Source organism: Melanotaenia boesemani, chromosome 12, assembly GCF_017639745.1.
Source record: "Melanotaenia boesemani isolate fMelBoe1 chromosome 12, fMelBoe1.pri, whole genome shotgun sequence".
In the NCBI taxonomy this organism is placed as follows: domain Eukaryota; kingdom Metazoa; phylum Chordata; class Actinopteri; order Atheriniformes; family Melanotaeniidae; genus Melanotaenia; species Melanotaenia boesemani.
Genome location: NC_055693.1, coordinates 94,160 through 238,338, shown reverse-complemented (window position 1 = coordinate 238,338; position 144,179 = coordinate 94,160). Strand labels below are relative to the sequence as shown.

Below are 144,179 nucleotides of genomic sequence, written 5' to 3'. Positions count from 1 at the left end.
TTGCACTTGTTGCAATGACAAATAAAGTTTTAGTCTAAAACGATAAATCTATCTATCTATCTATCTATCTATCTATCTATCTATCTATCTATCTATCTATCTATCTATCTATCTATCTATCTATCTATCTGTCATGGTTCGTCTGATAAGGATCAGGACTTCCCAGCTTCCCTGAACGCACCCTTTTTTCCCCACACTGATTGCTAATGCGCTTCACCTGTACGGCGTCCTTTAAATACTTGCCTGTGACAGCTTCTCTCCGCCAGATCGTCTTGGTTCTTCCCTGCACGCATCCAGCCGCTGTTCTGCCTGTTTACCTACCTGCCTGCCTGCCTGCCTATTGTTGACCTTGTTTTTGGACCTGGATCCCCGTCTCAGCCTGCCCCCTGACTGGTAACTCTGTTTGATTATTGGATTTCTGGATTACTGACCTCTGGACTGATTTCTTGCATTTGGATTCTGGATCACGGACTTATCTTCTCTGCCCAGACGCACCCACTTCTGTGGGTTGGAGACCCTGACCCCCGCCAGTTATTCCTCCACTAACCTGTTCTCTATCCAGCAGTTGTCTACCCACTCCAGCGGTCTCCCGTCTGGCCTTTCCGGTCCTGCCAGTTTACTCTCACCAACTACACTACAGCACCGGTACGTGAATCTATAATATCCTGCATCATTGTCAAGGACTCCCTGCCTTCTAACACCTGTTCTCATACCCCCCACAGAAGAGCTGACCAAGCGAGACCGGATAGAACACCAGTACATATTCTCATTGTTCAAATAAACCATTTTTACCTTTCTATGGAATACTGATTTATTTGAGTCCAATCTCCCGGTTTGTGACAGTACGATCTGGCCAAACTATGGACTCATCAGGTTCCAGAGATTGGCGCGTCAGAGTAGAGAGTGCGATCAGCCAGCAGGAAATGGGGTTGAATGAGTTGGTTTCACAGGTCAAGACACTGACCAAAGAGATAGCGACCCTAACCACGTCTGTTTCAGGAGCGACTCCTTCACCACAGGCTCCACCATCAGTAAATCCGGGGCATGAACCCCGCGTGGCTTCCCCAGAAAGATACTCAGGAGATCCAGGTCAGTGTCGGGCTTTTCTGGTTCACTGTTCCCTGCAATTTGAGCTCCAGCCTTCGTCATTTCCCACTGAAAGGGCCAAAGTGGCCTATGTGTTGTCCCTGCTGTCAGGACGGGCGAAGTTATGGGGATGGCTGAATGGGAGAGGGATTCGCCTGTGATTGCCTCCTTCCGTAGCTTCGCGGATGAATTGCGCCGGGTTTTCGACCCTATCCGTTCCGATCGTGAAGCATCCAGAACCCTGTTCTCCATCTCTCAGGCAGACCGATCGGTAACGGATTATGCCATCGATTTCCGCACCATAGCAGCAGATAGCACCTGGAACACTTCAGCCCTGTTCGATGCGTTTTACAATGGCTTATCTGACCGGATTAAGGATGAGCTCTCCACTAGGGATCCGCCTGATGATCTTAATGCCCTCATTGACATTTCCATCCAGATCGACCAGCGGCTAAGGGAGAGGTGGAGAGAAAGAAGACAAACACTCGTACCGCAGGATCTCCGACCTTCACTCAGACCCGGTCTGCCGTTGGTTTCTGAGAGATCTGTCACCGCCCCCATCTCCTCTAGTGAACCAGAACCCATGCAGATGGGTCGGAACAAGTTATCCCAAGCAGAGAGAGACCGAAGGATAACGGAAAGACTCTGTTTATACTGCGGTCAATCCGGCCATTTAGTCCGTACCTGCCCAGTAAAAGAATGGGCTCAGCAGGGAACAGGTGGACCCTGTTGAGCCGCACGCTATTGGATCCTTCTGTCACTCGCCCAGTTTTCCACATACAGGTCACAGCGGCAGGCCAGGAACACACCTTATCGGTTTTCATTGACTCAGGCTCTGACTCGGATTTCATTGATAGAAATGTAGTGGAACAGTTGGGCCTGAGCTTCTCCTCCCTGCCGGCACCACTGCAGGTCCGAGCCCTGGATGATCACCTCCTACACAAAGTTACCCAAAGAACCGAACCTGTACCAGTGGTTTTTGATTCATGTCACCATGAAAACATCAGCCCGGTTATTTTTGGCATCACCTGGTTACAGCTCCATAACCCTCACATTGACTGGCGAGATGGCAGGATTATCAACTGGGACACGAACTGTTTAACTTCCTGTCTCCGTTCTTTTCCCCCTACAGTCAGTTCCACACCTGAGGCAGAGGAGACCAGCTACCCCCGTCTGTCACAGGTGCCTGACCTAAAGGAGGTGTTCAATAAAACCAGAGCTTCCTCTTTGTCTCCACATCGACCATATGACTGTGCTATCGACCTCCTTCCTGGCACCACACGCCCCAGGGGCCGTCTGTTTTCTCTGTCAGCCCCAGAGAAAGTTGCTATGGAACATTACATCTCTGAATCACTCGCAGCCAAACTTATCCGTCCTTCATCCTCCCCTGTCGGGGCAGGATTTTTCTTTGTGGACAAGAAGGACTGATCTCTCCGTCCGTGCATTGATTACCGGGGTCTCAATGAAATCACTGTTAAGAATCGTTACCCTCTGCCTCTCATGTCTACAGCACTAGATCTGTTAGAGGGAGCAACTATTTTCACCAAGCTGGATTTACGCAACGCTTATCATCTGGTCCGCATCCGGGAGGGAGATGAGTGGAAAACGGCTTTTAACACCCCAAACGGACACTACGAGTATCTTGTCATGCCCTTTGGGCTGACCAACGCACCTGCTGTTTTCCAGGCATTCGTCAATGATGTATTACGTGACATATTGAATAAGTTTGCTTTTGTTTATTTGGACGATATCTTGATTTTTTCCCACAGTCCAGAGGAGCATGTTTTTCATGTTCGAACAGTTTTACAGCGTCTACTCCAGCACCGGCTGTTTGTCAAAGCGGAAAAGTGCAAGTTTCACCGCCCGTCAGTCACCTTCCTGGGGAGTGTCATTTCTGCAGGTGAGGTTGAGATGGATCCTTCCAAGGTCTCTGCGGTGAGAGAATGGCCCACGCCGGAGAACCGTAAGCAACTTCAAAGATTCCTGGGTTTTGCAAATTTTTATCGCAAGTTCATACAGAATTACAACGTTGTAGCCTCACCCCTCCATCAGTTAACTTCCGTAAAGACCCCTTACAACTGGACTACGGAGGCTGACTCGGCCTTTCAGCAGCTCAAAACCCTGTTCACCACGGCCCCCATCCTGCGAACACCTGATCCCAAACGACAATTCATCGTGGAAGTCGATGCATCTGATACCGGCGTGGGAGCGGTGCTTTCCCAGCGCAGCTCAGAGGACTCTAAGGTGCATCCCTGTGCCTACTTCTCCAGAACACTTTCCTCCGCTGAGCGCAACTACCACTTTGGGAACCGCGAACTTCTGGCAGTCAAGCTGGCCCTGCAGGAATGGCGTCACTGGCTGGAAGGCGCGGCAGAACCGTTTCTGGTTTGGACAGATCACAAGAACTTGGAGTACCTGAAAACGGCCAAGAGACTGACCCCCCGGCAGGCTCGCTGGGCTCTTTTCTTCAATAGATTCTGTTTTACCCTGGCTTATCGTCCTGGTACTAAAAACATTAAACCTGACGCTCTCTCCCAACAGACTGCCCATCCGGAGGAGGATGCTGATGATGCTGCAGATTTCATCCTTCCTACACGCATATGTCTGGGAGTAAACAAGATTCAGCTAGAGGACGAGATCAGTCAGGCGCAGGCGGGAGCTGTCATCCCCAGTGGCTGCCCCGAGGGACGCCTGTTTGTCCCACCTCATCTGCGTTTTAAGGCCCTGGTTCTCTGCCACTCTTCGCACCTGGCCTTTCACCTGGGTGTGGCTCGTACCTTGTTTCTCCTGTCCCAGCGCTTCTGGTGGCCTTCCTGTCGCCAGGACGTGCGGAGCTTCGTAGCCGGCTGCCCTGTCTGCGCCCGTTCTAAGCCGTCTAGGTTACGTTCTGCTGGCCTTCTGCACCCTTTATCCATTCCTCATCATCCCTGGTCCCACATCGCCATGGACTTTGTCACGGGCCTTCCCCCCTCTGATGGCAAGACGGTAATAATGACTGTAATCGACAGATTTTCTAAGATGGCCCATTTTGTTGCTCTCCCTAAACTGCCCACAGCTAAGGAAACTGCTGACCTGCTCTCTGTCCATGTGTTCCGCCTGCACGGCATTCCCCTGGATGTGGTTTCCGACCGTGGCCTGCAGTTCACCTCCAGGTTTTGGGCCGAGTTTTGCCGCCTGCTTGGAATTAAGGTCAGTCTGTCATCCGGATTCCACCCTCAGTTGGATGGCCAGTCAGAGAGGGCCAACCAGACGCTGGAGACCTGCCTTCGGTGCCTCTGTTCCAACGACCCCTCGACCTGGTCCAGGACTCTGCCTTGGGTGGAGTATGCCCATAATTCCCTGTCTTCCTCGGCCACGGGTCTCTCGTGACACTCTTGTGACACTATCTATCTATCTATCTATCTATCTATCTATCTATCTATCTATCTATCTATCTATCTATCTATCTATCTATCTATCTATCATCTTTCTTTAAATGTAACAACATTAATTTCACACCATTCAAAAACCACAGAGGATTCATAGCTTATGTTAACCCATCCTCGTGCCTTCCCTGATGAACCAGCGATGGTCCTGTAACACACTTCTTATAAACTTAGACTATTTCTTGAAATTAATCAAATAAGTTACAAATAAGTTTGTAATCATCCACAAATCATTTTTGTCACACAATCATCATGTAATCATTAAGTATTTTCATTTTTAAGCTCTTTCTAAACAAAATCAGAGAGCTAGACAGTTTCAGCTCAGGACTTAGTCCGGTCCATAACTTGATTCCCAAAAATCTTAAACATAAACAGTCCTCTCAAAAGAATATTTCCTTCTCTCAGTGTAAAACATGATTTCATGCTACTTGGAACTCCATTATGCACTCGAAAGACAATTGTCATCTTTTCTGAAAATACCATGTCCACAAATATTAAGACATTACAACTTTGCCCCCCTTCTGTTTGCTGTTTAAGTCAGCAGATGAGCTGCTGACAGGACGGAGGTTTCTGAGAGTACCGGGCCTTGCAGTGATCCGGCCGTGTTGTTAGAAAAGCAAGAAGTCCTGAATGTGTTTGGCCTTCTCCTGCTGCCTCAGCTGGAGAATTCCCCACTGCCTGTCCAGATTAAAATCTCCAGTTTTACATCCAGTTTTGTGACAGCAGGTTTAGGGTCCTGTGCCAGAGAACCCGAGTTCACAGGAGTGGACCCACCAGCACCAGGACTAAAAACCAGAACTTCTGTCTTCTTTTCATTAAAATGAAGAAAATTTAAGGCCATCCAGGCTTTGATTTCATTGAGACAGAGTAAAAGTTTTTCTAGGGAATAAGAGTCCTTGTGTTTAAGGGAGACATAAACCTGACTGTCATCAGCATAAATGGTAAATGGTCTGTATTTATATAGCGCTTTACTGTACCTGGGATGATACCCAAAGTGCTTTACATTATACATCACATTCACCCATTCACACACACATTCACACACTGATGGCGGAAGCTGCCATGCAAGGCGATCGACCACGACCCATCAGGAGCAATTAGGGGTTCGGTGTCTTGCCCAAGGACACCTCGACATGATGGCTCACTGCTATGAAGAGACTTAAAACCAGACTGAAAGACCTCGAAACATTATTAGCCACTAAAAACTCTTTTATCTGTGTATAAACAATCCTCTCTAAGATTTGGTAGGAAATTACGCAGAACGGTGGGATCCAGGCTGGGTTTGTTGAACAGAGGTTGGACCATAGCATGTTTATAATCTTTAGAACCAGACCTGAGGACAGGCTGCTGTTAATAACAGCAAGAACCGATGGTCCTAGAGTGGAAATAAGCTCTTTGAATAGTCCTGGTGGGAGAGCATTTGTAGGGGGATCTCGAGGGCTTCAGATGACCAACAATCCCACAGAGAAAAGACAACTCACACAGGACTGCTCTCAAGACACCCGAGCGATCGGGTTGGGAAGTTTGCAGATGACAAGGTTGTGCTGGGATGGATCATCAATAATGATGAGGTCACCTACAGGCAGGAGGTGGAACACCTGGAGGGTTGGTGCGAAACAAAAACCTTAGCATCAACGTGAAGAAGACCAAAGAGATGATTGTGGACTTCAGGAGGGGGTTCACTGGTTCAAACTGGTGAAAAGCAGCAGAACAGGGTACAGAGACTGATGGGTCGAAGACCGAAGTCAGTATCTGAGCCCTAACAGAAGTCACCTTATCTACAAAGACATTTAACAAAGGATCAATACCAACAGTCTGGGGAACATTAAGAGCATCATCTGTTGTTTTATACGGGACGGCAGTGGCTCAGGTGGTAGAGCAGGTCGTCCAATAACTGGAAGGTTAGCGGTTCAATTTCCACTCCCCCAGTCATCTGTCGTTGTGTCCTTGGGCAAGACACGTCACCCTCCTTGCCTCCAGTGTTGGCATCGCTGGTGAATGAATGTGGATGAATGTTTGGTGAGGATCGGCGAGGCCGTAGGCGCGGACTGGCAGCTATGTTTCCATCAGTCTGTGGCTACACAAGTAACTTAGCATCACCTACTCACGTAGCTTAGCATCACCTACACACGTAGCTTAGCATCATCTACACACATAGCTCAGCATCACCTACACACGTAGTTTAGCATCACCTACACATATAGTTTAGCATCACCAGGTATGAGTGGATGAATAATGGATACGATGTGAAGCGCTTTGAGTGCCTTGAAAAGAGCTAAGTAAATCTAATCCATTATTATTATTGTTTTAAATAATACCTGAGGCTCATGGCGATGTGACAGCTTTTCTCTCACAGTTTTTTGATATGGACGCCAGCAGTCCTTTAAAATCTGGAACGACACCTGGAGTTTATCCCTCTTCCGTCTTCGTTCAGCCTTCCGGCTCCGGCATCTGACAGCATGAGTTGTTTCATCCAACCACAGCTTCACATTAGTTTTAGGGATCCTGGGTTTTGGAGGAGCCACAACATCTTAAATAGTCCGGCAGGTGGAATCAAACCAAGAGCTGAGTTTATTGTGTGCAATTAAAAGCAGTAAAAACACAAACTGCAGGCACACTGGCACTATCCCGTACACCAGAGGCACAGGAGTTAGAACCTTTCCCAAAGGTCACTGTGACTGATAACATCCTAATCAGTGGGCTGCCCATCCACTTTTCACAGGTTAGTAGTCATTAAAGAAAACTAGTTTAATCCCGTCATAAGTTAAATATCTTTTCATACATGTCCTCCTGTCCATAAAAAGGTCTTCCCTGCTTCCAAACACAGCAAAGACAAAACCTGAAACATAATCAGACCAACTGCAACAAGACAAACACCTAACCAGAACACCAAGTAACCAGACCTGTTGATAACCAGACCAACTGGTAACCAGACCAATCCATAACCAGACCAATATGTAACCAGACAAACTAATAATGAGAACAACTGATAACAGGTCAACAGGTAACCAGAACAACTGGAAACCAGACCAGTGACTACCCAAACCAACTGATAAAGAGACAAACTGATAACCAGACCAACTAGTAGCCAGACAGGATAAATAAACCAACTGAAAAACAGATCAATGGGTAACCAGATCAACTGATAATGAGACTAATGAGTAAGCACATCAACAAGTTTAACTAATAACTAGACAAATGTATAAACAGAACAATGGATGAATAGACAAACTAATAACAAGAGCAACCGACGCTAGACCAATGGATAACCAGACCAAATTATAAGTAGATAAACTGGCAACCAGACCAACTGATTACCAGAACAACAGTTAACCAGGCCAACTGATATCCAGATCAACTAATAACCAGACCAACTAGTAACCAGACAAAGAGGTAACCAGACCCAGTGCCAAACAGACCAACTGACAATAGACCAATGGCTGACCAGATGAACTATTAACCAGACAAGCCGATAAACAGATCTGAAAAACAGCTGATAAACAACTGAAAAACAAATCAACATGGTAACCATATCAACAGGTAACCAGACCAACTGATAACCAGACCAACGGGAAATCAGACCAACTAACACCAGAAGAACAGGTAACCAGATCAACTGAACAATAGGTAATCATACAAACTAGTACCCAGACCACTGGTGAACCAGACCAACAAGGAACCAGACCAACTGATAACCAGAACAATGGGTAACCACACAAACTATTAAAAAAACAAAAATGATAAAAGACCCACAGCTAACCAGACCAACTGATAGCATTTCAATAGATAACTAGACCAACAAGTAGCAAGACCAACTGATAACCAGACCAACAGATAACCAAACTAACAGATAACCAGATCAAAGATTAATAGAATAGAAAAAAATAGAATAAAAAAAGAATAAAAAAAGCCTTTATTGTCAATATACCAAGTACAATGAGATTTAAAAGCAGCTCCGGAAATGTGCACACATAGTAGTAACATTTATCTTTAGAAGTGTAAATAAAAACAATATATTAACACAATATAAATAGCGGCTATAAAAAGCACTCAAGACTCAAAATGAATGGATTGCACATGTATGAGTAGGTGTTACTACACCTAGTAGATGTTTTTACACCTAGTTTGTCTTATTGCACCTAGTTGGTGTTATTACACCTATTTGGTGTTATTACACCAGTCTGAGGTAGTATGCGGGTCTGTGCAGTAACCAGTGCAGTAGTCTGAATGTATTTAGTAATATAGAAAGAGATCAGGAGGAGCATCGGTGCAGGACATCAGTGCAGGTCTGAGATCAGTTTGGTGGCAGCTTGGGGAAAGAAGCTGTCTCTGAGTCTACTTGTTCTGGACCGTATGGACCTGTAGCGCCTGCCAGAGAGCACCAGGTCAAAGAGGGGAAAACCTGGGTGAGTGGAGTCCTTCATGATGGTCCTGCTGAGGGAGTTATGGAGGTCAGACATGGAGGGCAGATGGCAGCCGGTGATCCTCTGTGCTGTGTTTACCACCCTCTGTAGCCTCTTCCTGTCAGCCTCAGTGCAGATGAGGTGGTGTCTGTGGTGCACTTCAACTTCCAGATTTATTAAATAATACTTGTAGGACGAAACGTCCACATCATCGTGACATGCACTAAAACCCAGCAGCTCAAAGGGTGTCTGCAGTTAGCTGGCAGAGGAAATATTCTTTCCTTCTCTCCGCATCGCCATTGTATCAACCACATGCAAGCTACCGTCGTACACGAAGTCGCACATGGAAAGAAGGCAGTAATATTTATACTGTCATAACAATCTCCACTGTTTAAACCAGGATTTAGAAGTCCCAGCCAGAACAGACCAGGAGCCTCATTTCTCAAACTGAGCGTAGTAAAGCAAACTACAGGCGGAGTCTGCAGAAACAAAAAGGAAATGCTGCACTTCTACTATCAGATTTATAAAAGCGTGCGCACGCACGTCCTCCACCTGTTTCCGTTAATAAACCAGAATCAACTCTAAAGCGGCACAGGTGAGGGAACACCTTACCCCGACCACACGTGGTGGCTATAAATGGTTAGGTGAACGCCTGTAATACATATTCATCACATCATTTCCATGATGGCTCGGGAGGGAAAAAGAGGGAGGAAGAGGAATTTTTCAGGGTGTGAGACAGAGATCCTGATGGAGCACGTTGGAAAAGGTAAAAATGTTACCTGGTGGACACGGCGTGGACGTTACTGGTGTCAGAAAGACAGAATAGTGGCAGCAGGTGGAGACGCTGTCATCACAGTGTCAGAAGAGAAGAAACGCCAGAGGCATCAGAACGTACAGCTGCATATCTCAGTCGGTAGAACATCTGTCTGTCATGCGGGAGACCGAAGTTCGATTCCCACAGGGGGGAATCAGACCAAAGCCACTCTTCAGCTCATGAATTTTTGCTGCTTCCATCAGGGCACAGATACATCCTATCAAACTGCAGGACTAACAGCCACAAATACTCCTTTGTCCCTGCAGCCATTGCACTGTTGAACAAGGAGTTTTAATTTTTTATTTATTTATTTTATTTATTTATTTTTTTTAATTATTTTTATTATAGTCCTTTTAAATATTTTGTGTTAGTTTGTGTGTTTGTTTCTTTTTACTGCTGACTGTACAACAAATTACCCTCATGGGATAAAGATTCCTTGAACTTTAAACCAAACTGGGGACTCACAACACCTGTCCTCCACTCCAGGATCCAGAAGGAATAAGTCTTTACAGAATCTGTTGACGCATTGCAAAGCAAACCTGCTACGTTTCCTTCCGCTCCCCCTCGACTCTGCTCGACGTCACCTGCTGCCGCTCCCCCTCTACTCTGTGAGACTCCCCGTAATGAGAAAGAGGCTGTGGCAGGTTGGCCAGCCTCTGGAGGTCAAAAGAAAATCCTACTGGCTGATTAAGGCAGTTGGAGAAGTGAAGCAGATGAGTTCAATTAACAAAGAAAAACATGTGAGACAATCAGGCTGTCACAAGGTATAGTAGCAGCTAGAAGAAATTAAAAAACTAAGTTACACTAAACTGCAGATCTACCGTTCACCTGCTGTGCCGCGTCCACTTTGACCTCATAACTGACCAGAATGTGGTGCTCCTCCCACAAGAAGCTGCTTTCAGGTGGACTGGATCTGAAAATGGGGCAAGATTCCAAGAAATCTTCAAGAAACCCCTGGCCTTCAGAAGTTCAGCCTCTCAAGATGTTGATTCAGGGATAACAGCGGGGGAACATCCTGTCCCCATGTCAAATCTGACTGAAAGGGAAGGAAGTGTAACTTTTCTTTTAAACCACCACCAGCTGGAGATTGTGTGCACACACTGCTAGCACTATTTTCCTGACACGGCAACATGATGATCTTCCAGAGTTAGGTCATGCCAGCAATATTGTGTCTGAACCAGTTAATTGAACCATGGTTCATGAACTGGTTCATATTCTGGGTGAACTGAACGTTCTGTACTTCTTCCTGATGAACTTTATTGTGAGTACGCTCATTCATTGTGAGCAGCGTTTTCTCTCACAGCTGAACTTTGTTCCAGAGAGTTCCAGGTTTCCATGGAGCCTCTCAGACTAAATCTCGGCTAAAAGACATCACAAACAGGCCTTAATATATAGCTGAAAACCATCGGTTCTGGCAACACCAGCCACCACAGAGCCGCACCGCACATGCGTCATCAAACTGTGAAACATGGAGGCAAAATCCAATGAAGGCAGCAGCTCCTCCTCTGCCTCCATGATCACTGCAGCATCTTCGTACAATTTGTGAAAAGGCCAGTGATGATCCAGGAGGGAGAAATCTGGTTCCTGTCTTGGCCTGGTTCCTACCTCAGTCTGATCCATACCGCAGCCTGGTTCCTACCTCAGCCTGGTTCCTACCTTGGCTTGGTTCCTGCTTCAGTCTTCCGTGAGTCCATGATCCAGCAGCCAAATCCTGAAAGTAATCCAGAGGTCAGTTATCCAGGAGATCCAATAACTAAACAAGGTTGAGTTACCAGTCAGGGAGCGGGCAGAAGCGAATATCCAGGCCCAGAAATACAGGGTCGACGGCAGACAGACAGGCACACAGGGAAAGAGGCAGGAAACAAAGGCTGGATACGTGCAGGGTTAAACCGAGACGATCTGGCCGCGCAGAGTTGTCACACACACCACATAGCACAGGTGAAGCGCATCGGCAATCAGAGCTCGTGCTGGAGGGAGAATGCCTTCAGGGACGGCTGGGAAATCTGAACCCCGTTAGATGAATCATGACAGAACCAGGAAGGATATAAAGTCCATGTTCATGCTGTCTCCAGTCGGTTATTGCTTTCAGTTCTGGATTTTTTCGGTTAACAATAGTCCCAAGACCACCATGATTCCCTCATCCTGTATGTCCTCTTCCATGTTGGATGTTGTGTTCCATGGTTCTTCTCCTTCATTTCTCCAGTCATTTCCGGGGTTCTTCTCCTTCGTTTCTCCGATCGTTTCCGGGGTTCTTCTCCTTCGTTTCTCCGGTCGTTTCCGGGGTTCTTCTCCTTCGTTTCTCAGGTCGTTTCCAGGGTTCTTCTTCTTCGTTTCTCCGGTCGTTGCCATGGTTCTTCTTCTTCATTTCTCCGGTCGTTTCCGGGGTTCTTCTCCTTCGTTTCTCCGATCGTTTCCGGGGTTCTTCTCCTTCGTTTCTCCGGTCGTTTCCAGGGTTCTTCTCCTTCGTTTCTCAGGTCGTTTCCAGGGTTCTTCTCCTTTGTTTCTCCGGTCGTTGCCATGGTTCTTCTCCTTCGTTTCTCAGGTCGTTTCCAGGGTTCTTCTCCTTCGTTTCTCCGGTCGTTGCCATGGTTCTTCTTCTTCGTTTCTCCGGTCGTTGCCATGGTTCTTCTTCTTCCTTTCTCCGGCAGTTGCCATGGTTCTTCTTCTTTGTTTCTCCGGTCATTGCTATGGTTCTTCTTAATTTCTCCGGTCGTTGCTATGGTTCTTCTTCTTTGTTTCTCCGGTCGTTGCCATGGTTCTTCTTCTTTGTTTCTTCGGTCGTTGCTACGGTTCGTCTACGATTTTGTTAGATCAAATTTGATTACAACAGATTTTGGTAAGAGGACTAGATACTGGATATGTTGGGTGACAGCATTGTTATGTTTGTGCTGTTCTGTGTTGAGATTATTGGGGCCACCATACACAGCACCATCAACACTGTTACATGTCTAATTTTTATCGTCATGTGTGGGGTCTCGAACAGATAAAAATCTCATCAGATTTAGAAAATCCTAATGTGTCGACCAGGCTTAACGGAATTTCATGTCCATCTGCGTGCTCATTTATTCAGAATAAAACTGAACATCAGATCCAACTGATGGATGGAAACCTAACGGTATAAATTACAGGACGTGTCTCCGCCTCCTCACCATTGCAGCAGCTGCACAATATAGTCCGAACAGATGTGGAACATCTGTTCACACAAAACAAAAGTGAATCTGATCTTAGAATAGTAATGTGCTGTCAGTAACGGTAACAGCTTTATAATGATGGAAAGACAGAATCAGGTTTTTTGCTAAGTAGGTTTACACGTATGAGGAATTTGTTTTGGTGAGTGGGTGCCAACAAGAGCAGATATATAGAAAAAAAAAAAAAAACACTAAACAGGAAATTTACAACAATAATGAAAAGAAAAGCTGTGGAAGTGAGTCCAATATAAATGTAAGTACAGTCTGAACTGAGGATGTGCGATGCTCAGCTTGTAGCAGCATTTATACAACGTTATTATAACATGTTGTGTCCATGGGGGGTGTATGGTTGAACCAGAGTCCCTGTTCATGTTGATGAGGCCGGCTGCAGCAGTTTTGATCCTGATGGACCGCAGCCTCTTACCAGAGGGGAGCATCTTGAAGAGTTTGTGACCGTGGTGGGAGGGGTCAGCCACCATCTTTCCTGCATGCTGCAGGGACCTGGCGGTGAACAAGTCCTGGAGGGTGTTACAATCTGTCCGGCCACTCCCCTGATCCTACAGCACTCCCTGGTCTTCTGCTCCTCCATTCACTCCTCACCTCCCTCATCCTCCACACCTGTTCCTGATCCACTCATTACAATCCAGTCAACCTGCCACACCTGTGTTCCTCTGTTCCCCAGTCCTACATAAACACCAGCCCTTCAGTCACTCATTGTCGGACCTTAACCTACTCATGAAGGACGCACTCCCACTCCGTTCCTGGCTTCAGCACCCCCAGTACCACTTCCAGCATTGGTATCTGTATGATTCATTCCTCTGAGTTCTGGTTCTCAATAAATCTGTTAACCTGCTCTTGTCTCCTGAGGGTCCTGTGTAACAGAGGGAAGGCAGGTTGCAGCCAATCAGCTTCTCTGCAGAGCGAATGATACGCTGCAGTCTGCTCTTGTCCTTGGCAGCAGCGTACCAGATGGTGATGGAGGAGCTGAGGATGGACTCGTGATGGAGGTGTAGAAGTGCACCATCATTGTCTTTGGCAGGTTGAACTTCTTCAGCTGCTGCGGGAAGTACATCTTCTGCTGGGCTTTCTTGGTGAGGGAGCTGATGTTCAGCTGCAACTTGAGGTCCTGGCTGATGATGGTGCCCAGGAAGAGGAAGGACTCCACAGTGCTGACTGGGGAGTCACACAGGGCGGGTGGAACACAACTAACTCCACTGTCTTTAGAGCATTGAGCTCCAGGTTATTCTGACTGCACAAAGACACCAGATGGTCAATCTTCCACCTGTAGGCGACTCATCCCCACCAGAGATGAGTCCAATGAGGGTGGTGTCGTCTGCAAACTTCAGGAGCTAGACAGATTGATAACTGGAGGTGCAGCTGCTGGTGTACAGGGAGAAGAGAAGGGGGAAGGACGCAGCCTTGAGGGGAACCAATGCTGATAGTCTGAGAGTCAGACACATGCACTCCAGCTGACATGCTGCTTCCTGTCCAACAGGAAGTCTGTGACCCACCTGCAGTTGGAGTCAGGCACATACAGCTGAGAGCTTGTCCTGCAGGAGAGCTGGGATGGTGGTGTTGAAGGCAGAGCTAAAGTCCACAAACAGGATCCTCGCATAGGTAATAGGTAAAAAGTAAATAGATTACCTGTTTCTGAAAAATGTAATGGCGTTACTCTCATCACTGCCGGTGATCAGTATTAAATTCTACGTAGGCAAGGCAGTTTATTTGTATAGCACATTTCATGTACAGGACAATTCAAAGTGCTTTACATAAAACAAAGGCATTACAGATATTTAGAATAGTAAAACGACGTAGATGTCATAAACAGGAGCATGGAGGCCATCCAGAGTGAGAACATGGTATCTGGTGTCCCTGCTGTAGGTCTGTTAAAACGTATGTGGCTTGTGTCTGTATTGGCTGAAACGGAGTCTGTGCTCCAGAGAAAAACGTGTGCTCCGGTGTTTGCCATGTGCATCAATGCTAAAGTCCTTGCTAACTTTGATCACGTGACTGATTCACCATTCGTTGTGCAGCTATAAAAGCTGAACCAAGCTGGAAATCATTGAGTCTCCGTCTCTAAATTTTGACCCGCATGTTTTGTGCACCGCAATATGTTTTTTATTGACAATGTCGTAATTTTTGAAAGAAAAAAAAAAGACCTTTGGTGTCATGTATTCTACAGCTGGCGCTCCCCTTCACGACGTTTTTTCATCTGGTCCGTCTTCTGCTACGTGATTGGATGAGAAGATTCTGTGTTTTAGAGTTATGGAGCTAGGGGAGTGGTAGGCTAGTGGTTACAGAGGTGGGCCTGGGTTTGGAGGGCCTGGGTTTGGAGAACCTGGGTTCAAGTTCTGGGCTGGCAACAAAGGTAAAAACTGCTGTGGGCCCCTGAGCAAGGCCCTCAACCCCCAACTGCTCCCCGGGCTGGAACCTGGCAGCTAGGATGGGTTAAACACAGAAAAGAATAAATAAAGGATGATTGTTATTATTGGTGAAGATTAAACAGCATCTAAACATAGTTGTTTCAGGGGGGTTAAGCTACAGCATCAATTCAAACTGAAGTCACAAGTAATTTCAGTCAAAATCAAGTTACAAGTCTTATACTTTTGTCAGGTCAAGTCTGAAGTCTTTAAATTTATGACTCGAGTCCAAGTCATCTGGCTCGAGTCCACCCCCCTGCCAACTGGTAGCCAGACCAACAGACAACCCCTAACCCTAAACCTGAAGCCGTTTATGACACCTGAAGCTCTCTAATATACCTGGATCTACTGAGCTCACCTGACTCAGCTGATCCACAGTGCAGGTGTCACTGATGATGTCACAGAGCGGTAATGTGTGTAAATAATGTGTGTGTGAACCCGTAAAGCTGCAGCCTGGGCAGACTGAGTAGACCTGGATGGGCGTCGAGCAGCTTGCTGGTGGAAACCACGTGGCAGGAAATGTGGGCTGATGGTGGAACTGCTCAGTGGTCAGTGGGTGGAGGATTTACTTTGATCTGTGCATGTTACACAAACTACTCAGAAAGGTGGAGGATTGGCAGCAGAGGCTTTATGTCCATTAATCAGTCTTACAAAAAAGCAATCAGAGGACAGATGTTTTCTACTGGAATCTGCTGCCGGGCGGATTGGGAGCAGGACACCACCTGTGTGTTTGACATCCAGATGAGATAATCTGCAGCAACAAGAAGCTGCAGGCGGATACTTCAAGCCAGGATCTGCTGGGGTCCTTAATCTGGACCACATGAAGTGACCCTGTTAAAGTTCCTGCTGCAGCGTTATGAGGCGCGGAGTGTGTTCAGGTCGGGAAGCTCGATAATCTCAGATTAGTCAGTGTTTTGTCCAGATAAATGATCTAGTGGAAACTACTGAAGGCATCACACCTGAGTCAGATGGACGAATGAGGTAGGCTCAGTCAGCAGCTGGAAGAAACAGCTGATCGGGTTGCTAACGGGTTAGCTGGCTCCTCCTGAGCTAACCCATTCCTACACCAGAGCATCTCTGCTGTCACTGATCAACTGCTCTCATACTGGAAATTAAAACTTTAAATCCAGAACCGGATCTCTTTCATCCTGGTTCTGACACGGAAATTAAAAAGATGACAATGGTAAACAGGATTAAACATTTTCCTGTCTGCTTCTGGATCTGTTGGAATGAGTCTGCTGGACTGGATCCCCTGGAATGGGTGTTTTGGAGTAGATCTGATTATTCTGGACAACATTCTCCTCTGTGGTGTTGGAGAGGAGAACGTTGTCCATAATAAAGACAATACTGAACGATACCTCCCACCCGCTTCACAACCTGCTGATCAGCCACAGGAGGACGTTCAGAGAGAGACGGATAGCACCTCAATCCTCCACCCAACCACACAGGAAGTCATTCCTACCTGCAGCCATCACACTGTACACCTCCTCCATATAACATCCACTGTTATACATTTACACTCAGCTCTATATTTACTTTTTACTATCGTACTGATGATACTGTACATAGTACTCACTGCAGGACTGATCCTGGATCTGTTTATAGAGATATTGTTACTGCAATATTTCTTATTGTGATTTTTATCTTTATCTCATCCTGTCTTTATCTGGTATGGAGTGACTGTGTGCACACAGCTTCCTCTGGGATTAATGAAGGATTCTGGTTCTGATGGACTGGAATTGTTAAAATGGATCTGTAGGAAGGTCTTCTGGATTGGGTCTGTTGGGCTGAATCAAATCAAATCAAACTTTATTTCAGTCACTTTTATTTATATAGCACATTCCACAACAAAACGCTGCACAAAAATCAATAAATGAAATCATGTCATAAAAAATAACTAAATAAATAAATAAAAAAAGATAAAATAAAATAAAAGACACAGAGGACCACACAATTCGTGCTGTGTTAAAATAAAATTGTTCTTAAGACGAGACTTAAAACTCTCCAAAGGGAGCCTGTGCTGACATGGGGGCGCTCCAGAGTCTAGTTATAAAGCTTTTCCTGCGGAAGGCAACACAAAGAGCTCTACACGATAAACAAGCAGTTTGTGCACACACACATCAACATAGATTACATAATTAATGAAAAACACTCATCAAAGTCTTTCACATAGTCGCACGCACACACGTACACACACACACAAAGCAGCAAAATGAAAAAACAAGAAATAAAACAAATGAAGCTCAAATAAAAACAGTCTCTGCAGTCTGGTGCACGGATAAGGGCCGTAGAGGTGGAACGAGGCCTCGCCATAGCTTCTGGTCCTTTCTATCGGTGCAACTAAGAGGCCGGTACCACATCTGTTTGCTTGGTTCTGTTTGATTGGATCTGCTTAACTGGATCTCAAGAACCAGTGTTGTGTCTGAACCAGTTCATTGAACCATGGTGAACTGAATGTTCTGTACTTCTGCCTGATAAACATTATTGTGAGTACGCTCATTCACTGTGAGCAGCGTTCTCTCACAGCTGAACTTTGTTCCAGAGAGTTCCAGGTTTCCGTGGAGCCTTCCAGACTAAATCTCGACTAAAAGACGTCACAAACAGGCCTTAATATATAGCTGAAAACTCATCAAACTGTGAAACATGGAGGCAAAATCCAACGAAGGCAGCAGCTCCTCCTCTGCTTCCATGATCACTGCAGCATCACATACCTCGGCTTGGTTCTTACCTCGGCTTGATTCCTACCTCAGCCTGCTTCCCTACCTGAGTCGGGTTCCTACCTCAGCCTGGTTCCTTCTTTAGCCTGGTTCCTTCCTCGGCTTGGTTCCCTACCCCACCTTGGTTCCTACCTCAGCCTGGTTCCTGCTTTAGCCTGGTTCCTTCCTCAGCTTGGTTCCTGCCTCGACCTGGTTCCTACCTCGGCCTGGTTCCTACCTCAACCTTGTTCCTTTCTTAGCCTCGATCCTTCCTCAACTTGGTTCCTACTTTGGCTTGGTTCTAATCCCAGCTTGGTTCCTACCCCAACTTGGTTCCTACTTTGGCTTGGTTCTAATCCCAGCTTGGTTCCTACCTCAACTTGGTTCCTGCCTTAGCCTAGTTTCTATCTCAGCCTGGTTCCTATTTTAGATGGTTCCTTCCTCAGCTTGGTTCCTACCACAGCCTGGTTTCTACCTCAGCCTGGTTCCTGCCTCAGCCTGGTTCCCACCTTAGCTTGGTTTCTGCCTCAATCTGGTTCCTACCCGAGCCTGGTTCCTTCCTAAGCTTGGTTCCTTCCTCGTGTTGGTTCCTACCTCAGCTTGGTTCCTGCCTCAGCCTGGTTCCCTTCCTGAGTCGGGTTCCTACCTCAGCCTGGTTCCTTCTTTAGCCTGGTTCCTACCTCGTCTTGGTTCCTTCCTCAGCTTTGTTCCTTACCTCGGCTTGGTTCCCTACCCCAGCTTGGTTCCTACCTCATCCTGGTTCCTACTTTAGCCTGGTTCCTGCCTCGACCTGGTTCCTTCCTAAGCTTGGTTCCTACCTCAGCTTGGTTCCTGCCTGAGCCTGGTTCCTTACCTCAGTCTGATTCCGACCGCATCCTTGTTCCTACCTCAGCCTGGTTCCTGCCTTGGCTTGGTTCCTACCTCAGCCTTGTTCATGTGTCAGCCTGGTAAGTGGGTGAATGCCTGGGCTGGGTGGCCATAACTGGGCCAATGCCTGCACTAGGTGGTCGTAAGTGGGCCAATGCCTGGGCTGGTTGGCCGTAAGTGGTCGAATAGCTGGACTAGGTTGCTGTAACTGGTCGAATGCCTGGGCTTGGTGTCCATAACTAGTCGAATGCCTGGACTGGATGACTTTAACTGTTCGAATGCATGGATTAGGGTGCCTGGGCTGGGTGGCTGTAACTGGGCAAATACCTGGGCTGGGTGACAGTAAATGGGCGAATGCCTGAACTGGGTGGCCGTAACTGGGTGAATGCCTGGACTAGGTGGTCGTAAGTGAGCGAATGTCTGGGCTGGTTGGCCGTAACTGGGCGAATGCCTGGACTAGGTTGCTGTAACTGGTCTACTGCCTGGCTGGGTGACTTTAAATGGTCGAATGCTTGGAGTAGGTTGTTGTATCTGGACAAATGCCTGGGCTGGTTGGCTGTAACTGGGCGAATGCCTGGGCTAGGTGACAATAACTGAGAAAATGCCTGGGCTAGGTTGCTGTAACTGGTGAAATGCCTGGGCTTGGTGTCCGTAACTGGGCGAATGCCTGGGCTGGGTGACAGCAACTGGGCGAATGCCTGGGCTGGGTGGCCATAACTGGGCCAAAGCCTGCATTAGGTGGTCGTAAGTGGGCCAATGCCTGGGCTGGTTGGCCGTAAGTGGTCGAATAGCTGGACTAGGTTGCTGTAACTAGTGGAATGCCTGGACTGGATGACTTTAATTGTTTGAATGCATTGATTAGGTTGTTGTAACTGGGCAAATGCCTGGGCTGGGTGGTCATAACTGGGCGAATGCATGGGCTGGGAGACAGCAACTGGGCCAATGCCTGCATTAGGTGGTCGTAAGTGGGCCAATGCCTGGGCTGGTTGGCCGTAACTGGGCGAATGCCTGGACTAGGTTGCCGTAACTGGTCTACTGCCTGGGTGGGTGACTTTAAATGGTCGAATGTTTGGAGTAGGTTGTTGTATCTGGACAAATGCCTGGGCTGGGTGGCTGTAACTGGGCAAATGCCTGGGCTAGGTGACAATAACTGAGCAAATGCCTGGGCTAGGTTGTTGTAACTGGTCAAATGCCTGGGCTTGGTGTCCGTAACTGGGCGAATGCCTGGGCTGGGTGACAGCAACTGGGCGAATGCCTGGGCTGGGTGGCCATAACTGGGCCAATGCCTGCATTAGGTGGTCGTAAGTGGGCCAATGCCTGGGCTGGTTGGCCGTAAGTGGTCGAATAGCTGGACTAGGTTGCTGTAACTGGTCGAATGCCTGGGCTTGGTGTCCATAACTAGTCGAATGCCTGGACTGGATGACTTTAACTGTTTGAATGCATTGATTAGGTTGTTGTAACTGGGCAAATGCCTGGGCTGGGTGGTCGTAACTGGGCAAATGCATGGTCTGGGAGACAGTAAATGGGCGAATGCCTGGGCTGGGTGGCCATAACTGGGCCAATGCCTGGACTAGGTGGTTGTAAGTGGGCGAATCCCTGGGCTGATTTTCTGTAAATGGTCGAATGCCTAGACTAGGTTGCTGTAACTGGTCGAGTGCCTGGGCTGGGTTGATGTAACTGAGCGAATGCCAGGAATGGGTTGCTGTAACTGGGCGAATGCCTGGAATAGGTTGCCGTAACTGGTCGACTGCCTGGACTGGGTGACTTTAAATGGTCGAATGCCTGGATTAAGTTGCCATAACTGGGCAAATGCCTGAGCTGGGTGGCCATAACAGGCAAATGCCTTGGCTGGGTGACAATAACTGGGCGAATTCCTGGGCTGAGTTGCTGTAACTGGGCGAATGCCTGGGCTGGGTGACCGTAAATGGTCCAATGCCTGGACTAGGTGGTCGTAAGTGGGCGAATGCCTGGACTGGGTGACTTTAAAATACATCAGAATACAACAACAACTCAGTGTGTTGACAGCAGAACCAACACAATAACAACAATAACATATGCTGTTGTCTTTTTCTATAACAGGACAGAAACCTCATTGGTGATGAAAATCTCAGTTAATCACTAACAAGGGACTAAAGCATTTTAGCCTTTAGTTTTTTAAACTGGTTGGATCACCCTCTTTTAAGAGGGGAAGGATAAAGGTGGACTTATTGGTGACAAGTGATAGATTATGAACTTTTTCCAGTTTAAATTATCATTTGAATTAATTGTAAATGTTAAATTCTGATGGTCTGCAGCAGCTTTTTTGTTCCTACTACACATTTTTCCTGCATACAAGAGTGAAATGATTTGGCTCATTAAACCAGCAGTGTTTGTGTCCATGTGTGAGACCTGTCCTCAGACACAATCGTGCTGTTGTGTCCCTCAGTGGGACACTTCCTGTTTCTGTCCTCCACAGACTGTGTGACAGGAGGAGCTGCTGGACATATGATCACAAAAACAATGACTCTACAGTTGCTCTGCTTTCGAGTCTGAGACGCCATGGCAACCATCTCTGACAGGAAGTTGATTTTCTCAGGCCTTCAGGAATATTAATAACTACTATTTCTGCTGTCAAGTTTCTCTGGACCAGGTCCAAACCACGCAGCCAACAGGACACTCTGCGAGACATCGTGGCAACACCAGATAAATTCAGTAGCCACTGGAGCTGTCATTTTAGGCTCAGGTCGCCTGTCGCCGATGGTAACAAGCAGCTGATGACACTCAATGGTTATCCTGTCTGACAGCTTTTGCTCAGAGGTTCTCCAGTCCTGTCTGAACAGAACCGTCCAGAACCTTCTTCCCTGAACAAAACCGCCCTAACTTCATGAAAAAATTATGAAATGGCAGTAAAATGTCAGCTGTCTAACATGTCCCCATGTCGTGACATTCTTGGTAGAGGAGAAGAGAGAGAAATGTCTCTCTGTTTTGTTCGTAGAAACTTTGTTTTGTTGTTTGTAGAAATGTGAGCTTAATGTTTCTTTGAAGCAAACATAAAGCTATCAGAGACTTTCATCTCCTACTATGAAAATGTGAGAATAATGAGGAGGAAGGTGCTGACTTGGGAGGTGGATCAGTTCATTACTACAACCTGGTCTCATCTGCTAGCTACAGCCCTATCTCACCTTCCAGCTACAGCCCAGTCTCACCTGCTAACCACAGCCCAGTCTCACGTACTAGCTACAGGCTGGTCTTACCTACCAGCTGCACTCTGGTCTCACTTGCCAGCTCTATTCTGGTCTCACCTGCCAGCCTCAGCCTGGCAGCTACTGTTAGCTGTAACTAGTTTTAGTGTTAGTTATTGTTAGCTGTAGCTGGACTGTGTGGTAGCTACTGTCAGTAGTAGCTAAGGTTAGATGTAGCTAGTGTTAGCTGTAGCTGGGTTTAGTGGTAGATAGTGTTGCCTGTAGCTGGGGTTCGTGGTCGGTAGTGCTAGTTGTAGCTGAGGTTAGTGGTAGCTGGTGTTAGCTGTAGCTGGGGTTTGTGGTAATGTGTGTTAGCTGTAGCTTGGGTTAGTGGTAGGTAGTGTTGGCTGTAGCTGGAGTTAGTGATAGCTAGTGTTAGCTGAAGCTGGGGTTAGTGGTAGCTGGTGTTAGCTGTAGCTGGTGTCAGTGGTAGCTATTGTTAGCTGTAGATGGAGTTAGTGGTAGCTAGTATTAGCTGTAGCTGGAGTCAGTGGTAGCTAATGTCAGCTGTGGCTGGGGTTAGTGGTAGCTAGTTTTACCTGTACTAGTGTTAGTGGTAGCTATTATTAGCTGTAGGTGTTGTTAGCTGTAGCTGAGGATAGCGGAAGCTAGTGGTAGCTATTATTAGCTGTAGCTGGTGTTAGCTGTAGCAGGCATTAGTCGTAGCTTGTGTTAGCTGTGGCTGGTGTTCGCGGTAGCTAATGCCAGCTATAGGTAGTGTTAGCTGTAGCTGGGTCTAGTGGTAGCTAGTACTAGCTATAGCTGGGGTTATTGGTAGCTATTGTCAGCTGTAGCTGGGGTTAGTGGTAGCTAGTTTTAGCTGTAGCTGGGGTCAGTGTTAGCTAGTGTTAGCTTTAGCTGGGGTCAGTGTTAGGTAGTATTAGCTATAGCTGGGGTCAGTGTTAGCTAGTGTTAGCTTTAGCTGGGGTCAGTGTTAGGTAGTATTAGCTATAGCTGGGGTTATTGATAGCTGTTGTCAGCTGTAGCTTGGGTTAGTGGTCGCTGGTGTTCGCGATAGCTAATGCCAGCTGTAGGTAGTGTTGGCTGAAGCTGGGGCTAGTGGTAGCTAGTGTTAGCTGTAGCTGGGGTTCGTGGTAACGTGTGTTAGCTGTAGCTTGGTATAGTGGTAGCTAATGTTAGCTGTAGCTGGGGTTAGTGTTAGCTAGTGTTAGATGTAGCTGGGGTTAGTGGTAGCTATTCTATTTTATTCTATTCTACAGTCATTTAGCAGACGCTTTTATCCAAAGCGACTTACATTTGAGAGTAAGAACAACACAAGCATGAATTCAAACAAGATGGGACGTCATAGTTAAGTGATAGTCAGACCGCTTTGAGTCCAGTTGGACCCAGGTGCTGTCATGTAGTGCTAAAGGCAGTGCATATAATTTTTTTTTTTTTTTTTTTTTTTTTTTTTTTGTCAGCTATAGCTTGGGTTCGTGGTAACGTGTGTTAGCTGTAGCTCGGGTTAGTGGTCGCTGGTGTTAGCTGTTGCTTGGGTCAGTGTTACCTAGTGTTAGCTGTAGCTAGGGTCAGTGTTAGTTAGTATTAGCTATAGCTGGGGTTAGTGGTAGCTAGTGTTAGCTGTAGCTGGGGTTCGTGGTTGCGGGGGTTAGCTGTTGCTGGGGTTAGTGGTGGCTAGTGTTAGCTGTGGCTGGGGTTTGCGGTAGCTAATATCAGCAGTAGCTGGGGTTATTGGTAGCTAGTTTCACCTGTACCAGTGTTAGTGGTAGCTATTATTAGCTGTGGGTGTTGTTAGCTGTAGCTGGGGTAGCGGAAGCTAGTGTTAGCTGTAGCTGGGGTTAGTGGTAGCTAGTTTTACCTGTAGCAGGGCTATTAGTGGTAGCTAATGTTAGCTGCAGCTGGGGTCAGTGGTAGCTAGTTTTAGCTGTAGCTGGGGTTTGTGGTAACGTGTGTTAGCTGTAGCTGGGTTATTAGTCGCTGGTATTAGCTGTAGCTGGGTTTAGTGGTAGGTAGTGTTAGCTGTAGCTGGGTTTAGTGGTAGGTAGTGTTAGCTGTAGCTGGGTTTAGTGGAAGCTAGTTTCACCTGTACCAGTGTTAGTGGTAGCTATTATTAGCTGTGGGTGTTGTTAGCTGTAGCTGGGGTAGCGGAAGCTAGTGTTAGCTGTAGCTGGGGTTAGTGGTAGCTAGTTTTACCTGTAGCGGGGCTATTAGTGGTAGCTAATGTTAGCTGCAGCTGGGGTCAGTGGTAGCTAGTTTTAGCTGTAGCTGGGGTTTGTGGTAACGTGTGTTAGCTGTAGCTTGGGTTATTAGTCGCTGGTATTAGCTGTAGCTGGGTTTAGTGGTAGGTAGTGTTAGCTGTAGCAGGGTTTAGTGGAAGCTATTGTCAGCTGTAGCTGGGGTTAGTGGTAGCTAGTGTTAGCTGTAGCTGGGGTTAGTGGTAGCTAGTGTTACCTGTGGCTGGGGTTAGTGGTAGCTATTGTCAGCTGTAGCTGGGGTTAGTGGTAGCTAGTGTTAGCTGTAGCTTGGGTTTAGTGGTAGCTAGTGCTAGCTGTTGTTGGGTTTAGTGGTAGCTAGTGTTACCTGTAGCTGGGGTTAGTGATAGCTAGTGTTAGCTGTAGCTGGGGTTCGAGGAAACGTGTGTTAGCTGTAGCTTGGGTTAGTGATAGCTATTGTCAGTTGTAGCTAGGTTTAGCGGTAGCTAGTGTTAGCTGTAGCTGGGGTTAGTGGTAGCTAGTGTTAGCTGTAGCTGGGGTTCGTGGAAACGTGTGTTAGCTGTAGCTTGGGTTAGTGATAGCTATTGTCAGTTGTAGCTAGTTTTAGTGGTAGCTAGTGTTAGCTGTAGCTGGGGTTAGTGGTAGCTAGTGCTAGCTGTAGCTGGGGTTCGTGGAAACTCGTGTTAGCTGTAGCTTGGGTTAGTGATAGCTATTGTCAGTTGTAGCTAGGTTTAGTGGTAGCTAGTGTTAGCTGTAGCTGGGGTTAATGGTAGCTAGTGTTAGCTGTAGCTAGGTTTAGTGGTAGCTAGTGTCACCTGTAGCTGGGGTTAGTGATAGCTAGTGTTAGCTGTAGCTGGTGTCAGTGGTAGCTATTGTTAGCTGTAGCTGGGGTTAGTGGTAGCTAGTGTTAGCTGTAGCTTGGGTTTAGTGGTAGCTAGTGTTAGCTGTAGCTGGGGTTCGTGGAAACGTGTGTTAGCTGTAGCTTGGGTTAGTGATAGCTATTGTCAGTTGTAGCTAGGTTTAGTGGTAGCTAGTGTTAGCTGTAGCTGGGGTTAGTGGTAGCTAGTGTTAGCTGTAGCTGGGGTTCGTGGAAAAGTGTGTTAGCTGTAGCTTGGGTTAGTGATAGCTATTGTCATTGTAGCTAGTTTTAGTGGTAGCTAGTGTTAGCTGTAGCTGGGGTTAGTGGTAGCTAGTGTTAGCTGTAGCTGGGGTTCATGGAAACGCGTGTTAGCTGTAGCTTGGGTTAGTGATAGCTATTGTCAGTTGTAGCTAGGTTTAGTGGTAGCTAGTGTTAGCTGTAGCTGGGGTTAATGGTAGCTAGTGTTAGCTGTAGCTGGGGTTTGTGGTAGCTAGTGTCACCTGTAGCTGGGGTTAGTGATAGCTAGTGTTAGCTGTAGCTGGGGTTAGTTGTAGCTACTCTTAACTGCAGCTGGGGTCAGTGTTAGCTAGAGAACGGTTTTAAAGACTAAGCTGAAGTCCACAAGCAGCGTCCTAACACAGGTGTTGTGATGCAGCAGGTGAGTCAGGGCCGAGTGAAGAGCTATGGAGACAGCATCCTCTGTAAAACAGATCTCCATGTAGGCCAGCTGCAGGCTGTCCAGGCCAGCAGGGATGGCGTCCTTGATGTGCTTTAGGAAGATCCACCAGAAAACTTCATGATGACTGGGTTGACGGGCAGTGATCACTGGAAAGCTGCAGGGACAGGTTGACGAGTTCCAGAAAATCTTCTGCCAGCTGGTCTGCACACGGTTTTAGTGTCCAACCTAACACCTGATCTGGACCCGCAGCCTTGCTGACGTGGATCCCCCTCAGGGTGATGTTGACTTGGTGCAGCTGCAGGGTGAGAGGCTGATGCTGCCACTGGCTGTGGAGGTAAGCAGTACTTCTGCTGCTTGAGAGGCGAAGCCTGGAAGAAGCTGCTCCAGGTGTCAGGCAGAGTGGGGTCCTGCTGACCTGCTGGTCTCTGGGCTCGGACCCTGTGATGGTCTTTTTCCACATATTACGTGTGCTGTTGTCACTGAAGTGCTTCTCGATGTGCTGCTTGTACCTGAGTTACAGCTCCTCCAGCATTAACTTAGCATTAGCTTGCTGTGGTATATAGGCCACTAACGTCAGGACCAGCTGACTTCTCTAACCAGTTTAAACTGGTCTGCACTTCACTGCCAGATGTTCCAAGTTGGGAAGCAGAAGGTGCCAGTAATGTTCGTAGCTGTACACCACGAGTTATTAACATCCAACTCCAAACCTCCGCCTCTGGTCTTACCCGAAGCTGCAGTGTGGTCAGTATGGAGCAGAGAGCGCCCGCTAGCTCCACCGCTACGTTGGGTTATTGTTGTCCAGCCGGGTCTCGGTGAAGATTGTCTCACAACTGTCCGTCTTACGTGAGATGATCCTCAGATGAATTTCCTCTAGTTTGTTGATGAGAGACCTGGCGTTGGTGAGGAGGAGACGGGACAGAGCCGGTCTGGCTTAGCCTAGCATGCAGCCCACTCCGCTAGCCCTTCTTTTGTTTATGTTGTTTCCTCCGTCTCCAGGGCCACAGAGGGGGATGGTGAAAAAAATCTGGCTTTGGCAGGAAAACCCTAGTTTTTCCCCAGTTCCAGCAGGTCAGCCCTTCTGTACTGGATTTAGGCTTCCAGTCTTAAAAATGCAGGAAACACGAAAAAAACATCACAACAGACATAAACAGCCGAGAAACTGGAGCTGGAGTGTGCCCTCAGGTTTACACTGGAAAGCAGGGATGCATTCCTCTTGTTAAAGCGACATATTCAGACCTTTATGAGTTCGTTGTAACACAGGCAGTAGGGACAGACCCAAAACCAGATTTCCCCAAAAGTAATCCTCTTAACATGATCAGAGGCTTTCTCCACATCCAGTGCTGTAGCCATTTCTGCAACTGGAGCAATGTTGAGAGAAAGCACAATATTTAAGTCTGCTGATGTTAGATGACAACTGTCGTCTGACAAGTCCTGTTTGGTCTTCGGTCAGGTAGACATGGATCGAAACGGAATGCTAAAACTTTAGCTAGAAATTTCACATCTGAGTGACCAAGCTTATTGGTCTCCAACTACCACATTCTTCCGGGTTATGGTCTTGAGAGAAATTGATGCTTGATTTAGAATTTGGAGGGAACTATGTTTCAAGAAATCATTGAACATATAATGGCATGAGTAGGTGGGAAAATCTTTTATAAAAGTCCCCCGGAAAGCCGTCCAGATCCGGCACTTTGTTGTTTTGGATTAACTTTAATCAAGCAGCAATCTCCTCTAACTGGATGTGGATCAGTGGATCAGTTAACGTACAGGTAGATGGTAAAACCTGCTGGGCATCCCTGCCTGTCGCACCTCCTCTGGTGGGGTTAACCGCAGGGTTGCCAGGTCAGATCAGATACTACTATTTTCTAAGACTCTTTCAATCCTGTCAGTGTCCGTGTTGTTTTCGTCAACGATGACAAATTTATTTAATTGAGGAACCTTTTTTTTCATGACGATAACGAGACAGTGATGAGCTAAAAATGGCTCTCTGATGATGAAAACATGACAAGACGAAAACGTTCCAGGGCTGAATGTCCAACAGTAAAAACACGACCTTTCTGCCTTGTGAGCGCAATCTGTCAGTCAGCAATGCTGCTGCACCTTGACCACGCCCACCACCTGACGTGCAGTGCACACAGACAAGCAGTTCTTTCATTTATAGATTAATCATGGCGGCAGCGTGGATGAAGGGCTTTGGTGGAAGCGATGAAACAATTTTAACTATAATCCATCATAATTCCACTGGCAGACCAGGTCAAGTTGAGCATGTGTTCCTCATCCTTTGCTCATCTTTTGGACATGTGTATGTTCAGGGTGGAGTATTACACTTCAGAAAATTTCTAGAAATAAAGCCACAGTTAACAAAGTAAGGATGATGTTGCTCTTTGCATTTTTTCTTTGCTTATTTGAAGTTGATTTCCAACCTTCTAAGTCTAAAACCATTCCTTTTAATTTAGTAATTATTGATTAAAATAACTCCTCCCTGAGCAGCCACCTTATCGTAGTGGAGGAGTTTGTGCGTCCTGATGATCCTAGCGGCTATGTTGTCGGGGGCTCATGCCCCTGGTAGGGTCACCAATGGCAAACAGGTGTCTAGGGGAGAGACCAGACGAAGTGCGGCTCAAACGTGAGCGTGAGTCACCAAGGCCCCCCTCTGGAGCCAGGCCTGGAGGTGGGGCATGGAGGCAAGCGCCTGGGGGCCGGGCCTTTGCCCATGGAGCCCGGTTGAGTTGAGCCCGAAAAGGTGACGTGGGCCTCCCCTCACATGGGCTCACCACCTGCAGGAGGGGCCGTAGGGGTCAGGTGCAGTGTGCGCTGGGAGGCTACCAGAGGCGGGGACCCTGGCTGTCTGATCCTCGGCTGCAGAAGCTAGCTCTAGGGACGTGGAATGTCACCTCTCTGGCGGGGAAGGAACCTGAGCTGGTGCGTGAGGTTGAATGGTTCTGACTAGACATAGTTGGACTCACCTCGACACACAGCTTGGGTTCTGGAACCACTGTCCTTGAGAGGGGCTGGACCCTCTTCCATTCTGGAATTGCTCCAGGTGAGAGGCACCGAGCAGGTGTGGGCATGCTCATTGCCCCCTGACTTTGCTCCTGTACGTTGGGGTTTACTCCAGTGGACGAAAGGGTAGCCTCCCTCCGTCGAATGCCTCCGCAGAAGGCATTCGACCGTGTCCCCCGGGGACTCTTGTGGGGGGTACTCGGGGAGTATGGAGTGCCGGACCTGCTTGTACGAGCTGTCCAGTCCCTGTACGACCGGTGTCAGAGCTTGGTCTGCATTGCCGGCAGTAAATCAGAATCATTTCCAGTGCGGGTTGGACTCCGCCAAGGCTGCCCTGTGTCACCAATTTCGTTCATAACTTTTATGGACAGAATTTCTAGGTGCAGCCGACGTGTTGAGGGGATCCGGTTTGGTGGCCTCAGGATTGGGTCTCTGCTCTTTGCAGATAATGTGGTTCTGTTGGCTTCATCGGGCCGTGATCTTCAGTTCTCACTGGAGCAATTCACAACAGAGTGTGAAATGGCTGAAATGTGAATCAGCACCTCCAAGTCCGAGACCATGGTCCTCAGCTGGAAAAGGGTGGAGTGCTCTCGCCGGGTTGTCAATAGGGTCCTGCCCCAAGTGGAGATGTTCACGTATCTTGGGGTCTTGTTCACAAGTGAGGGAAGGATGGAGCGGGAGATTGACAGGCGGATCGTTGCGACGTCTGCAGTGATGCAGGCTCTGCATCGGTCTGTCGTGGTGAAGAAGGAGCTGAGCCAAAAGGCAAAGCTCTTGATTTACTGTCTATCTATGTTCCCACCCTCACCTATGGTCACGAGCTGTGGGTAGTGACCAAAAGAACAAGATCGCGAATACAAGCGGCCGAAATGAGTTTTCTCCGCTGGGTGGCCGGGCTCTCCCTTAGAGATAGGGTGAGAAGCTCGGTGATCCGGGAGGGGCTCAGAGTAGAGTCGCTGCTCCTCCACATCGAGAGGAGCCAAATGAGGTGGCTTGGGCATCTGGTTAGGAAGCCTCCTGGACGCCTCCCTGGTGAGGTGTTCCGGGCACGTCCCACCGGAAAGAGGCCCGGAGGAAGACCTAGGACATGCTGGACGGACTACATCTTTCGGCTGGCCTGGGAACGCCTCGGGATCCCTCCAGGTGAGCTGGTGAATGTGGCCGGGGAGAGGGAAGTCTGGGTTTCCCTGCTTAGGCAGCTGCCCCCGTGACCCGACTCCGAATAAGCAACAGAAAATGGATGGTTGATGAAAATAACCAAACAACAAGCTCACATGTGTTGCTATATGTTGAACTTATAGATTTGCTATTTTCTTATTTGACATGTTTGTTGTCACGAATGGCGGGCGTTGGAGGAGGTGAGGACCCAATTGCAGGCAGTCAGGCAGGAGGCAGAATCAGTGCAGGTAAATGGTTTATTTCCAGAGTCCATAACAGAAAAACAGAAACCAGACGGAAGGGAAGACCAAAACAAGACAGGCCCCCCGACAAAGTTCAGGGGGAACCACCTGGAGGCAGAACAGACGGCAGGATTAGGTCAGGAGGCCGGCCGGGGGGCCAAATGGACCGGGCAGAACCTCCGGCAGACGACCCGGGGGCTGAGCAGACAGCAGGACCAGGTCAGGAGGCCGACCGGGGGCCCGGACGGATCGCGGCAGAATCTCCGGAGGACGACCCGGAGGTCGTGAAGACTTGGGCCGGACCTCTGGAGGACGACCAGGAAGACGCGCAGACAGTAGGTTCTCAGGCAGACAGGCAGGCTGGATCAACGGAGGCTGGGCAGGCTTGGACCGGCTCTCTGGACAGGCAGGCTGGATCACCGGAGGCTGAGCGGGCTTGGACCAGAGCTCTAGAGGACAGGCAGACTGGGTCTCTGGTGGCGGACGGGCAGACTGGATTTCTGGGTCGGGTACCAGTAGCAGGGAAGGAGCGTCTCGACCCGAGACCCCCTCGGGAACAGGGACTGGAGCTGTGGACAACAATGGTACCGACACAGGGGAAGAAGACCTGGACACCGTCGTGGGACACCGAAGAGCTGGGCAGGACCTTGGAACTGGCGTCGGACGCTGTGGCGCAGGGGAGGACCTCGGAGCCGGCATGGGGTGCTGAAACACGGGAGCAGACCTCGGAGCCGGCGTGGAGCGCTGGAGCAGACCTGGAAGCCGGTAGCGACGGGTAGCAGCGAGGTCGTCTGCAGCCTCGCATCCTTCTAGCTCGGTTCGTGCAGAACTCCAGAACGTTGAACCCTTGGGAGTGTCATCTGTCAGAGTGGCACGCCAATTCAGCCAACTCACCAACTGATAGTAGTAACTGATGACGTGATAAAAGGGTGGCCGTCAGAGTCCACATGTGGCCAATCCCAGCTGTCTGCTGGGTCCAGGTCCGGTCGGAAGTGTCTGCCTGCTGGGTCTGGTCAGATCCTACTGTCATGAATGGCGGGCGTCGGAGGAGGTGAGGACCCAATTGCAGGCAGTCAGGCAGGAAGCAGAATCGGTGCAGGTAAATGGTTTATTTCCAGAGTCCAAAACAGAAAAACAGAAACCAGAGAGAACAGGCATCCATGAATGGTGAGGATCCGACCAGGAACAACAGAAAACCAGGGGTACTTATACACAGAGGGATTAACAGGACACAGGTGAAGTGGATGATTAATCAGACCAGGTGAACTAACGAGGCAGGAACAGAAACCACAACACACAAGGGAAAAACATGACAAAACCAGAAATCAAACCAAGACAGAAACCAAGAATCCAAACACAAGACCAAAAAATGACACACATGAGCATACACAGCCCATGACTGTGACAGTTTGTATGATGAAGTCAGGCATCAATTCATGAAAAAAGGTAAAAATATAGAAATAAAAGTTTGCCCAACAGCAGTTAAGTAACACGGCAGCATTGCTTCCCTGTTGATGGGAAAGTCTCGTCTAAAGCTTTCAGTCTGGTAAAGGATCTGGTTCTTATGTAAAAGCATTAAGGTTAACTTGTTTTATAATTTACTTGTTATAACCTGTCAACCTTGATTCCACTTTTTAAAACGTGTTATTGATCTAAATTAATTTGTTAAAAACTAATACTTTTTTCTTGGACTAAAACTAGATTAAAACCTTTTTGAGATTTTGTCAACTAAAACTATCAAACTTAGAAATGACTAAAATGTGACTAAAATTAATAAAGATTTTCATCCTGAAGACTAAAACTAAGACTAAGATGCTGCCACAATCAAAACTGTCAGTGTCATGTCAGCGTGGCCTACAAATAGCAGAAGCCTTATCTCAGCTACTCAGGAGCTAAAGCTAACTAGCCACTAGATGCCTCCCCTCTCTACGGATGACTATGACAACCTTTTACAGAAGATCAGCATGCTGGAAAAACAGATCCAACGGCTCTAGGTGAATGTGGAAATTAAGGATAATCTCACAGAAATGAAGAGATGATGATGATGAAAGTAAAAAATAGGTTTAATAACAAAAAAAGGAATTTGGTCAAGTCCTGAAAATACTGGTGATGCAAGGTGGCTGAATCCAAGAAATAAACATCATGCAGTCAGAGCAGGACAAAGACAGGACTGCTGGAAAATCAGGACAGAAAAACTCAACTGATTGTTCGATGGCAGGGAAACAGCGCTGGTAAGCAGGCGAGCAGTCCCAGGGTGTCAAATCACAACACACAGGAGAGCCGGGAGGAAGGGGGAGGAGCACAAACACCAAACAAATCCCGACAGTGGAGCAGAGTTTTCATTGATTTGGTGTTTTCTCATCATCCTCTGGACATGTTCACTGGTTCCCCTGATGTACGATGCGGTTGCCAGGTCTTTGTTGTTGTTGTTGTCGTTCCTTCATGCGTGTCTTGTGGACTTGCTGTGCTTTTGATACAGTAGTAGCGGTTTAAAAGTTCCCCTGTTTCCATGATGGGTCCTTGACTGGTTCTTGACTGGTCCTTGACTGGTCCTTGACTGATCCTTGGCCGATCCTTCACAGGTCTGTGGGGGTAATGTAATCCCCCGCAATGACGTCGTCAGCGAGGCTCTGCCCCTAAGCAGCCCAAGTAAAAAAACAGCTGCAATCCCTCTTTTGTCCACGGGGAGGAGCAGTGATTTGATCTTGCTGCTCTCTAAACAGTTTATAATGAGCTGTGTCGCTCATTTGTTGCATTTTTGCCAACATTTAAAAAATGATTTGATTTGAAAATGGCGTCAAATAAATGTATCAAAAAAGCCGACATGTGTAGCTAATGGTGTTATGAGGCAAAGCACAACCTCCTCAAGTCGGCTAAGTGGTGAATGTCACTAGCAGCGAGCTTTCTAAACATCCCGAGGAGCGCTGCCAGCGGTCATTTGACTGCAACGTAAGTTATTCACAGTGGGGGTTGATACAGCTGCTGCATAACTGAATATTGACAAAATCATAACGTAATATCGGCAGGTAAAAATAACATAATACTGATAATGTGTAAAGCAGGGATCACAAAAGTCCGGACCCAGCCCAACCTATATTCTGAATTAGGCCTCAAAGTGCTATTATCCTAAGTAGATAAGTAAATAAATGGTTTATACTGTGAAATGAAGTGTCCCTGGATTTTATTCATAGCGATCTAGTGATAAAACGTGATAAAACGTCATACAACTGTGTCTCAGCGGTGGGACAGCTGCCTGCCCGCTGTCTGAAGCAGGCACATGCGCAAAGGCTGGTAGGAATGACAGGAACCAGCAGCCTATCATCACACAGGGTTTGTGATCTTACAGCCAATCAGAAGCAGAGTAGGGCGGCCATTTATTACAACTCCATAGCCGTGATATACGACAGTTTGGCTGAGAAAGAGTCTCCCTGAGCGGCTCTGTGGAAGTTTAGACGTGCTAAACTGCTCGTAAATATTGATGTGTTTACTTTTCCAAACAAGTAAGCAGGTAAAACTATAGACAACAACTATATAATAAAAGTCCTAAAATACCAGGTTCAGCCGTTTAGTTTTGATGACTGGCGGTCATCAAAAGACCGCTGGCGGCGCTTCCAGTGTTTAACACTAGAAAACCCAGAGATTTCTTATCCCTCTACCATGCCCAGAGTACAACCAAAAGGCTGCCCGGTTTGAAATTAACAATTCAATGGCCAACAATTAGCACCTTTACATTTGTAAACACAGCCATTACCTGCCGTTAGCTGTTCAAGCATACTCCTTGGGGGGAGGAGTGTGCTTGAAAAGAGCTAGGGACTGTGCTGTATAGTTTCACTCACCACAAACGGTATTTGTGCTTTTGACCATTTCTCACATTTTCATGTACCCTTTATTGAGCATTGGTCATGTGAGTTTTCATCGTCATCACACTATTGTACGCCCAGCTTGCTTTCAAGTGAGAGATTATCACGTTTCTGTTTCCACAAAGGCAAGAAGGAAAGCATAATGAAGTATTTCAAATGAGAGATAATTACATTCCTTTTGACCTGGGAACAGAAAAGCAAAATCAATTTAATGTTCCTCACTTCCTAATATGGTGCAACAAGGTTCACAGTCCTCAATGTTTTTAGTAAAAAAAAAAAAAAAATTAAAAAACACCTTACTAACAGGGTGGAATGGAACATAACAGAGTGGAACAGAATATAACAGGGTGGAAAATATTTGTTCCCAATTCCAAATAAAAACGCTTCAATGGCCAGATGATCAGCAATGAATAAAGATATTTCTACAGTGATCCAGATTTTTTGTTTGTTGTTTTTTTTGTTTTACATTTTAGATTTTGTAAGAGATGGGTGTGTTTTAACAACAGCAGTTTTATCCGTGACTTTAATCGATAATTATTATCATTATCCAGTGTATAAAAATGTTGGTGTAAAAACGCCAAAGATAGATAAGCATGATGCTGAACTTCGTGGTCTTAGCTCCTGGTTTGGTGTGTCTTGTTCTGTTTATTATCATTCTGAAAGGTATACCAAGTTGTGGGCTGCATATATGCAGCCCACAACTTGAACAAAGGCTAAATTCCTCAACATTCGCACTTGCTCCATAAAATTACCATCTCCAAGGCTCCTCCACCACCACTTTGACTATGGATTGATAAGTAAATGAGCCGCAGTTTTGTAATTGTTGCATTGTCAAAACAGTTCTGTTAGTGTTGTCACACAAAATTCAGTAGACTAGTTGGTTCCTATGCAGTGAATTTACATGTTATTACAAAAATACACAATAATAAAATAGGCAAGTGGCAAGATTAGAATAATGTTATAAGTTCTGCGCAAAGACTCCTTTTTCATTTTCCAAAACAAAACTGACATAAACAATCTTGAAAAAAATGTGCACGTAGGCTATGAGGAAAGAATGAATGCAATGAAGTAGGGACTGGTTGAATAAACACGGTTTAACTGGACGCCTAAGCGAGCGCGTTGCAGGATGGCTCCAGATTTTATTGTCAAATGGTTCCAGGTCAACCAAGTCCGAACTGCTTAGAGCAGAGTCCTGCACGGTTCCGTTTTGCTACGCATACCTGCTCTAACCCGTTAGAATGACTCCCGAACCCGACTCGTCACCAATGTATTTATTCCATTTAAATCCGAACCAGACTGATGTTTAACCCGTGACCCGAGCCATTAACGCATCATTGCCATGCTGCACCGCTTCTTTTCCATTATTATAGCCTATTGTTGTTTTATCATTGTGTTAATCTAAAACACATAGATAGCCTATGAATGTTTATTTTAAGCTTGCTCAACATTTTTAAAACAGCTTTATATTCCTCTGACTGAACCATTTCAGAGTGAAGACTAAACCAGACCAGTGTGTTTTATTTTGCCACTGAGAGGGTATTTATAATAGGCTACTCGGAGATTGCTGTGCTTTAACAAAATGTAATCCACCTTTCCTGGCAGCAGCTGTGTTCTCCGTTCCTGGACTACAAATCCGGCGGCAGAAAACTCTGCTGCGCAAATACCAGCGTAAAATAAACTTTCATATATTTTCTCTGTGTTGTTGTAGTATATTCAGATGATAAAACAACAATATAATAAAAAAGAAGACTTGGAAGGAGGAACAGCGGTGCAGTAGGCTATGGCACACGTTAACGTTAAAAAGCACACTGCTTGTTGTAAATACTTGGTTTATGCTTTAAGAGGTAAATATTTTGGTTAACATGTTGAAGAAATATCGTTGTTTCTTTTTTCATCTCTTGCTATGCTATTGAATTTGGCAACATTAACATGGAAATTCACTGCATTAGGACCGACTAGCCTACTGAATTTCTGGTAGCATGACAACACAAACTGGACTCGTTTGACCACTCTTACCCAATGTGCAACAATCACAAAACTGGGTCACTTGTTCAGCTGCCTCATTGCGGCTCATTTACGTATCAATCCACAGTCAAAGTGGTGGTGGAGGAGCCTAAGAGATGGTAATTTTCTGGAGCAAGTGCGAATGTTGAAGAAGGCGCATGTTCAAGTTGGGGGCTGCATACAGTACCTTTTGGAATGGTAATCAGAGCGTGTCGGGGAATAGCCCACCTGGAGGGGTGACGTAATCGGGATTCCCGGCGAGCAGGAAGTCGCAGCACAGCGAGTGTTGGATGTCCCCCCGCGATTAGACACATTGAAGTGGAAGAAATTATCTCCGATCCTGCGTGGGGCTTTTATCTGTCGCCCTGTCTTCTTATGGAGGTGAAATAAATAATATGAGAATAAAATAACCCTTCCTAGCTACCTCAAACAGATTCTGTGTTGCTTGATCCAAATCTGATTTGTCTATGTTAATAATGCTAATATTAAAAGATTAATCAGTATGATAAATACATCCTATTGAGAATAGAGCTAGGGGCTGTGATCCAGTATTTGAAAGGTTTTATTAACCTACTAGCATTCATTTCTGAATAAAACAATTGGCAGCGCACAAGCATGTTACAATTTCACATTCCACGTCAAACGATGATTATGCATTAAGTTTTATGCATTTTTATGAATTGTGACTGGCCATCAGAGGTGCTTTGAGTGGCGCCTCTGCCGGTCAGTGTAAATTCAGATAAAATCTGACAGACTACGGGCGATGAGAAGTCTGTGAGAGAAGCGCCATCTTCTGGGTCTACCCTATATTACAAGGAATGGGTGGAGTTTGATTAAAACATCGACACTCCCAGGAGAAGGAGGGGGCCTCTCTGGCGGCTGGAAGTTGGAAGGCAGCTGGCTGGAACTGGAATGGAACTGGGCTGGAAGCTGGCAGGTATTCGGCTGGCTTTCAGCTTGGATGGGAACTTTTAAACCGCTACTACTGTAATTTTGTGTGTTTTCTGTATACTCTTGTCTTTGTGGTGGATTTTCATGTCAAGGACATTTATGGTTCTGTTTGTTTCCTCTACACATGTGAATCTGATATTTCCAGTGCCAGATTAGATTTGTTCCAGAATATTGTCTACATATCTTTTTTTTTTCAGCTTTTAAGTTTTAATTACACTCAGACATCAAAACACAAGAAACACAACACAACCAACTTCTAGGGGCGTGTCATGTAGTGCATGGTGGGCGGAGCTGCTCGGGCGGCCTTGCTCCCAGCCCGGCATGGTCACTGCCCCTCAGTTTTAATCACAAACAACACACAAACAGTCATGAGCACACTGGGCAATGGGGTCTTCTCACCCAGTTTCCTGGGGGCCACCAGCAACGGGCAGGGGGAAGTGGTTGCCCCAGGGGCTGGTGATGGTGCCCTGGTCCCCGGGCTGTGGTGCTGGAACGTTGGGTTGGGTGCTAGCCATTGCACCGGGTGGTCGTCTGGGGGGGCCTAGTCCTCCTGGGCGTGGTGCAGGTCGTCTGCCTTGGGGTGGGGGGGGCTTCCATGCTTTTAGGGCCCTGGGCTCTGCTCTCTGGCCGGCCTAGATGGCCAGTTCCTGGTGGGGTTGGCAGCTACCGATCTTGGCCCTGCAGGCCACAGTGCTGACTCAGCATTGAGGTGTCCAGTGGGTTTATACACTAAGAGATGCTTTGGTTCAGGTGTGTGTGTTTCTGGTTCTTTGGTTGTTGTTGTGATACATGTTGTTGTTGTCTTGGCTATTTTTTAGGAACTCCTGATGATTGTCTGCTTAGTTTACCTGTAAAAGCTGTAGGAAATTCTCTGTTGTGTTTCTATACAGGTGTAGAAGCTACTTGTCTGCTGTTAGATTGGATTGAAGCTCGTTGCTTCTATCTGCTGGATCTTTGTCTCCTCTTCCATTTTACTTCTTTTTACCTTTTTTTTTTTTTTCAGTCCCCTCTGGTCAGGTCCAGCAAGATTACATAAATTCCATAATTCAAAATAAATAAATAAGATAAATAAAAATAAATAAAAAATATAAAAAAAATTAGATTATCAAGAGGAGTTCGACACAACACAGCAGCCAGACCATCATCCTGCCGCCACCGTGCCGGAGAGGACAAGGTAGGAAAATAAAACCTGATGCTGTGGCCTTGTAAGTTAGGTCACGACATTCCCTCGCCCCCCGCAGCACTCTCTCCTTGTCAATGTAGCGATGAAAATGCACTACCACCGGGCGTGATCTTGGCGGGGATTGGGGCGGAGGCTGCAGTGAGCCCGGGATCTCCGCAATGTGTCTCCAGCTATCTACTTGATTGAATCAGCCATTAACTGACCTGGGTTGTTGCCTTCAATGTCATCGGGTAGTCCAATAACTCTTAGATTCTGATGCTTTGAACAGCATATCAAGTCCTCCACGGCCGCTGGACGTGTACCGTTCTCTTCCGTTACGGAGAGCAGCTACTTCTGGATCCGAGCTAGTGACGCTATCCGAGGATCTCGACAGTAACTCGGAAGTGGCGGAGCTGTGTCTGACCACGCTGGTTGTGATGGAATAAATGAATCGGCCTGAGGACCTCGCGCATCACAGTGTTGAGCTCTGCAGCTGTGCTTTTTCTAGATTTTTCCAACTCAGTGACAAGTGCTTCCAGCATGAGCAGCATGGTAGACATCTTGTTAAGGTTGTCTCTGGGGTGAAGAGAAGTCTGTTGTGGCTGATTTTTTCCAGTTACATGTGTAGGTTCACTCATGCTCATGTAGAGTTAACAAACCAGTGATTATCACAAACTGTCACGCAGAGAGTGGACTTTAAAGACGGACGTAGTTAGCAAAAGTTACTGAAATGATACGAACAGCTCGTATCCTTCCACTACATCGTGCAACAGGAAGTCTGGTATTTGGTTGCTTTCTGAAAGAGATCCTGTTCTGCCATGGTTTGGGATCCATGTTGCAGAGTTGTATTAACTACTATTCCAGTGAATGTCCAAGTGGTTTGACTTACCTGACCAACACTGAGCTGCATCAGCGCTGGATGCATCATTTCTCTGGTCCAAAATACTTTTATTTCTCTTAAACGATTCAAAATCAGATCAAAGGAGACGTAATGATACTGGTAATGTATGTTTGAGTAACGTCACATCATCAAATCAAGTCTCCTTCATCTCTACAAAACATATCAGAATCAGAATCAGAATAAGAATACTTTATTAATCCCTTTGGAATTCCTCAGGGAAATTATGAAATATAAAACCAACTGAGGTCAACCAGAGAGCCTGACAGGACAAAAAAACTAAAAGCTGGAGGTTCGGCTGGTTTCTGTCCTCCAGCTCAGAGACGTCTCATCTGGGACACGTTAAAAAAAATCCTTGAATTGTTGTCATAGTTTGATATCAGACAATTTAATAATTTCTCCCTTTAAAGCAAAATGACAGAGATCTCCTCTTGATTCAGGATCGAGGGGAGAGGTTTAGATTAAGAGCAGCAGAGTGTTGGACCGGCGACACATGTTGTCATTGCTGTCCGCTAATCCTCTGTTTTCATCTGCGGACGCGTAATCCTCATAAACCCCGAGGGGAGATTAAACTCAGCAACATGACACAGAAATCAGTCTGCATCGTCCAGCAGGACTCAGGTGGAGGCAGATAAGAACAGGTGGAGACAGGTGAAGAGATAATTGGACAATAAAATGGAGCATATATGACGCTGAGGTCAGCGAATTGGACGGTGAGTAACTGCTGTGTGCTTGTTTTTACTGAAACATGGCTGAACGACAACATTCCCGACTCTGCTATACAGCTGGAGCAGCTAGCATGCTACCGAGCGGACAGGGACCTCGTAAACGGAGGAAAGACTCATGATAGCGGGGTCTGTGTTTTTATCCATGATGCATGGTGCCGGGATGCTAAGCTGGTATACAAACACTGTTCACCTTCTGGTGGAGTTTATGATCTTTCTATCTGCCCAGGGAGTTTACTGCCATCCTGCTAGTTGCAGTTTACATCCCTCCCACCAACAACAGCAGGAGAGCAGCCTTAATCAACTGTACCAGGCCATCAGTGAACAGCAGACAGCTTCACCATCCTCGCTGGAGATTTTAATCACGCTGATCCCAACACTGTCCTTCAAAAATTTCACCAGCATTTCCCAATATTCTGGACCTGGTCTACATGTAACACAAAGGGTCATATAAAGCCACCCCTCCCCCACATCGAACTCTCTGATCACCTCACTGTTATGCTAATGTTAGCATAGAGTGAAAGTCATCAAACCAGCAGAAGCAGGTCAGAGTGGCCAGAGGAGGCCTCCTCTGCTCTTCAAGACTGCATTGACACAACATACTGGAAAATGTTTAAGCAGGCAGCCATTTACAGCAACCATCCAGACACACAGGAGCACACAGACACTACATCCTACATCACCAAGAGCATCGATGGTGTGACCTACACGAAGAGCATCATCACACAGGCTAACCGGAAGCCATGGCTCACAGGGGACGTCCACAGGCTGCTGAGGCCCAGAGACAACGCCTTCAGAGCCAGGACGAGTCTGTCCTGAGTCTGTCCCGGGCATCAGGAAAGGAACACACAGAGGAAAACCTCCCACTTCAAAGACAGCAGAGACGTACAGAGCCGATGGCATCCAGGCCGTCACGGACCATAAGCCCGCCACAGAGCTGCAAGAGCAACACCTCTCTGCTCAACAACCTGAACAGCTTTGCAGGCTTCAAAGCACAAAACAACACACCCACAGAAAACCCTGCCCCCTCCTCGACCAGACCCAGACCACGACCAGACTCTGAGCCTGTCTGCACCAGCGTGAAGAGGACCCTCTCCGCCATCAACACCCGGAAGGCAGCAGGTCCAGACAGCACCCCTGGCTGTGTGCTGAAGGACTGCACAGAGGAGCTTAAGAAGGTCTTCACAGACATCGTTAACACTTCTCTGATGCACGCTGCTGTTCCATCATGTTTCAAAGCCGCCACCATCATACCTGTGCTGAAGAAATCATCCTCATCCTCCTCCAATGACTACTGCCCTACGGCACTGATGCCCATTATCATGAAGGGCTTTGAACGGCTGGTCATGGCACACATCAGATCCCCCCCCACCACTAATTGTCTTGGGAGACATGAACATTCACATTGGCAAATCACAGCGACTGACTTTCTGGCTCTCATCTACTCTTTCAATCTCAAACTGGTTCAGACTCCTCCAACACACAAAGCTGGTAAAACTCTTGACTTGGTGCTGACCAGAAACTGCTCCACAGCCGACCTGTCCGTCACCCCGCTGCATCTCTCAGACCACTTCCTGCACCTCAAACCCAAAGAGCTGAACTACCTCATAACTAATAAGGTCATAAAGTCAAATGTCGTCATATGGTTGAATAAACTATAAACTGTTGAGCTCTGTTTAGATGTCTGCCTCTTTAATTAAGTAGGTTTTGTGTGGTAATTTGTGTGGAACCTTCAAAAAGTTTTGGAACCACAGTGTGATGATGTTATCACTGCCATGACGTTCTGGTGGGTGGGTCTTTTCTCTTTCTCAGGAAAGCTGAGTCAGCCATCTTGAACTTGTAACAGTTAATTTTGTTTTTATTTGTTTGCTGTGCATACTCTTTTCCCTGCTTTAAACCACCACCACCTCGGTTTTTTCATTGGTCTTATTTTCATCAGCCCTGATTATGTAACGTTAACTTTTTTGTTTTGAATTGAATTTTTAAAAATGGTTAAAATGTGGAACTTGGAATGCATTTGTAAAGTGTGCACACTAAATATTTGTTGTAAATAGTTTACTAATCCAGGTAACGGTAACTTTAGAAGTTGTTGAATGTGAGGAATATGTGTCATTTCACATTTAACGGCGTAACATTTTAGGCAGGCTTTCTAGATGAACTACATCATAATGTATCAGCCAGTTGTTGTTGTTTTGTTCTCCGCCGGTTCTGCACTTACATACTGAGTATATTATTGGAGTGTTCGCGTTAGACGGTCAGTACTTTACGTTAGTGACCCACATATCGGTAGCCAACCGTCTGTGTGTGTGCTAGCTGGAATCTAAAATGTTTAACAGGCTAATGTGGGCGCGTTATGATGCCAACCAGGCCTGTGTTTGTAGTTCTTTGTAGGCTCAGTTGTGTGGTTGTGACATCATCTCAAAATCCTTTGAACAATTCAGGTAGAACACATTACGAAGTACTGTTGTTAATTTGTTTTATTTAATGTGTTTCCACAGTCATTATTTTTAAAAATAACTATAGTTTTATCTTAACTGCAGAGTCCACAGAGCAAGAAAGAAAAAAAACACTTTAATAATACACAACTATCAGATAAGCACAAGTTGATGCTTTGCTTAAAAACCAACTTGCTCATTTTTTAACATTTTAATTTCTACCATAATTTTTGTACAGTGATTTTTTTGTTTTTGTCTGTGTATTCACTTTTTTATATTATTTACTAGGATATATTAATTATTATTAAAAAAAACAAACAGGACCAGATGACCATGCGTTAGTAGAAAAACTGTCCTCATTGACGCGCCGCTTGGAAACAAGGCCTCAGATTTGTGCACCACTGCATTGACTGTGAGTAAAAGTTGCAAATGTTTGGATAAACCAAGGCGCTGGACCGCTTCATTGATGAAAACCCAGAGCTGAGGACTTTCAGTGTTTAGGTTCCGCGTGGTGGATTAGTGGAGAGCATGCATGCAGCGCGTCTAGCAGAGCCGCCATGCAGGACAACAATGGCGCTGCGTGCACGCGGATGGAGGATGCAGACAGCTGCGCGTGCACGCGGCAAAACAACGGGCCAACAAGCCGACTCTTCGATAGACATGGGATTTATGGCTCTTTGAAGGGAGCCGGATCTCGAGGAGCCGTTCCTTTCAAAGAGCCATTCAAAAGACTGGCTCGTTCTCACAATATCTTACAAAACTTCACAATATATTAGAATGACAAACAAAATATGTACCTATATAAAATCTACTATACAAGATTAAAAATTATAGGAAAAATATAGATAAAAAGGATAAACCTGAGCAGTCAGTGCAAATTCCAGTAAATGTTTTAGATAGAACTCACAGTATTTGTTTCTGAACAATTCTCTCTGTCTATCGATGCTTCACATGAACGGAGACTTCTATGATGTCACATGTTATTTTATTTTCATTTTACTCAACTGTACTACTTCCTATTTACTTATTTATTCATTTATTTATTCATTCAGTCATTTTTAGCTGGAAGGGGGGGGGGGGGGGTTGGGCTTGGCGTGTGTGTGTGTGTATACGTGTGTGTGTGACTGTGTGAAAGATTTCATTGAGTGTTTTTATTCTTATGTTTTTAATCATGTAAAGAACTTTGTGTTGCCGATGGCATGAAAAGCGCTTTACAAATAAAGTTAGATTTGATTTGATGAAGGCAGTGTCAAAAATTTGTTTATAAAAAGAACGGCTCACAGCTGTGAATCAGTTCCCATCATTCATTTAAAAGAGTCGTTCAAAAGAATCGATTCGTTCATGAACGTCACATCTTTACTCTCCGAGCCACGGAGGAGTCCTTACAGAGGAAAATGAACAGCAGAAGAAGTAAATTAGAAGAGGCCAGCTGACCCTTAAAAAGAATGAACTGATGCATCTCATGGAAAATGATTTGGTCAAAACTAAGTTATCAGAGGGATTCACCTCTGGTTTTGAGAACTTCAGAGAGGCCAATAATGTGGTCACAGAACAATTTAGCTGTGTTTTGTGACTTTATTGGTCAAGTGGATGTGTGGATTATTGAAGCACATGGTCATTTGGAGGAAGCAAGAAAAATGGATGAAAGTGTGTTTCCTGCTGATAGCATTTCTGTGGTGTCAAGACAGACTATGGATATTAAAAGCACCGGCTCTGTGCGCTCCAAAGCTACACTGGAGCGCTTGAGGGCTGAATTGGACAAAGTGGCACTAATGGCCCAGGCTGCTGAACTGAAGGAGAGACGGGCGTTAGAGGAACAAGAGATGTGCCTAAAAGCTGATAAGGAAGAGCTGGAAATCAAGCTAGCATTAGCTACTGCTGATGCTAAAGTCAAGGTGCTGCAGAGCTATGAGGGATCAGTAACAGGTTGGAAAGGCTCCGTCAAACAGCCTTCACAGCAGCAGGTCACCGCCCATCAGTTCCAAGGGGCAACTCCCGACTACACTGAGCGACAAAGAAGTGAGGGTGGTCGCTTACAATTGCCATCACTCTTCAGTGACCCCATAACGGTGTGTAGTAGCAACAGATCTCAACTTAGCTCAGCGAGAGGTTGGTGGTGAAACTCTTTTCAATGTTCTTTAGCACCAAAATGACATTACTGAGCGTCTGGTGAAGCAACAAAGAATTACCGCACTACCACTACAAAGCATCCTTATATTTATGGGAAACTGTCACACCTGCATCAGATCCTGCCACGCTCCGCCGAAGCAAGTCCCCTGAATACTGATTGTCCACACCTGTTACCTGTCACTGGGACGTCCTTTTAAACCACGGTTGGTGGATCACTCGCCATCGGACCTCGTTAAGCTTCGAATGGACAATCCTGCTTCCCTATCCTTTTCTAAGGAATCCCAGCCGACTCCTGGACTCTGTCTGCGTAAGACTGTTTTCCGTTGATTTAGCTTCTTTCCCTTGATCATGTTTGGGAGTGAATAAACCTGCTGTCATCCTGATCTGTCTCTGGGAGGTCTATTCATAACAGAAACCCCTTGGACTATAGACTTTTCATAAGAGCTTTTGAGCATAGTGTGGAGAACAAGACTGATGAAGACCAGCTGTACTTTTTAGAGCAGCATACCAGTGGACAACCGAAAGAGCTGATACAAAGCTATCTGCACATGGATCCAGAGCTGGGGTATCAGACGGCCAAAAGGCTCCTTAAAGAACATTTTGGCATGATTACAGTGTGGCGGTGGCTTACATCAACAAGGCTTTGACCTGGCCCTCAATTAAGCCAGACGATGGGGAGGCCCTGAATCCATTTGCCTTGTTCTTGGCAAGCTGCTACAATGCTGTGTCAGAGATGGAGTTTATGGAGGAGATGAATAGTGTGGCCAATATGCGAGCTATTGCCTACAAGCTGCCATATAAGCTGAGAGAAAGGCGGCAAGGTGTGGCTTATGACATCCAGGAGAAGCAAGCACAGACTAAAGTTCAAGGACCTTGTGAACTTCATTACGACTCAAGCAAAAATGGCACTGCATCAATTGTTTGGGGAGCTGAAAGAGGACACAAGAGGACATCTGAAGTCTTCAACACAAGCTTGCAGCAGAGAGAAGAAGCAAGTCGATCTTCACAACTGTTGCTGTCCAAAAGAACCTGTATGTCCAAAAGAACCTGTATGTAGATCACTCCGACGTTAAAAGGAGCCCCAAAAGACACTTAGACAAACAAGAGACTGATACTAGATCCAAAGATGCCTTTGCCAAGCCCTGTCTGTTTTGCCAAGATAACCACAGCATGGCAGAGTGTAAAAAGAAGAGACGATCACTGAATAACATAAAGATAGATTTTCTTCTAAGCAATAGACTATGCTTCAGCTGTTTAAAATCGGGCGATATGAGCTGGCAATGTGGCAAGAAGCTGAGCTGTGAATTATGCTCCATCCCATTGTTCTTCACTTAAAGACCAATGACAGGCCAATGCCAACAGAAGAGGCACTCAGAAGGCGACAAGATGACAAGTGGCTTTGTGGGCACTAGAGGTGAGCAGTGTGACGATGATGAGGCCAGAGGTGTGAACATTATACTTCCCATTGTTCCAGTTCAGGTGAAGGCTACCACAGGCACTGAAGTGATCAAAACAAACACATTCCTTGACCCAAATAGTACAGCTACTTTCTGTACAGAGAGACTTATGAATAAGCTAAAGTTACAAGGAAGAAAGATAGACATTCTTCTCACAACAATGGGAAGTAAAAGACCCGTTCCAACCCACGATGTGACCGGGTTGGAGGTGTGCAGTTTGAACAGCTGCAACTTCATTCAGGTGCCAGAAGTCTTCATCCAAAAGAGTAGACCAGCACGTCAAAGCAACATTCCCAAGCAAACTGATGTGCACAGGTGGCCACATCTAAAAGGGCAGCACACATCATGTCCCAAGATCCATGGAACCAGAAAAGATCATCTGGAGCGTTGACGATGGGCCGAACGCAGTAAGAACTCTTCTGGGCTGGAGGATTAACGGGCCACTGAGAGAGGGCGACACTAGAGATGGCAAGGCAACAGTAGCTGTTAAGTCCAATAGACTATCTGTGGCTAAGCTGAATAACTTGTGGCGCCAACAGTTCAAGTATGACTTCCCAGAAAGTAAGCAAGAAGAAGAAACAGTGGCACAAAGAATACTTGCCGAAGCTCCAGATGCGGCAGACGTGGTCCAGAGTCAGAAGAAACTTCTGAAACTGGTGGATGAGTCGACGCCCCGAATTTCCTGGTTCATGGGCAGGATCATCCAGGTTGTTCCGAAAGAACATGGACTAGTAACAAGCATCAAAGTTAGGACCCAGACCACAGAACTCATAAGGCCTATTACTAAGGTCTGCCTTCAGTTTGAGGAGCCATAAAAGGAAAAAGGACTTAGGAGTAATTGTTTATTGGTTTGTTTGAAATAAAATTTAAAAGTGTGGGCCAAGTAATTAGTGTTTTGCCTGAATTTTGGTTTATTTTTTAAACTGTGTTGTGGCTTCTGTTTTTTGTTTCTGCCAATAGTGGACACCCTTGTTTAACCTATAAAGGCCACACTTTTTCCGCTCACCTCTGGTTTTGTTTGGGTTGAGCCAGAGGGCGCACAGTTTTTCTACCGTCGTCATCACGGTAATTTAATTTAGTTTAGAATAACCAGTCTGGCTTGTTTTGACCATGCTACCTTGGCTTGTATCAGCACCTGTGCAATAAAAGGAACTAAAATGCTCTGCTGGTATGGACACTCCAATTGTTTTACTGCACGACACGTGTAGATCAAATACTCAAACAAACAGGACCAGTCAACCAATCAGTTGCATTTGTACTAGTGGAACATTTGACCCAGATATTTTCTTTGTCCCAACCGATACTCAAACATGACATTAGAGCGGTTTTACAGAGTCATGACATCACTGTCAGTGAAGCAGTTTTAAATGAGGTTGTCAGTACTGTTTTGAACAGTATTGTTATTGTCAGTGCCACAGCTAAGGGGAAGCAGTTATCCTCAACGAAGAGAAGGAAAACATTCATTGAACGTAATTACCCGGGGGTAATGCCTGTAGAGTATCTGCTAGAGCCGAGACACACAGCAGTGCATGTTTCCATTCTGGAGATGATGGAAAAAATCTTCAAACATACAGATATTTTGGACAAAATAAAAGAAAAAAAGGTTGCACAAAAACGGCCATTATGTAAGCCACCAAGATGGTATACTGTCACCGGCTTTCCACCTGATGTCCTCCATGATCTTTTGGAGGGTATTGTGCCTGTAGAGCTTGCTCTGTGTATTGGAGAGATGATCCGCTGCAAATACTTCACTCTTGAATATTTGAATGAGAGAATTGGGTCATTTCCATACCAGCACACGGACAAGAGTAACAAGCCTCATAAAATACCACAGACTTTAACTGTAAAGAAAAGCGTTGGTGGTAATGGCCATGAAAATGCCACAACACTTAGACTGCTGCCTTTGATTATTGGAAATGCAGTTCCTGAAGAGGACGGAGCATGGACTGTGCTAATGGAATTAAAAGAAATAGTAGAGTTATCTCTGTGCTCTGAATTCACAGAGGGGTCCATACAGTATTTACAGTCCAAGATACAGGATCATAGAGAGATGTTGAAAGAAGCCTTTCCAGATTTTAAACTCCATTCCAAGCATCACTTCATTGAACATTACCCTGACCTGACCTTGTACGCTGTCTTGGACCCCTTGTGGACGATGAGGTTTGAGGATAAACACCATTTTTTCAAGAGAGTTGTGCATGACACACAAAAGCATAGATGGGAGATTGCTCTTGACACCCAAACATTTCATTTTGTTACACTGAAGGTGTGTTGAAACACATAAACACCCGACTGCAACAAGCTGTGTGGACCAGTGGCAACGGGTCCTTGAACAAACTGCCCCACTTCAGCAGCTGGCCTTCTAAATGTCACATCGTCCAAGTGGTGTCCCAGTGTTTATATGGACCAGTGGGTCTGTGGACATGTATACTGTGTGTGTGTGTGTGTGTGTGTGTGTGTGTGTGTGTGTGTGTGTGTGTGTGTGTGTGTGTGTGTGTGTGTGTGTGTGTGTTTGTGTCACCTTCACTCTCCATGAGAATTAACAGGTTTAAATCTTTGTTTCAGTAACCAAAAGATGGCTGCTGCTCAGACGCATGTGTATATGTTGCACGAGACACTGCCGTGAAACTTACTCTACCTGAGCGTCAGTGGAGGAGCTGAAAGAAGTTATGCAAGAGAGGTTCAAACCCAGACTAGATGGGACTTTTGGCTGCATTATGAGGACCCGGACTTTGATGGGGATCTTTGTCTTCTTGTGGACATCCAGGAGTTACCAGAGAGGGGCACATTGAGAGTCATCAGACCTGAAGGTGACACCTCATCTACCTGGTCTTCTGACACAGACATACTGCCACATGTCCCTACTTTACCTTAGATCACAAAAGAGTGACAGCGAGCAAGAGGGAGGAGGACGCTGCAGGTAAGTGATGCTAATGCTGTAGGTGACGTAGTTCCGGGGAGACGGCAGATTCAAACTAGGCATGCCCAAACATTTATACTTTCATTCAATTATATTTTGTGCCAGCCTAATCAAAATATTCTTTAAAGTAGAAAAATAGTGTCTTTAAAAGGTACACTCTGGAGCACAGCGGGAAGGATTTGGCCAGCCTGACAGATTTTATACATCGTTGTTACGACAGAATCGTCATGGGGAAACCAAACAACACGTCCACCCCCTCCACCTCATCTAAGTCCAAGAGACAGCGAAATGAGGATTCACCTGGAGCTATTTCACCACCGGGGAACGACTCAACAGATGTTCTGATCTCTATAGTTAAGAAACTCAGTAGTTTTGATGCGCGTTTGAGCCTGGTAGAAATTCTCCAGAAGGAGTTCCAGGCGCTACGTGAATCACTAGAATTCAGCCAGAAGCAAGTGGAAACTCTGGCTGTAGAAAATGCTGGTCTCAGAGAGTCGGTAAAATCCCTCACCGAGGGCTTGACCCGTCTCTCAGGGGAAAATAAGAAGATGAAGGAAACGGTGATCGATCTGCAGGCGCGGAGCATGAGAGAGAACCTGGTATTTGCAGGGATTCCAGAGCAGACGGAGGAGGACCCCAAGACCACAGTGAAAAACGTAATCAAAACTCACCTGAAGCTCCCGGAGGAAACGGTGGAAAACATCTCCTTTCACAGAGTCCATCGGCTCAGAGGGAGGAAACCCGGGTCCAGCAGACCAAGACCTATTGTAGCGAAGTTCACCAGCTTCAAACAGAAGGAGCAGGTGAAGAACCAGGGCCGCGAACTGAAGGGAACCAACTTTGGAGTAAATGACCAATATCCCAGAGAGATTCTGGACCAACGGAGAGTCCTGTTTCCCATCAGGAGGAAATTTATCGCTGAAGGCACTCGCTCTGTCATCGCGGTGGATAAATTATTTATTAATGGACAGCTGTACCGCGACCTGGTGTGGGTTGGTGCATGCCCTGGTGTCTGGTTGCCACCCTGGGACCCAGGGTATGGCCCGGGGGCAGGACAGGTGTAGGGGTTTGAAAGGGGGCTGAGTGGGATTCGGGGGATTATAGGGGGAGGTGCTGGGGTGTGAGACAGGGATGCTTGTATGCTGTGTGTGTGTCTATGCTTTGGATGATGTTTGCGTGGGTGTATGTTTGTGTGCGTGCGTATGCATGTGCTAGGATGAGTGGGAGTGTGTAAGATCATAGGTGAGTAGGTGGGGTGGGGAGGGATGACATGACCCTGTGGGGGGGCCTGGGTGGGCCTGGGGGTGGTGAACCGTAGATCTGGGCTCCCCCGCTATTCTCCTTCCGCTCCTCTCCTTCCCCTGTGGTGTCTGGTGGGTGGGTGTCTTCTGGGGTCGGTGGCGGCTTGTTGGCTGCAGTTGCTGCGTGGCCTGGTCGTGGGGGACAGCTGCCTCTGGCCTGTCTTGGCCTGGGGGGCTTCCTGGGGAACGGGGGTGCCTAGTGCTGCTGGCAGCTCACCATCACTATCTTCTGCCGCCCTTCGGGTGGGGCTGGAGTCATCGTCGGGTGGGGTAGCATGGGTTGGTGCTCTGGGGCTGCTGCTGAGGGCCCAGGTCTCTGGGCTGCCCTGGTCTGCCTCTGACCTCCGTAGAGGCGTGGTCGCATTTGCACGATCTCACTCACCACTCTTCATCACTGATCACTCCTCTTCCTCATCCTCTGCATGCTGACACAGTCACTGAGTTGTCCAGTGGGATTTATACTAAGAGAGAATTCTTCTTTTTATTTCTCCTGTGAGTTAGTATCTGGTCGCTGTTACGTCTTTTTGATTTGGTTATTATTTAAAAACTCTTAATGGCTAGCAGCTCTGTTTTTTCTGTGTGTGTGTTTCTGTTTTTGTGAGTGTGTGTGCAAGGGCGTAGCCATCATTTTAGAAGTGAGGGGGACAAATTATTTAGAGGTCAATTGAGTAATTTTGAATAATTTATCATTCTCTCGCATAGCAGCTAAAGAACCACATAACCACGAACAGCACAGCACCAGGGAACATACTTTAGTTCTTTAGATTTTGATAGTATATCACTTTAAAGTCAAAATCTAAAATCTAAAGCTGCCAAACTCTGGTTGAGCTAACATAGAATGACCCTGGAGCATCTACAGGGTAAGTAGCCAGGTTATTAAGTGCCAAATGACAACACTGAAAACAAAAAGTTCTGTAAAACACTGTTCCTATTTAAAAAAAAAATCTGCACCAAAATTAAATGGAAGTGACAAGGTAACAAGGTAATAAGCCACATAATTTAATAGCAACAAGCAACAAGTGACACAAAAATAAATATATCAGCATTAAGATGTAGTTATTTTATCATTTATTTTATCATCAACGATGACAGCACAGATGTGCAAAATTTAAGTTAAGAATAATGGTATGACCAGTGCCTGCTGCCTAATACAGTAGCCAAACAATGTCTGTAAATAAATGAATAATAAACAAATAGTCTCTTTGAAATTACATATAAACTACATCTTTAAACTTCAGTGTCAATATTTTCCTTTTGAACTAAGGGAATCAAAGGCTGCAGGCTCTGCTAATTAACACCACTGTTAGTTCTGGAATAGCAGTGGAAATGCTAATCTTAGAGTCACTCTTATCCTAAATGCATTTCCTTAGCTAGTTATAATTTCTCCTACAATTTCTCCTACAATAATATAAACATTCCTTCATTCTCTGTACTTTCCACTAAGCTGGAGCCTATCCCAGCATTTAACAGGCATTTAAGAGGCAGGTACACTCTGGACAGGTCACCAGTCCAATATAAACATGCAAAGCAAATTTATAAATAGACTTAAGAATAGTTGTAGGAGCCATATGTCGGGTTATTTATTTTCCTGTATAATGTATGTGAGCACAGTGTGGTGACATCACCGTGATTGTGGGTGGCACTGTGGTAGATTAGGTAGATTAGCCAAAAATTCAAGTAAGGGTATTGTTTCTTTAGAGCAACATTATTTGAGTAGAAGTAAAGAGTACTCATCCAATTAATTACTTGAGTAAGAGTAAAAATATATTTAGTGAAAAAAACTGAAGTATTAGCCTAACATCTGATTTATTCATCAAATAACACTAATCAATCAATCAATCAAAATAATAATCAGTAATCAGCAAATTCATGTACTTTAAACTTTAACTACCACAAAATAAATTAAATCTTTACAAATATAATAATAAAAGGAACACAAATACATTTTCTACCCAAAAGTGAGTAATCTTAGAGTAGCCTAAACAGTAACCTAATGATACTTGAGTAAGAGCAGCCTGTTGTTACTTTAGAAAAATATTACTCAAGTAAAAGTAAAAATTATTTTGCAACAAAACAACTCTCAAGAGTACAATTTATCCAAAAAGTTAATAAAGTAAAAGTCAGGGAGTAGATACTACCACCTCTACCTTAACTAGCTAGCTTAGCTAACTAAACTGACATCTATCCATCATCCTTTAAAGTGCTCATAGGTAATATAATATATAATATACAATATAGAACATCTCTGTGTTAGCTAAACAGTATCTACATTCAACAGCATTACTCATCTTTCACGATTTGTTTGGAAGAAACTTTCTAAAGTTTTATGCCTCTTGACTGGTTTGCTTAACATGTATGAAGATGTGAATCACACCAAAGATAGCCCGTCTCTGTTCACACACGGTGTTTGTTTGCCACCTTAGCTCCGCTTGCTCATGATGTGGCTCGGAAAAATGTGTTTGTACATGTTAAAATTTAATTAAGATGTTGTAATGGCTGTAAAAAGTGCGGGGGACAGAGGGCAGAGATGCGGGAAGTGCGGGGGACATGTCCCCTGTGTACCCCACATCTGCTACGCCCGTGTGTGTGTGTGTGTGTGTGTGTGTGTGTGTGTGTGTGTGTGTGTGTTTTGTGTGTGTGTTTCTGTTTTTGTTTTTGTAAAAGTTGTAGGTAATGTTCTGGTGTGTTCATGTACAGGTGTAACAGTTTGTTGTCTGGTTGTAACGGTTGACACAGGGACGGCTGGACACAAGCGCAGGTTGCAGGTAAGATGATTTAATGAAGTCAGTCAGCGGATAGGATGCACAAGCAAAAGCAAGACTAGACACTGAATGAGGGTAAACAGAAGATATATATAGGGCTGTGTCCAGGTGAAGACTATTAGTCTGATGAGGGCCTGCAGGTGATCCTGACAATGACAACTCCCGGTGCGTTGTGGTTAGTGTAGTCCAGTCCTAGTACTTGGGAGATGACGAGCGGGCCGGAGGACGAGGTGCAGCCCTGACACTGGTGATGGTGTGGATTGAAGGGTCGTTTCCTTCTGTCTGTGATCTTTTTGTCTCCTTTCTTCTTTCCCTTTTGCTCTTTTTGCTATTTTCCATCGTTTTCTGTCCCCTCCGGTCAGGTCCAGCAAGATTACATAGATTCTGTGATTCAAAGTAAATAAATAAATAAATGAATCACATTATCAAGAGGAGCCTTACCCATAGGCCTCCCCTTGGCAGAGCAAATTTGTTCAGCATGATACAGCAACCAGATTATTATTTTACTGATATGATGCTGGACAGGACAAGTTAAAAAAAAAAGATAACAAAAGAGTGAAATCCTTTAAAAAATGGTTGAAACAATCTACAGCTTTAAACCATCCCCATATGAAAAGGAATTACAGCTCACTCATGTCTCAGACTGACAGCTGGTGAAGACGGGGAGTCGTGATGGAAACTTCACATAGGGTACAAGGTTGCATCTTACCGAAAAAATCTGGCCAAAGCTGGGGTTGCAGAAGTAGCAATGAACACAGAGAGGCATAGCCGAAACAACCCAGACAATGACCACCACCATCAAACCATAAAGAAAGCTCGAAAAGCTGAGGTCAACTACATCATCAACCTACCAAAGGGTCATTCCCCAGCCACTCCGGAAAGAATGAGAAAAGAAATCATGCATGAAGTCGAAAAGACTGAGAGAAACCAATAAGTCATAGGCCAGCTCATGAACGCAACATATTCTCTTCGTCGCCAAGAAATCGTTGGTGCTCTTGTAGCTCCACGGTTGGAGGTTGTGGTGGAGAGGTGGTCAGGCCTACTGATGGAGACACAGGTATTTTATAGTTCTTGTTGAGAGCAATTAATCAGCATGCCCATCTTAGCATGTCCACGTTGAAAATGTCTGTTTTAATTGAAATGGCTGAGAATTACCCCTAGGAACAACGTGGTGTAAATATGAGATGGGTCCTTGTCCTTCATGCGCGTGAAGATTCCTCCAACTTCTTCATAACCTGTAATGTAAGTGTATGACCTCACTATCAGCCCCTTATTAATTATGGGTGCCAATGCTGTAAGACATTGGCAACATATTGCTATTGCCTTTTTTTCTCCGCTCAAAACTTTGGCGGCTATCTCCTCCTACAGCTTTCACTCTACCCCCACAAAAGTTACATCAATCTGTGCGTCTCGATCGGGACATGTGTGGTATGACTTTTCTCGTACAAAAGTCTGGCGGTTCTCGAGTAAATCGCAATAAACCGCGATTTTTTGGAGACCTGTTTTCCCATAGGAATGAATGGGATTTGGCTCTGAGCAGCCCGAAAAACATAGGTCACTTTGGGAGCCTACAGCTCAGCCATATCTTCACCTAGAAACACCATTCAAAGTTTAAACGGGTCACGAAAGATAAACCTATCACTGGCCCGAAGGGCATTTTCATGTCTCTTACAGTTTGTTCACAATCACTGTTGAAGTTTTAGCAAAAAGTGCCAAAATCCTCTCCCTCTGCCTCCCTCTAGCTTTTGCTTCAAAAAGACATGCTTAAACAAAGTTCTCTCACGGCCAGAGTTTTTGCTCTACAGACACAATTTTTACATCAAAACGTAGGTTTTTTTGTTGGCTTCAATTTATCAGGAGCTCATTTTGGGCTAGGACGTACAGATTTGGAGCTATGAGGCTCAGAAAGACACAAAGTCTTTTCTCCCCACTCAGAATCCCCATTGATGGAACCATGTTTTAAAACTGCTGCCATTTAAGTTCTGTTTGCAGTACAGTGACAAGACTTATATCCTCGTGTCCCTCAAAGCCTTCTGCACCTAACGGTGAAAGAATTATTTTCATATGTATTACGGTTTGCTTTCAGCAGCAAGAAGTTCGGAGGCTTGCACACAGTGACTTCACAGTGCCATGTGCGTGTATGTGTAACCTGAGCCTGCCTGTCTGCTGCTATGGGGGAATGGGTGGGGGCATGGTTGCCATGGCAGCACTCTCAGCTGCTGTCATTGCAAAGAGCTACTGTTTAGCCCTTTCATACCTGTCAATCTGCAGATTTTGCAATCATGCAAAGATTAAACTTGTAATTTTCTCTGTCACTTTTCATCCTGTACACATCTAGATATCCCCCCCCCACAAAAACAGGAAGTGACTCTAACTCTGGACTGGGTTGACCAAAGAACTTGAAACTTGCCAGTTTTATTGAAAGTCCCTATCTAAACATTTCTGCACATGAACAATGACTACAGCGCCACCTAGTGGCCGCCTGATTTCTGCAGATTTTCCGATCACGCTGATGTTTGGCAGTTTTCATCTGACACCCGATCCGAGCACGCTCGTGCACGCGCGGCGACTGCGGCGCCACCTAGTGGCCGTACGGGAATATTTAACGGCATCGCATTCACCGGCGGGTTTGCCTCCGTCTCGCGCCGTCTCCCTCGCGCCGGCTGGCTCCCTCGCGGCGGCCGCGCGGCCGGCACACCAGGGGGCGGCGGGGCGACCGGCGCATTGGCACCCATCAAAATTTCTTTGAAATTTTCTAGTTCAACCCTACAACACCACTGAAATAACTCAGAGACCCAGGACCTGTTTTTGAAGTTTGCTTTAGTTGTTATCCTGCAAACTGACATGTAGAAAACAGAAATGTATGTTTGAAGCATACATCTAAACAAAAAGTGTGCTAACAGGTAGGTGTGAAACTAACGTACCAGCATATGTAAAGAAAATGTCTAAACATGTAGCTTAGTTGTAGTCTAAGTGCAAAGTGACAGTAATGTCACGTCTTTACATCATTAGTATGATTTGTATCCTGAGGAGCTGAACCCGTCTTTGTATTATTTGTGTTTTGTAGTCAGCTGATGGTCCAGACCTCGCTGGCTCTCCTGACTGTCGCCTCAGATCACACGTCTGATGCAGCCTTCTTCAGCCCTGAGAGCATCTGTGTTGTTGTGGACGATGAAATACTTGACTTATTTCTCCTGCTCTTCTATGCACATCTGCATCTATGCATTCGACCTACAGTATCCCAAAAACTCGAGCAAAAAACTCACATTTATCCAAAAAGTTGTGATGTGTTGCACCAGACCCTGTCACGGACACACCTGACACACATTACCGCAGCCATTCACCGGAATTCTGATAACCTACACCTGCAACCAATCTGACGCTGGGACTACATATACACAAGCGGCACAATCATTCCTTGTCGGACCTCGTTTCAACACAGTTGGACTCTCCTGATCTCCCCTTCCCGGTCTCGACTCTCCTCGCACCTCATCGTACTCCAGTGACTTCTGTTTCTCTGATCTCCAACGTAAGAACCCGTACCTGTCATCAGTCCGTGTGAATAAATCTTGGTTAACCTGACCTGTCTGCTCGTAGTCCTTCATAACATGATGTGTGTTGAAGATAACAAACCACTGAAAGGGCGTCTGCTGACGCTGAAGAAGGATCTGTTCAATGTGTGATTTTCTCAGAATGAGAAATTTGTTGGGGACATTTTTGTTGCCTTCCCCCTCTTCACAAATGTCATCATTTGCTTCTTCTAGCTCGTATTTAAAATGTGACACTGTGTGCCATTTTTTATTTTAGATTTAATACGCTGACTGACATGTTGCCTAGTCAAAGTTCATACACTGAATAACTTGTTGAAAATCACCAATTCATACCCAATACATGTTTATAGTGCTGTTGCCTAGAGCCGAACTTGATGCACTATGTTGATGTTGTGAGTTGAAGTACAACCTAGTAGAAACCAGGGCGTTATTTGAACGTTTTATTTTTAAAAATTGAGTGAGCCAAATGTTTTTAAACTGTTAATGGTTCCACATTGCTGTGGAGGATGGGTCATGCTTAAAGTCTGATTGAACTGTATCCTGCATCCTTTCTTCACAGTGTTTACTGAATAAGGTGACAAGAAGACACATAATACTGAATCCACTGTACCCACTGGAAATATTAACACTTACTGCACTTTAAATTACGTTTTTGTTTGCTTGAGTAATTTCCTTTGGTTTTAATTCATGAGAAGCACTTTGTTTTGACTGAGCACCGGTGTTCTGTGCCTTTTAAAAAGCACATTGTGTTGAATAAAAAATGCTCAACTGTCACTGTGTTGTGTTCATGTTTTCTTATTAGTTGATTATAATTGTCCAGTGTGTCAACATCAGTATTTAATTTTAGAATGAATTTTAATTACATTTCTCCCAGATTTACAGTTGAAGAATATTAATAATTTAATTAACATTTTCCTGAGATTTTTAGTTGAAAAATATGAAAAAATGTAATTGCATTTTCCCCTGATTTTGAGTCAAAGAATATTGAAAGATTTAAGTGAATTACTCCCTAATTATAGGTTGTGGAATGTAAATATTTGTATGGTAACGTTTAAGGTAATTTAAGACAACTGGACATACAATTTTTATTTTCTGTTTACATAAAACTTTTCAAAGCATAAAAAAAATTATTGTGTAATCTGTTCAAAGTCATTTTTGAGTTCTGTGAACTTATTAAGATTTACAGTGAGGTTAAATTCTCTGTCTTCCTTCCTCATGCCACTCTAGCGCAGGGGTTAGATCAGGGAAACAATGAAAACCTGCAGGATAACGGCCCTCGGGGAGCAGAGTTTGATACCTGTGCTCTAGCGGCTCCTAAAATTGAGATCCCTCAGACCTACACAGCTGTCTGATGAGGTTTACTCTACCCTCCCTTCCCACTCCGACTTCTCCTTACTGTCTATTACTGAGGCTACAGAAACACTCTGCTCCTCTCTCGCCTCCTCTCTGGACAAATTCTGTCCTCTGGTGTCAAAACCAGCCAGACAAAATCAAAAAAAAAAAAAAACAAGATAGCCTTTTATCAGAACAAGATCTGCAATGCTCCCAACACACGATATGTTCATCTCTTCTATCTCCACCACCTGCTCAGCCTCCCACTGTGCTGACTGCAGAAATGTTTGCTTCCTACTTCACTGAAAAGGTTGCTACCATCAGTAACCAATTCACTGAGCCTGACCAACTCAGCCTTACCAAACCAGCTACTGGTGCCTCACTCTGCTCCTTCCGCTCTCTAAATGAGGACCAAGTCTCTAAACTTCTAGTCAGCTCAAAACCCACAACCTGTCCTCTTGATCCTGTTCCCTCTGACATCCTGCAGAGCATTTTACCTACAATCAAACCTGCAGTGACCCATATTTTCACCTCCTCTCTTAAATCCGGTGTCTTTCCCTCTGCCTTCAAGCAAGCTCGGGTTACCTGCTGCTGAAGAAACCCACACTCAGCCCAGCCCAGATTGGAAACTACCGGCCGGTCTCACTGCTTCCATTCATGTCTAAACTACTAGAGCGTGCCGTCTTCAGTCAGGTCTCACAGTTCCTCCAAGACAACAACAACAACAACACTCAGAAAAAAAAGTAGCCTCCGACAGGGTCTAGGGTCCCCAGCTCTGGGATTCTGATAGGGGCCCTGGAGAAAGGGCGAGCAGTGCAAATTTAATCAAAATTGGACCAATTTTGTCCACAAAAATAAGTGTCCACATCCAATGCATTTTCAATAGGCTTTTCCTTACCAAAAACCCCCATTGTGGATGTGGACAGCCTCCCGCGGGCATGTCGTGTGACGTAGGGGCCCAGGGACACCAGGTACGCGTGCGGGGCGGTCCTCGATCCACTTATCGAACCTGTGTCACATGACGATGCCCGGACAATTTTCCCTCCAGAAGTGAAAAACTTTTGAAAAGATACTGTCAGGGTTAAAGAGCCGAACAGCTCTTGTTATTTTCTGGGTGAAAAAATTGGGAAAAATTTTTCTGGAGCCCTGCGGGCCCGGAAACTTTCAGGGGTCGTGGAGGGGGCGGCAGGCCACGCCCACGCGGAACCTGGGGCCCCTCGGACCCTTGGGGACTGCGTGGGAGGCTGAAAACTTTTTGCATTGAAAGAATAGGCAGACGCTTTGTCCACCTGCCAATAGCTTCCATTATATCACTTTTAGGGGTCTGGAGGGCACCCGAAAGGTCCCAGTAACCCCAAATTCATATAAGTCAATGTACGCTGTGGGCCCTACGAGGCAGATCAGCGCCTGTGTCAAAAACATGCACATGCACGAAATGCCAGCCAAACACTCGATGTTAAAGTATTAGACGCGGACAGAAGACTACAGTCGCCCCACGTTTCGGGGTCCCGCACAGCCTATAAATGGGCTAGAGACCCCAAAATCTGGTCAGTATTTACTGAAGTCATGCCGTACAAGGCTGCAGTGGAACCGTGAAGCTAAAACATTTATGTGTGAAAAGCCACCCCGTTTTACACTTTACAAACCAGGCCTCCATGTTAAAGTATAGGAAGAAACACACACCTTTATATCTCGGCCTGGAAATGGGCTAGAGACCCTGTATCAGTGTTTATTGAAATCATGCTCTACAAGGCTGCAGTGGAATGGTGAAACTAATTAGTCTGTGTGTTAAACGCCTCCTTCACATGGCATGATATGGTAGATATGGCCCTACATTCCCAGGTCCATATCTACCCCATCCTGGGGTCTGGAGGGGTGAAATTTCGACCAGTTGGTCCTGGTGGCCTGTACTACTAGCGTGTGAAGTTTGGAGTGAATCAGACAAGGTCAAAAAATCGCCAAAAAATGACCTTAAAGTCTTAAAGTGTTGAAAAATTCAGCTTTGTCCAATCATCACCATCTTCACACCACATCTTCCTGAGGCCCCTGGGGACCCCATGTTCCAATTTTAGCACAATAGCTCAAAGTATGTGTGAGTTATGCTGTTTGGGTGTCAAAGTCTAATACTTTGACATTGGGGGTCATGTCATAACTTAATCATTTCTTAAGATAGCAAGCTGAAATTGATATCACACACATTGGACAGACATGAGTCCACTTAGTGAGTTTCAGGTCTCTAGGACAAAGTTTGACCCAGTTTTAGCCTCTGTCCACGAGCCGGACTTGACACCCAATAATAAAGTCTTAGACGTGGACAATGGGTTTCAATCTGTCATACATCTGTCATACTTCATGCTAGGGTGCTCAGATTTGTACCACTTATCCTTTATGAACCTCTCTATATGTGTGAGAGGTTTGAAGAAAATCAGAGTAAGTATGCTGTGGTTATGGTGGTCTAAACCACAGCGTCCACATCTAAGACTTAATCATTGAGCCTCAGGTCAGGTTCAAGGACAGGTTTAGATGTACAAAGCTCAGTTTTGGCGAGAGTAGGTGTTGTTGCGAAAATAGTGGTCTGGTCCAGACCATGGTCCGGCCCACAGTAATGAGTGGTCCCTGCCACTAGGAGATATTTAAATCTGTGGTAGCTACATACTATACATTTCAGATATAAGAAAGGTTCTTTTTATTGTTATTTTTCTTTTTCTTTTCTTTTTTTTTTTTTTTTACATTTTAATGGAAGAACAAAATTCATCATAAATAAAAAAGACATTTGGTAAAATAATATGAAAAGATGAAGTATTAGAGCATTAGATTTTGAATCATTGGTAGGTACCATTAAAATTAGTTTCTTAAAGTTTTTAATTATTTGTTTTTTTGTTTTTTTGTTGTTTTTTTTTTTTTTTTTTACAAATTTTCACGCAACTTTTCTCCCCATGCTTCCACTTTATGGAATAATAGAGCTATAACCATTAATAGGAAGCCAATATTTAAACAGAATTGATATGAAAAAGGCATTGTCTTTATAATGGACTGTCTGGACATTAATGGAAATATTTTATCAACATTTTTCTACTAAATTTATTTTTATTTTCCTAAAATAGAATTCATTAAGGTTTGCAAACCATTCCTGTACTCTTGCTTATTGTCTTACACAGTGGTTTGCTATATTCTCTTCTGAAACCAAGTTTAACAAAAATTGCAGTCGGAGGACTTCATTTAATGAAATTGATTAAAACATTGTTTAAATCTAAGATATTCCCTAATTATGATCAACACATCAGACAAACAGCTGATTCTAAACTTCCAGTCATCCTTCCTACTCTCTGCAATCAGATTTTGCAACTCCTCTACCTCTGTCAGAGCTACTATCTCACACCTGGTCTAATTCTGTCACCTTTTCCACACACCCATCACATTGCAGTTATGAATCTTTGCATACGCTGAACCTACAAATATATATAGGAAAAAAAAATATGTGTGTATATTATTATTATTATTATTATTATTATATCATTGCTGCTACAATCATGTGCTGTTATCATTACACTGTCACTTTTACTTTTATTATATTATCATCTCACAAGTGCTCTTAAGTGTTTCTATTCTATTTTTCTACTTATCTACTTCATTTTATTGTGCTTTTTTGTGTATTTTTGTGTATTTTGTGTACTATTCCAGAATTGCCTCTAAGACCCAAAGTCAAGGAAACACATTTAATCACCCACAAATGGCAGAAAGAACACACAGTCAGTTTATCCATTTAAAAACAACAGGTGACTAAACTGCTGTCACTAAAACAAAATAAAATCATAATAAATAATAAGCCTAAATCACAGTCACTTAGTCCCAGAAAACATAAGTGCAGCCTAGCAGATAAGGAATGCAAATGGGTTTTATCCATCTAAAATGAAATATTAAACATGGTAATTATTTTTTTAAAGCTGAGTAATCCATGGGTGGTGGTTCAAAATCTAGTCTAAGGACCACAGCAAGGACTACTGATTTAGTTGCCACCTAGTGGCAGGGATCACTCATCACAGTGGTCCGGACCACTGATGTAGCCGACAATGACATGACAATGCCTTTTTCATATCAGTTCTGTTTAAATATTGGCTTCTTATTAATGGTTATCACTCTATTATTCTGTAAAAAGGGAGAGAAAAGTTGTGTGAAAATTAACAAATTAATTTTAATGGTACCTACCAATGACTCAAAATCTAATGCTCTCTATATATACACTACCGTTCAAAAGTTTGGGGTCACTTCCCTATTGAATCCCATGGCAAAGTGACCCCAAACTTTTGAACGGTAGTGTACATGTTCTAAATATTATTTTACCAAATGTCTTTTTTATTTATGATGAATTTTGTTCTTCGATAAAAATGTAAAAAATAAATAAATAAAAAAAAGAACCTTTCTTATATTGGTATCTGAAATGTATAGTTTGTAGCTACCACAGATTTAAATGTCTCCTAGTGGCAGGGACCACTCATTACAGTGGTCCGGACCATGGTCTGGACAAGACCACTATTTTCGCAACAACCCCTACTCTCGCCAAAACCGAATCGTGGACCTGTCACCTTTTAAAGATGGCGGCCGTGACTTTACGAGTTCATAACTCAACAACGCCTCGTCCCAGAGAGGTGAAACTTGCAGGACATGTTCAGCAACGTCCCCTGTGTGTGTCCTGCGAATCCCGATCTGTTCGGAAATAAGAAAGTTATGACCCGCTGTCCGAGGCTCAGAACGGACACCCAATGTTGAAGTATAGGGAGGTGGACATCTCTGCCATTCCAAGCTCACAACTCGGCCAAGCTTTGTCCCAGAGAGGGGAAACTTACAGGATCCATTCATATACTTCCAAAGAGTGCCTCCTGTTGGTTTCAACCACATCTATCCAGAAATGAAAGAGTTATGAACCACTTTCCAGTTTGCATTGCTTGGCCAGAGGTCTGCCACCCGGTGGACCGTCAGTGCAACTACGAGTCTGACCCCGACTTTGACCCTTTATTTCGGGGCGACTGTCAGGGGTACACACACGCTTGGGTTCCCGTAACCTGTAGGGGTCCGAGACAAACGCGTGAACGCCAAGCACGCGTTTACCTATATGACGAGGGAGGTTGGCAGAGTTTGCTCTATGACGTGGGAGGTAGGCGGAGTTTGTCCCACAGTGAGGGAAGTTGGCGGGTTTTGCCACTATGGAGATGTACGTTGGTAGAGTTCGTTCTACGGCAAGAGAGGTTGGCAGAGTTTGTTCTACTGCAAGGGAGGTTGGCGGAGTTGTCTCTACGACGAGGGAGGTTGGCAGAGTTCGCCTCTACTGCAAAGGAGGTTGGCGAAGTTCGCCTCTATGGCGAGGGAGTTTGGCAAAGTTCGTCCCACGGCAATGGAAGGGGACGGATTTCGCCTCCACGGTGAGGGAGGTTGGCACAGTTCGCCTCCACTGCAAAGGAGGTTGGCGAAATTCGTCTCTATAGCAAAGGAGGTTGGCGAAGTTCATCCTACGGTGCGGGAGGTTGGCGGAGTTTGCCACTATGGCGAAGGAGGTTGGTGGAGTTCGTTGTACGGCGAGAGAAGTTGGCGGAGTTTTTCTCTACGACAAGGGATGTTGGCAGAGTTCGCCTCCACTGCAAAGGAGGCTGGCAAAGTTCATCCTACGGGAAGGGAGGTTGGTGGAGTTTGCCACTACGGCGACAGACGTTGGCGGAGTTCGTTCTATGGCAAGGGAGGTTGGGGGAGTTTGTTCCAAGGCGAGGGATGTTGGCAGAGTTCGCCTCCGCTGCAAAAGAGGTTGGTGAAGTTCATCCTACGGCAAGGGAGGTTAACAGAGTTCGTTCTACGGCGAGGGAGGTTGGTGGAGTTTGCCACTACGGCGACAGACGTTGGCGGAGTTCGTTGTACGGCGAGGGAAGTTGGCGGAGTTTGTCTCTACAACAAGGGATGTTGGCGGAGTTCGCCTCCACTGCAAAGGAGGTTGGCGAAGTTCATCCTACGGCAAGGGAAGTTAGCAGAGTTCATCCTACGGCAAGGGAGGTTAGTGGAGTTTGCCACTACGGCGACAGACGTTGGCGGAGTTTGCCTCCACAGTGAGGGAGGTTGGCAGAGTTCGCCTCCACTGCAAAGGAGGTTGGCGAAGTTCATCCTACGGCGAAGGAGGTTGGCGGAGTTCTTCCCACGGCAATGGAGGTTGGCGAAGTTCATCCTACGGCAATGGAGGTTGGCGAAGTTCATCCTACGGCGAGGGAGGTTGGTGGAGTTTGCCACTACGGCGACAGACGTTGGCGGAGTTCGTTCTATGGCAAGGGAGGTTGGTGGAGTTTGTTCTACGGCGAGGGATGTTGGCAGAGTTCGCCTCCACTGCAAAGGAGGTTGGCGAAGTTCATCCTACGGCGAGGGAGGTTGGCGAAGTTCATCCTACGGCGAAGGAGGTTGGCGGAGTTCGTCCCACGGCAATGGAGGTTGGCGGAGTTCGTCCCACGGCAATGGAGGTTGGTGGAGTTAGATCTACAGTGAGGGAGGTGGGCAGAGTTTGTTGTAGAGCAAGGGAGGTTGGCAGAGTTGGTTCTACGGCGAGGGAGGTTGGCAAAGTTCATCCTACGGCAATGGAGGTTGGCGGAGTTCGTCCCACGGCAATGGAGGTTGGCGGAGTTTGTCCCACGGCAATGGAGGTTGGTGGAGTTAGATCTACGGTGAGGGAGGTTGGCAGAGTTTGTTGTACAGCAAGGGAGGTTGGCAGAGTTGGTTCTACGGCGAGGGAGGTTGGCGAAGTTCATCCTACGGCAATGGAGGTTGGCGGAGTTCGTCCCACAGCAAGAGAGGTTGGTGGAGTTCATCTCTACGGCAAGTTAGTTTGGCGAAGTTAATTCTTCGGTGAGGGAAGGTAGCGGATTTTGCCTCCGAGTTGAAGGAGGTTGGCAGAGTTTGTTCTATGATGAGGGAGGCTGGCGGATATTGCAACTACGGCGATAGAGGTTGGTGGAGTTCGTTCTACATCGAGGGAGGTTGGCAGAATTCATTTCTACGATGAGAGAGGTTGGCGGAGTTCGTCTCTATGGCAAAGGAGGATTGGCGGAGTTCGTCCTACAGCGAGGGAAGGTGGCGTATTTCGCCTCCACGGTGAGGAAGGTTGGTGAAGTTTTTTGTGTGGTGAGGGAGATTGGTGGGGTCCGTCCTACGTTGAGGGAAGTCGGCGGAGTTTGCCACTACGGCAACGGAGGTTGGCGGAGTTCGTCCTACATCTGGCTGCAGCTCCTGCAGAGACCTGCCGCCTTCAGAAGGTTCTGATGACTCTGCTGTAGCTGGATGATTCAGGGAGGAGATGAGGTAGAAGATCCAGCTGCTGTGGACTCCTTTGTCACATGGTGATAGCAGAACCATCTGCAGCTTAATGTGACAAAGACTCAGGAACTGATGGTGGATTTCAGGAGATCCAGAACACCAGCGACACCTGTTTCAGTCCAGGCGTGAATGTGGAAGTGGTGAAGGGTTACAGGTACATTGGAGTGCATGTTGACAGTAAACTGGACTGGGTTAAGAACACCGCTGCACTTTACAAGAAGGGCCAGTGCGTCTCTATTTGTTGAGGCAGATAAGGTGGTTTAACATCTGCCAAATGCTGCTCAGGATGTTTTATGAGTGTGTGGTGGCCAGTGCTATTCTCTATGCTGCTTCATGCTGCAGCAGGCTGAGGGTTGCAGACACAAACAAGCCAGTAACGTGGTGGGATGGAACTGGACTCTCTGATGTGGTGGAGAGGAGAACGTTGTCCATAATAAAGACAATACTGAACGATACCTCCCACCCACTTCACAACCTGCTGATCAGCCACAGGAGGACATTCAGAGAGACGGATACCACCTCAATGCTCCACTCAACCACACAGGAAGTCATTCCTACCTGCAGCCATCACACTGTACACCTCCTCCATATAACATCCACTGTTATACATTTACTTTTTACTATCGTACTGATGATACTGTACATAGTACTCACTGCAGGACTGGTCCTGGATCTGTTTATAGAGATATCCTAACTAATCTGTCATTTTTCTGATTGTGATTTTTATCTTTATCCTTATGCAGCGACTGTGTGCGCACAGTTTCCTCCAGGATTAATGAAGTATTCTGGTTCTGAGTCAGAAAACCAGCAAGTGAAGAGGCGTCCTGAATGCGTCGAGGTTACTGGTTCCATGGTCCAGGTCCAGCTACAGAAAACGCTGGGTCACCTCTACGTTCCCTCCAGGTTGAGGTTAAAGGTGATGGTGTGTAGGACAGATACTGTGTGTGAGACTGTGGGGGCACTTAAATACATTTAATACAAGAATTTTAAAATCAACTCTAAAACAAACGTTCTTTAGAAAAACAAGCCATCACGTGTCAGTTTAAAAACTTTACAACAGACTAAAGATAGAGGCGGATTGGAGCTACCCAACTTTAATCATGTTTTCTTAGCTAACAAGCTGCAGTATATCTCCAAATGGTTAAACCTAGCAGTCTGGATAAACCATGGTTAGATGTAGAGCAAGCATTGTGTGTGGATCTGTTTATCTCTGACCTGCCATTCATCAGCTCAACCATCAAAACACATCAGTGTTTTAAAAGCATCAATATCAGTTCCTCTTTAGTGGCTTGGTGGGAATTTCTAAAAATAACCAAATCCTCACTTTTTCCACGTAAGCTCCGCCCCTCTGGAACAACCCTGAAGTCCGGCTCTTTGGCTCAACTCAGCACTGAATAAGCTGCGAATGCCTAGGTGATGCTGTGGGATGAAATCCTGATCTTGTATTTAAACAAAAACAAACAACAACAACATAAGACAAAACCCACGTCTAGCACTATATGACAGCACCTAGGTCCACCTGGGTCCACCTGGGTCTACCTGGGTCCACCTGGGTCCGCCTGGGTCCGCCTGGGTCTGCCTGGGTCCACCTGGGTCCACCTGGACTCCCAGCAGTGTGACTACCACTTAATTATGACGTCCCTCCTGGTTGGTTTCTGCTGGTGTTGTTCTTCCTCTCGGATGTAAGTCGCTTTGGAGAAAAGTGTCTGCTAAATGACTGTAGAATAGAATAGAATAGAATAGAATAGAAGAAGATGATTAATTTCACACAGTGGGAAAATAAAGGAATAAAACATAGAGAAAGGAAACGTGTGGGAAGATTGGGTGGGTGAGTGGGGGGAGGAAGGGGGGACGGTGTAAAAGAGTGGTCGATGATGCCCTGGTTCTCAGGGTGTGGGGTCCGGTTCTCAGGGTTTGGGGTCTGGTTCTCAGGGTGTGGGGTCCCTTGGTTCCTCCTGGGTGTGGAAGGCCGGTGCCTGGCGGGGTCGGCGGCTGCCAGTCTTGGCCTGTATCCATGATCGCAGGGGCTCTGGATGGGGCCTCCCTCTGCCGCCCTTGGAGTGGGTCACTAAGATGCTTCTGTAATGAGTTATCATGGAGGACCCGGAAATTCAGCCACACACACACACAGTGATGGAGATTGAAACAAGGGATGGTTTACTGAAGTCGGGGGAAAACACGGAATAATCCAGATGAAGTCAGAGACTGGCGGCAGGTTCCTGAGCTGCAGTGAAACACGAACTCCTGAAACAACTCCAGACATAAACAGTGTGGCTCCACAATCCAAAGGCGCAGCTATCAGACAGGCTAGGGTCATTCACAAAGAGGCAGAGGTCAGATTACTTATCAGGGTCGGGCAGGGTTCAGAGGACCTTCCAAAACGGTCGTTGTCCAGACAGGCAGAGGGCAGGAACAGTCCAACGTGGAATCAGGCACAAGGGAATCCGAGGGACAAAACAGGCTCGTTCACAGGAATCTAGGCAAGAGAAAAAGCTGGATATCACCAAAGAGAACAATGCTGACCATCTGGCAGGGAAGCAGAGACAAGGAGAGCGGGCAGGTGGGAATGATGTAATCAAGGAACTCCAGGTGGAGCAGATGAGCTTGATGAGGAAACGAAGGATCCTGCAGCAGCGGCCATGACAGCTTTGGTTCAGGTGTGTGTGTTTCTGGTTCTTTGGTTGTTGTTGTGATAAAAGTTGTTGTTGCTGTCTTGGATATTTTTAGGAACTCCTGATGATTGTCTGCTTAGTTTACCTGTAAAAGCTGTAGGAAATTCTCTGTTGTGTTTCTGTACAGGTGTAGCAGCTGCTTGTCTGCTGTTAGGTTGGATTGAAGCTCATTGCTTCTATCTGCTGGATCTTTGTCTCCTCTTCCTTTTTCTACTTTCCTTTTTACTTCTGTCCACTATTCTCCTTTTTTCTGTCCCGTCTGGCCAGGTCCAGCTAGGTTACATGGTGGTTAGCAACGCGGCCTCACAGCAAGAAGGTCACTGGTTCGAGCCCCGGCTGGGGGGCATGGAACAGTAACCTTTCTGTGTGGAGTTTCATGTTCTCGCCCACCATCCAAAGACATGATGTTAGGTTCACTGGTCTCTCTCTCTAGGACTGAGTGTGAATGATTGTTTGTCTCTCTGTGTCGGCCCTGCAATGGACAGGTCTACCTGCTGCTCACCTGCTAAATGCTAGGATAGGCTCCAGCTGCCCCACGACCCTTAATGGACAGAACGGTTCACATATATATATATATATATATATGTATGTATATATATGTATATATATATACATCAGGATTATCAAGAGCAGTCTTATACCCATAAAGGGTTCGGCTCAACACAGCAGTCAGACCATCATTCTGCCGCCACCGTGCTGGACAGGGCAAGGTAGAAACCCTCAGTCCCATCTGTCCACTGTGAGGTGTCCATGTCCTTCAGTCCATCAGACATCAGACTGAAGAATGAGAAGAGGCTTTTATCACGTGTCCAACCTCCCAGCTGTTGGGAAACCATGTGGGATGACAGAATGTGGTGACATTCAGAAGCAACTTCCTCATTGACAAACGTCACCTGTGAGAAGCCGCAGGCCGTTTGGGTCACCTGTTTGTGAAAGACGGAGTTGTGTAACACCTTCTTGTTGCGTTTGTGCTGAAGCTGAACTGATGAGGAGATAACAGCTGATCAATCATTAGTTCCGATTTCAGTCAGAAGTATGTCAGAACCAGAAGTCCATCACAGGCCAGATGAGTCAGTCACGGATACCACAAGGCCCCGCCCACCGTTCTGCAACTAGCAGTAACATCACAGTGACATCACAGTGGCATCACAGTGACGTCACTGTGATGTCACTGTGACGTCACTGTGACATGGGTTTAACTGTGAACCTTCGTGGACCCTGAGGTCCTCTGGTACTGGCCTGACTGTTCCCAAACTCATGGCGGTCGTCGTCATGGAGAACCTGACGATAACTTCACCACGCCGGTTTTCAGCTCACACCTGAACTTTCATTTGGTTTTGTTTTAGTCTTTTATATCGTATTTACTTTTTCATCATTTAATAGATTTATTTTCTACTTATTTCATGATAAACTTTATTTTAAAAGAACTCCTTTATGTTCTCATGTTTTTAGTTTATTCTTGCTTGACTTCCTCGTGGGCGGGGACTTCATGTCGGGGCTCCACCTGTTGTTTCCATGGAGATGACCCCTGTCGGGTATCTGGGGGTCCTATGACTGTCGTGTTGGGTCAGCAAAGTCCACCATGAAGATATCAGTACTGGATCCTCCTCCATAGTTCTGTTCTTGATCCTGATCCTGGTCCTGGTCCTGATGCTGGCACTGGCTCTGGTCCTGATCCCTAGTCCTAGTCCTGGTCCTGATACTGGAACTGATCCTGGTACTGATGTTAATCCTGGTCCTGATACTAGTCGTGGTCCTGATGCTGGTCCTGGCCTTGGCATTGGTCCTGGTCCTGTTCTGGTCCTGATACTGGAACTGATCCTGTTCCTGATACTGGTCCTGATACTAATTCTGATGCTGGTCCAGATCCTAGTCCTGGTCCTGATGCTGGTCCTGATACTGGTCATGGTCCTGATGCTGGTCCTAGTCTTAGTCCGGGACCTGGTCTGATGCTGGCCCTGATCCTTGTCTCAGTCCTATGCCTGATTCTGGACCTGGCCCTGGTGCTGGAAATGGTCCTGATACTGGAAATTATCCTAGTCCTGGTCCTAATGTTGGTCCTGGCCCTGGCCCTGGTCCTGATGCTGGTACTGATCCTAATCCTGGTTGTAGTCCTGGTCCTAATGCTGGTCCTAGTCTTAGTCCTGGACCTGGTCTGATGTGGGCCCTGATCCTGATCCCAGTACTGGTCTTGATTCTGGTCCTGGCCCTGGTCCTGATGCTGGTCCTGATGCTGGTACTGACCCTAGTTCTGGTCCTGATGCTGGTCCTGGCCCTGGCTCTGGCCCTTGTCCTGTTCCTGGTCCTGATGCTGGTCCTGATACTGGAACTGATCTTAGTCCTGGTCCTGATACTGCTACTGGCCCTGATGCTGGTCCTGGGCTTTGTCCTGGCCCTGGTCCTGGTCCTAATGCTGGTCCTGATACTGGTACTGATCCTAGTCCTGGTACTGGTCGTAGTCCAGGTCCTGATGCTGGTCCTACTCTAAGTCTTGGAACTGGTCTGATGCTAATCCTAGTCCTGATCCTGGCCCTGGTCCTGATACTGGTACTGATCCTAGTCCTGTTCTGGTCCTGATGCTGGTTCTAATCTTAGTCCTAGACCTGGTCCTGATGCTGGCCCTGATCATGGTCCCAGTCCTGGCCCTCATACTGGTCCTGGTCCTGATGCTGGTCCTGATACTGGAACTGATCCTAGTCCTGGTACTGGTCCTGATGCTGGTCCTGGCCCTGATCCTGGCCATGGTCCTGGCCCTGATGCTGGTCCTGATACTGGAACTGATCTTAGTCCTGGTGCTGATACTGGTCCTGATGTTGGTCCTGATCCCCAGTCCTGGTCGTGATGCTGCTACTGGCCCTGATGCTGGTCCTCGACCTGGTCCTGATGCTGGTCCTAGTCTTAGTCCGGGACCTGGTCTGATGCTGGCCCTGATCCTTGTCCCAGTCCTGTTCCTGATTCTGGAAATGATCCTGGTCCTGGTCCTGGTCCTGGTCCTGATGCTGGTCCTGATACTGGTACTGATCCTAGTCCTGGTCGTAGTCCTGGTCCTAATGCTGGTCCTAGTCTTAGTCCTGGACCTGGTCTGATGGGGGCCCTGATCCTGGTCCCAGTACTGGTCTTGATTCTGGTCCTGGCCCTGGTCCTTATCCTGGAACTGATCTTAGTCCTGGTCCTGATGCTGGTCCTGGCCCTGGTCCTGATGCTGGTCCTGATGCTGGTACTGATCCTAGTCCTGGTCCTGATGCTGGTCCTGGCCCTGGCTCTGGCCCTTGTCCTGTTCCTGATGCTGGTCCTGATACTGGAACTGATCTTAGTCCTGGTCCTGATACTGGTCCTGATGCTGCTCCTGATCCCTAGTCCTGGTCCTGATGCTGGTCCTGGCCATCGTTCTGGCCCTGGTCCTGGTCCTAATGCTGGCCCTGGTCATGATACTGATACTGATCCTAGTCCTAGTCCTGGTCCTGATGCTGGTCCTAATATTAGTCCTAGACCTGGTCCTGATGCTGAGCTTGATCCTGGTCCCAGTCCTGGCCCTCATACTGGTCCTGGTCCTGATGCTGGTCCTGATCCTAGTCCTGGTCCTGATGCTGGTCCTGATACTGGAACTGATCCTAGTCCTGGTACTGGTCCTGATGCTGGTTCTAATCTTAGTCCTAGACCTGGTCCTGATGCTGGCCCTGATCATGGTCCCAGTGCTGGCCCTCATACTGGTCCTGGTCCTGATGCTGGTCCTGATACTGGAACTGATCCTAGTCCTGGTACTGGTCCTGATGCTGGTCCTGGGCCTGGTCCTGGTCCTGATGCTGGTCCTGATACTGGAACTGATCTTAGTCCTGGTCCTGATACTGGTCGTGATGCTGGTCCTGATCCCTAGTCCTGGTCGTGATGCTGCTACTGGCCCTGATGCTGGTCCTCGACCTGGTCCTGATGCTGGTCCTAGTCTTAGTCCGGGACCTGGTCTGATGCTGGCCCTGATCCCTGTCCCAGTCCTGTTCCTGATTCTGGACCTTGTCCTGATCCTGGAACTGATCCTAGTCCTGGTCCTGATGCTGGTCCTGGCCCTGGTCCTGATACTGGTACTGATCCTAGTCCTGGTCGTGATGCTGGTCCTGGCCCTGGCTCTGGCCCTTGTCCTGTTCCTGGTCCTGATGCTGGAACTAATCTTAGTCCTGGTCCTGATCCCTAGTCCTGGTCCTGATGCTGGTCCTACTCTAAGTCCTGGCCCTGGTCTTGATACTGATACTGGTACTGATCCTAGTCCTGGTCCTGGTCCTGATGCTGGTCCTAATCTTAGTCCTAGACCTGGTTCTGATGCTGGCCTTGATCCTGGTCCCAGTCCTGGCCCTCATACTGGTCCTGGTCCTGATGCTGGTCTTGATACTGGAACTGTGCCTAGTCCTGGTACTGGTCCTGATGCTGATCCTGGCCCTGATCCTGGCCATGGTCCTGGTCCTGATGCTGGTCCTGATACTGGAACTGATCTTAGTCCTGGTCCTGATACTGGTCGTGATGCTGGTCCTGATCCCTAGTCCTGGTCGTGATGCTGCTACTGGCCCTGATGCTGGTCCTGGACCTGGTCCTGGTGCTGGTCCTAGTCTTAGTCCGGGACCTGGCCTGATGCTGGCCCTGATCCCTGTCCCAGTCCTGTTCCTGATTCTGGACCTGGTCCTAATCCTGGAACTGATCCTAGTCCTGGTCCTGATGCTGGTCCTGGCCCTGGTTCTGATGCTGGTCCTGATACTGGTACTGATCCTAGTCGTGGTCCTGATGCTGGTCCTGGCCCTGGCTCTGGCTCTTGTCCTGTTCCTGGTCCTGATGCTGGAACTGATCTTAGTCCTGGTCCTGATACTGGTCCTGATCCCTAGTCCTGGTCCTGATGCTGGTCCTAGTCTTAGTCCTGGACCTGGTCCTGATACTGGCCCTGACTCTGGGCCCAGTCCTGGCCCTCATACTGGTCCTGGTTCTGATGCTGGTCCTGGTCCTGATGCTGGTCCTAATACAGGAACTGATCCTAGTCCTGGTCCTGGTACTGGTTTTGATCCTGGTCCTGATGCTGGTTTTAGTCCTGATACTGGAACTGATCCTAGTCCTGTCCTGATGCTGGTCCTGGCCATGATCCTGAGACTGGTCCTGAAGAGGAACGAGGATGAGGTTTTTATCAGCCTGCAGACAAACCGCAGGGTTAAATTTACCCCCTTCTTGACAGCCCGTCACTCTGAAACCAGCTCAAGGAAAACCACTTCCTGCTGCCAGAAACCCTCACACAGAGAACCATCCATGGTCCACAGAACCGGTCCAGATCCAGAGGGAGCTGGATCCACCTCCCTGAAGTCAGTAAACTTAGTGTACCAGAGTTCCTCCCTTGTTCACCTGCTGCTCCTTCCTGTTCTATCAATAAAGTTTATTCAGTCACACGATGTTCTTCATCATCTTCATCACTAACGCCGTCACCTGCTCAGGTAACCACCTGTCATGTTACAACGGGCAGCGCGTGGGCCGCATGAACGGCACGAGCCCACACCAACAAAGACTGACTCGGATCAAGGGGGGGGGGCTCCTCAATTATCCCACCGCGTGAAGACAGGTGGCGCGCGCCAGTTTATGTTGCAGAAGAGAGAAAAAAAAAAAAACGGTGACAGGTTGCGAGAGGCAGCACGCGGGTCAGTCCCGACCTGCAGCCCAAACCCAAGCTCCTCTTCGAGCCCGGGACTCGCCAGGACCCGCCGGGACCAAGACTCACCGAGTCTCACCGGGTCTCTGCTGCAGCGACTTTTTCTTCCTCTTCTCCTCCTCCAGCACCAGTAAGAGCCTTCTCTTCTTCCTTTTTTCTCCGCAGCCAATCAAAGCGTCGCGCTCACCTGCGCTGCTTTACCTGAGCCGACAGGTGAGAAGAGATGCGCGCTCCCGCTTCTATGTGATTGATGGAAGGATGGAAAGTTGATGGGTGGAAACAGCGAGTGGAGGCAGGCAGGCCGGCCGAGGAGGAGCAGGTCTACCCCCGCGTCCTGCGTTGCCGCTGCCCGCTCCGTTCCCGGACCAGGCGGACGGTCAATCTGGGCCCGCGGACCCGCGGTCCGGCCGGCGGCGGCGTCTTGCAGAGGAAAGAAGAAAAAAAAATGTGTGAAAGTAAAAATTAAGGTTTGAACGTTTTTATTGATCAGAAACTGGCTGAGTGAGGTCATATAAAGACGTGACGCGGATATCGATCCTGTATCGATCAGTGATTGATGAGACCGTCTCTGCTTTAATGTCACAAATCAACAAGTTTACGGTTGAGGGAGGAGAAATATGCGCGCGTGTGTGCGCGCGTGCGCGCCCCTTCAGTCAGACCAGCAGAGTCGCTCCTCTCATCAGACATCAGCAGACGGGGACGCGGGCGGCGGTGCGCGCTCTGACGCTCATACAAACTCCTGAAAACTTGACACACACCACGGACAGTTGGTGTGCGCATGAAGTGTCGCGGGTTGCGGTGGAGGACCTGGTCTGGGATTTACAGTGTGTGTTGTTGTCAGGCTGCGGGAGGAGCAGCGCGCGGAGCCGGACGGAGGAGCCCATGCGGACCGGAGCGACTCGTGTATGAAGCCAGAGATCATGGCGGAGGGACCCCGCTGCAAGAGGCGCAAACAGGCCAACCCCCGCAGGAAGGACGGTAAGAGCGCGCGCACACCCGACACAAACCCCGCAGCAACTCCCGCAAAGTCCACAAAGTTGGTACCGAGATTGCGCGGTGATGGGGCTTGGACCCGCGGGGACCAGCGCGGACACCGTTACAAGCAGCTCCGCGTGCAGGTCCGAGGCTCGCGCGCCGCTTTGTCACCGCTGGTCCCAAAACAAAGTTGAAAAAGACGCAGAAAGCTGCTGGTTCGGTTCTGATAAAATTCTCTTTTAGTTTCATGAGACTTTTCATATTTTATTTAAACAGAAAGAAATCTGCGGAGAAAAATCCGCTGTTTTACTGTAAACATGTTTATTTTATTTATTTTTTTTACTTTGGACTGTTTACGGTTTAAAGGAAAAATCAATCATTTAAACAGAATTTCACAGTTTTCTTTAAACTTCATTTAAATCTTAAACCAGAAAAAGTCGTTTTATTTCAATTAATTAATTTAATTCTAAAAATCCCCGCGCGCGCATGTGCGTGTCGTGGTTGCGTCTGCAGGATTCCGGAGTCCAGATCAGGATTCGGTTTGTCTTTATGCGGCGGGGGCTCGACGTTGTGTTTGTTTGTTTTTAACGGAAAACAAAATTGAGAGAAAAATATTTTTTTCTTTGAATTAAAATAAAATCAGTGTTTCTATAAACAGTTTAATGTAAATTAAAGTGAACAGTGATGAGTAAACAAATGATTAGATCTCTAATAAAACGGATTAAGGTGGCAGAAACATGTAAATGGTGGAACGTTAAAAACTTTATTGTCTCACGCTGAACAGACGGTCATGTGATGATGATGATCAGAGGGATGAAGGTGTCATTCAGCATTATTCTCGAAACTATTGGAGGAAATTCCGTGTCTGAGCCTTCAGAACGTTGCAGGAAAGTAAAAAATTATTCAGTCTGGTCCAGTGGGACAATGTGGACCTGGACCAGATCGGATAGAACTGAACCAGATCGGATAGAACTGAACCACAGCCCCTGTTCCTGATTGAGGGTCTGAGCTCTGAACACTAAACCGGATCCCTGAAATAAACATGAGGTTCCAGATGAGGTTTTGGTGGTTCTGTTCACACTGACCTCTGCTGGACTCCAGAGTCATCCTTCTCCTCCTCTCTCTCCCTCTCCATTCTCCCCCTCCTCCTCTTCCTCCTCCATTACTGTATTCTTCATCATTCCTCCTTGTTCTTCTTCTTAAGGGGAATCAAAGCTCATCTGTATAGCAACAAGAAAACTTCTTCCAAGATCTCCCATCATGCATCTCTGCAGTGAAGTCACTGTAAACTCCTCTGATACCCATAACTTGTTGGCCCAAACGTGATTCATACCGATAAGAGATGAAGAACACGGAGGATAATCCCAACTCGTTGCTCTTGAGTCTGACTCGTTGCTCTCGGGTTTTATTCGTCTTTCTCTGGTCTGACTCTTTGCTCTCGGGTCCGACTCCTTGCTTTGTTTTTCCAGGTTTTTAGTTATTTCTTTTACTCTGAAGCTGGATGTCTGAATCCACTAATTGTTGTAATCTCGGAGCTTCAGCTGATCCTTCAGGGTTTCCTTCTCAGATGTTGCATCGGCTGCAGACGCTGCAACCTGCTCGATATGCTGTGGTTGTAATCGCTGTCATTGGCTCTTTCCTCACCCAAGTGCTTAATTTGATTGGCCGAGCTCCTGCGGCAAGGTCACACACACGGAACAATCAATAACACATGGCTGGAATAAGGTGTCATGACATCTGTGTGTGCAGACCGGCAGCATACAGAAGAACAACTGCCAACACTTTGTGTTTCAGATCAGTTCTGATCCAAACTGGTAACAGCCTTTTGAACCAAACCAGCTGATATTGAGTCAATTCTGGTTGAATCTGGTTCTGCATAGAGGACGGTTCTTTGTGGACTCGGTGGTGCCCCTCTGGGACATCCTTGGAGGTCTCTTGTCTCTTGGAGGACCATCGCTATTTCACCTCCAGAACTCAGGAGGTCCTTCTCTAGGTCTCTGCGAAACATCCTCAGGCCAGATCGGATCCGGTCAGAACCGCTCGCTGTGTCCGGTCTGATGAGACGCTCCACCTCTGCAGCCTTCATGTCCACCATGGGACTTCACCCTACTCTAAGAATGGCTGCAGGTTCTTCCTCACGATGCATTACAGTCTTCCTCACCTGAGCTTTGGTCCAATCTGAAAAAGGAAAAAGGCCATCGCTGCTGTGAGGGGGCGTGGTTCTGTGAGTGGGTGGAGCCTCTGTGACAGCTGGAGGCTGATGGTGTTTTATGAGTTAAATAGCATGACGGCAGCGTTTTGTTAAACAGAGACAAAATATTCATGATAAGGATTTAAAGTCGTCATCTACAGCTGATCACTGAAACTCCCACAATGCACCTCACCCATGTACATCCCCCCTCCCCCACTCCGCTGTTCCCACGGTGATGAGCTCCAGCACTTTTATCTGGCGGCTGTGAGAAGTCTTGTGCATGTTTGCAGTTGGATTACCACCCTGGAGGTGGGTGGGGGGGTTAAGGTAGCCATGGGGAGGACCCCCCGTCAGCCAGGAATGCCGCTTAGGTCGGGGGGGCACAGCTGGGGAAGGGGGTGGGGCACTCATAGACGGGGCAGGTGCCTTTGTGAGTCTGTCAGCCTTCAAACCCACACACACACACACACACCACCACCACTCTGAGACCCCCCCAGCCTGTCAGACAACCCTTCCGAGTCTTCATCAGAGGTTTTAATGGTGAGGGTGCACCTCTGAGTGTGGTGGTGCTGGGGGAGACTGATGGAGAACTGGGGGGTTGTTTCAAGTTGCAGAATGGGTTTAGCTGGTTGTGTAGGTCCAGCAGCAGCGGTTCTGATGTGGACCATGAAACCCAGCAGCGGTTCTGATTTGGACCATGGAACCCAGCAGCGGTTCTGATGTGGACCATGAAACCCAGCTTTGATATTGCTGCTCCAATAAGCCCCTTCAGCCTGCCAGCACCTGCCAGCGGGGGGGGTTTGCATTCATCGCCCCCTAACAGGATTATGCTGCTCTGTAATTGATTCATTTGCAGTGAGGGGGGGTGACAGTGCTTTGGAAATGAGAGTTTAGGTAACAGGCGTCCCAGAATTCAGCCGACTGCATGTGTCAATTTTATTACATCAGTCCAGATGAACTTGAAAGGCCAGCTTTGTGGGTTTGCAGGGAGACCACAGTCAATAGAGGTCATTGATGTGAATGTGTGTCTGTGTGTGTGTTGTTTCTTCTCTCTCTGGTTTCTGTGTGTTTACTGTTTGCTGCACTTTATGAGTGTGTGTCTATGTTGTGATCAGTTTTGGGTCGGTGGGAATGATCAATGCAACACACGTTTAAAGCCTGGATTAGTTCACACATGGCTGGAGGTCCACCGATGATGATGTGACAGGAAAACAGGCGTAACCAGGTCGATCAATAACTTGCTGTGATAATGCTCCAATCCAGTCAGTGTCAAACATGGAGCTTAAACAACGCTACACTAAAAGAACCTCCTTCATGTGTTTGTGTTCTTGTATTTTCTGTACAGCTAAAAATGCGTTAGCTTTAAATTCTCCACAGCTAAGCTAACAATTTTCCCTGTGCATAATCTTCATGTTAACCTAGGCTAGCAATTGCCTATTTTTAATCTTTATGCTAAGCTAAGCTAGTCATTCTCTATTTACAATCTTTGTACTAAAGCAAGCTAGTAATTCCCTGTTTCTAATCTTTATGCTAAGTTGAGGTAGCTATTTCCCTCTTTTAACCTTCATGTTAAGCTAAGCTAGCCATTTCATGTTTATAATCTTTATGATAAGCTAAGTTAGCCATACCCCTTTCATAATTTTTTTGCTAAGCTAAGCTTGCCATTCCCTATTTAAAATCTTTATGCTAAGCTAACCTAGCCATTCCCTATTTCTAATCTTTATGCTAAGCTAAGCTTGCCATTCCCTATTTCTAATCGTTATGCTAAGCTAACCTAGCCATTCCCTATTTGTAATCATCATGTCAAACTAAAGTAGCCATTCCTCATTTATAATATGTATGCTAAGCTAAGCTAGTTACTCCCCATTTATAATATTTATGCAAAGCTAAACTAGCCATTCCCAGTTTCTAATCTTCATGCTAATCTAAGCAAGCCATTTCATGTTTATAACCTGTATAAGCTAAGCTAGCTAGTCCCTATTTATAATCTTCATGCTAAGTCAAGCTAGTCATTCCCCATTTCTAATCTTCATGCTAAGCTAAGATAGCCATTCCCTATTTATAATCTTAATGCAAAGCCAAGCTAGCCATTCCCCATTTCTAATCTTTATGCTTAGCCAAGCTAGCCATTCCCTATTTATAATCTTTATGCTAAGCTAAGCTAGCCATTCCATTTTTATAATCTTAATACTAAACCAAGCTAGCCATTCCCTATTTCTAATCTTTATGCTAAGCTAAATAGCCATTCCCCATTTCTAATCTTTATGTTAAGCTAAGTTAGTAATTCCCCATTTCTAATCTTTAAGCTAAGCTAAGCCAGCCATTCCTGGTTTCTAATATTCATGCTAAGGTAAGCTAGCCATTAAGTTGTAAATTATATTTGTTCTGAGCTAAGCCAAGCTAACCAATCCCTGTTTGCAGTCAGTAAGCTATGTTAACAGTTCTGTCTTCTTCCTATCTTTGTGCTAAGCTATACTATGTATTAATAATTGCCACCCCACTTCTTTTTCCTCCTTCTCGTGTCTTAATGAGCCTGGGAAAACATCCCCGATCCCTGTAGGGCAAAACTAGGTGACCTAGTGGACACAGTATGCCACGGGGGGTCGGGGAGGGGGCGTCTTCACATCCCTCCTCTTTTGTTTGGACGTCTGGCAGGCTGAATGTGAGGACAGTGATTTATGGCTGAGCTGAAGGAGCTGCAGCAGAGAAGACAGCTTCCTGTCCCCGTTTCTCTCAATGCACCACAATCCTCTTTGGTCCCAAAATCTGGGTTAAATGCAAATTGATCCAAGCGATACCAGACAATAATTACCGTCCGACTTATGTGTACGTGCAGCAGACCAGAAGAGAATTCAATAAGACCTGGATCTGTCTGCAATGTAGCCCCCATCCAAGTCAACACACAGCAGAACAAAGGACATGGCGTCCATGTTTGAACCACACAGTATCCCTGAACGTGGACACATGGTGACCAAGCCAGTTTAGTTTGTCTTCAGCTGTGACAACACGTGGCTGATGGAGCTGAGGAGTGAATGTACAGGACGTCGTCCATCCTCCGACACAATGTGTGATGTCCACAGCTCAGAGATGTGGTGGAGCTGAGTTTAATCCTGCTCTGATCACGGACATTAAAAACAACAGGAAGATTTTATTAATAAAAACTCTGCAGGTTCCAGGGTGTAGAAAGTTGTTCTAGGGTGATGTTCGGCCTGGGGTAGAAAGTAGTTACAGGGTGATGTTTAGTATAGTGTAAAAGTTAGTTCCAGGGTGATGTTCAGCCTGGTGTAAAAAGTAGTTCCAGGGTGATGTTCAGCCTGGTGTAGAAAGTTGTTCTAGGGTGATGTTCGGCACGGTTTAAAAAGTAGTTCCAGGGTGATGTTTGGCACGGTGGAAAAAGTAGTTCCAGGGTGATGTTCAGCCTGGTGTAGAAAGTAGTTACAGGGTGATGTTTAGTATAGTGTAAAAGTTAGTTCCAGGGTGATGTTCAGCCTGGTGTAGAAAGTTGTTCTAGGGTGATGTTCGGCACGGTTTAAAAAGTAGTTCCAGGGTGATGTTTGGCTAGGTGGAAAAAGTAGTTCCAGGGTGATGTTCAGCCTGGTGTAGAAAGTTGTTCTAGGGTGATGTTCGGCACGGTTTAAAAAGTAGTTCCAGGGTGATGTTTGGCTAGGTGGAAAAAGTAGTTCCTGGGTGATGTTCAGCCTGGTGTAGAAAGTTGTTCCAGGGTGATGTTCGGCAGGGTTAAAAAGTAGTTCCAGGGTGATGTTCAGCCTGGTGTAAAAAGTAGTTCCAGGATGATGTTCAGCCTGGTGTAAAAAGTAGTTCCAGCGTGATGTTCAGCATGGTGTAAAAAGTAGCTCCAGGGTGATGTTCAGCCTGGTGTAAAAAGTCATTCTAGGGTGATGTTCGGCACGGTTTAAAAAGTTGTTCCAGGGTGATGTTCGGCACGATGTAGAAAATAGTTCCAGGGTGATGTTCGGCACGGTATAAAAAGTAGTTCCAGGGTGATGTTCGGCATGATGTAAAAAGTAGTTCTAGGGTGATGTTCGAAACGATGTAAAAAGTAGTTCCAGGGTGATGTTCGGCACGGTGTAAAAAGTAGTTTCAGGGTGATGTTCGGCATGATGTAAAAAGTAGTTCAAGGGTGATGTTCAGCCTGGTGTAAAAAGTAGTTCCAGGGTGATGTTCAGCCTGGTGTAGAAAGTTGTTCCAGAGTGATGTTCGGCAGGGTTAAAAAGTAGTTCCAGGGTGATGTTCAGCCTGGTGTAAAAAGTAGTTCCAGGATGATGTTCAGCCTGGTGTAAAAAGTAGTTCCAGCGTGATGTTCAGCATGGTGTAAAAAGGAGCTCCAGGGTGATGTTCAGCCTGGTGTAAAAAGTCATTCTAGGGTGATGTTCGGCACGGTTTAAAAAGTTGTTCCAGGGTGATGTTCGGCACGATGTAGAAAATAGTTCCAGGGTGATGTTCGGCACGGTATAAAAAGTACTTCCAGGGTGATGTTCGGCATGATGTAAAAAGTAGTTCTAGGGTGATGTTCGACACGATGTAAAAAGTAGTTCCAGGGTGATGTTTGGCACGGTGGAAAAAGTAGTTCCAGGGAGATGTTCAGCGTGATGTAAAAAGGAGTTCCACGGTGATGTTCGGCACTGTGTAAAAAGTAGTTCCAGGGGGATGTTCAGCATGATATAAAAAGTAGTTCCAGGGTGATGTTCAGCATAATGTAAAAATTAGTTCTAGGGTAATGTTCGACTCAGTTAAAAAGTAGTTCCAGGGTGATGTTCGGCCCGGTGTAAAAAGTAGTTCCAGGGTGATGTTCGGCATGGTGTAAAAAATTGTTCCAGGATGATGTTCGTCACGATTTAAAAAGTAGTTCCAGGGTGATGTTCAGCCTGGTTTAGAAAGTTGTTCTAGCGTGATGTTCAGCACGGTTTAAAAAATAGTTCCAGGGTGATGTTTGGCTAGGTGTAAAAAGTAGTTCCAGGGAGATGTTTGGCTAGGTGTAAAAAGTAGTTCCAGGGTGATGATCGGCACGATGTAAAAAGTAGTTCCAGGGTGATGTTCAGCACGGTGTAAAAAGTAGTTCCAGGGTGATGTTCGGCACGGTGTAAAAAGTAATTCCAGGGTGATGTTCGGCACGGTGTAAAAAGTAGTTCCAGGATGATGTTCGTCACGATTTAAACAGTAGTTCCAGGGTGATGTTCAGCCAGGTTTAGAAAGTTGTTCTAGGGTGATGTTCGGCACGGTTAAAAAGTAGTTCCAGGGTGATGTTCAGCATGGTGTAAAAAGTAGTTCCAGAGTGATGTTCGGCACAGTTAAAAAGTAGTTCCAGGGTGATGTTCAGCATGGTGTACAAAGTAGTTTCAGGGTGATGTTCAGCCTGGTGTAGAAAGTTGTTCCAGGGTGATGTTCGGCAGGGTTAAAAAGTAGTTCCAGGGTGATGTTCAGCCTGGTGTAAAAAGTAGTTCCAGGGTGATGTTCAGCCTGGTGTAAAAAGTAGTTCCAGGGTGATGTTCAGCCTGGTGTAAAAAGTAGTTCCAGCGTGATGTTCACCACGGTGTAAAAAGTAGCTCCAGGGTGATGTTCAGCCTGGTGTAAAAAGTCATTCTAGGGTGATGTTCGGCACGGTTTAAAAAGTTGTTCCAGGATGATGTTCGGCACGATGTAGAAAATAGTTCCAGTGTGATGTTCGGCACGGTATAAAAAGTAGTTCTAGGGTGATGTTCGACACGATGTAAAAAGTAGTTCCAGGGTGATGTTCGGCACGGTGTAAAAAGTAGTTTCAGGGTGATGTTCGGCATGATGTAAAAAGTAGTTCCAGGGTGATGTTTGGCTAGGTGTAAAAAGTAGTTCCAGGGTGATGATTGGCACGATGTAAAAAGTAGTTCCAGGGTGATGTTCGGGATGATGTAAAAAGTAGTTCCAGGGTGATGTTCGGCATGATGTAAAAAGTAGTTCAAGGGTGATGTTCAGCCTGGTGTAAAAAGTAGTTCCAGGGTGATGTTCAGCCTGGTGTAGAAAGTTGTTCTAGGGTGATGTTCGGCACGGTTTAAAAAGTAGTTCCAGGGTGATGTTTGGCTAGGTGTAAAAAGTAGTTCCAGGGAGATGTTTGGCTAGGTGTAAAAAGTAGTTCCAGGGTGATGATCGGCACGATGTAAAAAGTAGTTCCAGGGTGATGTTCAGCCTGGTGTAAAAAGTAGTTCCAGGGTGATGTTCGGGATGAGGTAAAAAGTAGTTCCAGGGTGATGTTCGGCATGATGTAAAAAGTAGTTCAAGGGTGATGTTCAGCCTGGTGTAAAAAGTAGTTCCAGGGTGATGTTCAGCCTGATGTAGAAAGTTGTTCTAGGGTGATGTTCAGCACGGTTTAAAAAGTAGTTCAAGGGTGATGTTCAGCCTGGTGTAAAAAGTAGTTCCAGGGTGATGTTCAGCCTGGTGTAGAAAGTTGTTCTAGGGTGATGTTCGGCACGGTTTAAACAGTAGTTCCAGGGTGATGTTCGGCACGATGTAGAAAGTAGTTCCAGGGTGATGTTCGGCACGGTATAAAAAGTAGTACCAGGGTGATGTTCGGCATGATGTAAAAAGTAGTTCTAGGGTGATGTTCGACACGATGTAAAAAGTAGTTCCAGGGTGATGTTCAGCCTGGTGTAAAAAGTAGTTCCAGCGTGATGTTCACCATGGTGTAAAAAGTAGCTCCAGGGTGATGTTCAGCCTGGTGTAAAAAGTCATTCTAGGGTGATGTTCGGCACGGTTTAAAAAGTTGTTCCAGGATGATGTTCGGCACGATGTAGAAAATAGTTCCAGTGTGATGTTCGGCACGGTATAAAAAGTAGTTCCAGGGTGATGTTCGGCATGATGTAAAAAGTAGTTCTAGGGTGATGTTCGACACGATGTAAAAAGTAGTTCCAGGGTGATGTTCGGCACGGTGTAAAAAGTAGTTTCAGGGTGATGTTCGGCATGATGTAAAAAGTAGTTCCAGGGTGATGTTTGGCTAGGTGTAAAAAGTAGTTCCAGGGTGATGATTGGCACGATGTAAAAAGTAGTTCCAGGGTGATGTTCGGGATGATGTAAAAAGTAGTTCCAGGGTGATGTTCGGCATGATGTAAAAAGTAGTTCAAGGGTGATGTTCAGCCTGGTGTAAAAAGTAGTTCCAGGGTGATGTTCAGCCTGGTGTAGAAAGTTGTTCTAGGGTGATGTTCGGCACGGTTTAAAAAGTAGTTCCAGGGTGATGTTTGGCTAGGTGTAAAAAGTAGTTCCAGGGAGATGTTTGGCTAGGTGTAAAAAGTAGTTCCAGGGTGATGATCGGCACGATGTAAAAAGTAGTTCCAGGGTGATGTTCAGCCTGGTGTAAAAAGTAGTTCCAGGGTGATGTTCGGGATGATGTAAAAAGTAGTTCCAGGGTGATGTTCGGCATGATGTAAAAAGTAGTTCAAGGGTGATGTTCAGCCTGGTGTAAAAAGTAGTTCCAGGGTGATGTTCAGCCTGATGTAGAAAGTTGTTCTAGGGTGATGTTCAGCACGGTTTAAAAAGTAGTTCAAGGGTGATGTTCAGCCTGGTGTAAAAAGTAGTTCCAGGGTGATGTTCAGCCTGGTGTAGAAAGTTGTTCTAGGGTGATGTTCGGCACGGTTTAAACAGTAGTTCCAGGGTGATGTTCGGCACGATGTAGAAAGTAGTTCCAGGGTGATGTTCGGCACGGTATAAAAAGTAGTACCAGGGTGATGTTCGGCATGATGTAAAAAGTAGTTCTAGGGTGATGTTCGACACGATGTAAAAAGTAGTTCCAGGGTGATGTTCGGCATGGTGTAAAAAGTTGTTCCAGGGTGTTGTTCAGCATGGTGTAAAAAGTAGTTCCAGGGTGATGTTCAGCCTGGTGTAGAAAGTTGTTCTAGGGTGATGTTCGGGACGGTGTCAAAAGTAGTTCCAGGGTGATGTTCGGCACGGTGTAAATAGTTGTTCCAGGGTGTTGTTCGGCATGGTGTAAAAAGTAGTTCCAGGGTGATGTTCAGCCTGGTGTAGAAAGTAGTTTCAGGGTGATGTTCGACACAATGTAAAAAGTAGGTCCACGGTGATGTTCACCATGGTGTAAAAAGTAGTTCCAGGGTGATGTTCAGCCTGGTGTAGAAAGTTGTTCTAGGGTGATGTTCAGCCTGGTGTAAAAAGTAGTTCCAGGGTGATGTTCGGGACGGTGTACAAAGTTGTTCCACGGTGATGTTCACCATGGTGTAAAAAGTAGTTCCAGCGTGATGTTCAGCACGGTGTAGAAAGTTGTTCTAGGGTGATGTTCGGCACGGTTTAAAAAGTAGTTCCAGGGTGATGTTCAGCCTGGTGTAAAAAGTAGTTCCAGGGTGATGTTTGGTATAGTGTAAAAAGTAGTTACACGTTTACGTTTGGCATGGCGTAAAAAGGAGTTCCAGGGTGATGTTCAGCACGGTGTAAAAAGTAGTTCCAGGGTGATGTTCAGCCTGGTGTAGAAAGTTGTTCTAGGGGGATGTTCGACACGATGTAAAAAGTAGTTCCAGGGTGATGTTCGGCACGGTGTCAAAAGTAGTTCCAGGGTGATGTTCGACACGGTGTAAAAAGTTGTTCCAGGGTGTTGTTCAGCATGGTGTAAAAAGTAGTTCCAGGCTGATGTTCAGCCTGGTGTAGAAAGTTGTTCTAGGGTGATGTTCGGCACGGTGTCAAAAGTGGTTCCAGGGTGATGTTCGGCACGGTGTAAAAAGTTGTTCCAGGGTGTTGTTCAGCATGGTGTAAAAAGTAGTTCCAGGGTGATGTTCAGCCTGGTGTAGAAAGTAGTTCCAGGGTGATGTTCGACACAATGTAAAAAGTAGGTCCACGGTGATGTTCACCATGGTGTAAAAAGTAGTTCTACGGTGATGTTCAGCACGGTGTAAAAAGTAGTTCCAGGGTGATGTTCAGCCTGGTGTAGAAAGTTGTTCTAGGGTGATGTTCGGCACGGTGTCAAAAGTAGTTCCAGGGTGATGTTCGGCACGGTGTAAAAAGTTGTTCCATGGTGATGTTCACCATGGTGTAAAAAGTAGTTCCAGCGTGATGTTCAGCACGGTGTAGAAAGTTGTTCTAGGGTGATGTTCGGCACGGTTTAAAAAGTAGTTCCAGGGTGATGTTCGGCACGGTGTAAAAAGTAGTTCCAGTGTGATATTCGGCACGGTGGAAAAAGTAGTTCTAGGGTGATGTTCAGCCTGGTGTAAAAAGTAGTTCCAGGGTGATGTTTGGTATAGTGTAAAAAGTAGTTACACGTTTAAGTTTGGCATGGCGTAAAAAGGAGTTCCAGGGTGATGTTCAGCACGGTGTAAAAAGTAGTTCCAGGGTGATGTTCAGCCTGGTGTAGAAAGTTGTTCTAGGGTGATGTTCGGCACGGTCTCAAAAGTAGTTCCAGGGTGATGTTCGGCACGGTGTAAAAAGTAGTTCCAGGGTGTTGTTCAGCATGGTGTAAAAAGTAGTTCCAGGGTGATGTTCAGCCTGGTTGTAGAAAGTAGTTCCAGGGTGATCTTCGGCACGGTTAAAAAGTTGTTCTAGGGTGATGTTCGACACGATGTAAAAAGTAGTTCCACGGTGATGTTCACCATGGTGTAAAAAGTAGTTCCAGCGTGATGTTCAGCACGGTGTAGAAAGTTGTTCTAGGGTGATGTTCGGCACGGTGTCAAAAGTAGTTCCAGGGTGATGTTCGGCACGATGTAGAAAGTAGTTCCAGGGTGATCTTCGGCATGGTATAAAAAGTAGTTCCAGGGTGATGTTCAGCCTGGTGTAGAAAGTAGTCCCAGCGTGATGTTTGGCACGGTGCAAAAAGTAGTACCAGGGTGATGTTTGGCATGGTGGAAAAAGTAGTTCCAGGGTGATGTTCGGCACACTGTAAAAAGTAGTTCCAGGGTGATGTTAAGCACGGTGGAAAAAGTAGTTCCAGGGTGATGTTCGGCACGGTGTAAAAAGTTGTTCCAGGTTGATGTTCAGCCTAGTGTAAAAGGTAGTTCCAGGGTGATGTTCAGCCTGGTGTAAAAAGTAGTTCCAGGGTGATCTTCGGCATGGTGTAAAAAGTAGTTCCAGGGTGATGTTCAGCCTGGTGTAGAAAGTAGTTCCAGCGTGATGTTTGGCACGGTGTCAAAAGTAGTACCAGGGTGATGTTTGGCACGGTGGAAAAAGTAGTTCCAGGGTGATGTTCGGCACACTGTAAAAAGTAGTTCCAGGGTGATGTTAAGCATGGTGGAAAAAGTAGTTCCAGGGTGATGTTCGGCACGGTGTAAAAAGTTGTTCCAGGTTGATGTTCAGCCTAGTGTAAAAGGTAGTTCCAGGGTGATGTTCAGCCTGGTGTAAAAAGTAGTTCCAGGGTGATGTTTGGCACGGTGTAAAAAGTAGTTCCAGGTTGATGTTCAGCCTAGTGTAAAAAGTAGTTACAGGGTGATGTTCAGCCTGGTGTAAAAACTAGTTCCAGGGTGATGTTTGGTATAGTGTAAAAAGTAGTTACACGTTTACGTTTGGCATGGCGTAAAAAGGAGTTCCAGGGTGATGTTCAGCATGTTGTAGCATCTCTTCCTCTAACATGTCTGGAAATGTCTGGGAAGGGAGGAGACCAGTTGTCTGGATGGGAGCAGATGTTGCTCTAAAACCTCCATGTACTTTCCAACATTGATGGAGCTTCACAGATGTGGAAGCTGCCCACGCCATAGGCACTAATGCAGCCCCATCCCATCAGAGATGCAGCTTTTCACCTGTCCACTGATAACAAGCTGGATGCTCCCTCTCCTCTTTAGTCTGCAGGACACGCCGTCCATGCTTTCCACAAACTAGTTCACATCTTCATCCAGGTTTCCACTTTGCCTCAGAACATTTTAAATGAGCTTTGGTCCAGAGAAGCTGGTTCTGGATCCTGTCCTACATCTGGCTTCTTCTCTGCATGATGGAGCATTTGTGGGTTTCAGGGTGAACTGTGTTCACAGACAGTGGTTTCTGGAAGTCTTCCTGAGTCCATGCAGTGGTTTCCAGTAGAGAATCATGTCTGCTTTTAATGCAGAACATCACCAGCATCCAGCCTTGTCCCAGGCATACAGAGATTCCTCCTGATTCTCTTAATCTTCTGTTGATATTCTAAACTGTAGATGGAGGATCGTCAATGTCTGAGGAGCTCTGTCCATCTTTCCATTTGAGAGACTCTGCCTCTCTGAAATGCTCCTTTTATACCCAGTCATGTTACTGACCTGTTGCCAGGTAACCTGATTAGTTGTCCAATGCTCCTCCAGGTGTTTCTGGTTTGTACCAGGTACTTTTCCAGCCTTTTGTTACTCCTGTTCCAGCTTTTTCCAGACATGTTGTTGCATCAGATTCACTATCAGCTCATATTTCCATCTCATGGTGAAACGTCTCAATTTCATTCTCTGACATGTTGATGATCTGCTACTGGGAATAAATGATGATAAGGTTCTGGTTTACATTTCACACAGCTTGGACATCTGGACACACTTCTGTCAGAACTACCAGTGACTCATCTTTGTTGTTTGAGTTGTTGTCCTTCCAGACCAAGTCCCTGCCCCGTGATCTGAAGACAGAGTTCATGTCGCAAAGGGGACCAGTTCTGCTTCAGGTGTCCATGGTTTGGATGTTTCTGGAGTCAGAAACCTGTAATCTTATGCATCTGCAGACACCACCTTTTCCCTCACTCTGGAAAACCCAGACACATCTTTTTATCTGACCCCATGACCAACGGTCCCTGGACCAGAACTAGAACCTATTCACACCACATGGACCAGAACCAGTATCCGAACCAAATGCAGAACCAAAACCAAAGCCAGAATCAGGATCAGGTTTAGACCTCCAACATGGAGATGCTTACTTCCAGTTTGGTTCTGTTGAACTGGTATGAACAGGGGCTAGTTGCAGCACCACCTACAGGCCTGGTGTTAGTACTACAGAGTTTTCATCTCTAGAAAAACTACCTTCTGTACGAAAATTTTTTAAAAAACTAACACACTTTTGGTGTCTGTGTGGGCGTGGCCTAAGCCATGTTCTTCTTCTTGTGTTTGCGGTGTGGCCTGGCAATGAGACAGCAGGTAGAAACTCAGATAAAACGGTCAGATATGTTTCCTCTTTTTGTGTCGTCCTTGAGTTCCCTTTGCTGTAATCTGCTGACACGTTTGGTGGGTTGCACTGACCTCGCCGCCGCACTGCTGCTTCTCCTTCCACTTCTGAGAACACACACACCTTCCCGTGGTGCCCTCACACTCTTTTATTTCCTTTTCTTCTCTTACACTTCCTGTTCTGCAGCTCTAGTTCTCCACATCACTGTTTTCTGTTGTTGACTGAAAACTTTTAGGAAGCTGGACTCCCCATTATGCCCCGACGTGAAATGGATCAAACTGATGTGAAAAGGATCAAATGTTTGTGAACTGGATCAAACTGCTGTGAACTAGATCAAACTGATGTGTTGCTCTGTGTAGGTGGGAGTGTAGCTCAGCTGTGTGCAGGCGGCAGGTAGAGACATGACGTGACATAATTACATGTGTGAGTGTTCATCTGTGTATTTTACCCTTTGTATGTACTTTTGTTATATTCAATTTCTTATAGTATATAGAGCTATGTGGTCATTTATAGGCTTGTTTGTATTTTTATCCTTGTTCTTTATTTGTGTGGTTTTTATGCTTTTTTCTCTTTTTATTTACTGTACAGCACTTTAGTCAGCTGGTACATTGTTTTTAAAGTGCTTTAGAAATAAAATGGTATAGTATAGTATGGGTACCTCATAATGACATGACCTACTCTCAACTGTTCAGAATTCCGAGACAACTGGAATGCACCATTAGCTTGTTGGCCGTTGTCTGTTGGCTACTAGGTGTTAGCTTGATGTTTGCTAGGTGTTAGCTTGTTGATTGTGTGTTAGCTTCTAGGTGTTAGTTTGATGGTCGGTGTGTGTTGGCCTTTAGGTGTTAGCTAGTTGGTCGGTGTGTGGGCTCCTAGGTGTTAGCTTGATGGTTACCAGGTGTTAGCTTGTTAGACAGTGCGTTTTGGCATCTAGGTGTTAACTTGATGTTTGCTAGGTGTTAGCCCATTGGTTGGTGTGTGTTGGCCTCAAGGTATTAGCTAGTTGGTCGGTGTGTGTTGGCCTCTAGGTGATAGCTAGTTGGTCGGTGTGTGTTGGCTCCTAGGTGTTAGCTTGATGGTTGCTATGTGTTAGCTAGTTGGTTGGTGCGTGTTGGCTTGTAGGTGTTAGCTTGATGGTTGCTAGGTGATAGCTAGTTGGATGGTGTGTGTTGGCTTCTAGGTGTTAGCTTGATGTTTGCTAGGTGTTAGCTTGTTGGTCAGTGCGTGTTGGCTTGTAGGTGTTAGCTTGATGGTTGCTATGTGTTAGCTTGTTGGTGAGTGTGTGTTGGTTGCTGTTATCACTGAACATCTCCTTGTGGCCTGGACATCAACCTGCTCTGTCTGCCTCGTTGTTGTCGGCGTTTACTGTCAGAAGCAGACTAGTGGTGTGGAGGTGGTGTCTGTGACCTGAGGAAGTGCTGACAGCTGTGTTTTTTTTTTTTTTTTTTTGTTCTTCTTCTGTTGCGCTGTGCCCGGTGCTGGTGTCCGGCTGCAGGTTGTGGTGGACAAAGGTCTTGTGAGTCAATTTTAAAGTGACTCCATCAGCAGTTTCACTTCTGCAAGTGGTTCCAGGAACCGATGAAAATACCTCTGAGTGTGAAGTGAAGCAATACCTGACACAGAGTGTGTGGCTGCAGCTTGTCACGCTGTCAGACGCTGGGTGATGAACACCTGGAAGTATGATTCAGTTCAGCTGTATCTGAAGTTTCCACACAAAGGAAATCTTTGGCGCTAAGTATGGCTCAGTGGGTAGAATGGTCGTCTTGTAGCCTGAGGATGGCCGGTTCGATCCACGGCCTGTCAAGCTCATGTCGAGGTGCCCCTGAGCAAGACACAGAACTCCAAATTACTCCTGATGGGTCGTGGTTAGCGCCTTGCATGGCAGCTTCCACCATCAGTGTGTGAATGTGATGTATGATGTAAAGCGTTATAAATACAGACCGTTTACCGTGACCATTTGAACAAAATGTTCTGATCCAAATGTTTAGTTCTTTTATCAAGTTCTACTGAGTAGGATTCATTTGGTATGTTGGCTCAGTGTTGACTCAGTCAGCTGTGTGTTGGCTGTGATCTGGCTGAGATCAACCCCCCCCACACACACACACACACACACACCCTGTGTCAGAGGATGGTGTAGAAATATCAATCCGAATTTTTACTGTGTGTGTGTCTGTGTGTTGGTGTGTCTGAACATGTCAACTGCAGAAAGACGCCAGACGTGTTCACACCTCTGACCTTCTTTGGAACACACACACACACACATGCGCGGTAGTTCTGGTATCAGCGTGTCGTCTTATCAGAGAGGAGCAGCCATGTTTTCTCCTGTTTGTCTAATCAAGCGGCGAGGTTGAGGTGAGGCTCCAACCGCCGCTCCACTGCTGATAGGGTACCCACAACCCTCACAGACCTCACTGAACCGAGTCGGACCTGGCCTGAACTGGGTCTGAAACAGGCTTGAACCGGACCTGACCCAAGCTTGAAGGTGGCTGGAACCTTTAGAATCCTGTTCTGGTTTCAGACCCATCTCCTGAACATCTCATAAAGTTTACTTTAACCCAGACTAACATGGCTGTGGGTGCCACGCGGCAGCGTCAGTTCCAACTGACCTGTTTTACAGTCTGCTGTCTGCAACCGCTGTCGCCATGGTGACAACACCTTTATACAAACTGATGTACAACAGGGACTGGAGCAGAAAGGGAGGAGTTTACACTGATCAGGGATGTTTACCTGTTGGACCAGTTGCACCGACCCGGCTGAACTGGTCCAGGTGAGTCAGCTGACTGAGCTGGTCTGAGGTCGGTGGTCTCTGGGTGGAGTTCAACCGACCTGCTGAGCTCAAGGTGCTGAGACCTGATTAAGACTGAACCAGTTCAAAGAGGAACTTTCTGTGGTCACACCTCCACACTGATAGCACACACATGCACGCACCTAAACACACACACATGTACCTAAAAACACAGACACACCTAAAGACACACACATACCTAAACACACTCTATTTTCATGCAGCCTCATTCTGTTCAGTCACTTTTGTTTAATTTCTCAGTCTGTTTCCATGGCAACAGGTGTGAGTGTATTTCTGTGTTTCCATGGCGACAGATGTGTGTTCTGTTGCTTGCTTAGGTCTTGGAGACAGCGGATCTTCCTGCAGGGGACAGCGTCCCAGGTGTAGGACAGGTCTAAGATGCTGTTGGAGGAGGGCAAACACGTAGTGTGTGCCGTAACATGGACACACTGGTGTAAATGGTGAGCAGAGATTTCAACTACAATAAAAGTCAAGAAAGTATGATGAGCACATCTTGCTCTAGGCTGGACCAGGTGATGGTCAAGGGGGGGAAGGGAAGAGAGACCACAGTGTAGTATGTCACCTGACCGTATGAAGCCACTTGAAAAGAAAAGAAAGAAAAAGAAGAAGAAGATTACTGTCATTCAAAACAGGACACCAGAGATGCAGAATGAAATGAAAAGTAAAAGTAAGCAACAATAGTTATAACACAGGAATTCATATAAATATAGTCCAAATGTTGAGTTAAAGTGCCAGTACCCAGTATTGCTTCAGGTTGCTAGGTGTTAGCGTGTTAGCACTTTAGCTTGTGTTTAAAGCAGTCTGACGGCCGCTGGATAAAAACTGTCCCAGAAGCTTCCAGTTCTGCTCGTCAGACTGGTACCATCTCCCTGAGGGCAGGACAGAAAACAGTCCATGGGAGGGAGGACTGGGGTCCTTGATGGTCTTCACCGCCCTGGTCAGGAAGGTCCTGAGGTGGGGGGCAGGTGACCCCAGTAACCCTCTCTTCCCTCTCAGTGACTTCTGGTCTGCCACAGGGAGATGCTGCTGGTAAACTCTCTATGGTGCCTCTGGAGAAGGTGGTGGAAACTGGTGGGCTAAGGTGCAAGCGCTGGTGGGCCTTTATGGCAGTAGAGGAGGTGAGCAGGGACCAGGTGAGGTTCTTGGCTACGTGAATTCCCAGGAACATAATGTGTGGGTCGATCTTCACAGCAGCACCACCTGGTCCACCTGGACTCCAGCAGTCTGACTACCGCTTAATGATGACGTCCATCTTGTTTGAATTCTTGCTTGTGTTGTTTTTACTCTCAAATGTAAGTCGCTTTGGATAAAACCGTCTGCTAAATGACTGTAGAATAGAATAGAATAAAAATGTAAATATGGCAGAATAAGCCAAAGTTTGACCTCCTGCCTACAGTGCCTCTCTTGGACCAGACAAAGCAGCAAACTCCGCCTGTAAAATGTGAAGCCTATGCAGAAGTGCAAAAATCTGAAGTTCCCCCCTCGTCCACTAGGGGCTCCAAAACAAAGTTAATCCCCATAGACTCCCATGTTAAAAAGACCAACTTCACAGCAGAAATAAACATGTTTAAAGCCTGGTACAAAAATCCATTTTAGGATTAAAAGCTTAAGTTTACCTTCATGACAACTGTGAGGGGGGTGAATTTCTTTCTAACTCATCTGTTTGGATGTTATTTAATCTTGAAATACTACATAATTAGGGGCGTGTCCTTTTGATTGGCAGGTACCCAATATCCATAGAAAGAAGGGAGAGTGCAGCACAAACACGGTTTTTAGCCGGCTAACAGCGCGCTAGCTACCGTTAGCTTAGGGTTAGCTCGGTTAGCTCTTAGCTACAGGCAGCTCGGAGTTTGATGGGTGTCAATCATCCACCCCCACCTTCACAGTCCCCTTCTCAGCTCCACCTCTTTGCCCATTTTTGGATTTTCCAGGAATGACGACACACGCGACGCTACCAAGATGACGACGGTGGGAACTGCCCAATGAGCTTCAGTTCAACTCTTTAGAACCCTACGGGTGATGTCACAGAGGCTCCGCCCATCTTTTATATACAGTCTAGGGACCAGTCCCGCCACCGGTTGTAGAGCAGAGGGCGGAGAACCCACCCCTGTGCAGAGCCGGCGTTCAAAGTAATGGTGTCAGACCCGTTGTTTCATCCCTACAGACTGAGGCCTGTTTGTCAAAAAGTCCAGGATCCAGTTCTTACAGGGGGTTCTTCAGTCCCAGTGGGCCCAGTTTGTAGATCAGATGCTGTGGGACCTGAAGGCTGAACTAAAATCCACAAACAGCATCCGGACCAGTTAGTTCTTGTTTTCCAGGTGACCCAGTACCAGGTGAAGTGGCATCCTCAGTGGACCGGTTTGAGCGGATTTTGGAGCTGGGACGATGGCTTCGTAGCAGGATGACTCCACCGCTTGATGCAGGACCATGTTAGGAAGATGCAGCCCATCATCTGGTCAGGACCCGAAGAATTTCCTGAGTTAATCCTCCTCAGGGTCTGGTGGACTGGGTTGAGACCCAGCACCTGCTTTTCCTGTTGGGGGGTGGCCTTCACTGCTGGTGTGTTGCTGAGTGCGTCAAACCGTCCAAAGTATTTATTGAGTTGGTTCAGGAAGTCTGTGTTGCTATTAGGACTGAGGTGTGATCTTATTGACCGCAACAGATTTAACCCTCTGCTAAAGTCTCATGGTTTTCCTGTGGTCCTGTAAGTGGTCTTGTATTTTGTGACCGTGGGCCCTTTTAGCTAGTCTGATTGCTCTATTCAGCCTCGCTCTTGCTGTTCATAGGACCGCAGCATCACCAGATTTAGAAGCAGCGTCTCTTGGTCTCAGCAGTCATCCGAGGTTTCGCTCTAACTGTGATGCATTTTGTGTATGTAGGCAGAAACAGTGGCAGCAAACGCCATCAGGTTCCCGGTGGCAGCGTCTCTGAACAAGGCCCAAGCCGTCCATTCAAAGCAGCTCCTTCTTGCCATACTCTCACCAGTTTTAAGGTGGGCCTAGTTCTGGTGAGCAGGGGTGGGTTAGTTGGAGTTAGCATGACTAAAATCTGGTCTGATGAACCTAGGTGGGGGCGAGGAGGAGCTTTGAATGCTGCTTTGATGTTGGTGTATACGTGATGAAGTGTGTTGGCTCCTCTGGTTACAAAATTCTCATGTTGGTAAAAATGAAAAAGAAGCTTCATGTTGGCCTGATTGAAATCATCAGCAGCAATAAATACTCCCTCAAGATATGGACTTTGCAGACCACTGATGGAGGGATAGAGGATGTCCACTTCCTGAACACTAAACATTTACTACTCACCTGTCGTATGTAGCAGAGTTGTTTTACTAAAGCAGTATCTGTCTCATGGACAGCTCAACTCACCTGCAGTAGTTTGCAGTTCAAAGTGATCGCTGCCAAAAAGAGAGCTCCATGGAAAAATGCCGCTGGTAAGAGCTGGAAAACCAGAATGTGGAAAAGCTGAACGCAGGTGGTGGAAAACAAAGCTGCAGGTTCACTATGAGATCTGTAAAGAGAGACTGAGGATTTCTAACCTGGAGCTGAGAAATTCAGACCATCTTTCTTTCTGACATCGTTGCTAAGAACAGCAGTAAAACTCCAGCCTTGTTTACTGTTAACAGGCTAACTGATCCTCCTGGTCAGTAACCCAGAACTTCTATCCAACCGGGCCTGGAAGGAGTTTGCTTCTTTCTTTACTGACTACATCCAGAAAACCAGGCAGTCAGTCAGTGCTTCCATGCCAGGGGGAGGACATACGTCCCTGTGTCCACTCAGAGACACGAACACCAGGCGGTGATCCGCATCACCCCCAAAATCTAATCACCATCATCTTTATTCCATCTCTGACATTTCCTGAAAATCTAACTAAAATCTGTCCTCACCTTTACGACAAATGTACCTATACGCCGCCAAAAGCTTTACCTCCGTCTTCGTGGTTATAAATAAAAAGTGAGAAAATGTCCACGCTGTAACACAGTGGAAGGGATCAGAGTGATGTCCATTTATATTGTCCGATTAATTAATATCGTATATTTAATGAATTTACACATTTGCAATGTCAGAGTTTTTTGCCAGCATTTCCTGGGTTGAGTTACTATTACTATTACTATATACCAGGGCTATTCAATTCGGTCCTACGAGGGCCGCAATCCAGCAGGTTTTCCATGTATCCCTGCTTCAACACACCTGACTCAAATTAATTAGTCATTGTTCAGAACTTGATTGGTTGTTAGATCCATTTAATTTGAGTCAGGTGTGTTGAAGCAGGGCTACATGGAAAACCTGCTGGGTTGCGGCCCTCGTAGGACCGAATTGAATAGCCCTGCTATATACTATTAAAAGTTTGATTTGAATAAATCAGCATGAAGAGCTCATTCATGCAAATCCCTGAGAAGTGTCTTGCAGGCTGCAGAGCTGCTGGGAATCAGTAATCCCAGCCATGCTGCAGATGTCCAGGGATCAGGAGCTTTTACTACAATGTTTTCCTAGTAATTGTTATTATTTGTGGATGGAGCTGCTTTCAGGAAGCAGCTCATGTATCAGTATTATGATCATCATCTGATGTTGTCCAGTCACAGGACTCAATATCCACGTGTCCCACCTGCCTCTGCTCTCTGGGATGAATCACATCCAGCTGCTAGGCAACGACCTCCTTTCCATGCCCCCCCCCCACCCCTTCACCCCACTGGCTGTTGCTCAGGTGATCTACTAGGAGGAAGGGGAGGGGAGGAGGTAGTGAGGCAGACAAAGCAGCTGCTTCATCTCAGTACCTCGCAGGGAGCAGTGGGATGTGGACGCAGCACCTGGACGAGGAAGGACATCTGATGTGGACTTTACAGGCGGACACCCGGGAAGCGTGTGGGTTTGAACACGTCTTCACGGACAACAATGACATTTGTTGTGACTACAGATGACTGAGGAGCGGAGCGCTGTGATTGGCTGAAGGTTTGAGGATGACTGGGATTTACATGAAGCTCAATCTTCCTCCAATCAGCTGGAAACTGTGGATTATTGATAAATTATGTTCTGGAGGAGTTTGATGTGTCCAGGTCACATGACCACAGACCGTAAACAGGAAACAAAGTGAGTTTATTCTTCGGTTTGGGAGAAATATTTTAGGAGGAGGATGAAGAGGATGAAGATGATGCCGAGGAGGAGGAAGAAGAGGAGATCCTCCTGTGACGTCTCTCTTTTGTCCTGGACTGAATGGATACAAAGACGTTCGCGACGTCTCTGCACCGAAATGCTGCAGGTGTGTGTTGGAACAAAATGGTGGACGCCGCCCGTGTTGCCCCCAGTGACATCTGCCACTCTGCTGGAGTCATGTGACCCGCAGACAAGCAGCACCATGAATAGCTTTTGTTTAGGAGGTCAATAATCGTGTGTGTGTGTGTGTGTGTGTGTGTGTGTGTATGTAAAAGAACACAGAATATAGAAAAAGCTGATCTGGATCAGGTCCTGGATTGGGTTCTTGATCTGGTTCTGGTCCAGATGCTGGGCTGGATGCTGGTCCAGGGAGACTCCCATGAATCAGGGTTAAGTGAAAGTTAGTATGGATCATCGTGTGGTTCACTTCCAACCAGCTAGTTATGTAGTCAGACTACTTAACTAGTCTGACTGAATGGCTAAATCTGACCACATAACTAGTTTTTCCAAATAACTAGTGTGACTGCATAACTAATTATTAGTTATCAGATTAATGATGTAGTCGGACTTGTTAAATAATCAGACTACATAACTAGTCTGACCGATACCTAACCAGACCAAATAATTGATCTGATTACAACAGCTTAGTTGTACCCAAGTTACCCTGAAGTTACCTGGATAAGAGGAAATCCAGTTTCCTGGTTCAGGCCTCTGGATCAGCAGCAGATCATCGTTGTTGTTTTCGTGATGAGCTTGAATGCAGCGCGAGTGATGCATGCTTGCTGTTTCCTGTGCTCTGATTGGCTGCTGACAGCGGTGAATGAATGCAGCAGCTCACATTTTCTTAGACAGAAGCACTGACAGTAGAGTTGTGGGGGCGGAGTCACATTACATCCACCTCCGACCACCCAGTGAGCACTGGGTTTTCCTGTGTTTGATCCGTGGGGGTTTCACCATCTGAACTGGTCACACCTCTTATTAAAGCCTGACCCCCCCCCCGTCTTGGTATTGAGCCCAGGTCAGCAGATTTCAGCCCGACCCACCGTAGCCCCCCTTTTCATTTGCACCTGTTGTGCAGTTGTCCGGGAAGTGAGCGATGCCCCGACTGCAGACAAAGATCATATTATGAATAGACTAATCTCCATGTAGGTGGGGGGTGGGGGGGCTCTCCCTGCCGCCTCCTGTGGGAGCGCTTGGTCTGCAGATAAAATCTGCAGCAGGAGACCAGATAACACAATCTGAGACAGAATGAGACTGAAATTCGGCTCTTTTCTGGCTGAACGCAGGCTTGCCGGCTGTTCCCATGATGTCATCATACCCCCAGCTACTCCCACCTTCACCTCCACATCGACACATGACCGACTGTGTCAAATTGCAGCTGATACAAAATGTTGTCATGACAACCAACAACAGTCTGCTCTGTTTGCTAAGCTAACTGCTAGCCTGTGTGTGTCTCTATTTCAGTCCTGAACTATGACAACGTGGTGGAGACGACCTCAGAAACCGATGCGGAAGACACCTTCACTAACAGTGCAGCAGCAGGAGGAGGAGCAGAGGATGAAGAAGCAGGCAGCCCGGTGGGCGTTCCCGATCTGGAGGTGTCGCCCCGGGTCGGCCACGCACCAATGTCCCACAAGGACCAGGAGGACTCGGAGGGCCAGGAGGAGGCACAAAGCTGGAGGCTGGAGGACGCTGAAGGTCTGGGTGGGTGTCCCTGATGGGAAACAAAAATTCATGTGTCCAACAAGAAGTGAACACTTTTTATCATCCACATTAAGACTGACTGTGCTAATCTGTTGTCAGGGCAACAACTCATCTTATTTAGGATTAAATTCTTTTATTGATTGGGGCAGGAGGATAAATGTGTGGTCTGTGTGTGTGTGTGTGTGGACAGATGTCCGGCGGGATGAGTTTGATGTTCATGGTCCAGAGGCAGCAGGAGACGGTGCAGGTAAGATCAACATCAAATCAAATCAAATTTTATTTATAAAGCCCTTTTCATGCACATACACAAAGTGCTGTACGTAATAGAAACAAATTCTGCATATTAAAAATATAATTTAAATTCTTCGCACACAAGTTTATAACGAGAAATTAACACACACCTCATAGTGTCTCTTTCACACACACACACACAAACACACACACACATAAACAAAGCCCATGTAGCCTCCCCCCACCGGCCAGACCCCGTTCTGTAGCAGCATGACCTTCCCCGGCTACCGTCTCTGAACTGGATGACGTATAAAACACCAGCAGAATGAAAATATCTGGTTGATGCTGCTGCCAGGAAACGGGACCTTAGGATCCAGTCCCACTGGAAGCCAGCCCACCATGACCACAGAGGGAGCCACCACAGGACCCACACAGACCAGGGCAGACCGGGGTCCACACCACAGCCCCCAGACAAGGGCAGTTACCATGGCAACAACCCTGCAGACAGAGCAGGCAGAGCTACCGGTGTGAAGGATCTCCAGGAAGAAACACTGGAGTTAAACAGTAGAAACAAGATTAAATAAACTTAGAAACAGCAAGAACCGATAAGACCTACAAGAATAAAAATAGAGATAAAGGACTTCAGGATAAAATAAAATTAAATAAAATTAAATAAAATAAAATGAAATAAAGGGGTTCATAAAAACTGTACGGAGCCACATAAACAAGTGGAAATTTAATAGAAATAAATAAATTAAATAAGTAAAGTATAGTCTCTGCAGCCTGAGGTTCTCTGGCAGGCTGGTCCAGTCCAGGCCCGTAGTAGTGGACCGAGGCCTCACCAGTCCTGGTTCTGACTTTAGGGAACAACCAAGAGGCTGGTACCAAAGGACCTCAGGGTCTGCGAGGGCTCATAATTTAAAAGGTCAGATAAATGAGAAGGTCCAAGACCATGAAGACATTTATAAACCAGTAAAAGAAGCTTAAAATCATCCTGAAACGCACGGAGAGCCGATGCAGTGATTTTAGACCTGGTGGTCCTCGTCAGGACTCTGCTGCTGAGTTGTGGAGTAGCTGCAGGTTAGAGACCAGAGAGTAGGCGTTACAGTCATCTGTTCTACTAGAAATAAAAGCATCAGCACCTCACTGCTCAATTCTCGTGCTGAACTTAATGTTTCCTGTAATCAGTGAGACCTCTGGACGGCTTGTCAGAGCTGGACGAGTATTTGCTGAAACAAAAACTGGAGGAAAACAACGGTCACCCAGCAATGATCGCTGAGTACCTGCAGCGTAACGACACCGCCATCATTTACCCAGAGGCCCCAGAGGAGTTGACACAACTGAGCATGCCTGAGGCTTTGGGTCAGGACAAGAGCGAGCATGGTGAGGACAAATAACAACATGACAACCACAGCGTGACCACAACAACATGACGACCACAACATGACCACCACAACACGACGACCACAACATGACCACCACAACATGACCACAACAACACGACAACCACAACATGACCACAACAACACAACGACCACAACAACACGACCACCACAGCATGACCACAACAACACAACGACCACAACAACACTAAGGGACCACAACATGACCACAGCAACACGACAACTACAGCATGACCACAACAACACGACGACCACAACATGACCACCACAACACGACGACCACAACATGACCATCACAACATGACCACCACAACACGACGACCACAACATTACCACAACAACACAACGACCACAACATGACCACAACAACACGACAACCACAGCATGACCACAACAACACAACGACCACAACAACACTAAGGGACCACAACATGACCACAGCAACACGACAACTACAGCATGACCACAACAACACGACGACCACAACATGACCACCACAACACGACGACCACAACATGACCACCACAACACGACGACCACAATATGACCACAACAACACGACAACCACAGCATGACCACAACAACACAACGACCACAACAACACTAAGGGACCACAACATGACCACAACAACACGACAACTACAACATGACCACAACAACACGACGACCACAACATGACAACAACAACATGACCACCACAACATGACCACCACAACACGACGACCATAGCATGACCACAACAACACAACGACCACAACAAAACTAAGGGACCACAACATGACCACAACAACACGACAACTACAGCATGACCACAACAACACAACGACCACAACAACACTAAGGGACCACAACATGACCACAACAACACGACGACCACAACATGACCACAACAACACAACGACCACAACAACACGACCACCACAGCATGACCACAACAACACAACGACCACAACAACACTAAGGGACCACAACATGACCACAGCAACACGACAACTACAGCATGACCACAACAACACGACGACCACAACATGACCACCACAACACGACCACCACAACATGACCACCACAACATGACCACCACAACACGACGACCACAACATTACCACAACAACACAACGACCACAACATGACCACAACAACACAACGACCACAACAACACTAAGGGACCACAACATGACCACAACAACACGACAACTACAACACGACCACAACAACACGACGACCACAACATGACAACAACAACATGACCACCACAACATGACCACCACAACACGACGACCATAGCATGACCACAACAACACAACGACCACAACAAAACTAAGGGACCACAACATGACCACAACAACACGACAACTACAGCATGACCACAACAACACGACGACCACAACATGACCACCACAACACGACGACTACAACATGACCACAACAACACTAGAGGACTACAGCATGACCACAAAAACACCACAACAACACTAGGGGACTACAACAATACGACGACCACAACATGACCACAAGGACCTTGGTCCTTTTAACTTGCTTTTACCCTCTGTGATGTGTGTGTGTTTGATGGGAAGGGGTGGGGGGTGGTCTTGCTGCTATTGGGTTGGGGTTCTGGGGGATTTTACTCTCTGTAAAGCACCTTGAGTTGCTATTTCTATGTATGAAAGGTGCTATATAAATAAAGTTTTGATTTGATTTGATGACCACAACAACACAACGACCAAAACATGACCACCACAACACGACAACCACAATATGACCACAACAACACAACGACCACAACAGCACTAAAGGACCACAATATGACCATAACAACATGACAACCACAGCGTGACCACAACAACACTAGGGGACCACAACAATACAACAACCACAACATGACCACAACAACACGATAACCACAGCATGACCACAACAACAAGACGACCACAACATGACCACAACAACATGACGACCACAGCTTGACCACAACGACACAACAACCACAGCATGATCACATAGCACGACGACCACAACAACACTAGGGGACTACAACAACATGACAACCACAGCGTGACCAGAACAACACAACGACCACAACAACACTAAGGGACCGCAACATGACAACAACAACACGACGACCACAACATGACCACCACAGCATGACACAGCATGACCACAACAACACAAAGACCACAACAAAACTGAGGGACCACAACATGACCACAACAACACGACAACTACAGCATGACCACAACAACACGACGACCACAACATGACCACAACAACACGATGACCAAAACATGACCACCACAACACAACGACTACAACATGACCACAACGACACGACAACCACAACATGACCACAACAACACGACAATCACAATTTGACCACAAAAATACGACAACCACAACAACACTAGGGGACTACAACAACACGACAACCACAGCATGACCACAACAACACGATGAACACAACATGACCACAACAACATGACAACCACAACAACACTAGGGGACTACAACAACACGACAACCACAACAACACTAGGGGGCGACAACCACAGCTTGACTACAACAACGCGACAACCACAGCTTGACCACAACAATACGACAACCACAACATGACCACAACAACCACAGCTTGACCACAACAACAAGACAACCACAGCTTGACCACAACGACATGACAACCACAGCATGATCACAACAGCACGACAACCACAGCTTGACCACAACAACACGACAACAACAGCTTGACCACAACGACACGACAACCACAACATGACCACAACACCACAACAACTACAGCATGACCACAACATGACAACCACATCGTGACCACAACAACAGCTACCGCCGGCAGTGGCTCAGGCAGTATGTAGATGCCAACAAGCAAACAGCAGCATGACAACAACATGAGAACAATGTGATGACAATATGACAACATGACAACTGAGGGGTATTCCACAAAGCTGGATTTAAGCCAGAGTTCTGGCTCATGTGAATGCCACTGGTTCAGGAACCCCGACCTCCACTGCCTCTGGTTGGCTAACAGTAAAACAGGGATCAGCTTAGCCCCGTCCATACAGGCCGAGGGTGTTTAAAGAGAGATGGAGAAAGAGAAAGCTGATCTAAAGAGATGGACGGAGAAAGATATAGATAGATAGCGACAGGGTTCCTTTCTGGTTACCATGGCTTGGCCTTTTATTAATGACCCTGCAGAGCGTGCACGCTTCATTCAAAGCTCATTCAGACCACCAGACCCACGGTTTTCAGGGGGAGGACCCCACCAGTAGCAGTGGTCTCTGACGTTGTCTTGGTATCTACAGAGCAACATATTTACAGCTCAACACGTTTAGAACACATATCTTCAAAGATACCTCCCACTCTGAGACATGTTCTGGTTCTTTATTTCCACCTGCTGCAGGTACGCTTTGCTGGTAAGATGCTGCTGCTGATGGAACAGTGCAGAGTTAATGTAGGTCACACACACACAATAATATATTCAGAAAATATGATGATGCATATTGATTATTGAGTTATTAATAAACTGAGCAGGGCCAGTACATCCGGAGACAATCAGCAGCTGTTTACTGTTTCCCTTGCGTCATTAACCACGGCTATGTAAGCCTGGCTTGGATTAGCTCAACTAGATGCAGCTGGAATGTGTTAGTGGAACGGCTTGAGCCTTAATTCAGAGCTGGTGTTAGTTCAAGCGAAGCTTTCCTGATACAGCCTGGCTTTCTGTAGCTATGTTGGTGGAATACTGCCCAGCTGACAATATGATGAAAACATGACAGCATGACATCATGAGAACAACAATATGACGTTAACAACACAACAACATAAAAACAAATGAATATCAATATGACGACATGACAAGAAAATTATGACAAAAACATGACAACAGCAGAATGAAGATAATATGATGAGAACATGACAAAAGAAGCATGATAACATAAAAATATAACAACATCAACATGACAAGAGATGACAGCAGCATGACAACATGACCAAAACAGCATGACAACAACATAACAATATGACATCAACGACAGATAAGAACAGAGGGATGTTGCACGAAACCAGAATAAAGAAATCCAGGATAATTAAGCAAGCCCAGCTTGACCTAGCTTGCGCGGCCTATCCTGGCTTAATTGATTGCACGTTTGCTGAGCCAGGATGAGAAGGTGCGGCTAGGTTAAGCCAGGTGAAGATAGTTGGGATAAGTGCGTGTGCACGGCTTACTGAAGCAGACCTCGCGATCGCTCACAGAATCACCGATGGGGAAATGGATAAAAGTCGCGCGTCCTACGTCACGGCCGCTGAACAACAGCTCCTGACGGAGTTCTCTGACGAAGTTAAGGATATTATAAGGAAAAAAGGCAAAACCAATGCCATAAGTAAAGAACGCGAGAGAGCCTGGCAGACAATAGCCGACCGGCTCAATGCGTAAGTAGTCAAAAACTGTACAATTAATAAACAGTGCTCCACTGGAACTGTCATAATTAGGCTACAATTAAAGGAGTTACTTTTCAAATCCACTAACTGTCGTATACTTTAAGAGTGACAAGCAGGTGCATGTTACTCAGGAAATGTAGAGTATGATTAGATGCAAACAATTATCCACAATGTGTCATTTAATCTATTTTCCTCATGTAACGTTTTTATCTATTTTATCTTTCTGTCCTTCATAAAGAACAAACCTGTCTGGCCATAAAAGGACCTGGCAGCAAGAAAAAATTAAATATAAGAACATTTTGCAGGCTGGTAAGTGACTCCAAAGTAGATAACCGTGAACAAATGAGGTGAATAACTGAGGTGTCTGCTGACATGTTCAATGTCTGTATGATTGTAGCAGTTAAAAAAAGGCCTATAGAACTGGCACAGGGGGCAGCCCACCAAGCCAGGATGTGACTCCAGCAGAGGAACTGGCCTCCATTTAAATAAAGGGAGGCCAGTGATGGAGGGGATCCAGGGAGGGACAATAACTGACTCTGTCCCAGCCACAGAAACTGTCCGCTTCATACAAGGTACACAAAGTACTGCAATTCTACTGCACATGGAACACAATCAAATATAATATAGTGTCTGACTTTGGATAACCTTGCAGTGTCTGGGAACACAATTACACTTTTGGAGCCACCAGAAGATGATCCGGTTAGTACAGTGTCTCGAAATCACAGGCTCGGTATGTTCTGTGAAATCTTAATCCGAGTCCTCTCGCTGCATGTATACGGCAGGGGGAAGGCACATCTGCAGCTGCAGAATGCACGTCTGCAGATGAGGAGACTGTGTCGGTGGAGTCCAGAAGGCTTGAGGCATGTCAGTTTTATGGGATTGGCCTGCTTATTTATTCCATGAAGGATATGAAGTCAGTGATGTGGTGCTAATAGAAAATGTGTAGCAGGACCCAGATGCTGCACAGTCTCCTAAGCGGCCTGGTAACATTGTGAGTATTGGCTAAAGTACATCTACGTTATGCACAAATCCTGCTGTGCTAACTGACATTTCCTTTACAGACTTCACAAACTGTCAGAACGCTTTATTCAGGGCACCTGGAGAGAGAGAGAGAGCTGGCAGATGTTAAAAGCTGACTCAAAAAGAGCAAGCTCCAAGGAATGGAGCTGGATCTTGAGATTAAACGCCGGACACTCAGAAAACTGGATCTGGAAATCCAGTAACCGAAAATCTGTATCTCTCAATGACATAGTCATCTCCAAAGGCCAGGGGATGTGAGCTGTCCCTGAAGACTCGTTCATGTCTGAATGCTCTTCTGAGGATGCGGGCTTCCTCGTCCAGCACATCCTCCGAAAAAGGGCAAGCCATTATGAAGAGGGAACAGGTGAAGGGGAGTTGGACCTGAATATTCTACATTGCCCTCGTCACGGATTTCTTTGAATGCACCTTTGTAACCTCATCAGCTGTGTTTTGTAATCTCAATTAATGCAATAAAACACATATTTATAAAACCTCTGACAGCAATTTGACGAGCAGTCTTCATTAGCATAGCAATATAACACTTGGCCTGAGTAATAAAACTGCAACTCGAATCCATATAAAAAGGCTGTTGCGATTACGAACAGATTTGGATGTACAGTGACTGTATATGTAATATTTTAATACTGGATGATTAAAATGATGCGCCATACTTAGGAAGACCATGGACATGCTGTAAAACACATTAATTCCTCACAGAATTGACGTTGGACATGCAGGTGTCTTCCGGCAGTTAGCCTGGTCTGGAGCAAGCTAGCTGCAGCGGATAAATCACCACAGTAACTTAGCCGGGTTTAGTTTGAGCTGCTTTCATGCAACCGACTTAGGGCTAAATTCAGCCCAGATAACCAACATATCCCGGCTTAATCGCTTATCTTGGTTTCATGCAATACCCCTCAGCATAACAATATGATGAAAACAACTATTTGACAACATGATAAGAACAACATGACAGCAGTATGACAACAGCATGACAACAACATGACAACAGCATGACAGGAATATGACAACAACATGACAACAATATGACAACATGACAACAACATGACAAAAACTTAACAATATGACAACAATATGACAACATGACAACAAAATGACAAAATGACAACAATATGACAACATGACAATATGACAACAACATGACCACAGCATGACAATATGACAACAGCATGACAAAAACTCGACAATATGACAACAATATGACAACATGACAACAATATGACAACATGAGAACAACATGACAATATGACAAAAACATGACAACAATATGACAACAACATGACCACAATATGACAACATGACAACAACATGACAACAGCATGACAAAAACTTGACAATATGACAACAATATGACAACATGACAACAAAATGACAACAATATGAAAACATGACAATATGACAACAATATGACAACATGACAACAGCATGACAAAAACTTGACAATATGACAACATGACAATATGACAACAAAATGGCAACAACATGACAGCAATGTGACAAAAATATGACAACAACATGAAAACAATATGACAAATTGATAACAATATGACAAAATGGCAACAATATGACAACATGACAATATGACAACAACATGACCACAGCATGACAATATGACAACAGCATGACAAAAACTCGACAATATGACAACAATATGACAACATGACAACAATATGACAACATGAGAACAACATGACAATATGACAAAAACATGACAACAATATGACAACAACATGACCACAATATGACAACATGACAACAACATGACAACAGCATGACAAAAACTTGACAATATGACAACAACATGACAACATGACAACAACATGACAAAATGACAACAATATGAAAACATGACAATATGACAACAATATGACAACATGACAACAGCATGACAAAAACTTGACAATATGACAACATGACAATATGACAACAAAATGGCAACAACATGACAGCAATATGACAACAACATGAAAACAATATGACAAAATGATAACAATATGACAACATGACAATATGACCACAACATGACAACATGACAACAGCATGACAATATGATAACAATATGATGGCAACATGACAACAACATGACAGCAATATGACAACAATATGACAACAACATGACAGCAATATGACAACAATATGACAACAACATGACAACAATATGACAACATGACAACAACATGACAACAGCATGACAAAAACTTGACAATATGACAACAGTATGACAACAACATGACAACATGACAACAAAATGACAACAATATGACAACATGACAGTATGACAACAACATGACGACAGCATGACCATATGACAACAGCATGACAAAAACTCGACAATATGACAACAACATGACAGCAATATGACAACAACATGACAAAAACTTGACAATATCACAACAATATGACAACATGAGAACAACATGATAATATGACAACAACATGACAACAATATGACAACAACATGACAACAGCATGACAAAAACTTCACAATATGACAACAATATGACAACATGACAATATGACAACAACATGACCACAGCATGACAATATGACAACAACATGACAAAAACTCGACAATATGACGGCAATATGACAACAACATGACAGCAATATGACAACAATATGACAACAACATGACAAAAACTTGACAATATGACAACAATATGACAACATGACAACAACATGACAACAATATGACAACATGAGAACAACATGACAATATGAGAAAGACATGACAACAACATGACAACAATATGACAACAACATGACCACAATATGACAACATGACAACAACATGACAACAACATGACAACAGCATGACAAAAACTTGACAATATGACAACAATATGACAACATAACAACATGACAACAACATGACAAAATGACAACAATATGAAAACATGACAATATGACAACAACATGACAACAATATGACAACATGACAACAGCATGACAAAAAATTGACAATATGACAACAATATGACGGCAATATGACAACAACATGACAACAATATAACAACATGACAACAGCATAACAAAAACTTGACAATATGACAACATGACAACAACATGACAATATGACAACAACATGACAACGATATGACAGCATGACAACACATTAATTCCTCACAGAATTGACGTTGGACATGCAGGTGTCTTCCGGCAGTTAGCCTGGTCTGGAGCAGGCTAGCTGCAGCGGATAAATCACCACAGTAACTTAGCCGGGTTTAGTTTGAGCTGCTTTCATGCAACCGACTTAGGGCTAAATTCAGCCCGGATAACCAACATATCCCGGCTTAATCGCTTATCTTGGTTTCATGCAATACCCCTCAGCATAACAATATGATGAAAACAACTATTTGACAACATGATAAGAACAACATGACAGCAATATGACAACAGCATGACAACAACATGACAACAGCATGACAGGAATATGACAACAACATGACAACAATATGACAACATGACAACAACATGACAAAAACTTAACAATATGACAACAATATGACAACATGACAACAAAATGACAAAATGACAACAATATGACAACATGACAATATGACAACAACATGACCACAGCATGACAATATGACAACAGCATGACAAAAACTCGACAATATGACAACAATATGACAACATGACAACAATATGACAACATGAGAACAACATGACAATATGACAAAAACATGACAACAATATGACAACAACATGACCACAATATGACAACATGACAACAACATGACAACAGCATGACAAAAACTTGACAATATGACAACAATATGACAACATGACAACAAAATGACAACAATATGAAAACATGACAATATGACAACAATATGACAACATGACAACAGCATGACAAAAACTTGACAATATGACAACATGACAATATGACAACAAAATGGCAACAACATGACAGCAATGTGACAAAAATATGACAACAACATGAAAACAATATGACAAATTGATAACAATATGACAAAATGGCAACAATATGACAACATGACAATATGACAACAACATGACCACAGCATGACAATATGACAACAGCATGACAAAAACTCGACAATATGACAACAATATGACAACATGACAACAATATGACAACATGAGAACAACATGACAATATGACAAAAACATGACAACAATATGACAACAACATGACCACAATATGACAACATGACAACAACATGACAACAGCATGACAAAAACTTGACAATATGACAACAATATGACAACATGACAACATGACAACAACATGACAAAATGACAACAATATGAAAACATGACAATATGACAACAATATGACAACATGACAACAGCATGACAAAAACTTGACAATATGACAACATGACAATATGACAACAAAATGGCAACAACATGACAGCAATATGACAACAACATGAAAACAATATGACAAAATGATAACAATATGACAACATGACAATATGACCACAACATGACAACATGACAACAGCATGACAATATGATAACAATATGATGGCAACATGACAACAACATGACAGCAATATGACAACAATATGACAACAACATGACAGCAATATGACAACAATATGACAACAACATGACAACAATATGACAACATGACAACAACATGACAACAGCATGACAAAAACTTGACAATATGACAACAGTATGACAACAACATGACAACAATATGACAACATGACAACAAAATGACAACAATATGACAACATGACAGTATGACAACAACATGACGACAGCATGACCATATGACAACAGCATGACAAAAACTCGACAATATGACAACAACATGACAGCAATATGACAACAACATGACAAAAACTTGACAATATCACAACAATATGACAACATGAGAACAACATGATAATATGACAACAACATGACAACAACATGACAACAATATGACAACAACATGACAACAGCATGACAAAAACTTCACAATATGACAACAATATGACAACATGACAATATGACAACAACATGACCACAGCATGACAATATGACAACAACATGACAAAAACTCGACAATATGACGGCAATATGACAACAACATGACAGCAATATGACAACAATATGACAACAACATGACAAAAACTTGACAATATGACAACAATATGACAACATGACAACAACATGACAACAATATGACAACATGAGAACAACATGACAATATGAGAAAGACATGACAACAACATGACAACAATATGACAACAACATGACCACAATATGACAACATGACAACAACATGACAACAACATGACAACAGCATGACAAAAACTTGACAATATGACAACAATATGACAACATAACAACATGACAACAACATGACAAAATGACAACAATATGAAAACATGACAATATGACAACAACATGACAACAATATGACAACATGACAACAGCATGACAAAAAATTGACAATATGACAACAATATGACGGCAATATGACAACAACATGACAACAATATAACAACATGACAACAGCATAACAAAAACTTGACAATATGACAACATGACAACAACATGACAATATGACAACAACATGACAACGATATGACAGCATGACAACACATTAATTCCTCACAGAATTGACGTTGGACATGCAGGTGTCTTCCGGCAGTTAGCCTGGTCTGGAGCAGGCTAGCTGCAGCGGATAAATCACCACAGTAACTTAGCCGGGTTTAGTTTGAGCTGCTTTCATGCAACCGACTTAGGGCTAAATTCAGCCCGGATAACCAACATATCCCGGCTTAATCGCTTATCTTGGTTTCATGCAATACCCCTCAGCATAACAATATGATGAAAACAACTATTTGACAACATGATAAGAACAACATGACAGCAATATGACAACAGCATGACAACAACATGACAACAGCATGACAGGAATATGACAACAACATGACAACAATATGACAACATGACAACAACATGACAAAAACTTAACAATATGACAACAATATGACAACAAAATGACAATATGACAACAATATGACAACATAACAACATGACAACAACATGACAAAATGACAACAATATGAAAACATGACAATATGACAACAACATGACAACAATATGACAACATGACAACAATATGACAACATGAGAACAACATGACAATATGACAAAAACATGACAACAATATGACAACAACATGACCACAATATGACAACATGACAACAACATGACAACAGCATGACAAAAACTTGACAATATGACAACAATATGACAACATGACAACATGACAACAAAATGACAACAATATGAAAACATGACAATATGACAACAATATGACAACATGACAACAGCATGACAAAAACTTGACAATATGACAACATGACAATATGACAACAAAATGGCAACAACATGACAGCAATATGACAAAAATATGACAACAACATGAAAACAATATGACAAAATGATAACAATATGACAAAATGGCAACAATATGACAACATGACAATATGACAACAACATGACCACAGCATGACAATATGACAACAGCATGACAAAAACTCGACAATATGACAACAATATGACAACATGACAACAATATGACAACATGAGAACAACATGACAATATGACAAAAACATGACAACAATATGACAACATGACCACAATATGACAACATGACAACAACATGACAACAGCATGACAAAAACTTGACAATATGACAACAATATGACAACATGACAACATGACAACAACATGACAAAATGACAACAATATGAAAACATGACAATATGACAACAATATGACAACATGACAACAGCATGACAAAAACTTGACAATATGACAACATGACAATATGACAACAAAATGGCAACAACATGACAGCAATATGACAAAAATATGACAACAACATGAAAACAATATGACAAAATGATAACAATATGACAACATGACAATATGACCACAACATGACAACGATATGACAACATGACAACAGCATGACAATATGATAACAATATGATGGCAACATGACAACAACATGACAGCAATATGACAACAATATGACAACAACATGACAGCAATATGACAACAATATGACAACAACATGACAACAATATGACAACATGACAACAACATGACAACAGCATGACAAAAACTTGACAATATGACAACAGTATGACAACAACATGACAACAATATGACAACATGACAACAAAATGACAACAATATGACAACATGACAGTATGACAACAACATGACAACAGCATGACCATATGACAACAGCATGACAAAAACTCGACAATATGACAACAACATGACAGCAATATGACAACAACATGACAAAAACTTGACAATATCACAACAATATGACAACATGAGAACAACATGATAATATGACAACAACATGACAACAACATGACAACAATATGACAACAACATGACAACAGCATGACAAAAACTTCACAATATGACAACAATATGACAACATGACAACAAAATGACAAAATGACAACAATATGACAATATGACAATATGACAACAACATGACCACAGCATGACAATATGACAACAGCATGACAAAAACTCGACAATATGACGGCAATATGACAACAACATGACAGCAATATGACAACAATATGACAACAACATGACAAAAACTTGACAATATGACAACAATATGACAACATGACAACAACATGACAACAATATGACAACATGAGAACAACATGACAATATGAGAAAGACATGACAACAACATGACAACAATATGACAACAACATGACCACAATATGACAACATGACAACAACATGACAACAACATGACAACAGCATGACAAAAACTTGACAATATGACAACAATATGACAACATAACAACATGACAACAACATGACAAAATGACAACAATATGAAAACATGACAATATGACAACAACATGACAACAATATGACAACATGACAACAGCATCACAAAAAATTGACAATATGACAACAATATGACGGCAATATGACAACAACATGACAACAATATAACAACATGACAACAGCATAACAAAAACTTGACAATATGACAACATGACAACAACATGACAATATGACAACAATATGACAACAACATGACAACGATATGACAGCATGACAACAGCATGACAATATGACAACAATATGATGGCAATATGACAACAACATGACAGCAATATGACAACAACATGACAACAATATGACAACATGACAACAACATGACAACAGCCTGACAAAAACTTGACAATATGACAAAAATATGACAACAACATGACAACAACATGACAACATGACAACAATATGACAACATGACAACAGCATGACAACAGCATGACAATATGACAACAGCATGACAAAAACTTGACAATATGACAACAATATGATAACATGACAACAACATGACAATATGACAACAGCATGACAACAACATGACAACTACTTGAAAACAACATGAAAAAAATACGATGACAACACGACAATAACATGACAACAGTAACATGATAACAATATGATGACATGACGACAACAACAGCATGACAAAAATATGACAATATGAAACAGCATGACAATATAACAACAACATGACAACAATATAACAACAACACAACAGCATGACAACAATTTAATATCAATAATATGACAACCACATGACAAAAAAGACAGAGCGGTGGCACTGCACTATGACACATGACAACAACTTGAAAACAACGTGAAAAAAACAATACGATAACAACAATATGACAACATGACAACAGCATGACAACAACATGACAACATGACAACAGCATGACAACAATATGACAACAGCATGACAACAACATGACAACAATATGACAACATGACAACAGCATGACAAAAACGTGACAATATGACAACATGACAAAAACATGACAATATGACAACAACATGACAACAACATGACAGTAATATGACCACAATATGACAACAACATGACAACAGCATGACAACAGCATGACAAAAACTTGACAATATGACAAAAATATGACAACATGAAAACATGATAATATGACAACAATATGACAACAGCATGACAATATGGCAACAACATGACAGCAATATGACAACAGCATGACAATATGACAACAGCATGACAACAACATGACAACAACATGACAACAGCATGACAGGAATATGACAACAACATGACAACAATATGACAACATGACAACAACATGACAAAAACTTAACAATATGACAACAATATGACAACATGACAACAAAATGACAAAATGACAACAATATGACAACATGACAATATGACAACAACATGACCACAGCATGACAATATGACAACAATATGACGGCAATATGACAACAAAATGGCAACAACATGACAGCAATATGACAACAATATGACAACAACATGAAAACAATATGACAAAATGATAACAATATGACAACATAAGAATATGACCACAACATGACAACGATATGACAACGTGACAACAGCATGACAATATGACAACAACATGACAGCAATATGACAACAATATGACAACAACATGACAAAAACTTGACAATATAACAACAATATCACAACGATATGACAACATGACAACAGCATGACAATATGACAACAATATGACGGCAATATAACAACAACATGACAGCAATATGACAACAATATGACAACAACATGACAGCAATATGACAACAATATGACAACAACATGACAACATGACAACAACATGACAACAGCATGACAAAAACTTGACAATATGACAACAGTATGACAACAACATGACAACAATATTACAACATGACAACAAAATGACAACAATATGACAACATGACAGTATGACAACAACATGACAACAGCATGACAATATGACAACAGCATGACAAAAACTCGACAATATGACAACAACATGACAGCAATATGACAACAATATGACAACAACATGACAAAAACTTGACAATATCACAACAATATGACAACAATATGACAACATGAGAACAACATGACAATATGACAACAACATGACAGCAATATGACAACAATATGACAACAACATGACAACAGCATGACAACAATATGACAACATGACAACAACATGACAACAATATGACAACATGACAACAACATGACAAAATGACAACAATATGAAAACATGACAATATGACAGCAATATGACAGCAACATGACAACAATATGACAACATGACAACAGCATGACAAAAACTTGACAATATGACAACATGACAACAACATGACAATATGACAACAACATGACAACAACATGACAGCAATATGACAACAATATGACAACAATATGACAAAATGACAACAATATGACAACATGACAATATGACCACAACATGACAACGATATGACAGCATGACAACAATATGACGGCAATATGACAACAACATGACAGCAATATGACAACAATATGACAACAACATGACAACAATATGACAACATGACAACAACATGACAACAGCCTGACAAAAACTTGACAATATGACAAAAATATGACAACAACATGACAACAATATGACAACATGACAACAGCATGACAAAAACTTGACAATATGACAACAATATGACAACATGACAACGACATGACAATATGACAACAGCATGACAACAACATGACAACAACATGACAACTACTTGAAAACAACATGAAAAAAATACGATGACAACACGACAATAACATGACAACAGTAACATGATAACAATATGATGACATGACGACAACAACAGCATGACAAAAATATGACAATATGAAACAGCATGACAATATGACAACAACATGACAACAATATGACAACATGACAATAGCATGACAATGTGACAACAACATGACAACAATATGACAACATGACAACATCATGACAATGTGACAACAGCACGACAAAAATATGACAATATGAAACAGCATGACAATATGACAACAATATGACAACATGACAACAGCATGACAATGTGACAACAGCATGACAATGTGACAACAACATGACAACAATATGACAACATGACAACAGCATGACAAAAATATGACAATATGAAACAGCATGACAATATGACAACAACATGACAACAGCATGACAACAGCATGACATGACGAAAAGAGCACGAGAACATAATTTGACATCAAAATGACAACATTAGATAACAACAGCATGACAACAACACAAAATAAAGATAATTGAGTTGCGGTGTCATGGTGACCTTTTACCTTCATGTTGACCTCTGACTAGTGCCCCCGCCCACAGACCTGCCGCCTGTTACAGCCGATGACTTCACTCAGCTGCTTACGTGTCCATACTGCGAACGCGGCTACAAGCGACTGACGTCACTGAAGGAACACATCAAGTATCGGCATGAGAAGAATGAGGAGAGCTTCATCTGCCTGCTGTGTGCTGACACCTTCACCCAGCGTTCTCACCTGGAGCGCCACATGGCCACCCACAGACCCGCCAAGGACCAGGTAAGCAAGCACACCTGGTTTTATTCATTTTGTTAATGTATTAATAGTAATGGTAGTCATGGTGATATTTGTGGTAATAGTAGTAATGGTAGTAGTTACTTTTTCAGCATTTTGTTGCTTCTGTTCCTACTTTTCCAGACATATTGCTGCATCAGATTCACTATCAGCTCATATTTTCATCACATGGTGAAATGTGATGTGTCATCCTCTGACATGTTGTTTATCTTCTATTTGGAATAAAATATGATCTGATTTTTTTTTTCTTTGCCTGCTCAGGACATCTGTAAACTGTGGTTGTGTGAGTAAAGTTTGCTCTTGTTGGGTTTTTACTTTGATGATCCACATCTGTCTGGCTGAGATTTGTGCTGTGGTCCAATCATCAGGTCATGTGACAGCCAGTGCTTGATGGCCACGCCCAGCAGCGTGTTTCTGTGAATGTAGCTCAGGGTGTCACACTAATCATCTAATCAATCTAATCATGAGGCGTGTTAAACGCTTCCTGCACACGCCTGTTTGATGCACCTCATCACCTAAAATTCTCATTACAGTAACTAAGCACAAATCATGCAATTTTCCAATTACTCTGATGATAATCAGATTTCCTGAGATCAGCCTCAGACCTCACATCTCCTCACATCATAAGGCTCTTTCCGACTGTAGGAACCTTTTGCAGTTCCTATAACCTTTTCAGGAACCAGGCCGTTTTTTCGTGCATTCCGACATATAGGAACAAGGGACCAAAGCCCCCAGTTCCTATAACCATTTTAGCTCCTGCTGCGATGTGCATATACACACATGTAAATAGTTATTTTTGCTCTGCTGTATTCACTATAAAAAAATAAATGACTTTGTAAAGAGTCTGAAGTTTTCAGTTTGTGTCTGTTAGATGTGCTTTGGCCACATCTATAAAATATTAGCTAATAAAAATATTGAGTAGTTATTAACTTATCAGAGCTATGAAATATTAAATAATCCATCTTTGGTCGCTACATTTTAAGTCTAATCCCTGGGTGTAAATTACATTAGTTTATCAACTTTATAATATGCTCCATACCACAGAACGAAGTTTATCATGTTTAACCAAGATCTGACATCAAATTACACACCTGTAAACATTTGACCACCCTTTTTATATTTTTACCTTCATATACTCTAAATCTGTGTGACTATGTCCTCATAATTCTAAACCATAACTCAGTCACAACCAACCCTTCAGTGACGGATTACTCCTCCACCTTTCTACTGATGATTCCATAAAACACACAAAGCTTAATAGCAGATGATGAGATCTTTATTTTGCACATAACAAAAAAAAAAAAAAAAAGAAAAAAAAAATGAAATGATGCATTTTCTATGGAACATTTTCTCTTTAAATGTGTACATCATGTATACATGTATGTTCTGTCTGTGGAACTTCCAGAACATGATGCTTATTATGAAGAGGTGTGTAGTGATTAGCTGGAAGGCAGGAGGTAAAACATCCAGGCTGTTCTCCATCTCCTTCAGTATCTGCAGCAGGTGGTTGTGTCCATCCTCTCCAGTGCAGCTTCAGGCGGCCACAGATGTATTGAAATGTCTCCCTGGACATACAGAAATTCTCTGTCCACTGCTCATCGGTAAAATTAAGAACAACCTTTTCCCACTAGTTATCAGCTTTGCTCCGGACCAGCCGGACGGTGAGGAGGTTCAATGAGCTGCAGCAACGTCTGAAACAGAACACGAGTTACAATAAACCCGCCGTCTGAAATATTTACTTATTGTAATCTGCTCAACACAGACAGTAGAAAACCATCTGAAATGTTTACTCATAAGACACGTATACAATCAGCGCATGTTTAATAAGTTAAACTTACACGTCGTCTCCTTTGTCTGCGGCGGATCTCCTGCCGCTGGATTCTTCATCTTCTGACTTTCAGGAGCCTTCCAGCCTCGACGTGAGACGCCTGGTTGTATCGTCCATCAGTAACATCTCCATCAAGCAGAGCATGAACACGACGATCTCTTCCTTCTCCGTATTAGCTTGCCGTGTTGTTTTGTTTTTAGCGGGTTTTGTTTTGTTGTAATGTGGCGCTAAAGTCACACGTCACTGTCGCAGACGTATGCGTCACATTGGTCCCGCTACCGCCCCCAACTCATGTACGAATGCAGCATGAAACAGTTCCCCTGGAGAAGGTAGTTCTTAGAACTAAGACAGTTATTAGAACTGCGTTCTTAGAACTTCTCTGTCGGAGTGCGCCTATAGACTACATTCCCCCTCTCCCAGCCCAGGCAGACCCCCCCCCCCCCCCCCCAGCAATAACCAGGACCAGATGGTCTTTTCCCTGCTGGGCTCCAGGAGCATAATCCTCTAAGTGGCTGTTTATTTGTGTACTTCCTGAGTTAAACTGTTAAAGAGAGACGAGAGGCTGGTCTGAGGACAATCAGCTGTTTCGTCATTGTGTCCCACATTTCTTCAGCCTTCACTTGAAAACAAAATAACTTTATTTACCACAGAATAACTTTATTTACAAAAATGACTGTAAAAGAAAATTATGGAAGAGTGGAGCTGTCACCCAAATAAAAAAATTGGGACCTTATCACATTATAACATGATAGTTTATTGTAAAAATGTGATGATGGATGGTGGATGGACGGACGGATGGATGGATGGATGGAAGGATGGAAGGATGGATAGATAGATGGGTGGGTGGGTGGATGGATGGGTGGATGGATGGATGGAGGGTTGATGGATGGATGGAGGGATGGATGGATGGAGGGAGGGATGGATGGGTGGATGGATGGATGGATGGAGGGATGGATGGATGATGGCTGGATGGAGGGATGGATGGATGGATGGACGATGGATGATAGATGGACGGACGGATGGATGGATGGGTGGATGGATGGATGGATGGATGGATGGGTGAACACATCTAAGACTGGAAAATGTAAATCAGAGATTTTAGAATTTCATGTCAAATTCTTAAAGTAATCTGATTACTGGTTTTAATGGGGTTTTAAATGGGGGTTGATCAGCTGCAGGTGATTGATCAGAGGGAGCTCCTTTGATTGGTTGGGTTTGAGGTGAATGATCGGTCTGACCTGGTTCTGGTTCTTCTGTTTTTCTTGGTTAATGATCATCAGAGAAAACTGTCTGTTTCAGAAATGAGAGTTCAGGTCTGTTTTCTCTGACTTGAAAGGATTTTAGCTCCCACTCTGCTGTGGGGGGAGGGGCGGAGACACTGTTTATATTTGTTCTTCTCTGTATTTGCATTTCAAACGTTGGGAATGCACCTCCACTACAAAGTGTTACCTCTGAAAGATGTCAGCCCACACAGTTTCACACTGACTTCCAGGAGAGTCTGTTCCTCTCTGCTCCCACTCCTCCTCCTTCATCACTCAGATCTGGTTTTGTCTCTGCAGCCGCAGCTGCTCAACGATGGAGCTGCAAACCGCAAGTTCAAATGCAGCGAGTGTGGAAAAGCCTTCAAGTACAAGCACCACCTGAAGGAGCATCTTCGTATCCACAGCGGTGAGTGAAGCAGGTCCGAGCTGGAGAGGATTCTGTCTTTATGTTCACAGGTTTACGTCCACAGAAAACAGGTTGACAGTACCTGACTGCAAACTTCAAACCTCAAAAATAACATGCTGGGAGTATCAGCACCACCAGGGTGTTCAGTGTTACTCTGTAAACACAACTAAACCCAGTTCATCAGTTCCATCAGGACGTCCAACCAGACATGCAGAGATCCATCAGCTGGAGGAGCTTAGAGACAATTTACCGACTAAAGAAACAGTTTACAGCAGGAGGATGATGAGGGTCCAACCTTCATCCATCCAGCAATTTACAGCAGCTTCTCTGAAAAGTTCTGGCCAGACCCAGACCCAGACCAGACCCAGACCCAGACCAGACCCAAACCCAGAGCCGTCCCCAGACCAGACCCAAACCCAGACCCAGACCCAGACCAGACCCAAACCCAGACCCAGACCCAGACCCAAACCCAGAGCCAAACCCAGCCCCAGACCCAGACCCAGTCCCAAACCCAGACCCAGACCAGACCCAAACCCAGACCCAGACCCAGACCCAAACCCAGACCCAGACCCAGACCCAGACCCAGACCCAAACCCAGACCCAAACCCAGACCCAAACCCAGACCCAAACCCAGACCCAGCTTAGGGAGAACAGCCATCTGCTGGACCATTTTGGGTGGAGAGGACAACTTTGATCCAGGGAGTCCTGCTAAGAGTTAATGATGTCACTACTGTCATGGAAAGTATCTTGGATGCTCCTTGGTGGTGATTTTATGGATCAGACACGTTTCACTTCTTCTATGGTTTCAGCTTTGCTGTCGTCTACCGTTCGATGTTTATTGAGGTTACATTTCTCTCTCTTTCATAATCAGAAATAGGAAGTTTATGACAGACAGTACCAGTAAATCCAAGTGTGTCCAATCTCTTTACTGGGACTGAATGTAACTTCGAAGTCTCCTTAAAAGTCCTTGCTGATATATCTGGGGTCCACATCAGCAAGAACCTCACCTGGACACTCAACACCACACAGCGGGTGAAGAGAGCTCAGCAGCTGCTGGACTTATTGAGGAGGCTGAGGAAGTTCAGCATGTCACCAAAGATCCTCAGAAACGTCTCCAGCTGCGTGGTTGAGTCCATCCTGACCAGCTGCATCACCGTGTGGCAGCAAACGTCTGCAGAGAGCGGTGAAGACTGGTCCAGGATCACCAGGATTCACATCCTGACTTTATGTTGTCACCCACAGTAAATATTGTTTACTGTTCATGTGTCTTATTACTTATAACAGATGTTACACCTGCATCTCACCGCCTACCTCAGGACAGTTTTTACACAGCTGATCAGTCATTGTTGAATGAGGTACACGGCACATTTATGTACATAGATTAATTACTCAGAGCTTTTTATCTTTATCGTCTATCTAGTTTTTTAAATGTTGTTTTTCTTCTATTTTATAGTCTTTATGACATTCACTGTGTATGGCAAAGTAAGAATGTCATTGTTCAGGGAAACTTGTTTCCTTACTGGGAAAATGGCAATAAACACTGAGTTGAAATGAACTGAATTGAATTGAATTAAATTGAAAGTTGTTGTTTGTTGTTGTGATTGGACAAAATTCTAAAAACATGCAGAATTTATGAGAACTGGCTGAATTAGAGTCGATAGTTATGGTCAGATCATAAATTCCTGGAGGGATGAAGACGTGGAGATGTGGAACTAAAACCAGCTGATTTCTGTTGACTTAAACCTCCAGATGACTTTTGATTATCTTCAACATCTGGCTCATCTCAGCAGGTGTTTAGGGGTAGAGGGTAATCCTTGTTGGGGTCTTGGACAGTAATCCTTGTTGGGGTCTTGGAGGGAAATCCTTATTGTGGTCTTGGAGGGTAATCCTTGTTGGGGTCTTGGAGGGAAATCCTTGTTGGGGTCTTGGAGGGAAATCCTTGTTGGGGTCTTGGGGGGTAATCCTTGTTGGGGTCTTGGAGAAGAATCCATGTTGGGGTTTTGGAGGATAATCTTTGTTTTGTGTTGCAGGTGAGAAGCCGTATGAATGCTCCAACTGTAAGAAGCGCTTCTCTCACTCCGGATCCTACAGTTCCCACATCAGCAGTAAGAAATGTATTGGCATGATCACCCTCAATGGACGAATACGCAATGGAAAACCTGGCTCTTCCCCAAATTACACAACCTCCTCACCAGGAAGCCCTGGCCTCATTCATCTCTGCCACAAACTGGAAAATGGGCGCCCGCTCATCCCACAAGATCCCCACAGTCAACTGGACATTAAAGCCGAACCAATGGACTTTAATGAGTACCAACTGCTAATGGCTTCACAGCATGGTTTTGGGGGTCCTGGGGTCTACATGAATGGTCATGGAGGAAGTTCGCTGGACCTTCACAGCTCTTCCCAGAGTCCCCTTCCACACTTTGGAGGTATGAGGTTAGACCTTCCCTTGCTGAGCTACACGGGGTCTCTCGGGAACAACCTGAGCAAGGTGCAGAATGTCCTTCAGATTGTGGACAACAAAAAGTGCAGGCAGAAGACTGACTGGAGCAAAGAGGAGATATCCAAACTGAGGGCATACATGAAGGAGCTGGGGGCCCAGATGGAGGCCCAGACCAGCTTCCAGGTGATAGGCCACAGCAGTCCCACAAAGAACATCATTGACTACACGTTAGAGAAGGTTAACGAAGCCAAAAGTCTTATTAATGAGTCCAAGACACCAGTAGACGTCAAGAAGGAGAAATCAAACCAGTCAGCTGATTTCAGTGAGGAAAAGTCTCTCAATGGCCAGAACCAGTTCCTGACGTTATCCTGCCAGTACTGCAAGGAGACCTTCCCCGGGCCAATCCTGTTGCATCAACATGAGCGATACCTGTGCAAAATGAACGAGGAGATCAAAGCGGTCCTGCAACCAGCTGAGAGCAATCCTGCCAGCCGCCCAGGGTCAGGGGCTGATGAACTGGCCTTTAATAAGGGGACAAACAGCCCCCCCAGCCCCTTTAAGGACCATGTATCGGTGCTTAAGGCTTACTTTGCCATGAACACTGAGCCCAACTCAGACGAGTTGTTCAAGATTTCCCTCGCTGTCGGCCTTCCTCAAGAGTTTGTCAAAGAGTGGTTTTCCCAGTGGAAGTGTCAACACCACCACAAAGGAAGAAAGAAGTCGCCCCCTCCTGACCACTGTGGACCAGACCACAGCTTGTCTCCAATGTCGATTTCTGCCATTGATCTACAAGACAGCTTCACCAACAGTGACACCCCCCACAGACTTCCCCAGGCCTTTCAGGTTACAGCCAACAGGCAAACATCAGGAGACCTGTTGGACCACTTGAGAAGCAACACCTCATCACCCCTCAATCTCTCCTCCACCTCTTCCAAAAACTCTCAGAGTAGCTCTTACACTCCCAACAGCCTCACCTCTGAAGATACCCATGGGGATAGCCCACTGGATCTGTCGTTGCCCAAACACATGGCTGCAAAGCGACCCAGACCCAATGGGTTAAATACCAAGCGCAGAGGGGGGGAGGTGGTCTGGGAACAGGGCTCTGGGTCATTAGACATAAAGAAGGAGATCCTGGGCTCGGACTGTGAGGGGAGCTCCGTCCACCTGTTGGAGAAAAGCACTAGTCCCATCTTTGGGATTAATTCATATGCTGGTAGCCCCGTCTACACCTCAATGCCACCTCATGGGACATTTCCTCCAACAACCTTTATGACTCCTGCCCAGGCCACCATCCCAGGCCTCAGACCATACTCAGGCCTTGACCCCATGAGCTTCCTGCCCCACATGGCTTACACCTACACCACTGGGGCTGCAACGTTTGCTGAAATGCATCAGAGGAGGAAGTACCAGCAGAAAGCAGGTTTCCAGGTAAGATGAGAGCACACTGTGGCTGAAACTGTGTGATTTAAGATGTTCTTCTCTAACATGATACTCTGCTGCTGGTCCACTGTGGCTCATGGTTATGGTTCAGAGACTCTGGCTGGAGTCAAGAACCTTTCCATAAGCATTTAAAGAAACCAGTTTTGCTGAGAAAAAATGCTACAGTGATTTCAGATAGTTATCGTAATGATGAACAAGTCTTTTTACCAGTTTTTCTACTGAAGCTGCAGGAGATGCAGTTGCTGCTCATTATTCTGAAGGTTCTGGAAGTCTCCGGGTTCTGAATGTCTGAACATCATGATGATGATGAAGACTTTAAGATTCGTCAAGCTGGGCATGGAGAGAAACGTCCATAAGGGATTCCACCAGGGGGCACATTAGAGAACTCAAACCAGATAGTAATGCCGAATTTGTAGGATGGAAACAAAACGAAACCATGGAGATGATAGAGGAGGTTAGTCATTGGTTCATTTAGAGATCACATTAACAGTGGTATCGTAGATGGGAAGTAAGGACCATAAACCAGACGTACCATGACTGGTCTCTAACTGGTCCCTACACTACCCCTACTGGTTACTGGAATACTGCAGCTTGTGACCACATAGCATTAATTTTGGAGGATGTAAATAAATGACACTTCCAACAAAACTACGCGAGACAGCCGTGATGAACAAGTACTTGTAAATAATCATAGGTATATCCTCGGCATAGGTATATATCAGAATCATTATATTATTATTATATTAGAATCAAATGGCAAAATGATCCCTATCTCCACATATTAAAGAATCCTTTAAAACATTCCTGGTGATCCGAATAAACTCCAAAAGTCTAATCACTTGTTCATCTTTGCCATTTTCTGAGATTTCCTGAAAATTTAATCAGAATACGTCCATGACTTTTTATGTTGCTAACAGACAGACAGATGGGCAGATGGACAGACAGACAGAGAGAAAGATTGACCATGTTGATGGAGGTTATTACTGGTAATTCATTAGCTTACTAGTTTTATTCCATCACTTGCTGCAACTTGGAGTCATGTGACGGACTTTGGTCCACCTGGTTATAGAGTGAATGCAGGTACGTCAGGTCCTTGTGATGGACGCGGAGTCCTCGTCCCATATGTCCCCCTCTGAATAGAGAGACTTACCCAGGTCAGGCCTTTAAGCCCTGTCCAGACTTGGGATCATAGAGGCGGGGGGGCTGGAGTGGACAGGTGTGGGATTATGACTGGAGCTCTGCGTCTGTCTCAGGGGGAGCTGCTGGATGGGACGGCGGACTATCTGTCCGGCCTGGACGAGCTGACGGACAGCGACTCGCTGCTGTCCAGGAAGAAGATGAAGAAGACTGAAAGTGGTATGTACGCCTGTGACTTGTGCGACAAAACATTCCAGAAGACCAGTTCCCTCCTAAGACACAAATATGAGCACACAGGTATATATCACATTTGGACACTTCTTTTCACCCCCACCCCCTCCTTGTCTCTGTTTCCTCCCCCGTCTCCCTCCTCGCTGATGTTATTTATCTGTTGTCCTGACCTGAAAGTGGTGGTGGTCTCTAACATGTTCCTTTTTTTCAGCTGGGGGGGGGATGGCGGATTGGCATACAGCAGCAGAGATATCAGATGATTTTCTTCTGCTTTTAAACCCTTTCTGATGGAAAGATCATTTCCTGTTAATAAAACCAGGTTTTCCTCTGAACTCTTGAGTCCAGCTGCAGGCCTGCTGTGGACCAGAATGTTGCCAGACTGGACCTTCTTGGTTCCTGGAGAGAATCCAGATCATTGCCACAATATTCAGCTGCGTTGGTTATAAATTTATTTTGGAGGTTATGATTTAAAGCTGAATGTTTTATTCTCTTACTTTAACCCTTAACCACCAGATCTCTGAGGTCCACCTCCTCCACCAGGTCCAGTAGTGTGTAGCTCTGTGGGGTAAATGTGATGGATATTTTACCCTTTAGCTGATCTACGGAAGTTTTCCAGCATTTCTATCCCGTCCAGGAGGTTTACAATCCAGCTACTAAATGTAGTTTTATTCAGAGACTATCTGGTAAATCCACAATGATCCATGATAACAGCATTATTTATCACATTTCATCATAAAAGTCGGTTGTTCAAACGTAATCCTAGCGGATTTCGGTTATCAGATTGGATCAAATCTTGAAAATACGTTGAACTCTTTATTCAGTAAATATGCTCATATTTGTATTTTACACCTGACTTAACCATTCCAGTGATAAGGTAGTTAACATAGGGACGGGCTCCTATTAAGTCTTTCAGCGTAGTAAAATAAAATGGTTAAAAAAAGTAAAAATAAAAACATGACATTATCATGTCCTCATGAAATAAATGACCAAACAGATTCAATAACAAACACAAATAAAATATTCAGTTGTCCTCTTTTTCATCACAGCATAATCAGAGGAGAACCTGTCAAAAAATAAATTTTCAACGATTGCATCCCTCACTCCACGTCCCATCTGTCATTCGAACAGAATGACAGAGGTTGGGCCAGTACCTCCACATGGGCGTCATTAACACGTCACAGAGAGGGAGAATCTGCCCCGTCGCCATGTTAGCAGGACAATACATGCACGTATGATGTTACCTGCTCCCGGTGGTTCCACTCACAAAGCATGCAAACCGTCACTTCTACCTGCTGTTCTTCACATGGCCGACAGCGAACACTGACCTACATGCTGGTCATCCGGATTACGTAATCCTGAAAAATAGGATTTTGGATCAGGGTGATCCAATCCTGTTTTGCTTTGAACCGGGATAAAAGTAAACCGGATTACGTGATCCGCCATCCTGAAAAAATTACGGAATCCAGACAGCCCAAAAAGATCACTATCACCACTATGTTGCTAAGAGACCTCTATTTGGACCTGGACATGATGATGAAGCCACTTCCTGTCAGACTTTCCACCAATCAGAGAGCTTAGATTGACGGTAACGTCCAATCAGGATTAAACTGGTATTAAGAGCTCGAACTTCTACAAACTGGTTTCTACTGGGATTAAAAGCTGTTACAGACTGGTTTATACTGGGATTAAAAGCTGCTACAGACTGGTTTATATTGGGATTAAAAGCTGTTACAGACTGGTTTATACTGGGATTAAAAGCTGCTACAGACTGGTTTATACTGGGATTAAAAGCTGTTACAGACTGGTTTATACTGGCATTAAAAGCTGTTACAGACTGGTTTATACTGGGATTAAAAGCTGTTACAGACTGGTTTATGCTGGGATTAAAATCTGCTACAGACTGGTTTATACTGGGATTAAAAGCTGTTACAGACTGGTTTATACTGGGATTAAAAGCTGCTACAGACTGGTTTATACTGGGATTAAAAGCTGTTACAGACTGGTTTATACTGGGATTAAAATCTGCTACAGACTGGTTTATACTAGGATTAAAAGCTGCTACAGACTGGTTTATACTGGGATTAAAATCTGCTACAGACTGGTTTATACTGGGATTAAAAGCTGTTACAGACTGGTTTATACTGGGATTAAAAGCTATCATACCTGATGATGTAAGACCTAGACCAGCTGTCGAGATCCTCAGACTTGGACTGAAGGTGTTTCCTGATCAGTTTGTTGTAATTTATTAAGAAATAAAATTCTCAGAATGAAGCAGACGTTTCTCCTGTAAACTACAGCTTATTGTTGACTGTAGGCTCACTAACAAATTAGCCGTTTCTGTCATTTTACATAGCAAGTAACAGTAAATGATCCGACTTAAACGGGGTGATAAAGTAGTGGCTGGACTACCTGCCCTGCTTCTAACATAACGCCAAAATAAACTTCACTGTTAGATTGAATTACCTCACTTATCAAGCAGAAAGCTGCAACCGACAATGTCAGTGTTGAAGTCCTTTTCGTTCATCAACTGCCATCTGGTAAACGCTCCACCAACAAGTTTGTCCCCTTTCAACTACTGTATTCAAAGATGGCGATGCAAGATGGCAGCCTCCAGTTGGGTGTGCCACCACCTATGTATTTATAAACAACTCATTCTAAGCTACAAGAACATTTTCATTTGGATGCGATTGTGATTAGACTTTGGTAAAATACATATTTATGAAAGGGATGCTTGATTTTTGCTAACAAAAAGCCAAATAAGCTACACACTGTACCTTAAATGTGCAGAGGATTTATTGTTATTTACAACATGTCCACCTGGATGTCCACCATTCTCCTCCTTTGGTTCTGGCTGACCTTCTTCTTCCTTAAAATTCAAGGAAGGCATCTCATTGCTATGACATCATGGTATGATGTCGTGCTGTTACATCGCTGACAAATATATTGCTCTCTGGCTGGTACCCCACCTACCAGGAAAGGGTCTGGTTGCTGTGGAGTCATGAGACCAGAACCCATGTTGGTCAGGCAGGTAAACGGGCTACAGGACAGTTGTTTGGTCAATGCCAGCCAGACTCTAGCTGAGAAACCTGGATCTCCTAACCAGGCAGCTTAGAGCTGAAGACTTTTAGACGAGAGGAGATATATCTTCTAGAGACAAGGAGACGTCCAGGTGTCTTCAGTTTAAGCCAAAGTTATAAAGGAAGAATATTTTTAGTTTTACTGTGAAATTCTACCATGAGACCAATGTTTTTGTTTCTAAAGATAAAACCCGAATATGAAGATTTTCTTGCTTTCTGCTGGTGTTATTGGCTTTGTTGCAATTCAGGGTTACACCAGGGGTGCCGAGCTCCGGTCCTCCAGGGACGCAATCCTGCAGGTTTTTGATGTATTCCTGCTTCAAAACCACCTGAATCAAATGAATGAGTCATTGTGCAAAACGTAATAGGCTGTTGGATCTATTTCATTTGAGTCAGGTGTGTTGAAGCAGGAACCACTAGAAAATCTGCAGGACAGCGACCCTTGAGGACCAACTTTGGACACCCTGATCTACACACTTCGAAGAGCACAGACTATGTAGGTTACGGAGTATCCTACGTGGGCTACAGTGTGTCCTACGTTGGCTAGGCAGTATCATTTGTAGGCTACGGAGTGTCCTTCGTTGTCTATAAACTCTGAAACACTTACCATTCATGAAATGGGACAGCCCACCTAGCCAACGATAATTTTTTTATAGCAGTAACGTAGGATGTTGAATCACTTAAACTTCTGAAATTCCTCGGTCTGCATAACAGGACACGTTAGTGAACGTTCACACTGACCGAATTGCTCCTATCTTTCCTTTTTTGCTGAATGTTAAAAAAAAAAAAAAAAACAATCTACCCCTTAAAAATCCAGGAATATCTAATATTAGACAATTTTAATGCCACAATTTAACAAACATGTTTCTAATGTATTTGGTTTTATCACATTTCTACTAAAGTGAGGTAAAATAAATATAAACTCTTCGGAGCTTTGTTGCTCATCTGCTGCCATCTTGTGTGAAATGAATTCTGGGAGAAAACAGGCTGAAGGATCCACCAGCAGCCTTCGCTACAGGCCAACCAGAGCCCGGGTTTGGAGGCTGGATTCAGAGGAGCCACATGGGCCAGGGCTCGGAGCCACTGAGACGTATTTAGCCGACGAAGCTGTACTTTGAAGAGCGAAGAGTCTGAATGGAGACACAGCTACTGTTTGTCCTTCAAGTTCTTTGTCCTCCCTGTGATTCTACGGTTCTGTGTTCTGGTTCTGGTGTTCTGTGGTTCTGTAGTTCTGTCTCGGTTCTGTGACATCACAGCCAGAACACATCCCCGTTGAACCCGCCCTTCCTCACTATCATATACCGTACTTCTCACCAACAGGCATTACAAACGCGCTCAATCACATCCTCATATCCTTCCATGTCTCCGGCCCAACAAAAGAACTCATCTACAACTTTTAACATGCCGCTTTAAAAATGTTTTTTCTCTTTTAAACAGTCTTTTATAATAAACAATCTCATTTTAGATAATAAAACTGCCTCTTTTTAACTGAAACCTGGCTTGATTATGATGCTCCAGCTTTTCTCACTGAGACTTCTCCCCAAATTTTTATTTTCAGTCAGGGGCAGCAGAAGAGGGCGTGGAAGTGCATCTATAGCTCGAGGATCAGTTTAAGCAAAAATATTGTTTTTAGATAATTACTCTTCATTTGAACATCATGTTTTAGTTTATAACGTCCCACCTGTTCTATGTGTTGCTGCCTATAGACCACCCAGCCTCCTGCTTTATACAAGAAGCTTCTGACTGTAACACACTCAAAATACAGCAAAATATTAATAACTCGTGATTTTAACCTTCACGGTGTTAACAGCAGTGATCCCTACACCAGTAAGTTTTAAACCTTTTAAACTATGGATTTGAAGCAACATGTAACACAGCCTATTCACAAAAAGGACCCACTCTGAAACTGGTCCTAACCTATGGTCTGTCCACTGGTGTGTCCTCTGTTGTTGACCTGGCTTCTTCAGACCACTACTGTGTGTTTTAACATCATCAGTTTTATCCAGCTGGAGGTGCTGGTGAGAACTGTGAGGAAACAATACATTACTCCTGAAGTAGCTGCAGCTTTTATTGATATTTTAAACCAAACTCCTGCTCAGGTTTTACCTGTTTCATGTGGTTTTATTGTGGAGCATTTTAACAGCAAACTGACATCAGTCTTCAATTCTGCAGCCCTATTTAAAACTAAAATAATAAAATCCAAACCCACACCACCGTGGACAAATGAACAAATCAGAAACCTGAAAAGAAATTACAGGAGAGCAGAGAGGAAATGATAAATAAAACAATAAAACAGTTAAATAGACCAGAGCACTTCATTTTTCCAATCTTATTACAGAAAACAAGAATAACCCCAAATTCCTTTTTAAGACAATAGATCTTTTAATAAATACAGATTTTAACAAGTCCTCCATGCCTGCATCAGATGCTGCATGCGAGGACTTTGCAGACCACTTCAGAGATAAGAACCAATGCTGTTAGATTCAGTATTTTAAGTAAAATCATAGAAAAAGCTGTTTTTATTCAGTTAAATAAGTTTTTTTTTTTTTTGTTCTTTTTTGGAAAAATAGTCTGGTTTTAAGAGAAACCCCAGTACTGAGATACCCTTTAAAGATAGTTAATGACCTCAGATTTAACTCAGACTCTTAGAAACTTTGTCCTGGTTCTACTGGATCTTAGCGCTGCCTTTGATGCAGCAGTTCACCAGATTTTATTAGATAGACTAAGAAGTCTGGTGGGCCTCTCAGGTACTGTTCTTAAATGGTTTTAATCCTATCTCACAAATCAACAGTTTTATGTAAGTGTGAATACCTGCTCCTCAGGAATCCATAAAGTCAAATGTGGGGTTCCCCAAGGACCAGTTCTAGACCCACTTCTTTTTAATGTGTCCATGTTGCTTCTTGGGGATGTCATCAGGAGACACGGCATTGATTCCACAGCTATGCTGATGATACGCAGCTTTACATCACCGTGTCTCCTGATGACCTGGAGCCAGTTAACGGCCTTTTAAACTGGATTTTACATATAAAGTCATGGATGAAAGAGAATTTCTTACAGCTCAACCAGGACAAAGCTGAAGTTTTAATTATCGGTCCTGAAGACAAGCGAGATCATTTTACCTACCTTTTAGCTTAGCTTTTAACTGATATTTATTTGCTCTTTATCTAATTCATGTTTTATTTTTGTTTTATTTTATTAAATTTTATTGCTTGTTAAGCACATTATTTATTTATTCATTCATTTCTGTTATTTTATTTTATTCTATTTTATAAATTTTTTAGCACATTATTTATTTATTTAAGTTATTTTATTATATTCAATTTTATTACTTTTTAGCACATTATTTATTTATTTAAGTTATTTTATTTTATTCTATTTTATTACTTTTTAGCACATTATTTATTTATGTTATTTTATTTTATTCTATTTTATTAACTTTTTAGCACATTATTTATTTATTTATTTATTTATGTTATGTTATTTTATTCTATTTTATTAGTTTTTAGCACGTTATTTATTTATCACATTATTTATTTATTTATTTATTTATGTTATTGTATTTTTTCTATTTTATTACTTTTAAGCAGATTATTTAGTTATTTATTTCATTTATAATATTTTATTTTATCCTATTTTATCACTTTTGTTGCACTTTATCTATCTATCTATCTATCTATCTATCTATCTATCTATCTATCTATCTATCTATCTATCTATCTATCTATCTATCTATCTATCTATCTATCTATCTATCTATCTATCGCCAGTGTTTTCCTCTTGGGAATCCTTTGCATTGAGAGCTTTGCCTGTTCGGTCTGGGGACTGTGCCCCGGTGACCCGGTGATCGCCCTTAACTGGGTGGCTTGGGGTGCTGCGCTGCAGCCCTACAGCTGTGGTGTGGGGTGGGTCTGGCCCTTGTCTGGATGGTTGCGGTGGCGTCCTCGGTGGACATGGGTGGGCAGGCTACTGGTGTGATCAGATCCCCATGACATTGTTTCCTCACAGCCGCCTCAAGCCAGATATTTATTATTAGGCCCGAGCACCGAAGGCGGTGCGAAGGCCTATTGTAATTGCTCCGTTTCTTCCTTATTCTTCTTCTTCTTCTTCTTCTTCTTCTTCTTAAACATTGGAGGCATTTTTGGGGACCTGAACATGCACGAAAACGCGCCTATTTTTGTGTACCCCCCCAAAGGAATGTGAAAAATTTGATATTTTGGGGTGCTTGGGACTGTTCGGGCAAAATTGAATGAGAGCGCCACCTATTTACGATGCCCCGCCACTGCACGTCATCAATCTTTATGAAAATTGCTATAAATATTCTAAATGTTCGGGCGAACAAAAAATCCTCTTGGAGCAACAGACTAAAACCAACAGGAAGTCGGCCATTTTGGGTCAAAGTCGCCATTTTGGCGTATTACTGACATTTTCAAAATCTATCTCCTCCTAGAGATTTTATCGTACCGCTACCAAAATAGCTCAGGATGTCCAGAAGGCATGTGTCTTTAAAAGTTATTGAAAGTTTTCTAATAGGAGAAAGGGCATGGAGGGGGTGGGGCCTCAAATTTTGATGTGTCGCCGTGAAGAACGAAAGTGATATAGCTTCCACATAAAACAATGTATCTGAACCAAAATGGCCATGTATGATGCCAGTCCCATCCTGAACACATCTACATGTCAATATTTGGGTTATGAATTGGCCACGCCCCCTGGCGACAGTAAGTCATGGTTTTTACTTGGAGACCCTCTTATCTGACGTTTTGAACACAACCAGGTCCAAACTGGGTCAGACAGCAGAAAACAAGTTGGTGATGATAACCAGTGAAAACTGTTGCTCTATGCTGCAGGGCGAGACCGTGGCGCCATGGCGAACTTTGATAAGACGCCATGACATCATAAATCACTATAAATCCCTCAATTCTGATCCAATCCCCATCAGACTTGCAGGGATTAATCAGGGTCCGGCCCTGAACAGATTCATATCACCAATTCCGGTCTAGCCCTAAGCCCCGCCCACTTCCAACAGGAAGTGCTTTTTTTCAGACGCAGGGGTCCATCTCCTCAGGAATAAAACGTGCACACTTGAAAGTACTTCACAACAGGTCAAACCCTTTCATGATACCACAATAAAAATCTCAAGCTCCTTCGCCAAACGTAACCATGGCGAATAGCGGTCCGACGCCATCAAACAGGAAGTACTTGTAACTGACCCATTGTACTGCTGATCTACACCAAACCTGGCAGGGAGGAGCGCGGACCAGCCGAGAACTCAGCCACATTGACATATGTTGGAAAAATTGCAATATGGCTCTATAGCGCCACCTACAAATATTTAATTGATCATATCTGCCCACTACATTGACTGATATGGCTGAAATCCAGTATATTGATAGAACTTGGAAGGATGTACAAAAAAGCCTCTTGGACCTATATGATAACTTCAACAGGAAGTCAGCCATTTTGAAAAAAGTGTCATTTTTGGGGTCATTTTTGCATGTTTCTTTGCCTTGCATTTGAACGAACTCCTCCTACAGATTTTATCGTATTTACCTCAAACTCAGTCTGAACACTCCAGAGGCATGCGTGGTCAAAAGTTATTGAAAATTTTCTAATAGGAGGTGGCGTTCAGCGGCGGCGCCTCATCAAGTTTTGATGTTTCGCCAACAAGCACGGAATCTATTATTTCTGCAATACAACACTCATTCTGTACCAAACTGCATATATTTCTCTTCACTTCCATGCCGACCACATCTACAAGTCCTGATGTTGTCATCTGGACATTGCTCAACGCTGCATGGCGAGACCGTGGCGCCATGACAAGGTTGGATAAAACGCCATGACATCATTATTGAGTATAAATCCCTCAATTTTCATCCAATCAGCATCACACTTGCACTGATTAATCAGAGTCTGCTTCTTAACAGATATATGTAATTACTTCTGGTCTTGGCCTAAGCCCCGCCCACTTGAAACAGGAAGTGCCTTTTTCCTGCAGCAGGGTCCCTCTCATCAGGGATTAACGTCACACACTCTACAGTGCTTCAGATCAGGTCAAACCCTTTCATGATATAAGAGAAAAAAAACCTCAAGTTCCTTCCTCAAGCAAAACACAGCAAATGGCGTCCACCGCCATGAAACAGGAAGTACTTGTAACTGACCCAATGTACTCCTGATCTCGACCAAACTTGGCAGGGAGGACAGTGGTCAGGCCTGGAACTGATTCAAATACACATATGCTGGTAATATGGCTCTATAGCGCCCCCTATCAATATTTAGTCTATCAGCTCCACCCACTGCTTTGAACGACATAGTAAAATGTGGCATATTTATATAACATGCCAGGACAAACAAAAAAGCCAGTTCATGTCCTGATGTTCTCAACACCATAGCCCTGGGAAAAGGAAGTCCCACCATTTTAACCCTTTATCCTCTGTATAACTAATTCTAACTCATTAATATCATCCTTCATGAACTCATGGTTGAAAATATGACTGACTTCTTACAGCATCATGATTAAAATGGCTTCCTGTGATGGTTTAAATCATTCGCCATTATACAGGAAGTGGCACTAACCCTGCTGTCAGTTGACCAATTGAGCTAATATTTTCCTGTTCTCATTAGAGTTCCAATCTGAACATGGTTGTACATTAAAAGAACTTTACCACCACCTAGTGGCCACGTGGAATTTTCCACTTGATGAAATCATGCTCCAGATTGTGGGAATTCAACACAGTTTGTAAGAAACAAGGTCATGAATGCTTCAGATGTCATCACTGGACAGGCTGACGTGCAAGTTGATCTTCTGATGAGGAAAATCACCTCTTGATGGAGATAAACTCTGGAAGAATGGGTATATGGCTGTGGGCAAGAGAGGCTGTGTTGCTGGAGGGAGGCTCTTGGCCGATGGGGCGGTGCAATAGGCCGAAGCGGCGCCAGAGGTGCGAGGGCCTCCAACGCTGCTTGCAGCTTTAATTATTATTATTATTATTATTATTATTATTAGTTCTCTGTTCTTTGGTTCTGTTTTGGTTTTGTGGTTCTGTATAGGTACTGTGGTTCTTTCTCTGTTCTGTGGTTCTGTTTCGGTTCTATGGTTCTGTCTGGGTTCTGTGGTTCTGTCTCTGTTATTTTTTTCTGTTTCCCTTCTGTGGTTCTGTCTTGGTTCTGTGGTTCTGTATAGGTACTGTGGTTCTTTCTCTGTTCTGTGGTTCTGTTTCGGTTCTATGGTTCTGTCTGGGTTCTGTGGTTCTGTCTCTGTTATTTTTTACTGTTTCCGTTCTGTGGTTCTGTGGTTCTGTCTTGGTTTTGTGGTTCTGTTTGGTACTGTGGTTCTTTCTCTGTTCTGTAGTTCTGTCTTGGTTCTCTGGTTCTGTCTTTGTTCTGTGTAGGTTCTGTGGTTCTGTCACCGTTCTGCGGTTCTGTCTTGGTATTGTGGTTCGGTCTCGGTTCTATGGGTCTGTCTCTGTTCTGTGGTTCTGTCTCTGTTCTATGGTTCTATGTCAGTTCTGTACTTCAGTCTTGGTTCTTTAGTTCTGTATAGGTACTGTGGTCCTTTCTCAGTTCTGTGGTTCTGTTTCAGTTCTATGGTTCTATTTTGGTTCTATGGTTATGTCTTGATTCCTTGGTTCTGTATAGGTACTGTGGTTCTTTCTCAGTTCTCTGGTTCTGTTTTGGTTCTATGGTTCTGTTTTGGTTCTATGGTTCTGTCTGGGTTCTGTAGTTCTGTCTCGGATCTGTGGTTCTGTCTTGGTTCTGTCTTGGTAGTGTGGTTCTGTCTCTGTTCTGTGGTTCTGTCTTAGTACTGTGGTTCTGTCTTGGTTCTGTGGTTCTGTCTCGGTTCTGTGGTTCTGTCTTAGTACTGTGGTTCTGTCTTGGTTTTGTGGTTCTGTCTTGGTAGTGTGGTTCTGTCTCCGTTCTGTGGTTCTGTCTTAGTACTGTGGTTCTGTCTTGGTTCTGTGGTTCTGTCTCGGTTCTGTGGTTCTGTCTCAGTTCTGTGGTTCTGTCTCGGTTCTGATGGCCTCCTGATGTCCTCTGTGTGTCTGCAGGCAAACGACCACACCAGTGTCAGATCTGTAAGAAAGCCTTCAAACACAAGCACCACCTGATCGAACACTCGCGCCTCCACTCCGGAGAGAAACCCTACCAATGCGACAAGTGTGGCAAACGCTTCTCCCACTCAGGTTCGTACTCGCAGCACATGAACCACCGATACTCCTACTGCAAGAGAGAGGCTGAGGAGCGGGAGGCAGCCGAGAGGGAGGCCAGGGAGAAGGGAGGAGGAGGCCCACTGTCCAGGGATCTGGAGCCTACCGAGCTGCTGATGAGAAAGGCCTACCTGCAGGAGCTGGAGTCACTCGGATACCTGGAGGACCAGCAGGAAGACGGGGGAGGTATGATCCTGAAGAAAGGTGGCAAGGAAAGAGGAGAACAGGAGGAGAGGGAAGTGGACAGCAAGACGTACGAGAAGGTGACGGACAGACAGGTGGAACGTTTCAGGAAAAAAGAGGAAGAAGAAAAAGAGGAAGAGGGCAAGTGCAGGAGCCAGGTGGACTGGATAAAGGATGAGGAGGGCAAAGACTCCATAGAGATGGACGAGAGTTCAAGAGAAGGGAAGGCGAGTGGCAGGTCAGACCTGGAGGACTAATCCAGGAAGAATCAGTAAAAGGAAGCTTGGATTGTGACATTAGTCCAGTTTCTTCTTCATCACAGACTGAAGATCAGGAGGGGACGTAGTCCATCTGGTGGATCTTAGACCAAATTCATGATTCACATCGAGCTTCCCGTGTAATGTTTTACATGTTTTATCTGTATGCTGCAGCAGGTTTTATCTTCGCCACGTTCAGGCTGAGGAGGAAATTCATGTTTCAGACTGAAAAGAGAAAACTGCTGAGTCACAACAGAAAACTGCTCAGTCACAACAAAAAGTAAAACAATGAGTCAGAACAGAAAACTGCTGAGATGCAAAAAAAAAAACTGATAAAATCACTGAGTCAGAACAGAAAATTGCTGAGTCACAACAAAAATTTATAAAATCGCTGAGTCAGAAGAGAAAACTGTTGAGTCAAAACAAAACTGCTGCATTGGAACATAAAAATCACTGAGTCAGAACAGACAACCCGCTAAAAACTGCTATGTCAGAACAGAAAATTGCTGAGTCAGATCTGGACCTGAGATTCCTCAGTTTCTGTCTGAGTATCTCCTGAACATTCATGTTTTATTCAGTGATCTTTGACAATGTGCAAGAAATTTCTTTTGCCTTTAGCTCTAAATTTGATTCCTGGAAAGTTAAGAAAACTTCAAAAGACCAAGAAAAATGTTCTGTATGACACTCACGAGGAACTCTGGAAATATAGTTTTTGTTATTGTTATTAGTAGCTACACTGGTAGCCACAGCTAATGCTAATGAGAATAAAATAGTTTTAAGAAAGATTTCAGAGATGCCAACAGTCACAATCAATTCAGGTTTCCAGTGGTTCAACAGTTAGCTAATTGGGCTAACAGCTAGCCGCTAACAGCGAGTACAGATTTACTGCAGGGGGAGCTGGTTATTTATATTTCTGTGTTTTCATAGAAACAGAAGCTAGTGAGGCGAAGTAAAAAAACACAATCTGTTCTGATTGCTCAGCTCCAGAGGCCTGAACAGGAACCATCAACCCTTCTTTGCTCATGGCCGAAAAGTTGGATTTTGACATTGGACGTGTCTGTGGGACATAAGTGTCCCTCAGAGGTTCCTAGAGGACAGAGGTTTATTTATCACTGAGCAACATCATTTTCATCATTTTGAAAAAATGATTACAAGTAAGCCTACATGCGATCATTTAGAATCTGTGATATTAGACAAAATGTTCATTTTTACATGATTGCTATTCTCATTTTAACTGGAAAACGTGTTAAAATTATTTTGGTCCATTTCCAGGGATCTCTACCAGACAAAAATGCCCTTTTTAGTCTGTAAAAGAATTATGTGTAGGTTAGGTAAACACTATGATCAGGGCTGGAATAATTGGGGGAGCTAAGGGGAGCTCATTGAAAAGCGGAAGTGCTCCCCTATTGACCTTCTGCTCATCTTTTAAGATTGAGCCCCAAAAATCGTCGACTTTCAGGTTACATTTAGTTGTACAATAAGGTTCCTGATGCTTCTTGAAAAGAATAGCATTAATACGTCAGTGTTTATTAATTTATTCATATTAATGAATGAAATCTTCCAAACGACGCAGGTGATCCATTGTTTCCAGCATCTTTCTTTCTGTCCCTGTTTCTGACAAACAAGCTGCCTACAGTAGCAGAGGTTTTTGGTAATATCCATATTTTTGACTGCGCTACTTGCACTAATATATATACACGTGCACGTGCCGTGCAAAGTTATGGTGCACGCCTAAAAATAGGCCTCCCTGAAAGCTTCAGTGTAATTGTAAGTGTAAGCCCTAAGTATGACATATGACTTTGATAAAATTTGATGTCAGTAATGTGGTACTAGTTTGTGCTAGCCAGAAGCGCTAGCCATTGCAACAGAGTGAGTGGCAGTGGAGACAGCCAATCACCTTAGTAAGAAACAAATTAGCAGAGCCAATCAGAACAGTTGAAATGGGGAGGACTTATTGTAGTGACGTTGCTAACAGAGTACCAATCTCAGCTGATTGTGCAATGACAATGGTAGGGACATCTCAGGAGCTGTTGGATAGGGACATGTCCCTACCATCCCGTCCAACTCTATGCCCATGGTTTTCCTGGATGTAGCATAAGTTAGCGCTGCTAAATCTGGGATGAGTTATCACTTTTTCATTGTTTTCCAGGAAGTAGAATCTGCCATCAGTGATGCAGCTTAAGTGTTCACTGACAGTAAAGCTAATCTTCATCCTCACTCCAGAATTGAAGCTAAATCACGTTAGCATTTGGAAAAAATCTGTTTGTGGTTTGGTTTGTGTTAAAGTTCAGCAGTGAAATCTCATCATGTGACAACTACAAACAAGCATCAGAAATCTCAGTTTACTTCTCGGCTAATGCTAGCTGTAGCTTTTTAGCTTAATGCTCTGAGAGCTGGACTTTTTGTTGAAGAACACATTACAGATTGTAACTAGCTAGCTTGTTAGCAATGAGCTTGTCCATGACATCTGTAAGCCAGCCAGTCCTGAAACTGGAGATTTTTCTGCCATACGGAGGTTATCTCAGATTAACCCGAACATTGTTGTATGAGTTTAGTTTGATGTCAGCCTGAACCTGAAAACTCAAAGGCCAGAAATGTTTATGTAATGATTACCATGAGCGTTGGTATTAAGGGACATATTGTTAGCAGCTATCAGTCGTTAGCGTTAAGATTAACCCCTCCCCACAGAGATGCAGCACGACGTTCCTGAAGGTGGATTGGTTTCAAATCCATATTATGCAAAGAAAGAAAGAAGAAACCATAGAAGAAGAAGTGATGATGATTATTGTAATATTTTTAATGTACAGTATTATAAAGGCCTGAAAACTGTGTGGTGCTATAATGTTTTTAACATCTGTGACTCATCGTGTTCGAAACCCACTTCAGGAAATTGCACTCACCTCCCTGAACCACTACGAAGAAAAAGATTTAATAAAAAAAATGAGAATGAAGCTTCGAACACTTGGACACTTCCTGTCTGTAAATGTTGTTTTTTTTTGTCTCCTTTCACTGTGACGATTTCTTTTTTCCATCTTTATTATTTTTCTCCCACTAACCATTCGATTTTTGGCCTCCTGGTTTTTATGTGAAGGAAAATTTAACCTGTGAATTTACAGATTTATGTCCATGTGAGTCTTAAAACGAAGACGTGAAAAAATGACAAGATGACAGAAAAAGAGGACAGAGCCTTTTTCTTTAGAGGAAGCCTTATATGCAAACATGTTCACCTGTGCCATCCCAGTTGAGAGTCACCTGTCTCACCTGTCTCACCTGTCCTCTGCTTGGCTTCATTATTCCAGCAAATATCTCACCCTGTTAGATTCAACAGTAAATAGATTCTTAGTTTACTTGTTTGTGCAATTTTCCCTCATTCTTTTAGATCCATTAAAGTATTTTGTTGACAGTATTTGTTGACAGTATTTTGTTGACAGTATTTGTTGACAGTATTTTGTTGACAGTATTTGTTGACAGTATTTTGTTGACAGTATTTGTTGACAGTATTTGTTGACAGTATTTTGTTGACAGTATTTGTTGACAGTATTTTGTTGACAGTATTTGTTGACAGTATTTGTTGACAGTATTTTGTTGACAGTATTTGTTGACAGTATTTTGTGGACAGTATTTGTTGACAGTATTTGTTGACAGTATTTTGTTGACAGTATTTGTTGACAGTATTTTGTTGACAGTATTTTGTTGACAGTATTTGTTGACAGTATTTGTTGACAGTATTTTGTTGACAGTATTTGTTGACAGTATTTTGTGGACAGTATTTGTTGACAGTATTTTGTTGACAGTATTTGTTGACAGTACTTTGTTGACAGTATTTGTTGACAGTATTTTGTTGACAGTATTTGTTGACAGTATTTGTTGACAGTATTTTGTTGACAGTATTTGTTGACAGTATTTTGTTGACAGTATTTGTTGACACTATTTGTTGACAGTATTTGTTGACAGTATTTTGTTGACAGTATTTGTTGACAGTATTTTGTTGACAGTATTTGTTGACAGTATTTTGTTGACAGTATTTGTTGACACTATTTGTTGACAGTATTTGTTGACAGTATTTTGTTGACAGTATTTGTTGATAGTATTTTGTTGACAGTATTTGTTGACAGTATTTGTTGACAGTATTTGTTGACACTATTTGTTGACAGTATTTGTTGACAGTATTTTGTTGACAGTATTTGTTGACAGTATTTGTTGACAGTATTTTGTTGACAGTATTTTATTGTTTTCCAGGAGAATTCTTGTATTTATGTGTGTTTTTCTGCTTGTATTTATTCGTGCTGTAGTGTTCGGTCCTCTCTCACATGTGTATAGATGCTTCGTTCGTGGATTATTGGGACAGAAAACGGACGTTTGGAAGGTTTCTTCTTGATTTCTTTAAAAAAAAAAAAATACTGAAAATTAAAAATTTGGAAAAATTTTTATACAATTGTGTAAACACTTTTTTTTGTTGTTGTTCTTTTTCTTTTTCTTTTTTTTTTTTTAAACCCTCTTTGTCCATCTGAATAAAGAGGAGATGAAGGACTGATGATTATGAAATTCCTAAAATGTCTTAAGTATTATTATTATAAAACTTTCTGTTGGAAATGATGGAATAAATGTAGCCAAATAAATTTTTAATAAAGCAATGTTCAACTTCTTCTATGGCCTCTTCTGGATTCATTAACACCACCATGACGATGAGGATGATGATGAAGGCTATTTTTAGTCTCCTCCTCCTACCATCATATTTTCATCCAGTCTCCATCATCACAGGCTCCTTACCGACAGCCAGGTGGTGAGTCGGGGAGAAGTGGGTCCGCTCCTTTAACGGCAGCCGGGCAGTGACCCGGTAAGAAGTGGGTGCTCTCCTCTGGCGCTGCTCCGGCCTGTTGTACCGCCCTGTCACCCGGCAACCTCCCTCCCACAGCAGGCTTGCTCTCGCTCGCGGCCGTATGCGTATACATCCATGGATTCTTTGCTTTAAGTGGTTTCCTCCTCCGAGGATCAACTGGCACCTCACTGTGCCCAATGATGACATCAGAAGCATTCATGACCATGTTTCTGACAAACTTTGTGTGAAATAAATACAAACGAGAGCATGATTTTAACACCAGCAGAATTCAGTGTGGCCACTAGGTGGTGCTATAGTTGTTAATGTACAACATGTTCATATTTTCAACTATGAGTTCATGAATGATGATATTTATGAGTTTGAATTGGTTTTACAGGTATTAAAGGGTTAAAATGGTGGGACTTCCTGTTCCCAGGGTGCGGGCCTATGGCGTTGACAACATCAGGACATGAAGAGGCTTTTTTGTTTGTCCTGGCATGTTATATAAATATGCAACATTTCATCAACGTCAGTCAAAGCAGCGGTTGGAGCTGATAGAATAAATATTTATAGGGGGCGCTATAGAGCCATATTACCAGCATATGTCTATTTGAATCAGTTCCAGGCCTGACCTCTGTCCTCCCTGCCAAGTTTGGTGGAGATCGGGAGTACATTGGGTCAGTTACAAGTACTTCCTGTTTCATGGCGGTGGACGCCAGTCGCCATGTTTTGCTTAAGGAAGGAACTTGAGTTTTTTTCTGTAGTATCATGAAAGGGTTTGATCTGAAGCACTTTTGAGTGTGTGAGATTCACTCCTGAGGAGAAGACCCCGCTGTCTGAAAAAGGCACTTCCTGTTTCAAGTGGGCGGGACTTAGGCCAAGACCAGAAGTAGTTACATGTATCTGTTCAGGATCAGACCCTGATTAATCACTGTAAATGTGATGGTGATTAGATGAAAAATGAGGGATTTATACTGATTAATGATGTCATGGCTTCTTATCCAAGTTTGTCATGGCGCCACGGTCTCGCCATGCAGCGTTGAGCAATGTCCAGATGACAACATCTGGACATGTAGATGTGGTCGGCATGGAACTGAAGTGAAACATGTGCAGTTTGGTACAGACTGAGTGTTGTATGTCAGAAATAATAGATTCCGTGCTTGATGGCGACACATCAAAACTTGATGAGGCGCCGCCGCTGAACGCCACCTCCTATTAGAAAATTTTTAATAACTTTTGACCACACATGCCTCTGGAGTGTTCAGACTGAGTTTGAGGTAAATACGATAAAATCTGTAGGAGGAGTTCGTTCAAATGCAAGGCAAAGAAACGTGCAAAAATGACCCCAAAAATGAAATTTTTTTTCAAAATGGCCGACTTCCTGTTGAAGTTATCATATAGGTCCAAGAGGCTTTTTTGTACATCCTTCCATGTTCTATCAATATGCCGGATTTCAGCCATATCGGTCAATGTAGTGGGCAGTTATGATCAATTAAATATTTGTAGGGGGCGCTATAGAGCCATATTGCAATTTTTCCAGCATATGTTAATGCGGCTGAGTTCCCGACCTAACTGCACTTCTCCCTGGCGAGTTTGGTGGAGATCAACGTTACAATGGGTCAGTTACAAGTACTTCCTGTTTGATGGCGTCGGACCACTATTCGTCATGGTTACGTTTGGTGAAGGAACTTGAAATTTTTATTGTGGTATCGTGAAAGGGTTTGACCTGTTGTGAAGTACTTTGAAGTGTGTAAGTTTGATTCCTGAGGAGATGGACCCTGGCGTCTGAAAAAAGCACAGAGTGGGCGGGGCTTAGTGCTACATCAGAATTGGTCGTATGGATCTGTTCAGGGCCAGACCCTGATTAATCCCTGCAAGTCTGATGGGGATTGGATGAGAATTGAGGGATTTATACTGATTTATGATGTCATGGCGTCTTATCGAAGTTCGCCATGACGACCCGGTCTCGCCCTGCAGCTGGAGCTGGATATCATCACCAACTTGTTTTCTGCTATCTGACCCAGGTTGGAC

At 44.6% G+C, this 144,179-nt stretch overlaps 1 protein-coding gene across 5 annotated transcripts; it reads left to right on the top strand.

Annotated features, from left to right (window-relative positions):
• The first annotated feature begins 74,104 nt into the window (after nucleotides 1-74,104).
• On the top strand, nucleotides 74,105-137,841 carry zeb2a (zinc finger E-box binding homeobox 2a). Of its 5 annotated transcripts, none has more exons than XM_042002387.1 (9): nucleotides 74,105-74,382; nucleotides 98,063-98,296; nucleotides 98,493-98,549; nucleotides 99,722-99,916; nucleotides 116,635-116,849; nucleotides 120,252-120,360; nucleotides 122,391-124,231; nucleotides 125,497-125,677; nucleotides 136,731-137,841. In XM_042002387.1, exons 1-9 carry the CDS (start codon nucleotides 74,310-74,312, stop codon nucleotides 137,327-137,329), a joined length of 3,504 nt encoding a protein of 1,167 aa, XP_041858321.1. In that variant the 5' UTR covers nucleotides 74,105-74,309; the 3' UTR covers nucleotides 137,330-137,841. The 5 variants fall into 5 exon arrangements, with proteins under 5 accessions (XP_041858321.1, XP_041858323.1, XP_041858320.1 ...); XM_042002389.1 differs by having other exon boundaries at nucleotides 98,063-98,302; nucleotides 125,497-125,599; XM_042002386.1 differs by having other exon boundaries at nucleotides 98,063-98,302.
• The last annotated feature ends 6,338 nt before the right edge of the window (nucleotides 137,842-144,179 follow it).

Excerpts from the sequence above, each read along its gene's own strand:
- zeb2a (XM_042002386.1), top strand. The coding sequence starts at position 74,310 with ATGAAGCCAGAGATCATGGCGGAGGGACCCCGCTGCAAGAGGCGCAAA. Across the intron at positions 98,303-98,492 it reads GGAGGACGCTGAAGGTCTGG|ATGTCCGGCGGGATGAGTTT; the intron begins GTGGGTGTCCCT and ends GTGTGTGGACAG. Across the intron at positions 120,361-122,390 it reads GCATCTTCGTATCCACAGCG|GTGAGAAGCCGTATGAATGC; the intron begins GTGAGTGAAGCA and ends TTTGTGTTGCAG.